At 38.4% G+C, this 123,235-nt stretch overlaps 8 protein-coding genes and 3 long non-coding RNA genes across 11 annotated transcripts; 2 read left to right on the plus strand and 9 right to left on the minus strand.

The window, feature by feature from the left end:
- Window positions 1-5,112: 5,112 nt before the first annotated feature.
- Window positions 5,113-6,759, minus strand: LOC311080222. Its single transcript, XR_014605530.1, has 5 exons — window positions 6,662-6,759; window positions 5,966-6,040; window positions 5,805-5,863; window positions 5,620-5,718; window positions 5,113-5,431 (listed from the first exon to the last, which is right to left on the minus strand). It is a non-coding gene; the product is annotated as an uncharacterized lncRNA (long non-coding RNA).
- Window positions 6,760-13,990: 7,231 nt separating this feature from the next.
- LOC311080197 (histone H2B-like) lies at window positions 13,991-14,625 on the minus strand (the record flags this gene model as incomplete). Its single annotated transcript, XM_084109991.1, has 1 exon — window positions 13,991-14,625. One exon carries the CDS (start codon window positions 14,623-14,625, stop codon window positions 14,251-14,253), a length of 375 nt encoding a protein of 124 aa, XP_083966117.1. The 3' UTR covers window positions 13,991-14,250.
- A 3,822-nt stretch (window positions 14,626-18,447) lies between these two features.
- LOC311080209 (histone H4) lies at window positions 18,448-18,845 on the minus strand. The gene has a single exon (XM_084110002.1). It carries the CDS (start codon window positions 18,824-18,826, stop codon window positions 18,515-18,517), a length of 312 nt encoding a protein of 103 aa, XP_083966128.1. The 5' UTR covers window positions 18,827-18,845; the 3' UTR covers window positions 18,448-18,514.
- Window positions 18,846-19,358: 513 nt separating this feature from the next.
- On the minus strand, window positions 19,359-19,873 carry LOC311080178 (histone H2A-like). Its single transcript, XM_084109972.1, has one exon. It carries the CDS (start codon window positions 19,856-19,858, stop codon window positions 19,472-19,474), a length of 387 nt encoding a protein of 128 aa, XP_083966098.1. The 5' UTR covers window positions 19,859-19,873; the 3' UTR covers window positions 19,359-19,471.
- A 16,480-nt stretch (window positions 19,874-36,353) lies between these two features.
- LOC311080150 (leukocyte immunoglobulin-like receptor subfamily A member 3) lies at window positions 36,354-93,215 on the plus strand. The gene is made up of 10 exons (XM_084109928.1): window positions 36,354-36,373; window positions 53,555-53,590; window positions 57,268-57,528; window positions 84,610-84,888; window positions 84,987-85,310; window positions 85,386-85,664; window positions 85,753-86,016; window positions 87,251-87,496; window positions 90,438-90,548; window positions 90,776-93,215. Exons 2-10 carry the CDS (start codon window positions 53,560-53,562, stop codon window positions 90,829-90,831), a joined length of 1,851 nt encoding a protein of 616 aa, XP_083966054.1. The 5' UTR covers window positions 36,354-36,373; window positions 53,555-53,559; the 3' UTR covers window positions 90,832-93,215.
- LOC311080144 (uncharacterized protein) lies at window positions 72,035-79,219 on the plus strand. Its single transcript, XM_084109915.1, has 2 exons — window positions 72,035-72,273; window positions 72,427-79,219. The coding sequence occupies exon 2, from the start codon at window positions 72,639-72,641 to the stop codon at window positions 78,627-78,629; it is 5,991 nt and encodes a 1,996-aa protein (XP_083966041.1). The 5' UTR covers window positions 72,035-72,273; window positions 72,427-72,638; the 3' UTR covers window positions 78,630-79,219.
- Window positions 80,599-82,568, minus strand: LOC311080229. Its single transcript, XR_014605537.1, has 4 exons — window positions 82,428-82,568; window positions 82,262-82,320; window positions 82,077-82,175; window positions 80,599-81,882 (listed from the first exon to the last, which is right to left on the minus strand). It is a non-coding gene; the product is annotated as an uncharacterized lncRNA (long non-coding RNA).
- A 4,534-nt stretch (window positions 93,216-97,749) lies between the features above and the next one.
- On the minus strand, window positions 97,750-98,686 carry LOC311080227. Its single transcript, XR_014605535.1, has 3 exons — window positions 98,615-98,686; window positions 98,473-98,535; window positions 97,750-97,865 (listed from the first exon to the last, which is right to left on the minus strand). It is a non-coding gene; the product is annotated as an uncharacterized lncRNA (long non-coding RNA).
- Window positions 98,687-114,095: 15,409 nt separating this feature from the next.
- Window positions 114,096-114,524, minus strand: LOC311080188 (histone H2B-like). Its single transcript, XM_084109982.1, has one exon. It carries the CDS (start codon window positions 114,516-114,518, stop codon window positions 114,144-114,146), a length of 375 nt encoding a protein of 124 aa, XP_083966108.1. The 5' UTR covers window positions 114,519-114,524; the 3' UTR covers window positions 114,096-114,143.
- Window positions 114,525-115,368: 844 nt separating this feature from the next.
- Window positions 115,369-115,794, minus strand: LOC311080206 (histone H4). Its single transcript, XM_084109999.1, has one exon. It carries the CDS (start codon window positions 115,773-115,775, stop codon window positions 115,464-115,466), a length of 312 nt encoding a protein of 103 aa, XP_083966125.1. The 5' UTR covers window positions 115,776-115,794; the 3' UTR covers window positions 115,369-115,463.
- Window positions 115,795-116,371: 577 nt separating this feature from the next.
- On the minus strand, window positions 116,372-116,865 carry LOC311080182 (histone H2A-like). Its single transcript, XM_084109976.1, has one exon. It carries the CDS (start codon window positions 116,814-116,816, stop codon window positions 116,430-116,432), a length of 387 nt encoding a protein of 128 aa, XP_083966102.1. The 5' UTR covers window positions 116,817-116,865; the 3' UTR covers window positions 116,372-116,429.
- Window positions 116,866-123,235: the final 6,370 nt, after the last annotated feature.

A 123,235-nucleotide genomic window follows, 5' to 3' on the forward strand; every position in this document is an offset into this window, starting at 1 on the left:
GCATTCAGAATATGTGTGCTACTGCTACCCAAATAATGACTAAAGGGCACGTGTTTCTTAAATACAAAGTGACATTTAAAAGAACTTGTGAAAAAAATGCCAGAGATTTTATTTTTTATTTTTATTTTTTATTAAAACTAACATAAAGTATGATTTTTTTTGTTATTATTATTTATTTATTTTTTTACTTTGAGCAATGATGGAGCTATGATAGACTCTTCTTATGAGCATATAAAACAAAACAGCTCCTTGAAAAAAATGAAATAGCCCAATATTGTAGTAGTTATAAACAAAGGTCTATTTTTAGTTCAGATTAACATTTGAGGGCAGCAATGTTATTCATAATGTCAAAATAAAACCAACGTAATGTTACTTGAAAGCATTATAGCCTACTATTCCTGCCAAACTTCCATGGTTGCAGTTAGTGTTACTACAGTAAATCCATGGTAAATGTTGCAGATCTGTGGACACTGGATAGTTCATTCATGGCACAATGTTTATTCCTGGTTTGATCCATTAATAACGGAGAAATGTGAATTGTGAGCAATGTTATTACTTAAGTAGCGAATTCAAATTATTTATTTACTGGATCTCTTGATCAAGATCGGCTCGTGCTGCTCTGGTCCAAACTGATAAACAATGTTGTGCAAACTACGGACCCGCCTACATTTGAAATAACGAAATTTTGGTCGGCAGGAAAAATGGTCCAACAAACCGTTCGGTTTGAAAATGTGTACAGAACATCCGTGCTAAAATATCAAGGGGAAAGTCATCATAGCTTGCGTAGTATAGACCCAGCTCCCAACCCAACTTTGAGAATAGATTAACGGCGATATTTTTGATAAGAGTCTCACGTTAACGCAGCACGTTAACGCCGATAACGGCCCACCAGTAATAATAATCTGTAATCCATACAAACAAATATCTTGGTTAGTTAGGCACATATGTAAGTGAATGGGATCAAATATTGAAGGCCATAGCGTCAGCCATCAAACACTGAACTGGACTAGATCCAAAAAGCAACAGTATGAACTAAAAACAGTCTGTGCTTGCAAATATAATGGCTGAATACGTTTATTTGTTTATGTTAAGCCTTTTTCCTTCAGCATTTGTTGTATGGTGATATTTATCATATTTTATTTTTAATATTAAAAAAAAAGTTAAAAAGTTGAGATCATCCTCTTACTTATCTGTAAACTTACCCGGGTCTTTTGCATAACCTGCTTAATACTCTGAACTATAACTAATATTCCCTGATCTTACCTGATGTTGTCTTCACATTCTTTGAAAGTGCTGGAATTTTCTGTTTGGTGTCACTAGTGGGAGCAGAAAAGACACACACCCCTTTAAATCAAAATAAAATACATATTACTGTTTAACTGCTTAAAAAAGAATGATAAAAACCGAAGAATACTGAAAGATATGACCAATAACACTATATATGAGCTAAACACTGCATCACTGTTCACTTCCAGATAAACCGATTCTGACTGTAACGCCCCAGAGTTCAGTGTTCACTGGAGACACAGTTACTCTCAGCTGTGACATGGGAAGCTCAACTGGATGGACGTTTGACTGGAGGAAAGACTCAAACCCTGATTCCAGTGATGATGCAGGAACTAAAACAATCAGTTCTGTGAGAGTCTCTGATGGAGGAACATACAAGTGTAGAGCAAAGCGAGGAGAATACTACACACACTTCAGTAATGCAATAAAGATAACAGTGAGAGGTAAGTGCCCTTTTACTCTGTAGTTTTTATTTTTATTGAAAGCTAATTTTGAGTTTTTAAAAATTCAAACATGAAGTGTGTTGTTTTCTCATTTAACAGAGAGACCCAAACCTGTAGTGAAGGTGAAGCCTGATGTTCGTGTGTTCAGAGGAGAGAGAGTCACTCTCACATGTGACATACAGGAGACAGGAGTCTGGAGGTACAGCTGGTATAAAGATCAAGATAACAGCAGAAGAACAGACCAGATCTATTACAGCGCAGGACAAGACCAGATCTATATAATCACATCTGTGGAGCCGTCTCATGCTGGTCTGTACAGCTGTAGAGGAACTCAGACTGAAACCCCACAGTCCTCAGAGATCAGTGATGGAGTTACACTAACAGTATCAGGTGAGTGTGTTCATCATTTCATCACATCACTTTAACCTGAAGACACTGAGAAGATAAGCAAGTAAATCTGAGCTTACTTCCTATATACAGTGACAGGGTGATTAGGATCACAGATCGTTTCAGAGTTCATTATCTATATCTTCCAGACATGTTCAGTTCATTCATGAGCTTCTGCTCTTCAGATTATCTGAGATGAATGAAACCGTCAGTGTAGCAAACAAGCCTTGAGACTTGATCATTTGTCCTCAGTCAGACCGAGGTTAGGATAGAAATGATGTTACAGTGACTTACAGAGCCGCAGTTTACCTGTTCTCATGGCCTGAGAGTGTCGGCAGTTTTTCAGACTAAAATACTGTAGTAAAACTGATCAGCGTGTGTTCAGAGGAGAGAGAGTCACTCTCACATGTGACGTACAGAGAGGAGGAAACATTCAGTGGAGATACAGCTGGTTTGGAGAAGGAAACAATCATATGAACAGTTCAGTTTCACAGCTGATGTTTCTGATCAGTGCTTGTCTGAGATAGTGACGGAACCGAAGCCTCAAAACGCATGAGAAAACGTCTCAGGTTACGACTGAGAACAGGGAACGAGACACTGCATCTATTGACGCTATTGGGGAATGCAATAATCATTTGTCCTAGTCAGTGTGTTTTGTCTTTCTTCTCAGGTTTACCCACATCTACAGTGACTGTGACACCAGACCGTCCTGTATTTACTGGAGAAACAGTCAATCTGAAGTGTGTGATAAAGTCTGATCACAGTAACTGGAGATATGAGTGGTATAAAGACAGTGTAATGTTACAGACGTCTGATTATCGTTACACTGTAAACAGAGACACTCTCACTATCAGAGGAGCTACTGAGTCTGATCAGGGTCAGTACTGGTGTAAAGGACAGAGAGATGGAAGACCAAACTCTTCAACATCAAGCTCTGCTGTTTCTCTCTCTGTGAAGGGTGAGTTCAACATCATTGTCCTCCTAAACTCTTTATTCATGATCATGATCACACAACCAATCGAGAGACTTTTACTCTCATTCACACTGCTGATAAATACAGTTGAAGAAAAACAATTAAACTGAATGCCGAGGTCTGAAAATGCATTTTAAAGCTAAAGTGTTTTTAACTTGAAGTGTAATCTTAAAAACACAAAACTCATAAAGTTCTTAAAAAAACAGAGAAACACAACAAATAAAGACGTCTGTCTGATGCATGTGAACACGGATCTGAGAAACAGCTAAAAATAGCTAATTACACTTTAATTCCACCTATTCAGTAACATATTTCTGTATGTAATTACTCTGCTTGCACTTTCTGAGAATCTTTGAGTCTATACCTAGGCGAGTGGTCCCTGAACTCACAGATAGTCAGTCTGATATGGAGTGTGTTCGGTGAGGCCGAAGTCGACCTTTTCGCCTCGAGAACCAACACCCACTGCGCAGTGTTCTTCTCGAAGAACAGGGACGCGCTGGCCCATCTCTGGCCCACCTGCCCCTTTTATGCGTTTCCCCCCGTTTCAATGATCCCCCAGGTCGTCAAACGGGTCAGGGAGAGTGGATGCCCAGTCCTCCTAGTGACCCCCCTCTGGAAATACAGGACGTGGTTTCCAGAGCTGGTTCAGTTATCGGACAGGGTCCCCTGGCCTGTTCGGCTGAGGAAAGACCTCCTCTCACAGGCCAACAGGATGATATGGCATCCGCGACCCGACTTATGGGCCCTCCATGTCTGGCCCTCAACGGGTACCCAGAGACCTTCCTGAGAAGGTCTTGAACACTATCACTGAGGCTACACTCTTAGAAAGAATGTGTCAAAAAGGACACAACCTGTGTTAAATTTTAACACATCTGTGGGTGAGCTCCAGGACTACTAGATTTGTGTTAATTTCAACTCATTCACTGTGTTAATGAGTTTAACACACTAAATGTGTCAGAAAGGTTAACATAAAGATGTGTAAAATATGTGTAAAAGATGTGTAAACATGTGTAACATTACCACATTGTGTGCTATCCTTGGCTACACACACTGTGTTAAGAAAGGTATCTAAAATCCTAAATCCTAAACAAAATAAGCATTTGACAAAATAAAGTCTGTGGTTGATTATCTTATTTATTATAATGACTGACATATCAACAATTAAATTCAATCCAGAATAGAACAATACAATTTAAAGCAGTCAAAAAGGAATGTCCAACATAGGATAAAACAGTTATTTTCTCAATCTCATTCTCAATCTCATGACACACTTCCCCACCTTCAAAATAATTTCACTTATTTCCAAAACATGTTTGGCTTGATGTACATTGGTGGCCAAGTTTAGAAAATATTAAGCATTTTAATGTTTTTGAAAGAAATCTCTTATGCTCACCAAATATTTTATCTGATACAAAAGTACAGTAAAAACAGTAAATATTGTGAAATATTACTACAATGTAAAACAACTGTTTTCTATTTGAATATATTTTAAAAATATTATTTTATTCACGTGATCAAAACTGAATTTTCAGCATCATTACTCCAAGTTTTCCGTGTCACATTTCCTTCAGAAACCATTCTTATACGATGATTTGATGCTCAAGAAACAGTTCTCATTATTATTATCAATGTACTCCTCCATCTTTTTCACAGCATTGAAGTAAAAGTGATCATAAAATCAGTCTTTAATAAGCCAATCTTTGGGAATAAGCATTTTGTTCACCTTTGGGAAAAATACATAAATGAACCTAAACCTAAATTAACTTATCCTGTTCAGAACTTAGTCTTGTTTAGCCAGACCTATCCCTAGACTCTATTGCAGCTTTTCTTGACCAAGTACCACCCAAGAGGACGTTTGACTGACATGTAACGCAACCAATCACAGTTCGTTTTGTTCTGCGTCATGTTTAGGGGCGTGATAATATATGATGTTGATGTCCCTACAATAACATACTGGCTGCATCTAATAAATTATTCATTCAAGAACGTTAAGCAAGTTTACGGCAACAATGGAGCGCGAACTTCAAATACTTTTGAAAATCCAGCGTTTAGTTGATCCTGGTAAGCGCTCATTGTCACAGTTGTAAGCACAATAGCATTCTTCTTCCACGAGGGGTTTTGGTGTCACGGCATTTGTTTCCAGGCGAACCGATAAAGAACACGACACTCACATCTCCCGAACATCCTGTAGAATTCAACCAATCAGATCGCGACTTTGAAACTCCTGAAGTGTTTCCAGAAAAGTGTGACATATGCATCAGTCCCCTGTTTCCTGGATGCAAACGTGTCCACCAACACAAATGTGCTCAGTTCTTCTTCAGAGAAGATCGCAGTTCCAACACTATATAAAAATATAATAGGGAGAGAGAGAGAGAGGAGAAAATTACACAAGCATCAAATTGTTTTTAATCTCCATCATACTATAATTCAGAATATATATATTTGTAAGTAACACCCTTTTGTCAGCACATTCAAACATTTCAGTTGAACTGTAAACTAAATTATGCCAGATTAAATTTTAATACTTACATTTCCTTAATTCTCTCCAAAAATGCTGAGATTCGTAGGCTTAACTGCAATCAGGGATTTAGGCTAGCCAATTTCAACTTGTTTGCAGTGAAGGGACAGCTGTTTGAGACAAACACACAGTAAGATACATGATGCAAGAAATCCCCATGTGATGATCTTTTTCTTTCCCTCAGTAGTTAACCTACCTGTGCGCTGATAGGCTATGCTTATTAGGCACCTTCCTGGTCGGGTCGGACTCCTTGGCCTAATAATAGATCAAAAGAATGCAAAAATAAAAACTTAAGTTGTTTAGAATGCTTGATTTGATATGAATTAATGATTTAGTGAGTTTTACTGCAATGCTTACCTGAATAAATTAAATCTGGTGAGACTGAACACGGTGGTCGGTGGAAAATGGTCCATCCTCTGATTGGTCCATTTGCTGTGTAATAAATATTAGACATAATGCAAAGGTCACTTATTTGATATAAAGTTAGCACATGTATTGTATGCTAACAGTTATATAGCCTGCACATCACTGGCTCAAGAGCACTTATGACATATTGCTAATCATTTCAGCAAACTTTCAAATACGACTACATTTTATACGTAACATTAATCAAATTAATAAAGAGTAGACGATTTTTAAAACACCTTTACAGATAACATTTTGTGTATTGTAAATTGAGTAGCACTAAGTTACAATCTAGGTGCGGTCACGTTTACCATTGCTTGGCGAAATTTTGCGTGTAAAATCCATTTATTAATAAAGGTCTCTTCGTTATCTGGAATTTCGTGTGAAAGTGGGAAAAAATTATGCCGATTTTGAACCGGAGTTTCCACGCAAATTCGCAATATTGATCAACATAAAGCTGCTTGGTTTAGCCGTGCTTCAGCTAACTTAACTTTAACGTTACACTATTGACAATAGTCGAGTTTTTTGCCCGGAAAATCTCGTTGTAACCTAGCTTTCAAACCAGTATTAAAATAACAGTAGCAGGAAATATTGTTTTTGTAAATGAACATGAGTGAAAAATATATAATTCAAGTACAGCGAGCTTACCTCAAGAACCTTGAGCATCACCGGCGTGATTCGGCGCGAATCATCTCCTCCCTGGTAAAGAGGTGGTTTTCACGAACAGTTTTGACGCGTTAAGGTAGGCCTATACATGTTTTATTTTCAACAATTTAGTAAAAACAGTAACAGCCCACAATAGTTGCTGTCGTTAACAGACTTTTATCTACTAACGTTACTGAACTGACTGGAACTGGATTATGTTCACTCAAAAGTCACCTTATTGGTTGGTTCAGTTCGACTAGCTAATTTAAATAACGGTCGCGTTATAAAAAATAACACATTAAAGTGTGTAAGCACATCAGTCTACTCATATTGTGTTAAATGCTTTGAGTAAATACCCAAGTTGTGTAAACTTTAAACTACACATGGATATGTGTAAAATAGATTATTTTTTTATACACAGTTTTAGTTAATATTGACACAAAATGTGTAAATTAGAGTGTTACACATAATTTGTGTAATTTTTCTACACATTCCTTCTAAGAGTGTAGGGCCCCTTCTACCAGGCACCTTTATGTTCTGAAGTGGTCAGTGTTCTTCAGCTGGTGCTCGGAAAAACTCTTTGAACCAGGGTCATGCAAGGTATCTGTGATACTCTCCTTCCTACAGGAGCTGTTGGACGCGGGCCCTTTCCCGTCCACGCTCAAAGTTTATGTGGCAGCCATGGCAGCTCATCATGCTCCAGTGGCTGGCCAATCGGTAGGAAGAAACGACCTGGTGGTATGGTTTCTAAAAGGAGCTAGGAGGTTGAAACCCTCCAGACCTCCATCTGTGCCGTCTTGGGACCTCTCCACGGTCCTTGGGGCCCTGAAGAGACCACCTTTTGAACCGCTCCAGTCGATTGATCTTAAACCTCTCTCGCTAAAGACTGCTCTCCTGCTGGCACTGGCATCTATCAAGCGAGTGGGAGATCTGCAGGCCCTCTCCGTGAGCCCTTCCTGTTTGGAGTTTGGATTGGATGACTCCAGGGTCATCCTCAAACCCAGACATGGCTATGTACCCAAAGTGCTCTCAACGCCATTTAGAGCACAGGTTATCACATTATTAGCTCTTCCCCCTTCTGCTCAGGATGGGGAGGCTAATCTACTCTGCCCTGTCAGAGCACTGAGAATCTATCTGGAGCATTCTGCGTCTTTTAGACAATCAGAACAGCTCTTTGTCTGCTTTGGTGGCCGATCTAAGGGTTATCCAGTCACAAAGCAAAGACTGTCTAGATGGATAATGGATGCCATATCTATGGCATATACTTCACTGGGTCAGTTTTGCCCTATAGGTATTAGAGCTCATTTGACTAGAGGCATGGCCTTGTCTTGGGCTTGGTCTTCTGGGTTTCCCATTCAGGATATTTGTGTGGCGGCCGACTGGTCCTCGCCTTCCACATATATGAAGTTCTATAAAATGGAGGTACCTTCCCTGCATGCGAAGGTACTTTCGGTATGATTAAGGCCCAATGGTGTCTGGTCTTGTCTACAAATTATGTCACTGTGCACAAACACATATCTATTTTATTATAAAACCCGCCTTTGGCCGGTTATATTTCCCCATACTAATAGACCCGACAGTGTCCGGTCTTATTGGTACATTATGTTGGCTTCAGTCATTTAAACCTGCTAAAATGGCGTTTTCGGGGACTAATATAGGCTAAGGCTGCTTGGCGGGCTCTGACGTTTAATGGCGTATCAGAGGCGCCACGCCATTGGATGTGCAGTTGCTGCAGCACAGATAATGAGTGAACCAGACACTCACTGTGCTAGCTGTGCAGCTGCAAATGCGTAAAAAAAATAAAAATCTTCAACATATTTACTTGACACATCGCTTGAGACTTACTGATATACAATTATAATTAACATTTATTTGGAGTATGGCTACTTATTTTTTGCACAATGCACATTTCTTAATATTAAGCCTAAAATGTGTTTTAATATAACTATTAGTAAGGATTGTATGATCTCTGTAAAATATCAGTCTTTAAATGCAAGATATTTAAAGTGTACCTAAAATATACTTGCAATAGTTTCACTTTAGCACAATCAAATATACTTAAATTTAGAAATATTTTTGTTTTTGTTCCACACAAGAAAGAAATTCAAACAGGTTTGAACAACATGAAGGTCAGTAAATTTAAGCAGAATATGAATTTTTAAATGAACTATTCCTTTAATACAGAGCTCTAAAAGGGAAATGATGGTGGGATAATATGATACAGGAGGAAAAATATTGCAAAGCTTTTATATTCACTCACAAAACTTTGTTGCTCAATAATGTGCTTGTGTTTCTGTTTTTCAGTGTCACGTTCAGGTCAGATTTCTGTCTTCAAAATCCTCAGTTTTCTTCTGGCTGTTTCTCCGTATCTGCTAGCGACAGTCGTGCTGCTTTACAAATGTTACAGAGCGAGAGGTAAAACTTAATTCTGACACACACACACACACACGCGCGCACTCTCTCTCTCTCTCTCTCTCTCTCTCTCTCTCTCTCTCTCTCTCTCTCTCTCTCTCTCTCTCTCTCTCTCTCTCTCTCTCTCTCTCTCTCTCTCACTCTCTCTCTCTCTCTCTCCAAATGGCTCACATATTTTCTCTGACAGATATGCATTTACTGCCTGTCTTTTATATTATATAAATCTATATTTTAAATAGATAATGGTCATTCATGAAAGCAATAACTGCAGTGAAAAAAAGAAAGAAAAAAAAGAAAAACAACATAAGACATGTCCGTTTAATTGTTGATTTTTTTTTTATGTGTGTATTTCACAGTCTCTACTGCTGAAGACTAAAGTCAGTTCACCGTAGCAGAGGAAGACACTCCAATATGATCTTAACCAGTTTAAAAAGTCTCGTACTGTTATTTCTGTCAACATATGGTTTGTAAATATTGTAGCTGGTTCTTCTTTTATAGACTTCAAATGTATAATATAATTGCAGGGATGCAGGAAGATTGGTAATCAGGGGGAGATGGTAATATATAGAAATAGTATATAGAATAAAGAAATAATATAAAAAACATGTCAACACCACCAAGCATAACGAAAATTCCCTGAGAACGCTCGTTTTATAGAGCTTACAGTAGGCCTGCATTTTTGACAGAACATAGTGATTCTTGCAATTGTAATTTATTGTGGAATGTATTTGTGATACAAACAAAGGCTATTGAGATATTTTTACAGGCAAAAACAAGCCTGACGAAATACTTTTTATGTTTTTTGGGCGTTTATTTACACGACAGTGGCGTTTGGGGGACTTTTAAAAATGTGTTCAGACGAGACCCTTATCATCTCTGTGTAAAAACAAAAATGCGAATTTGTGAAAATGGTGATGTCATGCACATTTGTAGGCTATTACGTGTTTAGTATATAAGCTTTTTTAAATGAAAGGTTCCTTACAACAGACTCAAGGATGATATATGTTTTCGAAGCCTTTGTGTTCAAAAGTTTTCTTAAAGGAAGTTAAAGTGACTTTATATCAGAGGAGAACATTCTAAGATTGGGATTACAGTGAATATTTATGGCTTTGTGAATATGAAATTAATCCAGAAGACAAAGTAATGATACAGTATTATCAAGATTAACATCCTTAGAATGACAATCGGACAAAAACATGATAGATTATGTCATTTGTGTCTATAGGCCTGTGCGCTCAGCTCGAGTGAACTATAGTAAAATAATGTGTGTGTGCGCAGTCCCGTAGTCTTCATTTACAAAGTCACATCGCCAACTACTTGTCTGGCATGCATAATACAGCATTATTAGTTGTTTTTTACGGATCCCTGAGAACAGGGATATTTTTGATAACGTTGTCATCTGTACAAAGAAAAAGAGTTTCTGTTTTTAGCACATCGTATTCATGTGAACGTATTGTTCTCCAGAGTGCAGTGGAAATCCTCCAGTAGGCGGCGGCAAATCACTGTCATTGAGTGAGTCATTGAACCTCATTCAAATTAGGGCTGCACGATTAATCGCGATTATGAAATCGCAAAGGCTGCAATTATTTGTTATGCGCAACTTGTCATTGATGTATGGCTCTGTAGACACTGTGAGTTTGAGTCACTTATAACGTGCATTTGAAAAAGCAACACACATCAAACATCTTTCCAAACATGAGAAGCATTTATGAACCTCTTGTCCAACAACAGACAACATTTAATAACATGCTTTTACTCCAAACTCACTTCATAACGACAGTTGAGCTCATCCTTCTGATTCTTACACAGAATAAGGCAGTCGTGTGTTTATTAGTCATGTTTAATCAATCAAAGCGTTTCAATCTTCTGATTATTCAGCAACAGACAGTATGATGCCCGATAGGGATTTCCTGGAATGATGTGTTATTGTACTACTACTTCATATTTGCCGTGTGTGTGAGACGCCCTATAGTGTTCAGGTGTGTGTGTGTGTGTGTGTGTGTGTGTGTGTGTGTGTGTGTGTGTGTGTGTGTGTGTGTGTGATGTCCTCTGGTCTTCAGATGTTCTGCACTGACAAACTGTGCATAAAATAATCGCAGCCTTTGCCAAATCAAGTGTGGTTTTGCGTCATTGCGATTAATCGTGCAGCCCTAATTAAAATCATTCGTTCAGAGATTCTTTCATTACGTGTTGCTCAGACGAGCAACAGTTCTCATGTGGCTTTGTTTAAAACTATTTTCAGACAATAAAAAACAGACAATATGTGTCTATAATGTAAGTTACATACTATTAACTTGTTTATTTAACCATTCTATAACAATATCACTCTTGCAATATGCTTTTCCAGAAAAAACGGCACTTTTGCCCTTTACTCTTATTGCTTACCTATATCATAAATAAAAATCAGGAACTCATATAAAATAATATTAAACTCATATAAAATTCAGGAACTTTCCTCAATGTATTGATTTTGTTATAACATTTTTGTGTTCATAAACCTGTGAAAACTATATTTGTCATAACCATAACCTGTTAAAAAAATAGTTGTGTATGTTCTTCCAATAGCTTACAATGATATCATGTTGCTTGTTCTAGATCACTCGTCTCAGTAATTAGTAAACATGCCAGTTTTATTCTGTTTCAAATGTTCTGTATAAACAAATTACTAAATAAGTGTGGATTTTAACTTATTTGGATTTGCTCTTTTGAACAATTGTTAGAACCCTGATCGAACTCAAATGCCTGTTGCCCAATGGTTTATTTAATGTAACATCAACACTCTTTAAAGGATTAATTCAGTCAAAATAAAATAAATAAATAAATAAAATCACCATCATGTCGTTCCAGAACCCGTATAACCCGGAAGCGCTGCACTGTGTTTAGAGACGCTATTCTCGTCGCTTCATAACATTAAGTTTGAACCACTGGAGTCACATGGACTATTTTAACAATGTCTTAACTACCTTTCTGGGCCTTGAAAATGGTCGTTGTATTGCTGTCTATGTGGGGTCAGAAAGCTCTCAGATCTGAGATTTGAGGCCAGCAGCCGTATCACCCTGTAGCCCAAGACTGGTTTCCCACTGAAGCTCAGCAGGGTTGAGTCTGGTCAGTTCCTGGATGGGAGACTCCTGGGTAAACCAGGCTTCTGCTGGAGAAGTGTTAGTGAGGCCAGTAGGGGGCGCTGCTCATCCTGGGTCTATATGGGTCCCTAACGCCCCAGTGTAGTGATGGGGACACTATATGTCAAAGAGCATCGTCCTTCGAATGAGACGTTAAACCGAAGTCCTGACTCTGTGGTCAATTAAAATTTAAACACTTCTCATAAAGAGTAGGGGTTTAACCCCGGTGTCCTGGAGCCAAAGTCCTTCCATCGGCCCTTATCAATCATGGCCTCCTTATAATCCTCATCCACTGAATCGGCTTTATCACTCTCTCTCTCCTCTCCTGCTGTAGCTGGTGTGTGTGTGTGTGCGTGTGTGTGTGTGTGTGTGTGTGTGTGCGTGCGTGTGGTGAGCGCACTGGTGCCGTTGTACTGTGGCTGTATCATCACTGGTGGTGGTTGAGTAGATTCCCCTGACTGGAATTTAAAGTGCTTTGGGTGTACAGTAGTATAAAAAGCGTTATAAATGCCTCATTCATTTCATCAGAAAGATCTTCATTTGTGTTCCGAAGATGAACGAAGGTCTTACGGGTTTGTAACGACATGAGGGTGAATAATTAATGGCAGTAACTTCATTTGTGGCTGAACGAACCCTTTAAGGGAGAATATAGTGGCTCTTAAAAGAGTCTTTAGGTTCCCTGATCAGACAGCCGAGCTGCTAAACACATTTATGCTCGTGTGAGGGATGATATTTTATATGGATACTGGAACAGGCCTTCAGCACTAAGCCATGTTTACGTAATAAATAATGCAACCAAAATTTACATCGCAAATATGGAAACATTTGTATTTGTGCTGAGAGTTGTAGTTTAAGTTTCACTTCAAATAAATTAGTTTGACTTAATATAGCCATAAATATAATTTAATATATAAATGTATATACATATCTGTAACTTTGAGCTATTCTGAATAGCCTAATGGTAAAATGTAAAGGATTTGTTGTTGAATTATACTTGACTGTGTTATTGATGCAGTTTAGACTGACATTTTTTTGTAATAATACAGAAAACGAAACCTTGTCTTTAATGCTATTATGTTTGACATTTAAGAGAGTTTGTGAAATTCTGATAATTAATAATCAAAATATTAAAATAATAAAGTTATCAAATAGTATTCAAATAACCTAAATATGTTCTCTTATGAAACATCAGTCGAGACACATTGATTGCTTTGATTTTAGTTGTTCGCTTCCACAAACTGGAAGTTGGAAGTAGACATTAAAAGAGCATCATAATAAAAATGATTGTAAAAGTAAATATTTAAATATATGTTTACCTGTGTTATTCAACATGATATCCTCTTCATGAAATGGATTTAACATTAAAGATTTATAAATAAATAAAAACAGACAGAGCGCCTGAACATATTGTTTGACTCTCATATTAGTGTTAATATTCACCCACTATTCTCTTCATTTAAATTACATTTGTAGGTTGACAAGTCAACATTTGTGAACAATTAGTGAAAAATCAATAGTGCAGCGCACAGACCTCTGATATACTATAGTAAAAAAAAACCTGAAACTGATTCAATCTGTATTTTATGAGGGAAGATGAACTATCTAATTACACATCAGAGACAAGAAGCTGGATTGTCCAAAAAAGAAAAAAAAGAATTCAAATATAAATGTTAATGAAAATAATGCTTTTGCATTCACAACATTTATTGAAGACAAAAGCCAATATGCCGTTAGAACAGAAGTTTCTCATCTTAGTCTATAAAAAAAAAAACAGATTTAAAAAGATTTGTGGATTTTTTTTTTTTTTAGTGTACTTTTATCTCACAGCAAACATATACAATTAAACCCTTGAAATAAGTCGATTTTATGTTATGACATGAATTTTAGAGTGAGAACTTAAGCCTTGTCTGTGAAACCAGCCATAAATGTTTTATAGCTTATTGTTCTACATCATCTCTCTCTACATGTACGTAAATTGTTAAATCTACAATACAACTGCTCTTTAAAGATAATATGTGTGGCTCTTAAAAGAGCCTTTGTGTGTGTGTTGAGCTGACTCCTCTACTTGGAGCTGGTGTATTTGGTCACAGCCTTTGTGCCCTCAGACACGGCGTGTTTGGCCAGCTCTCCGGGCAGCAGCAGACGCACGGCGGTCTGGATCTCTCTCGATGTGATGGTGGAGCGCTTGTTGTAGTGAGCGAGACGAGACGCTTCACCGGCGATGCGCTCGAAGATGTCGTTGACGAAAGAGTTCATGATTCCCATCGCTTTGGAGGAGATCCCGGTGTCGGGATGAACCTGCTTCAGGACTTTGTACACGTAGATCGCGTAGCTCTCCTTCCTGGACTTTCTGCGCTTCTTTCCGCCCTTGCCGGCGGTTTTAGTGACGGCCTTCTTCGAACCCTTCTTGGGTGCGGACTTCGCTGGTTCAGGCATGATGATTCAGTCAGAGAAACTCAAAGAACAATAAAGCTGAATCACTGCAGGCGGGCTTTATGCGCTGCTCTATGCTAATTTCAAAAGGGAAGTACGACCTTCTCTGATTGCTTGTTTTATTGGACCAACCCATAGAATAATTTCATTGGCTACCTTTACTTGTTATACAACCAATCAGAGACTTTAAAATGTTGATCCCGCCCATCGCCTCGTGTCCTTCTACCATCCCCCATTGATTCTATTGTTTGTTCTTTGTTTCATTTTCCGCATCTTTCGGAATGCAATGCAGTATCAAATATTTAAAGTACATTATTGATCATTTCAGTTGTTTAGTCAAATAAAAAAAAATAATTAAATACACAATTCATACTATATAAACACAAGATCACATACCCCCGTTTATTTCATACATTATCCTTAGGAATCGGATGAGACGTTAACCCGAGATCCTGACTCTCTGGTCATTTAAAAAAAAAAAAAAAAAAAAAAAAACCTTGGCACTTCTGGGCCAAAACGTGTGAAACTGTCGTGTAAACACGTAGTTACGCGTTAACGCGCAATTAACGTGTTAACACGCAATTTACGTGTTAACACGTCATTACGTGTTAACGCGTAAATTATTGGACATTAGCACCACCTACTGGTTTGGTGCTCTTGCTCAAACACACAGAACCTAATTAGATTAAGCTTGGAAAAAGCAGTTTTTAATGTGAAAATACATGTTGAACAATGTCTTTTCAGAATATAGGCTACAACTACATTTTAAATGGGCATATTTAGACAGTTAACTAACTAATTAAGCCCTGAAAGTCATGACCGTTTTCACAATCACAATAGAAATTGTGTAAGGATAATAACACATTTCTCCAAACAGTATTTTCATGTACACTTATACTGTAGCATATTTCTAAAGCATTTTTTTATAATTTAACCTCTATGCATTATTTGTTAAAGAGCTCCTTCTGATAACACCATTAAGCCTTATGAATCTGAGATAGTGCATTGTTTTGCAGTGTTTTTCGAAGTTAATATATATATATATATATATATATATATATATATATATATATATATATATATATATTACAAAGTTATTTATATTACAACACACACACTACACTTTATTATATTACATTACACACACAAACATATATTACAAAGTTATTTATATTACAACACGCACACTACACTTTACACATTATACTACATTACACACACCACACACACACACATGCCTATGTCATAATAATAATCTAAAACAAGAGTGGCTTGAATTATTAATAATTGAAATGAGACAGAACTCCTGCCGTAAAATGGCATTTTACAATGGATATTCAAATGTGAAATCAGTGAATATAAGACCAACAATTATTAAAATATATTGTAAGAATACTACACAGAACAAGAGATTATGCTATATTCTCGCCAATATGTTGGATAGATTTGGAGATTACACTCGAGTTTCCTGCAAGTTACCCTTCCGTCAGTGTCGTTGGCTTATGATGGCTGATGAGGTATGCTCAGCGTAGTGCTTGTGTCACTCTATCATGAATAATTCAAATAAAATAAAGGTGTTGTGTCACGTTGACACTGCCTGTCGTAACTGTTTGTAATCATTCTCATGACTATTAATGCGGTGATGCACACCTTCGTTGTATTGTATGAGATTGTGAACGAGCGCTTACCTAATGGATACGATGAGCCTACGTCACCTGGCATCTTCAGTTGGGTGCGCGCCCGTGATGCGCATCGTATAGTAAATACAGAGACGTGAAAACAAACAGCACAAAGCTACTTTCGGATTTAATAAACACTGTTAAACTTATTACGGTGGGTTGTATACGTTGAAAATAGTTATCTTTTACTTTATTTAAGTTTGTCATGAGTTTGTTTCTTCGCGATTAGCGCGAAAGCCTGCCATTATATGCAATAAATCAAAATACCGGTGCCGTTGGAATGTTGTTTCAGAGTTATGAATTATCTTCGACTTCGAATTACCCCCGGGGCGGGCTCTCTCTCAAGGTGTGGATAATGTTGTCAAGGCTGGATCTGGATTTTCCCTTTGCCTGCAGAGATTAGGCCTATTGTCTGTGATGTGGACAAAGTCCTCCGGCTGGACCTGACATGAAGACTTGATACTGAAGCAGAAACAATCTCTCTCTCACTGACCTTGATTCTGCAGTTGCGCAACTCTTCTGAGTGACTGTATACTGAACAAAAACAATTTAAATTGTTCTTTTTTACTGTAGGCTATCCAAATAACGAAACAAAATCATTCTGCAGCCAACTTAATGAAAACAACTGCTTAATGAAAACAACTGATTTACAACTTTTTAAAAATGTATTTTATTTTTTATAAAAATTACTATTAGAGACTAAATATAGGACACCTCGGCTTTCAGCTGATATTGCAATTAGCCTAGTTGTGTTTGGAATAATTATTAATGATATAGTTATTATTTAAATTCATTGTAAATTTTCTGCTACTATTTTATATTTTATATTTGCATGTTTTTTATATTTGCATGATTTTGCATGTCCACATCTGGGTGATCGCTGTATAATACCAAACACTCAGGGCTTTCTCACAACATGCATTTTCATTAATACAAGGAAGGCAAAAAGTGCTGCACGGGGTGTAACCTCTTTGTGCTCTTTGGGTGTAGGGATGGTTCCATTTAGAAAAACAATATGCACTATTAATTATTAAAAATATAAAAACATGTATTTCATTAGTAGCCTAGTGTATTTGTGTGTCTATAGCTGAATATGTTATAAAATCAAAGAGAATAGCTCTGATGATACTACATTTAGGCTACTTTTAATAAATGCATTAATAGACTGCAGTGCTTGATTGTGCAGTGAATACTGAACTGTTTCATCAACAGAAGGGTGTTTTTTGTATGTTGTGTTAATTGATTTTAAAGCAACTATTCATTTAAAGAAGTTTGATTGAGGAAAAACTAAATATCAGTAAGTGGTCTATTAACCCCCCTCCCACTTTCTGATTCATGTAATTGTGTTTACAGTTGCTTGCTTTTTATTGTGTTAGGATATGTATTGTTTTAAATGTTGTGTGTTGTTATGATTTATGTGATGCAGTGGCTATATTTTGAGCCCAAGACAAATCAGAGTGATTCTCAAAATGTTCAAAAAATTATAAAATAATTATGTATGCTATTTATTTATGTTCATTGTCCATTTTTAAAGACATTGTTCAAATTTTATTTTAGATTTAATCCTGCAATTTACAGGATTTGTTTGTTATTTGTGCTTTTGCAAGATAGCCATACCAGCCAGTAAAGTTCCATGTTTTCCAATGTGCCAGCATGCAATTTACGTGTTAACACGTCATTTACGTGTTAACACGTAAATTGCGTGTTAACGCGTAAATTGCGTGTTAACACGACAGTTTCACACGTTTTGGCCCTTTTGGCCTTCCATAGCTAGTTTAGCTCTGGAGGCACGGTGCCAAATTCCATCCACTGGCCCTCATCAATAGACTCCATTTCTCGCTCTCCTCTCCATAATCTCCTCATATAGCTGGTGTCTGTGTCTTGTGTGTGTGTTTTGGAGCCGTTGTATCATCAAGTGCTTCACAGACACTGGTGGTGGATGAGGAGATTCCCTCATTTAAAGCTCTATGGTTGTGCAATAGTATATATGAAAGCAACATATACGTTAATTATATTAGAATATAATTATATTAGAATATAATTGTACAGTGACCACTGAAAATGATGCAACACTTATTAAATGGAAACACTAAATAATTCACAATATCGGTAAAATAACACAAATTTGTTTTCACCACCTCAAACTTGTTCTTTGTGTGTAAATGTGCGTGGCTCTTAAAAGAGCCGTTGGGTTTGTCTTCTTCGTGGATCTCTTAACCCCCGAACCCGTACAGAGTGCGTCCCTGTCGCTTCAGCGCGTACACAACATCCATGGCGGTGACGGTCTTTCTCTTGGCGTGTTCAGTGTAAGTCACAGCATCACGAATGACGTTCTCCAGAAACACCTTCAACACACCGCGAGTCTCTTCATAGATCAGGCCAGAAATACGCTTGACGCCGCCACGTCGAGCAAGACGACGAATAGCGGGTTTAGTGATTCCCTGGATATTATCGCGAAGAACCTTTCGGTGACGCTTAGCGCCTCCTTTCCCGAGTCCTTTACCGCCTTTTCCTCTTCCAGACATGACTGCAGATAATCTTCAATCCACAACAGCAGATGATAGAAAAACTACTGGGGAAGAGGAGTTTATAGTCAGCTAGCGGACCTAGTTGAAACCAAAATAATGGGCGGTTCTAGTAAACGTCACAGTTACGCATTACCAAGTCGAGGTCAGTCTTTTGATGCTGGGTAAGAGTGGATAGGATTTAAGGAATATTGATAACTGCATAAATAAAAATAAATAATATGCATAAACTTTAGTGATGATAATAATAATAATAATAATAACTACATAAACATAATACAATAACTAAATGTCGTAGCATAACACGAAAATAATAAAATAAAAAACACCTAAACCATCGTTAATTTCGTTTTATACTCTATTGACAGTTGGCCAATGGCTGTGCGCCTCCTGATTTCCCGCTGTCTTCTATAACCGTGCATTTGCCATTTGTACATAAATCTAATGCAGCGTGTTATTCTGGTTTAAAAGGCCCAGGAAACTACATTTATTCATTTATAACATTAACATCGTGGAATACTATAAACTCATTTTATTTTTATGCTGGGTAGTTAATGTTACTAATGATTGGAATATGTAATCATTCTTGGAGAAATTGTGTGGCTCTTAAAAGAGCCTTTGGTCTGAAGAGAAGCTTCCGTCAGTCTACTTGGCCTTCGCGGGCTTCTCGGTCTTCTTGGGCAGCAGCACGGCCTGAATGTTGGGCAACACACCACCCTGAGCGATGGTCACGCCACCCAGAAGCTTGTTCAGCTCCTCGTCATTGCGCACCGCCAGCTGCAGGTGTCGAGGGATGATGCGGGTCTTCTTGTTGTCCCGAGCGGCGTTTCCAGCCAACTCCAGGATCTCAGCGGTCAGATACTCGAGCACAGCGGCCAAATACACCGGAGCTCCGGCACCGACGCGCTGGGCATAGTTGCCTTTGCGGAGAAGCCTGTGAACACGGCCGACGGGGAACTGCAGTCCCGCCCTGGAAGAGCGACTCTTGGCCTTAGCGCGAGCCTTTCCCCCGGTTTTACCTCTTCCACTCATTGCAGTTTAAGTTTGTTTACGATTAACGAGGGGAACAAATACAATGCGGTTACCAGTTGTGAGGTGACTTATAAAAGAAAGCGTGACAGTCCCCTATTGGTTGAAATCTGAAAACATTCCCAGCCAATCAGTGATCTTCCCTCTGAACACCAAACCCCCCTTTCTGCTACTGACACTCAAACACGTCACGCTGTAGTTTCATTTAAAGCCGCTAGTCTTCCTTTTAATTGGTGATTTTATTTTGATGATGATGATGATGATGATGATAAAAATGTGTAATTACAATTTAAACACTTCGGTCATTAAGCATAATAGCTTTAGTTTAATTGTATAAATATATAAACATACACTACCGTTCAAAAGTTTGGGGTCAGTAAGATTTTTAATGTTTTTAAAAGAAGTCTCTTCTGCTCACCAAGGCTGCATTTATTTGATTAAAAATACAAACAAAAACAGTAATATTGTGAAATATTATTACAATTTAAAACATGTTTTCTTTGTGAATATACAGTAAAGTGTAATCTATTCCTGTGATCAAAGCTGAATTTTCAGCATCATTACTCCAGTCTTCAGTGTCACATGATCCTTCAGAAATCACTCTAATATGATGATTTGATGCTCAAGAAACATTTATGATTATTATCAATGTTAAAAACAGTATACATTTTTATTTCATGATGCTATGATGAATAGAAAGTTCAAAAGAACAGCATTTATCTGAAATCTAAAGCTTTTGTAACATTAAACACTACCGTTCAAAAGTTTGAGGTCAGTAAGAATTTGAATTTTATTTTTGGGGGAAGAAATAAAATAAATCAATACTTTTTTTCATCAAGGATGAGTTTAACTGATCAAAAGTTACAGTAAAGACATTTATAATGTTAGAAAATATTCTATTTAAAATAAATGCTTTTCTTTTGAACTTTCTATTCATCAAAGAATTAAAAAAAAAAAAATTGTACACAACTGTTTTCAACATTGATAATAATAATGAATGTTTCTTAAGCATCAAATCATCATATTAGAGTGATTTCTGAAGGATCATGTGACACTGAAGACTGGAGTAATGATGCTGAAAATTCAGCTTTGATCACAGGAATAAATTACAGTTTAATTTTAAACAGTCATTTTAAATTGTCATATTATTTCACAATATTACTGTTTTTTGTTGTTGTTGTTGTTGTTGTTTTTTATCAAATAAATGCAGCCTTGGTGAGCAGAAGATACTTCTTTTAAAAACATAAAAAAATCTTACTGACCCCAAACTTTTGAACGGTAGTGTATGTATAATATGCATTTATGTATTTATGCATAAATACTTAAGACTTGATCAAAAACATAACATTCCCAAATGGGCCTGTTCATTTGCTTTCACTTGTAACATAAAGGAAAGCCAATGTCACTTTTGACCAATGAAATAACACTCTTTACTATGAACTAGTGGGTGGCTTTTAAAATAGCTTTTTATATATATATATATATATAAAAACAAGAGTTTATTTCTTTTTGGCTGCTGTCTTTTTAGGCTTGGCTGCTTTAGGTTTCGCCATTTTGGGTTTGGCTACCTCTGACTTTTTTGGGCTCTTGGCTGCTTTCTTAGGAGTCGCTGGTTTCTTTGTCTTCTTAAGGCTCTTCGTTGCCTTTTTAGCAGCAGTTTTCTTCACCTTCTTCTGAGTTCTTTTACGAGAGGTCTCTCGTACTGCGTTGAAAACGCCAGGGGAAAAACTCTTTTTCACGAAATACTGAAGCAAAAAATGATCCTTTAATTTTTGAAATAATGTAAAGCGCATTGCAGCAGCACACAGCCATGGGCGAGACGGCTCGCTCGCTCATTGGCTGCTCTGCGGCAACTGCATAAGCCTATCGAGCGAGGCCTGCGGTGACGTCAGGCCAATGAGGGCGCTTCGCGCCCTCCTTGCCACTTCCTGCCGAAACGGGCGTGGCTTAGTCCTATAAAGGGAGCTCGAAAAGGCTGATTCACTGATTTTTCATCTCTTCAGCGAAGCTCACGCATCGTTGGATCACGCGTCGTCTGAGAAGCACTTCAGCGGGACGAGTCACTTACAGAAGCTGCTGGCCCACGCCGCCTTCGACTGCCGTTCCTGCTGCGCTTTCCGGCGCCCATATCCTTTTCTGTTTATCTTTCTGTGTGTGTGTGTGTTCGCCCTGCGACACACACTCGTAAAAGAGCTCGCGTCTTTTTCAAGATGCCTTCTAAATGTGGCTCGTGCCGAGCCCAACTCAGCGAGGGAGACCGTCATGTCATCTGCGTCTCCTGCCTGGGTGAAGACCATGCAGCGCTCGCGCTCGCTGACGGCGGCTGCCCTCACTGCGCGCTTATGCCTATGGTGACTCTGAGGACTCGCCTGGCAGTATTCTCCGAGCCTGCATTTCCCGCTGCACTGCCGCGCCGTAATAAGCGCCGCTCTCAGCGGGTCCCGGAGCCTTCTCCAGCCCGACTAAGCTCGCCGGTTCGCCCGCCTGCTTCACCGGTTTCGCCTGGATCACTTCCTGATGCTCAGCGACCGCTGTCTGCCGCCGCCTCAGCAGAGGAAGTTGATTCTAAAGCTGCGTCGGGGGAGGATGACACGTGCTCTCTGTTAGCCTCGGGCAGCGAAGACTGGGCGAGCTCTGTGGATCTCGCGCTTCCTGCTCGTACACCTAACAGAAGAGCTAACATCGAGAGGGAGCTGATGCGCGTACTCTCGCTGGCCGCGGCGAGCCTCGGCCTCGAGTGGTCCGCTCCGGAGCCCCCTTCTCGGACTCGACTGGATGGTAGCTTTCTCCCTGGTGAGCGCACTTCTCCGGAATCCAAGCCCGCCCCCTTTCTTCCTGAGCTTCATGAAGAAGTTGCGAAGGCTTGGAGCGCTCCCTTTTCAGCCCGAACACGTTCGTCTGTTTCACCAGCATTTGCTACTCTAGACGATGCTAAAAACAGAGGCTACCATTCTCTTCCGCCGGTGGAACAGGCGATAGCGACCCATCTTTGCCCGCCCTCTGCTGGACGGCGGACGAAACCGGTGTTGCCATCCAAAGCCTGCCGCATGACGTCGACGCTGCTCGCGCGAATCTTTTCCGCCGCTGGGCAGGCTGCGTCTGCACTACACACCATGGCTACGCTGCAGATCTTCCAGGGAGATCTCCTCCGCAAGCTGGACGAGATGGGACCTGATGCGATCTGCCTCTCGGACTTAAGAAGCGCTTCGGATCTCTCTCTCCGCGCTACTAAGTCCGCTGCACAGGCCATGGGACGGTGCATGGCTTCCGCCACTGTAGCTGAGAGACACCTGTGGCTAACGCTCTCGGATATGGCTGAATCTGAGCGCACCGCGTTCCTCGACGCCCTGCTGTCTTCTGCTGGCCTCTTCGGATCCTCTGTCAACGAGTTCGTAGAGAGATTCCGCTGTTTCAGTTCCAGGAATTGCGACTGTCTCAGCGTCTTCTGCAACGCGCAAGCCCGTACAGTTGCCCGCTTGCCTGCACACAAAAGCCGTTTTTACGGCTACCCAGATAAATCCTGTAAAGAGTGTATTTTCTGGTATCCCGGCCACGGCCGATGGTGCAATAAATGTAGTGCTGATGCCCACTGCCCAGTGCCCATCCCTACACACAAGCACAGCCCTTCACACAGGGCGCGCGCCCATAAAATCGACTCAGGTCGATCGCGCAAACGACATAGTAAATGTGCCCACTTCCCAGTGCCCACAAACACTATGTCACACATGTCACAGGGTTTCTGTAAAAACGAAACCTGTGCGCGCTCGCTCTGCCCAGGCAGACAGCGCGTCCAAAGCAGTAAATGTGCCCGCTTGTAAATGTGAATTCAGAAGTAGCACACCTACTTCGTGCCGAAATATCAAAACTGATGAGCAAAGGGGCTATAGAGCCTGTGTCTCAAGCTCAAAGCGAAGGGGGGCTGTACAGCAGATATTTTCTGGTTCCCAAGAAAGACGGGGGTTTCAGACCCATACTGGATCTAAGACAGCTGAACAAAGCATTAATGAAACGCAGTTTCAGAATGCTCACGACCAGGAAAATGTGCTCGTGGAGCACAGGGCCATTTTACTCGATCACCTCGAGAATCTTGGTCTCAGAGTCAACTGGACGAAGAGTTCGCTGAACCCCAGTCAAACGATTTCGTTTCTGGGCACAGTTCTGGACTCACAGTCTATGATAGCGCGGCTGTCACCACAGTGCGTGCTAGACATTCAGCGCGCGGCGAAACTTTTCCGCTGTGGCGCGACCGTCACGCTCAGGAAATTTCAGAGGATGCTAGGTCTTATGGCCTCAGCATCATCAGTTCTCCAGCTGGGCTTGCTCCGCATGCGCCCTCTGCAGTTCTGGTTGAAAGCGCGAGTACCGCGCAGAGCGTGGGCATCCGGTTGGCTGCGTCTCAGGGTCAATCAGAGCTGTGTGGAAGCTCTAAAACCTTGGAAGACGAGCGACTGGTACCAGTCAGGTGTAAGCCTGGGGACTTCCTCGAGAGTGATAGTGGTGTCGACAGACGCCTCCACATCGGGATGGGGAGCGCTGCTCGAGGGCAGAGCGTTTTTCGGCCTGTGGTCAGAACGCGAAAAGCTCCAACATATCAACTGCCTGGAAATGTTGGCAGTGGACAACGCGCTGACGCGTTTTCGTCCCCAAATCAAGGACCAACACGTCTTAGTCTGTTCGGACAACATGTCTGTGGTGTCCTATATAAATCGCCAGGGCGGTCTCACATCCCTAAACCTATACAGGCTGGCGGAACGCCTCCTGATATGGGCTCAGCGCAACTTGCGCTCGCTGAGAGCAGTGCATGTGCCAGGGATCCAGAATCTGGGTCCAGACAGACTGTCCAGGAACAACGTTTCTACGAGCGAATGGTCTCTACACCCGCAAACAGTCCAGCTGTTGTGGGAGAGATTCGGCAGAGCGGAGGTGGACCTGTTCGCGTCCCACGAAAACGCTCACTGCCCCGCGTTCTTTTCCAAGAGCGAGAGCGCGCTGTCCCGAACGTGGCCGCGCTGTCCGCTCTACGCTTTTCCCCCCGTCTCCCTCCTGCCTCAGGTGTTGGAACGGATCAGGGAAACGGAATGCTCAGTGCTGCTCGTAGCGCCGCTCTGGATGAACCAGCCGTGGTTCCCAGTTCTGATGCAGCTAGCAGACACTGCCCCGTGGCCAGTGCCATTGAGGAAGGACCTCCTCTCGCAGGCCAGGGGTTCGATTTGGCATCCTCACCCGGAATTGTGGTCCCTCCACGTGTGGGCGCTCAACGGGTACCCGCTGATCTCTCAGTGGGGGTGCTAAACACTATCACTCAGGCTAGAGCACCGTCAACTAGACGGCTTTACGCCTCAAAGTGGTCAGTATTCTCCAGCTGGTGCACGGCCCGGGGTCTTTCACCCCTCGATTGTGAGGTGACGGAGGTTCTCTCCTTCCTACAGGAGCTGTTGGATAAGGGCAGAGCCCCTTCCACGCTCAAAGTCTATGTGGCGGCTATCGTAGCGTTTTCTGAAACAACGCTCGGTCAGTCATTAGGGAGGAACGATCTAGTCATCCGCTTCCTCAGGGGAGCTAGGAGGCTGAATCCTCCCAGACCTCCTTCAGTCCCTATGTGGGACCTCTCTACAGTTTTGGAGGCCATGAAAGGTCCCCCTTTCGAGCCCATCCAAACGACTAGCCTCAAACATCTGTCATTCAAAACAGTGTTTCTGTTGGCTCTCGCTTCAGTTAAGCGCGTAGGTGACCTGCACGCGCTCTCGGTGAGCGCAGCGTGCTTAGAGTTTGGGCCAGGTGACTCGAGAGTCATACTCAAACCTAGGCATGGTTATGTGCCAAAATCCCTCAACACACCGTTTCGGGCTCAGGTTATCTCCCTGTCTGCCCTGCCGGTGTCAGGCGAGGAAGGGGACTCAAGTTTTCTGTGCCCTGTAAGGACCCTGAGAGCTTATGTGTCTCGCTCTTCTGTCTTTAGACAGACTGAGCAGCTATTTGTCTCGTTCAGTGGACGTTCCAAGGGAATGGCTGTTTCGAAACAAAGCCTGTCCAGATGGATAGTCGATGCTATAGCGCTAGCTTACACTGCCAAGGGTCTTCAGTGCCCATTGGGTGTCAGAGCGCATTCCACGAGAGGCGTTGCCTCATCGTGGGCTTGGTCTGGTGGGATTTCCTTACAAGACATATGTATGGCGGCAGGCTGGGCCTCGCCGTCTACATTTATTAGGTTTTATAACCTAGAGGTTCCCGCTCTACAGGCTAAGCTATTGTCGGTATAATCAAATCAGTGGTCTGATTAGGACTCTGAGGCCGCGAGCGCAGTGCGCTGCCGGCTATCATATGGGCAGTATTGCGTAAGACCCACAAATTCCCACATTAGTTCAGGCTCCCCGCCTTGTCTATGTGATGTCATGTTACTGCGTCAGTGGACGTCACCATATAGGGGCAGAAGGGTTCCCTTCCTGTTCCAGGACTCTCTGTGAGTCCCTCTAGTGATTTATGCTTGATAAATCCTGGGTATCCAGGTTTATGGGTGATTAATCACAGTACGCACGGCGTTTTGCACTGGTTCCCCTAGCGTTTTCAACGCAGTACGAGAGACCTCTCGTAAGAGAACGTACTCGGTTACTAACGTAACCTCGGTTCTCTCTAGAAGAGGGAACGAGTACTGCGTTTTCTGGCCGTGCGTACGGTTCACTCTGGTTCGCTTCGGCGATGAATAAAATCAGTGAATCAGCCTTTTCGAGCTCCCTTTATAGGACTAAGCCACGCCCGTTTCGGCGGGAAGTGGCAAGGAGGGCGCGAAGCGCCCTCATTGGCCTGACGTCACCGCAGGCCTCGCTCGATAGGCTTATGTAGTTGCCGCAGAGCAGCCAATGAGCGAGCGAGCCGTCTCGCCCATGGCTGTGTGCTGCTGCAATGCGCTTTACATTATTTCAAAAATTAAAGGATAATTTTTTGCTTCAGTATTTCGTGAAAAAGTTTTCAACGCAGTACTCGTTCCCTCTTCTAGAGAGAACCGAGGTTACGTTAGTAACCGAGTACGATTTCTGAGTGGCGGGTTTCTTTGCTGCTGCAGTTTTGGTCTTCTTAGCGGCAGCGGGTTTCTTGGCTTTAGGAGTCGCTTTCTTGGCGGGTTTTGTCTTGGTCTCGCTCTGTTTCTTGTTGAGTTTAAGGAGCCGGAGGCGCCGGTCCCTTTAGTCTGGACTAGGATGCCTTTATCTGTGTAACTTTAAGAGAAAGATAGATGCAAAAGGTTTATAACTCAGTTCAGAATGACACCTTTTCCCACTGTTTCCACCAAGGCAGAACGGTTTTAACTCTTGTCGCTGTTGTGTATTAGTTGTCTATACTGATTACACTGAATTTGGGTAGGATTGGGTTTTGTACCTAATCTTGCATATTTATCTCAATATATAGGCTAATCATAATCTGTTGAACACTTATTATAGTTTTTTCTATATGTATTTTTTTTTAGGTTTAATGACCATAAAAGTGATATCAACCAACGTTGGCAGGGCTTTAAATAAATGTCATAATTGTTCACAGTCTAAATGAGTTCAGTTTCTCTCAGGTGGTTTAGCAGTAACTTTATAGCGGAAGTCACGGTATGTTGTGGGGTCTAACTTTTCAGAGGCCATGGGTGGGAGAAAACTGACATTAGATTTACAGCAAAACACATCACTTACATTTTCACATGTTGCAGAGGCTTCTTTCGGCTCACTGAAGATGTAATCACTTTAGCAGCTGCTTGTAGAGCGAATATGACTGTTCAAGTCTTTAGTTTAAGAGGCCTTGTTAAAAAGGTAATTAGTTATAAACCTTCTGATTAAATTTAATATCATATATACAGTATATATATATATGTATGTATATTTCATCTGTGTTTTGGTGTAATTTAATTGCCAAAGTGTTCGTTCTTGAGGTAGCCTACAACCATATGTTTACAACCAATGTAAACAACATAATGCGCATGAAGCCCAGACAGATTCACTGACAGAAAAACTGTTTACGGTTTACTCTAATGTATGACACAGCAAGTTTGTTTTTCTTTAATTATTAATCTCATGTCTGTATTTCTTTAAATATTCATCATGTGTCTATTTTAAAACACTTATTAGTCTGTGTAAGTGGCCACTGGAGGCCGCTAGAGGTAATGCATTCACAGTCAGGTCATTCATGTGACTGGGTTGGAGGCTGTGAGCGCAGGATCCTGTATGGCTGATCAACAGTTTGCTCTCGCCTGATTTCTCTCATCTCAGAAGCTCAGGGTCATATTTCAGAGACATTCAAGCTAGCGGCTAATTCAGGAAAGCAGCAAGTCAAAAGTTTGTACCCTTGGTGAGCGGAGTGAGGTGTGTATTATTTGGCTCCATGTATAAGGAAAGGCTTTAACGATGTAAAATTTCTATATTGATGTAAAATGTCTATATTGACTGTTGCTGGAAATTGTTTTGTTGTGTATCTTGTACCAGGAAAGCTGCATGTGTTAAGTGAGCAAATTATTGTTTTATGTGTTGTTATTTTTAATGTTAATTGCACATATCCACAAATGCATGATGATGCACTGTAAAATAGTTGATGATTTATTTGTATATTTTTTTTTGTTGTAAAAAAAAACAAAAAAAACAAACAAAAAAAAAAACACTGCTAATATCTGAGATATGTAGTGACAAATAAACGGGTTATTCCCAAATATCTACTGACCAAGTCTCTTTCCGGACACCCTGTGGAGGGTTTCAAACTTAACCGGCAATTTACCTAAAGATGATTGTGCTTTTAACAGCCAACCTATTTTATATATACATACATACGTACATACATACATACATACATACACACACACACACACACACACACACACATACACACATACATACATATACAAGGCCTAATAATAGAGTTGAGCTCATAGTTGTGGTTTGACTTCTGCTCTGTTTCTGCTCTGTGGTTTTAACCAGTGTAGTGGAAACTTTTATGCACAATCTGCATCTTTAGTTTCATAAACCTCAAATTATCATCACAAGATCAAAGATTCAAAGAATGTCTGGGTCATTTTCATTGACTTCCCTTTTTTAGAAATCCAAAACCATGTTAATTCTTTAAAAGGAGGGCAGTGAGAAAGGGTTGTCTAGAAGTGATGAGAGATGTCACTTCTTAACTACCCTTTCCCACTATATCCTTTTAGAGAATACATAAACATGGTTTTAACCCTCTAATGGCATGAATTTTGTGAGGGGTAAAAAATCACCCCATTTCCCTGATAATATATTCATCATAAAATGTGTCCAGCCAATCACAAAGTAGTTTAAATTACGTGGTTGCTAGGGTGTTCTGGGTGGTTGCTAGGGTATTCTGGGTGGTTGCTATGCTGTTAGGCAGTTGCTATGGTGTTCTTGGTGGTTGCTATGCTGTTAGGCGGTTGCTATGGTGTTCTGTGTGGGGTAGCTAGGTGGTTTCTAAGGAATTTTGGGCGGTTGCTATGCTGTTAGGCGGTTGCTAGGGTGTTCTGGGTGGTTGCTATGGTGTTGCTAGGTGGTTGCTAAGGAAGTTTGGGTGGTTGCTATGCTGTTAGGTGGTTGCTAGGGTGTTCTGGGTGGTTGCTATGGTGTTGCTAAGGAATTTTTGGTGTTTGCTAGGGTGTTCCTGGCGGTTGCACAAAACACATACATACAGTAACTCACTCACACACACACGCACAGACACGCTCACTAACTCACACACACTCACACATGCACACACACTCACACATGCACACACAGACATGTCAGCTGATATTATATATCTTTATTATTATTATTATTATAAAAAAAAAAAAAATAAGTAAAGGAGCAGTGTGAGGTCCAAAAAGGTAGTTTGCTGCCTGAGATAAACATCATGCCATCTTGTTGTGGACAATTATAAGTTCATTTGTACATATGAGTTCATATTGAGTCTCTGATCATTTGAAATGAATATAGTAAAAAATAAGTGAAATATTTTATAATGAATATCTTTGTTTACTTTCGTAGAAACAATCACACTGGGCTTTAAATGTTGACAAATTGCTGCAAATTATGTGAAATAGGATGAAAACACTTTCATGACGAAGATTTTTATCTCATATTACAGAAATAATGTTTTTAATAAAATAAAAAAGGATGGAAAATATGCAGATTCTGCCATTTAATGACATTAGATTACTTGTTTATTCAATCCTCATGTAAAACGTACTCGGTTACTAACGTAACCTCGGTTCTCTCTAGAAGAGGGAACGAGTACTGCGTAAGATATCTTACGCTGGGGAAAATCCTTTTTCCGCGAGATATTGAAGCCAAAAATTATCCTTAATTTTGTTTTCAATTCGCGTTGCGGCAGCATACAGACATAGGAGAGGCAGCTCGCGCGCCTATTGGCTGTTCTGCGGCAACTGCAGCAGCCTATCGAGCGAGGCCTGGCGTGACGCCAGACCCAATGAGGGTGCTTCACGCCCGCTGCGTCACATCACGCCGAAACGGCCGTGGTATAGGCCTATAAATACCGCTCGCAGGCAGCTATTATCTGGTTTTTCATCATCGAAGCAACCAGAGCGTGTGCATGCACGGCAAGATACGCAGTACTCGTTCCCTCTTCTAGAGAGAACCGAGGTTACGTTAGTAACCGAGTACGTTCTCTTACGAGAGGTCTCTCATACTGCGTAAGATATCTTACGCTAGGGGACCCAATGCATAAAGCCGTGCATGCTGGGATCTGACACCAAAGACCCAAGGGCGAAAGCCCGGGGTTCATATAGTGCATAATCACCCAGGGAACTCACAGGGAGTCCGGGAAGAGGGAGGGGCGAAGCCGCACTCTTCCACATATGGCAGCGTCGCTTAGACGCGAATTTCATCATACAGACAGGGCGGGGTACGGCCTGAACTGATGGGGAAATGTGGGTCTTACACAGTTTGCCCAGGCACATCTTTGTGCTACTGCTTTTCACTGTCGATCATCGAGCTGTGCTCAGTAGACGCAGCATTCTGAGCTGATAGCATCAGGTCAGATAATACTGGTTAACTAGACCGACAGCAGCCTGGCCTGCAGGGCGGGAACCTCTAGGTTGTAAAACCTTATAAATGTAGACGGGGAGGCCCAGCCCACCGCCGTACAAATATCTTGCAAGGCAATCCCACTCGACCAGGCCCACGAAGAGGCCATGCCTCTCGTGGAGTGCGCTCTGACACCCAACGGGCACTGCATGCCCTTGGAGGCATATGCTAGCGCTATAGCATCAACTATCCATCTGGATAGGCTCTGTTTCGACGCGGCTCGTCCCTTAGAACGCCCGCTGAACAAAACAAAGAGCTGCTCTGTCTGTCTGAAAACAGACGAGCGAGACACATAAGCTCGTAATGCCCTGACTGGGCAAAAGAGGCTCGCGTCTCTTTCCTCATCAGGGACCGGTAGGGCTGACAGGGAGATGACCTGCGCCCTAAACGGTGTGTTGAGGGATTTTGGAACATAACCGTGCTTAGGTTTGAGTATAACCTTTGAGTCGTTAGGCCCAAATTCCATGCACGTCACGCTCACAGAGAGCGCGTGTAAGTCCCCTATGCGCTTCACTGAAGCGAGAGCCAGCAGAAACACAGTCTTGAAAGACAGATGTTTCAGATCAATCGTCTGTAAAGGCTCGAATGGTCCACCTTTCATGGCTTCCAGCACCGTAGAAAGGTCCCATACGGGGACTGAGGGAGGTCTGGGAGGATTCAGTCTCTTAGCCCCTCTAAGGAAGCGGATGACTAAATCGTTCCTTCCTATTGACTGACCAAGCGTTGTTCTCAAGAACGCTGCTATAGCCGCCACATAAACTTTGAGTGTGGAAGGGGTCCTGCCCTTATCCAACAGCTCTTGTAGGAAGGAAAAGCACCTCCGTCACTCCACAGTCTGTGGGTGACACGCCACGGGCTGTGCACCAGCCCGAAAACACTGACCATTTCGAGGAGTAGAGACGTCTCGTAGACGGAGCTCTAGCCTGCGTGATCGTGTTTAACACTCCTTTAGGGAGTTCAACATGTACCCGTTGATGGCCCAGACATGAAGGGACCACAATTCCGGGTGAGGATGCCAGATCGAGCCGTGGGCCTGAGAGAGGAGGTCTCTCCTCAGTGGCACTGGCCACAGGGCAGTGCTCGCTAGCTGCATCACAACTGGGAACCAAGGTTGGTTTTCCCAGAACGGTGCTACAAGCAGTACTGAGCATCCTTCTTCCCTGATCCGCTCTATCACCTGAGGCAGGAGAGAGACGGGGGGAAAAGCATAGAGCAGGCGGCGGGGCCATACATGAGCCAGCGTGTCCCTGCTCTTGGAGAAAAATTCCGGACAGTGAGCGTTTTCTTGAGACGCGAACAGGTCTACTTCCGCTCTGCCGAATTTCTTCCACAGCAGCTGGACTGTCTGTGGGTGTAGAGACCATTCACCTGCCGGAACATTGTTCCTGGACAGTCTGTCTGGTCCTATGTTTAGGAGCCCTGGCACGTGCGCTGCTCTCAGCGAGCGCAGGTTGCGCTGAGCCCATACCAGGAGGCGTTCTGCTAGCCTGTGCAGGTTCCTGGACCTGAGGTCACCCTGGCGATTTATGTAGGACACCACAGACATGTTGTCCGAGCGGACCAGGACGTGGCGTCCTTTTATTTGGGGACAAAAACGTGTCAGCGCGTTGTCTACTGCCAACATTTCGAGGCAGTTTATGTGCAGAAGCTTCTCCCGTTCTGACCACTGGCCGAAGAACGGTCTGCCCTCGAGCAGCGCTCCCCATCCCGAGGTGGATGCATCCGTAGACACCACCCTCACCCTCGATGAAGTCCCCAGGCTTACACCTGATTGGTACCAGTCGTCCGCTTTCCAAGGTTTCAGAGCTGTGATGCACTTCTGATTGACCTTGAGACGAAGCAGACCGGATGTCCACGCTCGGCGTGGGACTCGCGCTTTCAGCCAGAACTGCAGTGGGCGCATGCGGAGCAGGCCCAGCTGGAGCACTGATGATGCTGAGGCCATGAGACCCAGCATCTTCTGAAATTTCTTGAGCGGGACAGATGCGCCGCAGCGGAAAGAGTTTGCTGCACGCTGAATGTCTACCGCGCGCTGTGGTGATAGTCGCGCTATCATGGACAGCGAGTCCAGCTCTGTGCCCAGGAAAGATATCGTCTGACTGGGGGACAGAGAGCTCTTCGCCCAATTGACTCTGAGACCCAAATTCTCGAGGTGATCGAGTAAAATGGTCGTGTGCTCTATGAGCACTGAGCGAGATTGCACTAGAATCAGCCAATCGTCCAAATAGTTCAGTACTCGCACGCCCCTCATTCCGAGGGGTGCGAGCGCTGCATCCATGCACTTCGTAAATGTACGGGGTGCCAGGGATAAACCGAACGGCAGGACTGTGTACTGATATGCCTGGCCCTCGAAGGCGAATCTCAAAAATCGCCTGTGACGTGACGCTATCTGTATTTGAAAGTACGCGTCTTTCAGATCTATTGACACGAACCAATCTCCTCGGCGAATCTGCGCGAGGATTTTTGTGGTCGTGAGCATCCTGAACTGTCGCTTCACAAGCACTCTGTTCAGTTGCCTTAGATCTAGTATGGGTCTGAGACCCCCGTCTTTTTTCGGTACCAGGAAGTATCTGCTGTATAGCCCTCCTTCGCTCTGAACTTGAGAGAGAGGCTCTATGGCCCCTTTGCTCAATAGTTTCGCCACTTCGGCTCGAAGTAAATGTGCTACTTCTGTTTTTACCGTGGTCTCGACGCGCGCCGTATAGTGGCGAGGGCGTCGGCGAAAACTGCAGCGAATAGCCTCTTTTTATAATGTTTAGCACCCACTTCTAAACCCCAGGCAGCTTTGCCCATGCATCTGCATGAATAGCTAGGGGTTGAATACGAAGCGTGCTCCGTTCGCTCAGCGATGGAGAGGCTTCGGTGTGCTGTAACACAAGCGTCGCGCTCATGACATTTGAGGCAGGGGCGCGCTGATAACAGCGGGCAGATTGCCCGCGCTCGACTCCTCTGCGGCGGTCAACCGAGAGGGGGAGGGCTGGGCGAGTCCCGTAGGAACTGTCATGTCTGTGCGTGGATGTGGGCGCGGGATAGCGGGCACATTTACCACACTGAAAGCATTGTTCGCTTGAGTGAAGCGAATGCACGTTTGTTTCGTTTTTACAGAAACCGTGAGACATGCATAACGTAGTGTTTGTGGGCACTGGGTAGTGGGCACATTTACCACGTTTGATGCGCAATCGATCTGAGTCGATTTTATGTGCGCGAGCCCTGTGTGACGGGCTGTGCTTGTGTGTAGAGATGGGCACTGGGCAGTGGGCATTCTTTCTACACATAAAACACCATCGGCCGTGGCCGGGACACCAGAAAATTCACTCTTATGGGATTTATCTGGGTAGCCGTAAAAGCGGCGTTTGTGTGCAGGCAAGCGTGCTGCGTCGCCGACTTGTTTACTGCAGAATACACTGGAACAGTCACATTTACTGGAACTGAACAAGCGAGAAGTTGCCATAGAAACAGAGAGCATCAACATGCTGGCGTTTATTTGCAGGCCTGCGTGCATTACAACAGGCTCGTTCACTGCAATATTGACATTTCCAGTCGCCTTTTCAGGGAACTGACAGAGCGAGCATTGACGGCATAATTTTATCTGCCGGTAGACCCGGGATTGAACACGGGTCTCTCGCGCGCAAAAACCTGAGAGTCTGCCACTGGGCCACAGGGGGAGACACATTGTCACTCAGTTAGCGCGAGTATTATCAGAGAGCGTCAACGTGCTGGCGTTTGTTTGCAGGCATGCGTGTATTACAACAGGCTTGCTCACTGCAATACTAACATTTCCAGTCGCCCGAACTTCAGAGGGGAATGAGAAATGTATGAGAAATGGAGGTCGGTCCGTCCGCAGCGGGACCAGAAACACTCTCTTTTCTCCTTACGCCAGTGACGCACGGAAACCATAGAAACGGTGTTTGGGTGCAGGCGAGCGGGTTGTACAACGCGCTCATTGGCTGCAAAATGCACTTCTACAGTCGCCTTTCAGGGAACTGACAGAGCGAAGCATTGGCGGCATAATTTATCTGCCGCTAGACCGGGATTCGAACACCGGTCTCTCGTGCGGAAAACCTAAGATTCCGCCACTGAGCCACAGGGGGGGAACACAAAGGCTTTCAGATGCACGAGCATATAAGAGAGCGTCAACATGTTTTCTTCGGCGTTTGCTTGCAGGCGTGCTTGTATTAAAACAAGCTCGTTTGCTGCAATATTGGTGGTGGGTGGGCGGAGGAGCAGTTTCGGAGAAGGATGCCAGGTGAGTCCTCAGAGTCACCATAGGCAGTAACTAGCTCGCAGTGAGGGCAGTCGCCGTCAGCAAGCGCGAGAGCTGCGTGATCCTCAGGAAAGGGGCGTCTTCAAAAAGACGCCCGGCTCTTTTAGTGCAATGAGAGTGTGTGTCGCGGCGGCGAGCACACACACATACATAAACACAGTAGCAGAGAAAGGATATAACGCCGGATAGCGCAGCAGGAAGGCAAGGAAGGCGGCGCGGCCAGCAACTTCAGTGACTCGTCCAGCAGTTGCCGCAGAACAGCCAATAGGCGCGCAAGCTGCCTCGCCTATGTCTGTATGCTGCCGCAACGTGTTTTGCATTATTACAAAATTAAGGATAATTTTTGGCTTCAATATCTCGCGGAAAAAGGATTTTCCCCTAGCGTAAGATATCTTACGCAGTACGAGAGACCTCTCGTAAGAGAACAAGCTTTATTAAACAAACAAGCTATTTCAAATGCATCCACTTTATCAGCAACAGGGATTGTGATGTTGACTGCAGATCGCTGGTCGACAGCTTGTGTGTTTCAGGGTCCTAATGTTCTCCAGATTCAGGGTCTGTTAACACACATTAAGGAAACTTTTTAAAGGTCAGGACTCATTTTCCAAAGGCCCTATTAACTTTATTAACTTACTACTACTAACCCTAACCCTAACTTAAATAAGCTCTTTCCTTTTGTGATTCTGTTTCTCCAACCATTTCTTCAGCTCCATCGAGTCGAGGCCTGTTATACTGAGAGCCGAAGCGCTGAGGAACAGAAAACACCTTTGACCAGCAGCATTTTAGTTTTTATGGAACAACACTTTATGATATAAAAGGCTGTATATTTCATTCACTGATATGTTGTAGAGTTACATTAGACACACATTAGATGTCACGTGGTGATTTCACTTTAATCACTGTCTGTCTTCTATGTGTGACTGTGAACGAACACAATAACAGTGAGAACAATCTCCATCAGAACTGATCTGGAAAATATGATTTTAAGTAGATGAACAGAGCTGTGACAACTGGAATAAATTAGTAACTAAAAATCTTAGACTGGATCTCTCTTTTCTTTATCTGTGTATTTCTGTGTGTAGTTTTGTCTCCTCCTCCCTCATCTCTTCTTTCTAACACAGGAAGTGTGTGTTTTAACACTCAGCGCTGTTAACACAGTCTATTAATGTGACGGTATGGGCTCCAGTGCACTGCCTCTCATCTGTGAGTATTTGATCATATTCTTTACTATCTTCTGTTTTCTGTTCCTAATGCATTGTATTCATCTGAAGATGGGATATAATAATGATTGTTGTGTAGAAGAGTCTATGAATCCACAGTCTCACTGCTTATTGTATTATTTATTGATCAGATCTTATGTGATGATGTTACGTGTTGATCAGATAAAGAGGTTTATGATGCATTTATCTGTGTGATGATGCGTGTGAAAGATGGAGGCAATGTGTGCATGTATTTTTGCTTTGATGTTGTAACATCTTTCTTCCTATTTCACGTAGTTGAGATAACCCATACAGAAAAAAAAAAATATATTGAAATATATTTTAAAGTGTCAAAAATATATGTGGCATATATACCAAATACACTGAAATATATTTGCATTGTTGTTCACTTATATTTATCATTTTGAAATATATTCTGAAATATAACAAAAATATATGATGTTAAGTGTGAAATATATTTATAACATGTAATGTAAAATATATGACAAAATATATGGTCATAAAATGTTTAGCTTGCTAAAGAAGGGTCGAAAATGTATTTTGATCATAGTAATTCCTCTACCTTTTCTCCTATACACAACAGTAGGCTACCATATTTCACTACTGTATTATGACACACAGCTATAATAAATACTGTACTTACATTTAAATGACTGCAATGTAAAAATATAGCTGCGAGCAGTGATTGCGGGCCCAAGCCGGTGGCACCGCCACCCTGGAGCCTTTAGTTACACTAAAGCCACCGGGGTGGCGGTGTCACCGGCTTGGGCCCTCCATCGCTGCTCGCAGCTATATTTATATATATATATATATATATATATATATATATATACACATTATATACATATAATATATATGGTGTGCGTCCACGGCGAGGAACGGGCAGAGAAGAGCGAACGTTTCTTAATTCATTCCTACTTCCATAGGAATTCATTGAAAACGCTCGCTCTGCACCATTATCCATGTCAGTGCGGTCAAAAGCATTTTGAAAGTGACACACTTCCTGCTGCCAGTTGGTGGCGCTATAACTTTGACTCACAATAGTTACATCCATCTGATCGGCCTCTTACCATGAACACACTGCTGAAGTTTCATCAAGATCAGTTAATGTGTGCAGAAGTTATAACACTTCGTGTTTCTCTTTTCTTGCCATAAATTCGTTTCCTCACCACGGCCAAACCGTTCGAGATATCAAAAATCCGTCCGCAATTTAGCATCCTCAATGTCTTGACTTCATGCGGACCAAGTTTGGAGGCGATTGGATGAATTCTCTAGGAAGAGGACATCAAATTCCACAGCATGCGTTTTTCAAACAACCCATAATAGCTGACTTCCTGTTGGGCTGGCGTAAAACTTGACCAGGGAAAGTTGTTCGGCCCGATGAGATCTATATGTGTACCGAGTTTCATATTAATTCATGCAAGCCTGTTTGATATATGGACCAAGTTTTCAGACCCTGTTCAAGGTGGCGCTGTTGAGCCCCCCTGCCACGCCCGTTTCTAAAACTTTTCACATGTCTACTGGCTAATAAGTGTTATGTGTCTGTCGAGTTTCATCCAATTTGAAGCATGCTAAGAGTCTCAAAAACATCCGAAAAGAATATTAAAGTTTCATGCGTTGCCACGGCAACAGTATCTAAGATATCAATAATCCTTCCACAGGTCTACATCTGCCGTGTGTTTACATTATACACATAAAATTTGAAGCAAATCGGGTAAAAATAAGAAAGTGACTTCAAAGCATTTTGAAAGTGACAAACTTCCTGCAGCCAGTTGGTGGCGCTATAACTTTGACTCACAATAGTCACATCCATGTGATCGGCCTCTTACAACGAACACACTGCGGAAGTTTCATCAAGATCAGTTAATGTATGCAGAAGTTATAACACACTTCCTGTGTCCCATTATTCGCCATAAATTTGTTTCCTCGTCACGGCCAAACCGTTCGAGATATCAAAAATCTGTTCGCAAGAATTCATCCTCAATGTCTTGACTTCATTCACACCGAGTTTGGTGGCGATCGGATGAATTCCCTAGGAGGAGTATTTCACATTCCATTGTATGCGTTTTCCAAACAACGTATAATAACCGACTTCCTGTTGGGCTTTTGTAAAACTTAGAGCACGAAAGTTGTTCGGCCCGATGAGATCTATATGTGTACTGAGTTTCATATTATTACATGCAAGCGTGTTTGATATATGGACGAAGATTTCGGACCCCATTCCAGGGGGCGCTGTTGAGCACCCCTGCCACGCCCGGGTACCAGCTTCAGCCCGGCCCTGATGGCCGCGGGTTCTGACCTGTGTGCAAAGTTTCAAGAGTTTTTGAGCATGTTAAGGGCCCTAAAAGTGGCAAAAAGGCAAAAAAAAAATAATGAAGAAAAAAAAAAAGAAAAAAAAAATATATATATATAAAAGTGTGTATATATATATATATATATATATATATAAATATAGCTGCGAGCAGCGATTACGAGCCCAAGCCGGCACCGGGGTTGCGGTGCCGCCGGCTTGGGCCCTTCATCGCTGCTCGCAGCTATATTTATATATATATATATATATATATATATATATATATATATATATATATATATATATATCTTTAATGTATTTTTATCATGTTGAAAAAGTTTGGTGGGAATAAAATAAACCACTTAGGAGGAGTAGCTAAAAACTCAGAGTCTGACATATCCAAAAAATCCACATTCAAACCAAAATATCTGACTTCCTGTTGCTCGGAGCTAATGACTGTAAATTAGAAAGTTGTCCGGCTCAATGAGAACAATATGCGTACTGATTTTTGTAACTGTGGGTAAAAGTAACCCCCCCACTTTTGTCAAAAGCATTTTGAAAGTGACACACTTCCTGCTACCAGTTGGTGGCGCTATAACTTTGACTCACAATAGTTACATCCATCTGACCGGCCTCTTACCATGAACACACTGCTGAAGTTTCATCAAGATCAGTTAATGTGTGCAGAAGTTATAACACTTCGTGTTTCTCTTTTCTTGCCATAAATTCGTGTCCTCGCCACGGCCAAACTGTTTGAGATATCAAAAATCCGTCCGCAATTTAGCATCCTCAATGACTTGACTTCATGCTGACCGAGTTTGGAGGCGATTGGATGAATTCTCTAGGATGAGTACATCAAATTCCACAGCATGCGTTTTTCAAACAACCCATAATAGCCGACTTCCTGTTGGGCGGATCTAATAACTTAGAGTGCGGAAGTTGTTAGGCCCAATGATATCTATATGTGTACCAAGTTTCATATTAATTCATGCAAGCATGTTTGATATACGGACCAAGTTTTCAGACCGTGTTCAAGGGGGCGCTGTTGAGCCCCCCTGCCACGCCCGGGTACCAGCTTCAGCCCGGCCCTGATGACCGTGGGTTCTGACCTGTGTGAAAAGTTTCAAGAGTTTTTAAGCATGTTAAGGGCCCCAAAAGCCCCTAAAACCTTGAAAAACAAAGATTAAATGGAATAGACAAATCCCCCCCACCCCCTCCACACACACACACACACACACAGACCCCCAATTTCCACCGGCTGCGTTACGGCTGCGTTACGGCTCCGGCACGGCGGCGGAGTCAATAGGTTTCCATTAAAGTCAATGAGTGTATTTCCACTGAATGCGGTACAGCTGCGTTCCGACTCCGGCGATCCGCAGCCCTCCGGAGCAGATACGCAGAGCTTCTATTTTTGCCGGATGCCGGAGAGCTCCGCAGCACTACAGGGCAGAGTGCGCAGGACAGGAAGTCGATCAAAAAAACAGAACAAACCAAAACAAAATAAAAGATCCGGTTAATTTTCTAAATAAAATACACCGTGATCATGGCGGATCATATTTCCCTACACTACACCTTGAAAACGTCATAATATACCATTCCTCATAACGTTCTGTTTATAGAAACTATATATCGCGCGATCATACGTGAATTAGCGAGATCTCGTGGGTCCTCGTGACGTCAGCTGTCAGTCATGACCGCAGCCGTTCCGCAACAAATCCGGACCTGGTGGGTATTGACGGACGACGGAACACGGAGCTGTCACGCAGCGGAGCCGTTCCGCAGCCGTTCCGCATCTGGTGGAAATTGGGGGAGAGAGAGACAGAGAGAGAGAGAGAGAGAAAATTCTCCAGAAAATCCACATTCAAACCAAAATATCTGACTTTCTGATGGTCTGAGCTAATAACTGTAAATTAGAAAGTTGTCCGGTTTGATGAGAACAATATACATACCAAGTTTTGTGATTCTAGGAAAAACTAAGCCTCCATTTTTGACTAAAGGTGGCGCTACTGAGCCATTCCACCACGCCCGTTTCTGAAACTTTGCACATGTCTACTGGATAATAAATGTGATGTGTCTGTCGAGGTTCATGCATTTTCAAGCATGTGAAGAGTCTCAAAAGCATCTGAAAATAATATTAAAGTTTGATGCGTTGCCACGACAACAGTATCTAAGATATCAATAATCCTTTCACAGGTCTACATCTGCCGTGTGTCTACATTATACACATAAAGTTTGAAGCAAATCGGGTAAATATAAGAGGGGGATTTCAAAGCATTTTGAAAGTGACACACTTCCTGCTGCCAGTTGGTGGCGCTATAACTTTGACTCACAATAGTCACATCCATGTGATCGGCCTTTTACCATGAACACACTGCTGAAGTTTTATCAAGATCAGTCAATGTATGCAGAAGTTATAACACCCTTCCTGTTTCTCTTTTCTCGCCATAAATTCGTTTCCTCGCCACGGCCAAACCGTTTGAGATATCAAAAATCCGTCCGCAATTTAGCATATTCAATGTCTTGTCTTCATGCACACCGAGTTTGGTTGTGATTGGACGAATTTTCTAGGAGGAGTATTTCAAATTCCAGAGGATGCGTTTTTCAAACAACCCATAATAGTTGACTTCCTGTTGGGCTTTTGTAAAACTTAGAGCACGAAAGTTGTTCGGCCCGATGAGATATATATGTGTACCGAGTTTCATATTATTATATGCAAGCGTGTTTGATTTATGGACCAAGTTTTCGGACACCATTCCAGGGGGCGCTGTCGAGCCCCCCTGCCACGCCCGGGTACCAGCTTCAGTCCGGCCCTGATGGCCGCGGGTTCTGACGTGTGTGAGCCCTTTCAGGGCTTGGGCCCTAATAAAAAAGAAAAAGAAAAATAATCCTACCGGAAACAATAGGGCCTTCGCCCTTTCAGGGCTTGGGCCCTAAAAATAATCCTTACGAAAACAATAGGGCCTTCGCCCTTTCAGGGCTTGGGCCCTAAAAAAATAATCCTTACGAAAACAATAGGGCCTTCGCCCTTTCAGGGCTTGGGCCCTAATGACAGATAGTTGCTTTCCTAGGACTATTAGGCCATATTAGGTGGCACGTACCTAACACTAAGTGCAATTATTAGATTTATTGTTGTGTTTTATTGACCTCTTTCCTGAAGTCATTTAAATATTGAAAATACGCACAATATTTATGATGCAAGTATAACAGTGACACTCCAACAGTGAAGTGTTTGTTTGTGAAAATGTTAACTTTTTAAATTTCAAAATATATTTCAAATGAAACAATTTGCAAAAGTTAAAACATATATGAACATATATGTTGTTAGTAAATATATGATGAATTCCCTAGGAGGAGTATTTCACATTCCATTGTATGCGTTTTCCAAACAAAGTATAATAACCGACTTCCTGTTGGGCTTTTGTAAAACTTAGAGCACGAAAGTTGTTCGGCCCGATGAGATCTATATGTGTAATGAGTTTCATATTATTACATGCAAGCGTGTTTGATATATGGACCAAGATTTCGGACCCCATTCCAGGGGGCGCTGTCGAGCCCCCCTGCCACGCCCGGGTACCAGCTTCAGTCCGGCCCTGATGGCCGCGGGTTCTGACGTGTGTGCAAAATTTCAAGAGTTTTTGAGCATGTCAAGGGCCCCAAAAGTGGCAGAAAGGTGGGGAAAAAAATTATAATAAAAAAGAAAAAAAATAATCCTTAGGAAACAATAGGGCCTTCGCCCTTTCAGGGCTTGGGCCCTAATAAATAAATAATCCTTACGAAAACAATAGGGCCTTCGCCCTTTCAGGGCTTGGGCCCTAAAAAAATAATCCTTACGAAAACAATAGGGCCTTCGCCCTTTCAGGGCTTGGGCCCTAATGACAGATAGTTGCTTTCCTAGGACTATTAGGCCATATTAGGTGGCACGTACCTAACACTAAGTGCAATTATTAGATTTATTGTTGTGTTTTATTGACCTCTTTCCTGAAGTCATTTAAATATTGAAAATATGCACAATATTTATGATGCAAGTATAACAGTGACACTCCAACAGTGAAGTGTTTGTTTGTGAAAATGTTAACTTTTTAAATTTCAAAATATATTTCAAATGAAACAATTTGCAAAAGTTAAAACATATATGAACATATGTTGTTAGTAAATATACTGACATATAAATATATTCACATAGGCTATTTAACTAAAATATATTTTCAAAAAAATAGTAAATATTTAACTAAAATATATTTATTGGGCCAATTTCGAATATTTGCATATATTCCAAAAATATATTTCAAAATATATTCTGAAAATATATTTCAAATATATTTCTTTTGTGTATGAGAAATCAGATGTATTTGTGTTGATGTGAGTTAGTGTTGAATGATGCTGTATCTTTAAATAATCTCTCCATCAGAGACTCAGAGAGTTTGAGAACAGAGACCGAACACACACTCATCTTCTCTATCACTTCTATCTGACTCTCTTATTAGAAATAACTGCAAAATGAATTTGGCCAATTAAATTTCATTTTTCAAACAAACAGTTTATCAAACAAAGCTTTTCTCAGAGCTAACTTCTCTTTTCTGAGACACGTTTCAGTTTTTTTTAACCAGTTCGCCTGAACTTCATATTTAGTTGTTGTGTGAAGTCAGTTCACACGTGTGTCAGAATAACCACAGGTTTCCAGATCAAGTTCATGACGTCGACATATGAACATGTTCCACCAATGCTTGACAATCAGGAAGTATCTCAGACTTTTGTTGTCCTTTTAAACATATTTATTTATTCATATTTTAGCAACGCTAATACATTTTATTTTGACAAATGTCTTGATTGAAAACTGTGCTTGAGCTATATTTATTTAAATAGCAAATATACTGATACATGTTTAATGTGGTTTAAGGGCTTTTTCACACTAGTTTGTTTGAGAGACTGCGAGCGGTCAACACATTAACATACTGTGGTCTGAATATGGTTTGTTTTTGGGTCCTTTTAGGAGGAACTGAGATCATTTAGTGTTGACATATGAATTATTTCTGCCGAGGCGAGAGCTCTTGAAGAGCTGAAACACACGAGGTGTGAAAATACTCTTAGACCAGAAGCACGAGTTCACTTGCAGCAGCTTTTCTTTCTGGTTCACTGTAGCTGAACTGTAGCCTGGCAAGCCAGACACACATGGAGATGTTGGGTCTGGGAACACACCATTGGCAGGACTCAATCCGAGGGCCGGGATAAACGGTTGTCTTTCAAATTCCCTCTGCACACAATAGGATAGCGCTACAACCAACCAGAGTTTTTTCCCACCAGGAGCTTGTTGATAAATTAAACTTTTGCCGCATCTGGTCGGCAAAACTACGAACACATCTTCCTTTTTTAAGAATGACTTCAGTGCCGTTCTTTGTTCTTTTCTCAAAGAAAAGCTTAACTCCAAGTCCTCCAGAGTCGCGGCCAAAGCCGATTCGAAAGACTGTCTGCAGCCATTCTTTGTTTTCAAGTAGCAGGGAAATTCCATAGACTGTAAAAAAAATATGGATGTAGTCAGACATGGGCAGTATTTCAATTAAATGTATTTTAAATACGTATTTAATTACTTTAGTGTATTTTGTAATTTGTATTTTGCAGGTGTGGAAAAAATAAAATGTAGTTTGTAACAAAATATTTTGAGGGAGTGTATTTAGAGTATTTCAAATACTTAAATACTTAAGAAAAATCACCATATGCTTATCACCATAGTAAATGATTTTGCCATATATTCGGTCTGATGTTGGCAATGGCAATGTCCAGGTTAGATGCACGAAAATCACGTGACACCCTGTAGACCGGGCTCCCTCCAAGAAGTGAATGAGTTTTGAACACCTACGGGTGACGTCACGAACACTACTTCCATATTTTTTTACAGTCTATGTTTTGAACACAGGAGAAGAAGTGGCGCTGCTCCTCTTAAAAACGGCATTAAAGGGATAGTTCACCCAAAAATAAAACTTTTGTCACCCTTTTATTGTCCCAAACCTGTATGAGTTTCCTTCTTCTGCTGAACACACAAAAAAAAGATATTTTTAAGAATGTCTGTAATCAAACAGTTGACAGTAGCCTAGCCATTGACTTCCATTTTATTTTTCAATGGCTTCCGTCAACTGTCTGGTTACCAACATTCTTCAAAATATCTTATTTTTATTTCAACAGAAGAAAGAAACTCATACAGGTTTGGGACAACATACGGATAAGTAAATGATGACAGAATTTTCCTTTTTGGGTGAACTTACTATCCCTTTAAGGTAAAGTGTTTTGTGAAAATATACAGTCTACACACACATATTGCACACTGAATGGCATTATAGAGAAAAAAATTGTGCCTTATGAGATCAATGCACTGTGTTGTCATTCATAAAAGGACATCATACCTATTATGAAACAGCGCATCTGTCGTAACTCCACTGAAATCTCCATGCTAAGCAAGCGTTCACAATATAACATCCATCTGCAGGTTTTACACGTTTTTAAAAGTATTACATACGAGAAATATTGATATTCCGTCGGATTTTGTATAAAATAATCACCAATCCTAGCCTGGGTGCCAGCCCGAACCCCGCCCACAACATTTTTTGGTCGGGAAGTTCAGTCTGGACTCGATCCGTTGAGGAGTAATTATGCTCGGCTCCCAGAAGGCAGAGCCAATCAAATTGCCAGGGCGGGCTTTAATCGATGATGGACAGATGATCTGCAGTTACGTAATCACCCACGTCACCAAAGAGCGCTTGGGTTGAATTGGTTTTCAACAAAGATGACTGCCGCTGGAGAATTGAGATGTTTAGATTCCGCTATCGCGTCTGTTATAAAAGAAATCTACAGCGCATTAATTTTAAAAGACGAACAGAGAACCGCAATCAAGGCATTTGTCGATCGGAAAGATGTGTTTGCCGTCCTTCCTACGGGATTCGGCAAAAGTTTAATTTATCAGCTGACTCCGATGGTCGCTAAGAAGATGGGACGCAATGAAAACCCTGTGGTCATTGTGGTTTCTCCTTTGGTCGCACTCATGGAGTGCTTTATTATTACTTTACTCATTACTTTACTACTTCTTCCTGTGTGTGTGCAGTTGAGCTCTGTTGACAACTATGCGTCGCTCAACAAACGTCACTTACTGCGTTGCTCTGATTGGTTGTAGGTCTATCCAATTGAGTGCAGAGTTTTGTTTTTTTCCTGGTTCGGTTAAGACACGCCTCATAATCAAAGCCCTATGGAGCAGTATCAGACTCACATTCTGCCTAGAATATGAGTATGACGAAGTCAGGCTACATCAATCCTATTGTTTTTCAATAATTGCGCACGCAGCGTGATTCTACTATGGAAAAGGCATACGCGATCAGGGCAGTTAGAGTCTCGTGTGTAAAACAAACCCACACATATTATGATTAATATGATTAATCATATATATTATGATTAAAATGGAATTTTGATTTTGTGACAAATTCTTGGTCTCCCCCCCCCCCCCCCCCTTTTTTATTTTGCTACTTCGCCATTTTGAATTTACACATTTCTCATATTTGTGTTATTGCTACTATTTGTGTTATTGACCTTTCAGTAATAAAAAAAAAAGACTTAAGATTATTGTGGGAGTATTTTTGTATTTTCAAAATACTAATTACTTGTATTTTATTTAAATACATTTTTCACAACAGTATTTTGTATTTTATTTTGTTACATTTCATGAGCCAGTATTTGTAGTTTGTAACAAAATAGTTTTTGATGTATTTGTGCCCACCTCTGGATGTAGTGTCCGTGACGTCACCCGTAGGTTTCTGAAGACCGTTTTTGAAGCCTAAAGTGGACGTACCGACCGTCGCCATCTTGGCAGCGCGTCACTCCCGAATTTATTTATCTTTACAGTCAGACAATGAGCTGATGTAATGTGACGGCTAACAGACAGCAGTCAGACGGCTAATGATGACTAATGACCACAGCAGCGGGAATCCACCTGTCACTCAAAAGTGGACACCCTTAATTATGCACAAATTTAAGGCTTAATATAATTTAAAAGTTATAAAAAAATTCACCCCCCTCACAGTTGTCATGAAGGACAAAATTAGCTGTATAGACCAAAGCCACTTTTTGCACCAGGCTGTAAACATGTTTGTTTCTGCTGTAAAGTTGGTCATTTCAACATGGGGGAGATGCAGATTTGACTCACTTCTGCACCCAGCCTCAAGCGGCCAGTTGATGAATTGCCATTTAATACACTTCCATGTTGGTTTCAAGAGAGAGACAGGGAGGTTGCCGCTTATGAAGGACTAAAAATGACAGAACGAAAAATAAATAAATAAAAGTAGAAATAAATAAATAAATGCAGAAATAATAGTGAAAATAAATACATTTTGGTAATATAAATGGCTATTTCTGTATTTTTACATTTATTTATTTATTTATGCATTTCTATATGTATTTATTTATGTATTTATACATTTATTTATATATTTATGTATTTATATATTTATTTATTTATATATTTATATATGTATTTATTTCTACATTTATTTATTCCTACATTTATTTATTTATGTATTTCCACATTTCTACATTTATTTATTTCTGTATTTCCACATTTCTACATTTATTTTTCCCTGCGCATGTATGCTAATTGACCTATGGCTAAGCCACGCCCCCTCCACTCACTCGGACAGACAGTCAACTTTCGGTAACAGGCGCTTTGGCAGCTGTCACAGTAGGAGACATTTCACAGGAGGCAATTGATGATTTTTTGGAGACAGAAAGATTATATATCATCTCGATGTCACCAAAAGGGCCTTAAATATGCATTGGAGGGTTATATTAATAATTTTATTGTTGAGAAGGTCGATAAGCTTCAGCTCCAGACAAAGATTTACAGTTCACAGTGTAAACGTTATAGTTTGGTGCTATTTCGCTTCAAACGCTCGCTTTATATGCGTCCTATTCGCTTTGGATTCAAAATGTTCAAGCGTCGAACTAGACGCGATATGCGCGAATTTGACGCTCTATTCGCGTTTGGTGTGAGCGCAGAATAATGAACAGGCTGCGATGTCAAGATTGCAATGCTGGAATGTGTGTGTGTGTGTGTGTGTGTGTGTGTGTCAGAGAGCGGGCGCGATGAACAGTGGAAACATAAAAACATACTCCATTTTGTTCATACAGGACATAATTAAAACTGCAAAGTGTTTACCCTACTTATATTTGTGTAAAACACAACATTGTGCTTTTGTCAAACTGTAAACTCTTGTCAAACTGTAACCTACAACTGTCACCCAACCAAAATCACACACACACGCTGTTTAAAAGCCAAAATGACAAGAAAAAACATAAAAACGAATGAAAACTGACTAACTGCAATGCATTGCAATGGACGTGGAAGCAGAGAATGTCCATGTATTGGGTTAGCTATACATACTGTGATTGGCTCATCGCGTTTGGGGGCGTGGCTTAGCCATAGGTCAATTAACATACATGCGCAGGGAAAAATAAATGTAGAAATGTGGAAATACAGAAATAAATAAATGTAGAAATGTGGAAATACAGAAATAAATAAATGTAGAAATAAATAAATGTAGAAATAAATACATATATAAATATATAAATAAATAAATATATAAATAGCCTACATAAATATATAAGTAAATGTATAAATACATAAATAAATACATATAGAAATGCATAAATAAATAAATAAATACATGTAAAAATACAGAAATAGCCATTTATATTACCAAAATGTATTTATTTTCACTATTATTTCTGCATTTATTTATTTATTTCTACTTTTATTTATTTATTTATTTATTTTTCGTTCTGTCATTTTTAGTCCTTCATAGCCGCTTGGGAAATTCACACGAAACCATCACAACTCTGTCGTCATTATGTTAATTCCGCACACCGACTCTATACACGATGTGATTGGCCTGACGAAAGGCAATTGGGAGTTGCTAGACTACTCTGGCTGCAAAATAAAATTTGCTGCCGCTAGGGTGTGTCTAGATTTCTAGGCTAGCTGAACTGGGTTTGGGTCATTAAAGTGTACTATATTATATTAAGTGTCCAAATTATTTTTGCAGCCAATATAACTTAAAGGCGCAATGAAGTTGAGGGTGCCGACGTCAAACAGGAAGTGATGTCGTGTGTCTCAAACACATATGCTGAGTCCCAATTCGCTTACTTATACTACGACCTAAAAGTATGTACTTTTTTTGTGAGGAAAAAGTACATACTTTTGAGTGTGTAGCAAAAGAGTATGCACGTTCTGGGACTTACTTCGATGACGTCATGCAACGTGAACTTGAACGTGGTTGCCTAGTTACGCACACCGCGACTGTTAACAGAACATTTTACATTTCATTCATTCATATCCAATATAATTTTATTTACTATTCCCATCTTTTTATCTTTTTTTCCTCATCCTTTTTTCCACAATACATTTACAATGTGTTCTACCAAATTGAGGAGTGAAGCAGGGCGTCGTCGTAGATTAACGTTAACCAAACGCAGGTCGTTTGTGAGGCGGCTGGTTCTGACGTTCATGTGCAATCGTGTGCAATGTGTGTAACGAAAGCTACTTATTTTCTGAGTTAAAATATTTAAAGTTTATAGTATAACTATTGTTTAACATATTTTAAACTTAATTTCATCATTATGTATAATACTCAAAAATACCCCGATGAAAATGAACCATGCTTTTACTATAGTAAAAGTGTAGTAACCAGGTGTCTTTTAGTTGGACTGATAAAGTTAACATTTGTACAGCCACAGTATTACAACAAATAAGTCAGTGTGGTTAAATATAGCTTTAATTAGGGTTAAACATTTGAATTCTTACACTTAAAAACTGAGGGCGCATCTCCGCTGCTGCGTCCGACTGTCATGTTTACATCATCACCACCATCACCACAAAGCTCCTCCCTCCCGCACGCAATGGGTTGTGGGCAATATTAGCCGTTAGAGTGTGCATTGATCTGCACTTCGAATTCTAACCGGAAATAGTAGACCATCCGGGTATCTTGGGAATACTCATTTCAACATACTACGATTTGGGACGTACTAATTCTAGTTTCGCATACTATTTAGGACGGATAGTATGCGAATTGGGACTCAGCAATAGACTTGGGCTGCGTTCAGCCCCGACAAAACGTTGCACAACGTTTTTTAAACAGAAACGGTGATGCGTTGAACACACTGTTCTGATGACGCAAGAGTTGCAACTATGGCAGCTGAGAAGGCCATTCTTTGTGTTCTTTGTGAAGAATTTTCGGAGCCTGATGAAGTCGGTATAAATATGTGTTTAATACTACAAAATATGCCCGATGTTACAGTTACTGCACTTGCCGCCCAGAACAGCCCAATCGAGTGAAGGGATTGCTGAAACTGAAATGGAAGCACACACCTATTCAGACTAAAACACATCTATTTAGCCTCACATACTGACTTTATTTGTAGTTCATACTGTTTTAATACCCTGTATTTTCTTTCTCATTTTTAGGAAAAACACTTAATTACCATTGTTTATTTCTATACTTGCAATAAAGCTAAAAATATAAACAACTACATCATTTTGTTGATATCCTATATTTTTTACAATAAAACTTTCGACAAACATGTCTTCTAATATCCTCAGTTGTTGCGTATACCGAGCTGCATCAAACAAATTTGTAAATTACTTTCCTTGAACCCATTTTGCGAGTTCACTTTAATACCACGTGCTTTATATACATGTTGCTGCTGATTGGACTTTAGTTCTGACACACCCACCAAACAAGAGAAAACGTATCTCAAACCCCGTTGCACACCGGTGCACGCCGTTTCCAGGAAACATGACGTTCAACCCGGAAACCGTAGCAAAACGTTGTGCACCGTTTTGAACTTGAACATGCCCCTGATTTGGTTCTGAAGCTTGTTCTGTTCCAGTGAAGAATCAGTGATGTGAAACGTTAATCACATTAATGTTAATATTTAATTTTTAACATGTGTATGCAAGTGTCTTTATTCATAAAGTGTGTCTTTATGTACTGTGATATAATGCATTATAGTGGTGTGAAAGGTGCATAATTCTATATTATTTATACATTTTTAATTGTGTCTTTCATGTTAGGGTTAGGAACATGTTATTAGACAAAATTCAATAGGGAGCAAAAATAAATAAATACAAACTTAAATAAAAAAAAACAAAAAACAAAACACAAAACAAGAGAAAACGAATAACTATGAAGACAGTTACAGAAATACACTGATATCACATTTATTGATGAGTATAATGTCATATAATGTTGTATGTTGTGAAGCTCAGTGATTCAAACTGCTGCTTTATTGTTGAGCATCAGTGAATCAGTGAATCAAACAGTGAATCAGTGAATCAAACAGTGAATCAGTGAATAAAATAGTGAATCACTAAATCGACTCTCTTTTTATTATTAAATGCCAGTCACATACAAATAATAGATTTTAACAAAAAAAAAAAAAAAAAAAATGAATATGGTATTTTCCCATTATCAAACAGAGATTAATAATGAATGCCACATCTGGTGACAGTCTTTGTCCATTAAAAAACAAATCTACCCTTTGGAACGCGATCTTCCAAATCTACACAAAACATTTTGCTGTAAATGCAACTAAAAAATAAATGGACAACACTTTCCTCCTCAGTGCCACAGAAATCACATTCAACATCTACATCAGCACGAAACCGAAGAAAAAGAGTTTTAACTGGGTACACCAGATGAAGTATCTTAAAATGTACTTCTCTCACCTTATTTGTTATGCAGTATTTTTTTGGCAGCAACCATGCATATTTCCAGTCACTCAACTTTAGAAAGCCAGTATGTTTTAGAAGGTATTGGGCTGTATTCAGTAAGTAACTTCCTAATAAAGTAATTATTCCAATATTATAAACAATTATAAACAATATTAACTCCTTTAATTGCAACATCAGATCTGAAACTCACAGTCTCCTTATTCACATTTCCTTTAAACAGACATTTTAAACCGGATGGTATAGCATCGAACGCTATACAATATTCTTTTGGGATTATTGGAATATTATACTTTTGAAGAAATTCTACATATGTATACAGGTGCCCATTCTCATTAAGTAACTGTTTAACAAATATGATGCCATTATCAACCCATTTTTGAAAAAAACAAAGTTTTATGCTTAAACGTTATATACTGGTTATTCCAAATTATACATTTGTTTGGAGACAAATTATGTTTGTAGATAAGCATCCACGAGAGTAGCACGGTCACCTGCCTGTGAAAATGACTTAGTCTAACGGGAATCTTACTGATTTCAAAGTTGCATTGCAACAGAAAAGCACATTTAAACCTCCATTACCAACCGAATTAGTTAAGGTACCTTTTTTTAATGTAATGAGATCTATTTCTCCAAATGAAATTGAAAAGATTTTTATCGACTTCTTTAATTATGTTATCAGGGACTTCTAGTGAAATAGCAGGATAGAGCAGACGAGATAAACATTCAGTTTTTGATAAAAGAATTCTACCATTAATTGACAAGTCTCGCATTAACCATAAATTAAATCTATTTTTAACTTTTTGAACTACAGATTGAAAATTAAGCTGACCCCTTTCCTTTTCGTCTTTACATATTTTGATTCCTAAATAGGTAAAAACATTCTTTACAGGGATGCCATTAATATCAAGAAGATCACTATTTTTCAGAGGGCACAACTCACATTTGTTTAAGTTTAATTTTAACCCTGAGACTAATGAAAAGTTATTTAAACAATCAATCACACTTTTAATTTCTAATGAATCTCGAACAAATATTGTTGTATCATCTGCTAATTGACAGCATTTTATTTCTCTTAAATCCTGATGCCGTTAAAATGAAAATATATATATATATATAAAGAGTCATTGTCTGAAGTTGTCTGAGTTACAAGTAAAAACAAAAAAGGTGCTATTGGGCATCCCTGCCTTATGCCTCTTTCTAAAAGAAATCTGGGGGTAGTGCCATTTGCAAGTTTTACTGAGCTATTACACCCATTATATAACGTACAAATGGCCCTTTTAAAGAAATTACCAAAGCCAAAAAAATCTAAAGTCTCAAACATAAAATTGTGGTTAACAGTGTCAAATGCTTTATAAAAATCTACAAAAAATATAAACCTTTCACTATCAATATACTCATTATAACCAATTAAATCTAGGACCAAACGAATGTTATTACTTATATGTCTGCCCTTCATGAATCCTGATTGGCAATCATCTATAATTTGTTCTAAGCATTTTTTCAGTCTTTCTGCAAAAATAATAGCAAATACCTTAATATCGTTATTAAGTAATGTAATCGGTCTCCAGTTGTCGATAAGAGTAGTGTCCTTATTAGCTTTTGGTATCAAACGAATCAATCCCTGGCGTAATGATGGAGGTAACTCGCCACGTTCTATAGCTTCATTAAACACACATAATAAAAATGTAGATAATTGTTCTTGAAATTCCTTGTAAAATTCGCTAATCAAACCGTCGTTACCAGGAGATTTATTATCTTCCAGTTTACTGATCCCAGATCTAACTTCATCTATAGAAATATCTTTGTCGCACAACATCATACAATCCTGATCTATACATTTAGCATTTGCTTTAATGCTATCTAGAAATTGTCTTGTGTTGCCATCAACCTCTTTGCTGAATCGACTCTCGTATCAGTTCACGAGTCCAGTGACGTCATCGTGTGTGATGATGTTAAATGCTGGACAATAATCCATCAGTTCTCCTGAATGAGCATCACAACAGAAAAACACTTTCAGTTCATGTAGAATAAACTCTAGACATGTTTCAGTGTGTGATTTACATTGTGTTGAATGAATGGAAAAGCTTCATATCTGTTTCTTCTGCTTTTAGTGCTGATGTCCCTCGTTCACTCTGGACTCAGTCAAGGTACTGTCCGTTACTGCAGTACATTTTAGTTTTAACTAATGTGAATTGTGTTGTAGTAGTTTATTTGTCTTCATGGATACATCAGGATCCCTCATTTGTCTGTTTGCTGATGTTTTATGTCCATGTTTTGCATATTTCACAGAATCATCTGATTGTAGTTCCTTATGCTGCAAAACATTACAGCAATCTGCTATTTATTCAATCAATCAAACAGTCTTGCAGTTGTAAAGTAGTTCAGTCAGACACTGATTTCAAAAGATCATTTTGTTTGCATGTTTTTGAGTTTTTGCTGCAATATTAATTATTGACTGTATGTCATTAAGATCTTCAATGCTTAGCTTTATTCATTCAGTGTGGTTTGGTTGGAAGGGCTGGAAGAGAAAAGGGCTTGAGAACAGACAGACAGAAGTTAGTAAGTTCAGTTCAGATCTTTAAACACTCAGACTGTAAACAGCATCATCTACTGGTCAGAACTGGAAGAGCAATAATACAAAGGACATGCAGACTGGATAAATACACTACTGGTCAAAAGTTTTAGATCGGTAAGACTTTTTATGTTTTTAAAATAAGTCTCTTCAGCTCACCAAGGCTGCATTTATTTGATAAACAATTAAAAATATTATGACAATGTAAAGTTTTAAGACAGTTTTCTATTTTAATACATTTTAAAATGTAATTTTTTCCTCAGATGAAAGCTGAATTTTCAGCATCATTACTCCAGTCTTCAGTGTCACATGATCCTTCAGAAATCATTCTAATATGATGATTTTATGCTCAAGAAACATTCATTATTATTTTCAATGTTGAAAACAGTTGTGTACATTTTTTTTTTCAAAATTATTTGATGAATAGAAAGTTCAAAAGAACAGCATTTATTTAAAATAGAATATTTTCTAACATTATAAATGTCTTTAATGTAACTTTTGATCAGTTTAACTCATCCTTGATGAATAAAAGTATTGATTTATTTTATTTATTTCCCCCAAAAATAAAATTCAAATTCTTACTGACCCCAAACTTTTGAACGGTAGTGTTTAATGTTACAAAAGCTTTAGATTTCAGATAAATGCTGTTCTTTTGAACTTTCTATTCATCATAGCATCATGAAATAAAAATGTAAAAAAAACTGTTTTCAACATTGATAATAATCATAAATGTTTCTTGAGCATCAAATCAGGTCCGTGTACTTTTTCGTTCATTCATTATTCTTTTTCGGAATGAAGATGAAATTTAAAAAAGGGTGCAGCTTGGTTTTTTGTTTAAAAGAAAAAAAATCAGAAATGGCTGTATTTTGTTTTCCAGATGTATTGTTATCATCAAATAATAGTATTAGAAAATTGGACGACATTTCCGATCGTTTTTTAATTTGTAAGATTTATTTGTACGTTTATTGTATTTCATTTGACTGATCCTATCTTTACCCGGAAGTAAATTACACCGTCGTGCGAAGTCATTAATATATACACTAGATGTCGCCTTGGCTACGGCAGTTCATTGGAACGAATGCGTCAATAGAGCCGCCATCTTGGAACAGGGGAGCATCAGCGTCAATGTAGGCTAAGGTCTAACGGAAATAATATCACCTAGTTTTTTTGGTTCGTTCCAACGGTCAGACATGTAGCCTATGTGTCATTGAGTCCAGAGAAAATTTAAGGTTTTGATATTAAGTTAATCTAATTATTTTTCAAAATATAATGCATAGTGCTAGTAGGCCTAAGTTTATTAGTCACATTCTTCCACTTGAGTAAACTTAGAATGAACTATCACTACTAGTGTGTATATATATATATATATATATATATATATATATATATATATATATATATATATATATATATATATATATATATATATATATATATATATATAAATGAGCAAAACTTGGCCACTAAATATTTAATATAAATTAAATTAAATAATTTTAATGATCACAATTAAAGTTTTAATTTTATTAAATTGAACAAGCGCAACATTCAGCATTCAATCAAATAATAATAATAATAAGATGTATTATTATTAATAATGTTATTTCAACATAATATCTCGTTATTTCGACATAATAGCCTATGTGTGCGTGCAACAAGCAAGATGTGCATTTGTAAATCCGGTGACGCGTGTATTGATTTTTATTAATAAACAAGTGTTTTCTCTGACAGTGTGGACTCGGCTGCAAAGATGAAGTTGACGATCGCCATATTCGTAGTGAACGCGCCTATAGCCTAGAGAGAAATGCACATAATGGATTACATAATCAGAGAGTAGCCTTTTTCTTTTCGTTTTGAATTATTTCGTTTACATTTAAAGACATTTCAAGCTTTGTGTAGGCTATTTGATGTATTTCTCATGTCTGTGTGACTGCATACACTGAGTTTCGCTCAGGATGTATGATGAGATGCGCTGCGGTTCACTTGCAATGCAATTGACCACGCGGGCGCCTCCATGATTATTATTGTCTGTTATATTTGCTTCTTATTTATTAAATCCAGGAAATTGGTTGATGAAAAATGTATTAAAATTAAGATACAATTTATACAAAACGAAATTCACTTTAAAGAAAGGCTTTCTACAAAACAAAACGTAATGAAGTGGTCAAAATCATGTCTGACTCGCTCCATGTCTCTCGATATATATATTGCGCATCCTATCTTACTCATGCTGTTCACTTTTCATAAATCAACATAAATGGAAAAAAATAACATTAATATTTAAACAAATATGAAACTAAATGCGCTTACCTATTTAATGGCTACAACAGTATAGTAGGCCTACAGACTCTCTATTTGTACAAATTGCTGCACATTCATTTAATTCAGAATTTTGCACACACAAGTTGAAAGGCATTTGTTCAAATCAAGTTCACGGATAATTGTGCGTGCATTTATTAATCATTATGATACTAAAATCATAACAAAGTAGGCTATGCTATGTACAAAAAATCAGATGAGCACAGAATATGAATGCAACGTTTAATTACACATTAAGACTTCGCACGACGGTGTAATTTACTTCCGGGTAAAGATAGGATCAGTCAAATGAAATACAATAAATGTACAAATAAATATTACAAATTAAAAAACGATCGGAAATGTCGTCCATTTTTCTAATAGGCTAGGCTACTATTATTTGATGACAACAACATTTGGAAAACAAAATACAGCCATTTCTGCTTTTTTTCTTTTAAACAAAAAACCAAGCTGCACCCTTTTTTAAATTTCATCTTTCATTCCGAAATAGAATAATGAATGAACGAAAAAGTACACGGACCAGGTCATCATATCAGAATGATTTCTGAAGGATCATGTGACACTGAAGACTGGAGTAATGATGCTGAAAATTCAGCTTTGATCACAGGAATAAATTACACTTTACTGTATATTCACACAGAAAACAGCTGTTTTAAATTGTAATAATATTTCACAATATTACTGTTTTTGTTTGTATTTTTAATCAAATAAATGCAGCCTTGGTGAGCAGAAGAGACTTCTTTTAAACACATTAAAAATCTTACCGATCTAAAATACATTACAAAAAAATACATACATTTTTGTTGTAATCATTACAATTTACAAGCAAACTAGATTTTTAATTTAAGTGTTTTTATCCTGATGAAGTTTTGAGTTCATGACAGTGATCTTGATACTGCGATGCTTTTCAATGTTTACTTCTGTGTTTCTCAGTGAAACCTGTAGTGACGGTGAAGCCAGATCAGCGTGTGTTCAGAGGAGAGACAGTCACTCTCACATGTGACATACAGAGAGGAGGAGACATTCAGAGATACAGCTGGATTAGAGATGGAGACACTGACTATACATATACATCAACAGCAGAGTTCAGTTTCACAGCTGATTATGTGTCTCTCAGTGGTGAATACAGTTGTAGAGGAGAGAGATCAGACTCACACACAGACTTCAGTGATGCTGTTACACTGACTGTATCAGGTGAGTCTTCATATTCACATCTGTTTATTGATCATCACTTATAATTTTCAACCACATCTGTTCTTATAAGAGGACTGACAATTCACTTTAGAGTAATTATTCAGTAACTGCACACGTCTTGTGTGTGTTGCATGTTTTGTGGAGGTTTTGGTTTATTATAAAATCATGTAAATTGTGACTTTCCAGTGTTATAGGCGTCTCCATCTTTAATTTATGTGCGTCTCCATCTTTGATATTTAGTCACTGTCACTATGGTTACAGGAGATATTCATGAGTGTCATGAGAATAGAAAAGGACTCGAGCGACTGAGTTCAGTTCTGATGAGTTTTGGACTGAAGTCAGAGAGAATGACGTGATTTACAGATTATTAGTGTTGAAGTCAAAACCACAAACCCAGACCAGAGTGTTTTCACAGATTACACATTTTTGTTCTAAGAACGGTTTTAAAACATTTTGGTTTGGTGATGGAAACTTTAAAGTGTCCTTTTTTCTTAGTGCTAGTGGAGCTTTTCTTTTTTTCTTTTTGTGGGGAGGTTAGTATGATGTTCCTGAAATATTCTTTTCACCTAATTTGTATTAACAACTCAAAAGTCCTCCTCAAAAAACCTTCACTAATTAATCCAACAGGGAAAGTTATAGTGACGTGATACACAGCAAAATCCTCAGTGTTGAATGAACTCGATGTCTAAATGAGTCCAAGAGTGTTAAAGATGAAGAAACTACAGTTTTTGTGCTAATTTTGAGAACATTATTAAAGACCGGATAACATTGAACACACATTTACTGGAAGAATTTTTGTTCATAACTTTGAGAGATCCTTAATGTTAGCCAAAGTTATGATAATGTTCCCCGTTAGCTGGTTATGGTTATGGTAAAAGTATATTCATCATAAAGGCTCAACACAAATGCACACATCCAGCGGGCAAAACAAACTCAGTGAGGATCTCAACCACAGAAACTGCCAAAGGGAAGAGAAAGTTTCACACACCAGCTCCAATAATAGAAACATGTATCTCATGTTCTCAGTGGCCATTAGACTCGACACTCGAAAACATGAAATACATATATTTACATTATTTTATAACTGTGTAACAAACTGTGGTTTGCCAACTTTCTCTTCCTTTTTGCAAGAGTATATTTATCATCATATGACCAAGACCAGTGTAATGTATCTCTGTCACAGAATGGCTCCATGAACTAAATCCCTCTGGAAACCGTTGGTCAAATGCTTTGCTCAAAGACACAATAGTGATGGTTAACAGTTCATTCACTGCAGGGTTTATACCAGCAACATTCCCATTTACAACCGAAGGTCCTTCTGAACAATCAGTTTTATTCCCTGAATATTATAGTACTACTATAGTACATGTCCAGAAAAACATATATTTTGTGCATGCAAATACCCTTATGATGAATACGATATTAAATAGCATAGCAAACAATGAAGTACCATGGTGCTTAAACACTCTACACACTGTACACACTCTACACACACACTGCATTAGTATCGGTTGTTGGTATCGGAGCATTTTTATGAGTATGAATATGAGAGCGCAGTATCGGGCCGACACCAATACTGGTGTTAATATAGACCTTTCTCACTCGTGGTTATGGGCTCCAGAAAGGCCGCTGTGAGTAAGTTCAGTCACTCAGAGCTCATGGTGAACAACACACACACATTCTCAATCTCACAGATCATCAAATCCTGGAGTCACCGGCTGTGTCTCATCTCGAAGGCTGAATCCTCCGGAGGTCACATTTATCTGCCGCAAACGTCATGAGGCTCTTCATCTCAGTAAACTGACCATTACATTCCCATGAGGAAACTACAACAGTTTACACTTCACTAGCAATAACGCTCAGTTTTATAATGGTGACTGTCCTGAAATAAGACGTTCTTTATGACGTATGCGGCCGATAAATGTGACGTCAAGAGGACGCAGCTTCGACACGAGACACAGATCCATGAAAACAGACGCTAAGAAGCAGAGAGTCGTTCTTCTCCTTTCAATAAAGCAATTTACATTCTTAGAGCATATGTGCAATCATTATTATTTTAAACTTATCTTTTAATCTTTAAAGTTTTTTTATTACTGATTAAACTATTAAGTATATTACTGTGAACAAGAATTATATTGTTTTTGATGGTTTCAATAAATTAAAAAAGAAAGATTGTATGAACTAAAGACAGTCTGTGCTTGCAAAGATTATATGGCTGAATAAGTTTATTTTTTTATGTCTGGCCTTTGTAGATTTTTTTTCAGTGAAATCTAATTTTGAGTTTTAAAAGCTTCAAAGTGTGTGTTTGCTCATTTCACAGAGAGACCCAAACCTGTAGTGAAGGTGAAGCCTGATGTTCGTGTGTTCAGAGGAGAGAGAGTCACTCTCACATGTGACATACAGGAGACAGGAGTCTGGAGGTACAGCTGGTATAAAGATCAAGATCACAGCAGAAGAACAGACCAGATCTATTACAGCGCAGGACAAGACCAGATCTATATAATCACATCTGTGGATTCGTCTCATGCTGGTCTGTACAGATGTAGAGGAACTCTGACTGAAACCCCACAGTACTCAGAGATCAGTGATGGAGTTACACTGACAGTATCAGGTGAGTGTGTTCATCATTTCATCACATCACTTTAACCTGAAGACATTGAGTAGAAAAGAGTTTACTTTGTCTCACACTCCGTCAGATTATGTTAGTTAAGAGTTTGTAATCATCTCTATATACAGTGACAGGCTGATTATGATCTCAGATCTTCTCAGAGTTCATTATCGGTGCTGCGTTCCAGTCCATTTTTAGACACGCACTTGCAAACTTCCCTAAGCACTTCTCCTCTGGGGAATCCTTGCCGCCATTTTGAAGTGTGTTCCACTTCGTGAAGTGGACGAGGGAAGTTTATATGGACAGACCCTCGTTCCCTCGATTTTGACCGTGGGAGCGAGTCTACTTCATATCATATCACGTCTAATCACCACCACAACAGACAACTCTATGATATATTAATTCTAATTTTTTAAATTGAAAACAACCCAAACACCATATAAACATTTGGATGCTGCATTAAACAAATTCTTAAAGGGAAAAATAATAAATAAACTCCACAGCTGATTCCAAGTGATCAAGGGCTTAGGACGTTCAAGTTCAGCCCATTGCAGTTTCCGCCAGTAGAGGGCAAATCAATGACGTACATCCGAGTGAACGAGACGGAGGGAAGTTAGCGAGTGAAGGGCATGACAATTTTGGACTAGAACGCAGCCCAAGAGAGCGGGGAACAGCCTAATACTTTTTGACTTTCTCAGTTTGTGTAAATTCACTCGGGGTTCAGAGTATTTATTTTTTCCCACATTAATTTCACACATGTCTATTATGTGGTTTTGTTTGATTAATACAGTGTATACTTTTCTTTTTTTTTCTTGATTTACCCCATACGTTGTAACATGACCACATGACACCTTAAAATGTGATCTAATTAAAAAATATACAAGACAAACTAAAATATTTTTTCAAAAAAAAAATATATAATTATTAACTTTTTCATATAAAATAATGGCATTTAATAATTAAAAATAAATATATATTTTTTTGATTTACAACAAACACCACACAGCAACTATCAAGCATAGTTCAAAATATAATAATAATAATGAATAATTTCTGAACATTGACGCTCAGTCTTTATTCACCTTTTTCTCATGATTTCTCACTAGAATTGATAAAAGTGTAGAATAGAATATCATAGTTCTAATAGAGGCTCATTGTAACGCAGTGTGACAACATGCCCCGCCTGTACAACTGGGATTCAAACCCTGCTAGTGGCTTCTGCTGGTTAGATCCAATAGATTGGAGATTAAAATAATATATAATTTTAAATAAACAAAAAAAAAAAAAACCAGAGATGAAAAATTAACTTAAGAAATGCACTTTAGCTATGTGTTAGTGAGGTATTCTAGTAGGGCTAGTTCATCAAGGTTTTCAGCCAGTAAACAGGATGGTGTATCGTCAGGACACAGGAATAAAGACGAGCAGATGTAATTTCTTCTTTTAACTGTATTGAGCTCCAGCAATACTCATCAGAACATTCCAATATCCAGTATTGTCATTATAGTCTGATAAAAAACAAATAAATCACCATTAGGTACTGTCATTTAAACAGTTACAGTACTTAAATTACTATGCAACGTAAATAATAAATCCACACAAATAATACAAATCAGGATCATCAAACATAAATATCTCAATAAACACTGCTATGCCCCTTTAAACATAATCTACAATTACATAAACGAGGATATTACTCTTTGGAGAAATATAAGGAGCTTCACCTATCTCACTGACCAGTTCACATGAAACTGTATTAAAGGGGTTTACAGAAGGAGCAATGGCGACATCCTCTGGCCAGACAAGGCTACTGCACAAACAGCGTCCGCACGATATTAACTCTTCTTAACTCAATGTTATAAACGTTACTACGTAACTTAGACATCAGAAGGCTCACACCAGTTAACTTATTATTTCCTACAGTGTTTTACAGCATAAACATTGTTCTATCACTATAAACAGACAGTCACTTACTTTTCGTCATTAACTCAACACATGAATATTGGAAGGTGGATCACTCAGAAGGGACTAAAGAAGCTACACAACACAGGTACGCAGGCTAAACTATGCTGTTGAACTTGAACACGTTTCCCAACACACTATAACCAACACACACACTTCCTCTTCCGTAACCACAGAAGAAGAGTCTTAAAGTGGCAGGCACCCAGAAATGTCAGAGCCTTTTATACACTATGGTTAAATAAATGTTCAGTGATATCATCCAAAGATTGTTCACTATATTGTTGATATGACAACTAGTAAGTGGGTGGTTGACATGACATGGCCTTTTTTGGTCCAATGTGTCAATGTTAAGTAAATTATAGAAAAATATATCAAAAACTGTGGTGATATTGTTCAGAAAGTGCTGTTTTATATGGACATACAGAGCATTCATGGGTTTAATCTTCCATTTTTTCACAATTTTCAGCCAAACCAGAATAAGCTCATATGGCGTGACTGTCCCAAGCACATTTCACAAATTTTGATTTTGAATAAAACCCAAGAAAATGAATTCATTTTCTGTTTATTCAATCATATATTGATATCCCAGATGTCTACTTGTGAGTCTGCTTGACTAAAAGTTCAGGCATAATATTTTGAAGCCACCCTTAACTAAAACATTTTGTCCCGAAAATGGATATCATTAGGTGTGACGCCATATTGCTTTTTTTAATGGGCAATTGTTTGGAGACCTTTGGGGAGTGGGGGTCCTCCTTCTTTCAGGAGGAAGAACAGCACCTCAGAAGGACACTGAAAATTACAATGTGAGTTTTCTCCCTTCATGTTTTCAAAAAAATCAAGTATATCCGGCACTCCTGCTTCAGTTCCCTTTTGCGCTGTCTTTTGGTGTAACACATTTAACACGAAAATGCCCAAATGAAATTACTTTTCAGTCAATATTACCTTTAAAACTATATTGTCATACACTGTAAAAAAAATTACATCCCCAAGTCAAAAATTTCAAGTGACCGATAACATCTAAATTTTTCAATTAGTCTGACGTATTATTTCTCATTGAGCCAATGTTAAAGGGATACTCCACCGTCTTTTCATATTAAACTATGTTTTTCCCTTAACTAAGACGAGTTGATACATACCTCTCTCGTCTCAGTGCGTGCACTCAATCGCTCTGGCGCGCGGCGAAACTTTGTTCACTCAGTTCATTCAATATGGGCCAAGCAGAGAAGCTACCAAACACCTCCACGTTTTCCCTATTTAAACACAGTTACTCGCGTAGTGTAACTCGACCTAGGACGGTGACACAAAACAAAACGTTGCGCTTTTCTAAGCGTGTAAAATGGATAACTATATTGTATGGCGGAATACCATAGCAAGTGCTTATGAGCACTTCGACTTGGCGGAGTAATATCTTCACTCGTGAAAAATCCTCTCACCGGCCCCCGCTCCCTCTGGTGAAGATATTACTCCGCCAAGACGAAGTGCTTACAAGCGCTTGCTATGGTATTCCGCCATACAATATAGTTATCCATTTTACACGCTTAGAAAAGCGCAACGTTTTGTTTTGTGTCACCGTCCTAGGTCGAGTTACACTACGCGAGTAACTGTGTTTAAATAGGGAACACGTGGAGGTGTTTGGTAGCTTCTCTGCTTGGCCCGTATTGAATGAACTGAGTGAACAAAGTTTCTCCGCGCGCCAGAGCGATTGAGTGCACGCACTGAGACGAGAGAGGTATGTATCAACTCGTCTTAGTTAAGGGAATAACATAGTTTAATATGAAAAGACGGTGGAGTATCCCTTTAACAGACTATTGCAACAAGAATTTCACTTGGGCTAATTGAAAAATGTAGATGTTATCGGTCACTTGAAATTTTTGATTTGGGAGGGTTAGAAATTTTTTACAGTGTATTGTAGTTAGCATGGTTTTAGCATGTTAGCATAAAAGCACATTGCTTAATGTCATGCTAAGTACATGAAACCTCATATGGTGTGACACAAAATCATAAGGTGTGACAGGGTTTTCTTGTCACACCATATGATTATTTTGTCACACTATATGATATGAACTGCATTTAAATACATAAATAATGCTCTTAGATACATATTTTATAACTAATAGTTAAGTTTATTGAATATTTCGTCCTTTTAACACATTTTGATTAGCCTGGGTTTCCCCATGCTGCCTTGAACGCAGCACGATTTTATTCACGCTGCTAGACACCATGGACACCATGGACCAGATTTTCCCCTCAAAAAGGGAACCAATCACAGAACGGGGAGGGAGCAGCAAGACGATGACGACGTCTATGCGACACACCGAAGCAGTTTGTTTATATCTATGGATCCAACATGGCATCAGACGTGAAGTTACCTTTCAATGCAGCCTTAGATAGTGTTCTAAGTAGTTTAGAACGCAAGTTTATTTCGTCTTCTTCCTCGTCGAATTTCTGTCGCTCTACATACATCATCTGGTATAGTTGAAACGATTGGCTATGAGCTACGTGCAGACGCATTTGATAGACATTCTAGCGCCCAATAAACGGCTCTGGGCATTCGTAAACCACGCCTCAAATACGAGAAAATGAACATGTGGTTCCCAGACCACGTCTCATTGAGAAAGAGGTCTGACGTTAGCCAGGCTACATTTTGATACTATATTATTTACACATTTAATATCTATTTACACCTACTCAATTTGATGAATCCCTACTATCCCATTTTCAAGCTGAATCCATGTTAAACTACAGCATTTTGTCACTCAAATGTTTCCCTTTATTTATTTATTTATTTTATGATACATCATACAGAAATGTAATATATGTCAATATATTATATTGACATATATTAAATTTCTGTATGGGGAGTAAAACAATGACCGAACAGCAAGCTGATGATGTATCATTTCCTTGTTCTTTCTGTATTTGCATTATCTCGCCATCTACTGAAATCTACCTCAAACTGAAAAAATAAATAAATAAATAAAGGGAAACATTTGAGACATACATGGGCACTGACATTATATGTAAATTACATATAATGTCAGTGCCCATGTATGTCTGCTGCGTATATGAATATATGCAAAATTCATATATGTAAAACACATAGACATATATGAAACATATATTTCAAAATATAGCAAAAATGGCCGTTTTCATGTAAGTGCCATATATTTTCCCATATATGCACATAAATGTGAAATATATGTAAGACGCATATATGTATACATGCATATATGTACTTATTTCCATAGTACATACTTTCACTTATATTAGGGATACAAATCTTATATCTGAATGCCTTGTAATTAAATGCCTATATTTGGAGATTTTGTGTCTGTATTGTGTGAATACCAAATATAGTATTTTTAATACAATAATGCAGTGTTTTCTTTGTCATTTTTGACAAATACATCCACAAAGTACCATAACCATATGCCACAGCTTTAAAAATGCATCAGTATCACATGCATGTATAGTTTACATAAATTTATTAAATATGTGGAAAACAAATATGTATGTCACATATTTATACGTAATGTTGTCCATATATGGGAGAAACCAATACTATACTGTAATATATGCAGATATATGGTATCATATATGGATGAACTCAAATATTTTCTTCACATGTTTGGACACATATACAGTGAGGAAAATAAGTATTTGAACACCCTGCTATTTTGCAAGTTCTCCCACTTGGAAATCATGGAGGGGTCTGAAATTGTCATCGTAGGTGCATGTCCACTGTGAGAGACATAATCTAAAAAAACTAACTATTAAAAATGTACAAAGAGTGTTCCAGGTGATCTGCATGTTCACCAGTGTGATATTAGAATAGTTGTGTTTTTGAATTACAGTAATGTAATCTTTAAGTGCCTTTGTTCAACAAAAGAATGTATCTCTATGTTGCTATCTTTGTCAATATTCGTCCTTAGTATTGTTTTGATCCCCTTTGCACGACGAAGAAGATTTTTGATAAGAGGCTGTGATAAACGTTATGGTTCCATGCGTTTTTAATTCCCTGAGCATAATATCATACTTTGCCCCCTCGTGATTCCACACGAGGGTCGGGCTACATTAACACACAAGAAAATCTTCTGCTCGGAATGCTCTAAGAGGATTCGTCGACCACGAAAAGGGGACGGTACACGGGACACTGATAAAAGCCTAAACCTTCAGTTTCCTCTCTCTCTTCTCCCTCCTCAAAAACTTTGGAAACCCAAGTCCGGACCGGCTTCGGCCTGCTTCTCTTTTCTTCTCTTTTATTTCTTTTTATGTTTTTCTATAGTCTAGTTTCGTTTTCCTATTCGCCTCTGTTCATTCACGAGCTAGATGAACTTAGAAAGAGACTCTTTGAACCTCCCGCGCTCGCGCTCGCATGGAAGACACAGCACGCGCACGCCTCCCCTCAGACGACACGCAGGACCCTGCCTTCCTTCCTCATACAAAGAGAACCATATGCAATGCAAGTATCGATTATTGAATTGAACTTTTAATGTAATTTCTTTGTGGTCTCTCGAGGGTTACTGTCTGTGATTTTTGCCATAGCCTACTGCGATCTCTGATCGCAGATTTTTGCTTTCACTTCCGATCTCATCTCCCATCCTCCTCTCTCTCTCTCTCTCTCCCTCATTTTCGTTATTCGTTTAGTCTTGTATTTTGTTTACGTGTCCTGTACATACATATTTACTCGTGTAAATTGTAGTATTTTGTATTCCTTAGTTCCATGTATTAGTCCAATTATTAAAATTCCATATATACTTGATTGATCGTCTATAATTCTCACATTACGAGTCCCTGAAATGTTTGATCTAGCTACAGGCTTTACAATTTGATTATGGTTTAGTAACCTAAATTTTATAAGGACAAAAAGAATGGTTTCATGGCCAGAAGCTATTCCTTTTTGAAATTATAAGAAGTGATAACTTTATTGAGAAGGTTAGTAAGTTAATCTATGGTCGTTTGCGGGACAAACAACTGTTCGATAATTACATTAATTTTCCATTAAGGGTTATCTCATAGTCGATCTGAAATAGGATCATTGATATATGAATGATGAATTATAATTCGTTGTGATTGATTATTCATATATACAAATCGATCTATTTTCAACTTCGAATAAATTAATCATATTCATGATTAATTATTAAAATTCCCTATAGATCATTTGAGCTAATATTAATATTAATGTACAACCCAGTGCGGTTACATCCTCATCTTGAAACGAATTTATGCATTAAATAAAAATAAAAATGTTCAATGATTTACTAAAGATTATTAGAATTCATGTAATTAATATTCAGCAGATTAAAATAAAAAGTGCAACATCAAATGTTATAAACATGATTCTTTGCTACTTTGAGTAGAACTCACTGTTTTAAACAATTTTGTGATTTTTGATGTGTAACTGAAGCAATGATTCACTTGTCAAACTAAGTTTGGTTGTTTGTTAAATGCAGCTAATACAGATTTTTGCATACAGATTGTTGTGTGGTGTGACATCATATGGCGTGACACCATGTAATTTGGTGCAACATTCAGAATTTTGAAAGAAATGAAGGCTTTTTGGTTATTAATCATAAAATCATCAATGTGACAGATGGGGAATAGTGCCAGCAAAGGTTACAAGCATTTTGGTACTTTTATAACAAGGTATTCCCAAATTAATTTGAAGTATATTGAAAGATTACAAGTAAACGTCTTTCTATGAGTGTTGATAAAGTAAAATAATGCAAAATGTAACATATTTGCACATAAGAAATGCTATACTTTTATATAGTAATGATAAAGAATCAGGATAAATTGACTTACATTATCACATTATACCCCTTTTTAATTTAATACACAATAACATTCATGTCACACCATATGACATTTTTAGTCCCTAAGACAGTAAACTAGTAAATAAATGTACATTTCAGGACAAAATCTACAAGACCACATATATATTTGGAAATATAAGAGTTGGTAGAATATAAACCAATGAGTTCCATGACTTACATTTGAGATTTTTTTAGCTAAATATGTCAACCACCCAAATACACTTAGGCCACATCCACACCAAACCAGAGTTTCCCGATCCAATCTTTTTTCCCTCGTTCTAAAAAAAAAAATACCATAAACACAACGTCCTCTAAAGAAATATTTTTATATTGTGTACGCACGAAACCACTGAAACCGACTCAAAACGCTGTAGTTCACATGCCAGACCAGTGTGTGGCGCTGTAATTCTGCCACAGAGATACACTAAAAACGGAGAAGACTCGGAGCATGTGTGTAAAACTTGAGCGCTGTATACAATAATAATAGGCTCAGTAGTTTCTTCTCTATTTTATTTATTCATTTATTTATTTTTACTAATAACTTTATTGAACAATATAAACAACCATAAATGGCCTGGTACAAAATATGAAATGTCTTAATCAGACAACAGACAAGCATCATAGCATGAGAAATAAAATATAAAGAAATAAAATAAAGAAATAAAACAAAAATACAGTCAAGTGAATAGTACATAAAGAAATAAGAGGCTCAGCACCATTGCAACACGTACACGTGCGGTGATGACATCATTGTTTCACAGAATACACGGATTGGCTGTACACACGAAAACGCAAGTGTGTCGTTTTCAGATTTATCCACTCTGGGACCCGGTTTAAAAATATAGCGGTTTCAGGCTCCCAAAACGCCGGATGCGTATGATTTACGTAGGCTATACAGCTGAACGCGTCTCCGTGTGTACGGGCTCTAAGTTTCATCATGCTGGCATGTGTGAGTTTTAAACCGTGTGTGTTACAACTAGCTCTGCGTTAGTTTGTGCCTCGCTCACCCCTATCCTCCAGACATGTTCAGTTCATTCATGAGCTGCTGCCCTTCAGATTATCCCCTTCCGGAACAAAAATATATGGGAATATACTGCAAAATATAATGCAATATATTACATAATACATGTCCATATCAAGGGGCAACATTCTAATCTGAAAAATGAAGCCTACCTGGAAGTGCGAAAAACTGCAATACATTGAAAATCCGCTAGAGGCAGGTCCCAAAAGGGAGCAAATGTCCATAGACCCCATGTTAAAATGTCCGTTTTCACAGCATAAATTCATGTTTTTACAGGTTGGTCCCATGGACTTTTATTGTATTTTCCGATAGGTTACGAGTGCCTGACAACTGTGAGGGGGGTGAATTTTTTTCTAACTCGTTAGTTTAGATCGTATTTAGATATAAAATGTATGACAAATAAGGGCATGGTTAGCTTTGATTGACAGCTTGATTGACAGCTGATAACGAGCTAAGGAGAATGACAACATAAGAAGCGCCATTTTTAATATACAGTTGAAATATAATACTACTGTTTCTGTATCATGAAATGTAGTTTTAAGAGTTTTTCAGGCGAGAATGTAGTTGTTTAAAGCTCAAATCTGTGGTTTATTTATAAAGATTTATGATAATTTTATCCAGTTGTGAGATCCAGCGATGACCGGGCGCTCGGCGTTCATGTACCCCGCCTGGAACAGCCTTTCCTCGGCTAGTCGTTCTGAGGTTTGCCGCGGACTCTGGCGTCTCTGTAGTGGTTAAACATGAGATATAATTCGTCTTGTGTATATCTAATGGGCGATTTTTGGTCTTGTGAATCTATAATTTGTTCCCTGGCCAATCGTTTTGGCTGAGGGGAAGTTTCATAACTTTATAAGCTATTTAACTTTACCGTTGTATGGTTAGACTAGAGCGCTGACTTTGTATGTTTGACTGAATTGTTTGCTTTATTTGTATAGCTTCTTGTATCTTTTACTTATACTTTTATAATAGCTAATATTGATAAAACTGAAATTTAACAAAAAGAGACTGGGTTGAGTTCTGTCATTTTAAATTTTAATACAACGAAGATGATCTGTAATGTTGTTTACTGCAACATCTGTTGTTTAGTACAAATGCACATATTGCCTGGACCATATTAAAATGTTACATATATTTATATTATATTTAAACGAAAAGAGGCAGGGTTGTGTTTATTTCGTTTTGTTATAAATAGGCTAACGTTATGCAGTGAATATAATCGCGTTGCCTGAACCACATTTGTGTGGCTATAATGTTTAAGATTTCTTTAAATGAAAACGAAAAGAGGCAGTGTGGTGTTTTATGACATATTTTGTTTTATTGTTGCCTAAAATATACATACAGAGGTAACCGGAGTAGCAGAGCGAGCTGAGTGACGCACGCTGTTGCATTTGCAGAATAACCGGACTCGTCCTCGGGAGTCATTCTCCTGAGCTGGACTTGGCAATTAAGTCCAAACTTTGCGTACTTGCTATCGAGAAACGCCTAATGTCGGCGCGGCTTCTTGTGACAAACACGCCGAGAAGCAAGAACAAGATCTGCTGTATGTCATCCATTGTTGTTTATGTTGCTTTCTTCACGCGAAAATGATGTTGTTCCAGTCTCACACAAAGCCCGCCCTTTTACCCATATATGGATTGGCCAGAAGGTGGGTGGGGTTAGGATTTCCCAAGATTTTCCAAGATGGCGTATATTTTTCAATACACTGCAATATATGCATTGACCATTTGGCGATATATTAATACCAGTAGCGGGTGGTGCATTTCACACCTAACCTTCAGTGGTGTCCCAGCTGAATTAATCCAGCTCTTAATACGCTTTTAATAGTGTAGCGCACTGACTCTATTGGTTGTGAAATTGCTGTTTTATTTTGCACCGGCAGTTATAGGGTTAATGCGGTGAGTTCGGAGAAGGCCGGGTAGAGAAACGAGCGAGTGAGTTCGGCTGGTGCGTTTGTGTTCAGTTGTTCTGTCGTTCTTCAGACGTTACAATAGTATTAATGTTTGAAAAAAATAAAATAAAAAAATAAATAAATTAAGAAGAAAATCATATTCAGCACTGGAAAAAAAACGGGGACAAAAATAAGCATTATACTCACCAAAACTACTGATTATTTTTACATATCTATTAGATATTAGTATTGATTAGGCCAGTGATTCTCAACCGGTGGGCCGTGGGCCTCGGAGCGCCATCTGGTGGGCCGTGTAGGCAGTGGTAGACTACCCCCAAATAATTTTTTATTGTATTTTTTTTAATTGATAAATCTTGTTATTTTCTAATTATCTGATTGTTCTTATGTATTTATATGATCCAAAACACTCAAGTTAAGTCAAGATGCATTATCTAAAAGCTAATTTATGTTTAAATATCGCAACACCAATCACGTCACAACGTCAGATTGACCGTTTGTTCGATCAGATGCAGTAACATTACTTTACTGTAATATGGATCGTCTTCTGAAAAGCAGATGTGGGAGTGCAAGCAAAAGCTTCGAAGTGTGTGGTGAGAAAATACGACGCTGAATAGGCTACATTAGGCTTTATAAGGGCAGGTACTGAGACTAATATATATATATTACAAAAGTTTATGGTTTATCAGTTTATGGCGAGCAATATTTTAATTTTTAATGCGTTAAATACACGTGAAATATGCGTTAAATACGTGTTGTTTGCGCGTGACAAATCAGTGCGTTAAATACACGTTTAATATGTGTGAAATACCCCTGTTATACCTGTCCTGACCAACAAGCTCTAATTCTAATCCTGTAAGTCTTAAATACTTATATATAGTGTCTTAAATACCATATTAAAATACTTTAAGTCTTTAAATTCATTTAAATTGATATCACCTGTGTACCTAATTACTGTTTGTCTGATGAGTGATCAATCTCTGAACAAAAAGGTTTCAATAAGCACCGCCTGCTTGTGACAGCTGTAAATGTAAGCAGAACAAAAGCTCACGTTTTCCAAAGACAGATATTGATAACAATGATCTGTATCTTAAACCTGCATTGATTGCTTTCCTCGACTGTAACTGATTTCCCCACACAAATGTTAATGCGTTGATGTTAAAGCTAGAATATCCACTAATGTGTTTGTAAAGACCAACAGAGTAGTTAAGCACTATTTTGATTATAGCTACGCTATAATGTTTTATTATTACGGTATCGGGCTTTTATTTTGATAACCAAAGAAACCGGAAGTATGGTGACGGAAACGAAACTGGCGAACGGCGCAAAGGACGAAAGGAAGGTCTGAAAAGGTTCACGGTTAAAAACAGTAAAAGGCCACGGAGAAACAGTTAAAACTACAAAGTTTAGCTTCGGTCAATTGGGGAACAAGGTTGGTAGAGTTAATGAGAAATATATTTGAGTTACTTGAAATGTTTATCGTAAAATGTATAATTTGGTAATGCTATCGGATTGAAACTAATGTAATGAGCTGTGTAACGTTCGAAATGTGATGGTAATGTATGGTTTATTTGTTTATACTCAGCTCTTACGTTGGTTGATGACACGGACGGCAATAAAAGTCATTTTAACCATCAGTTCTGGCCTTCTCAATATTGACTGGATGCTACAGTAAGAGCTTGACCACCGCCGCACGCTGCACAACGGGGCTACGAGATCCAACGGCAATACCCGTGACGTCCAGCAGATGGCAGAAGTTGGTCAGAAAATAAAACAGTTCAACGAAAAGTGCTCAAAATGGAAGAATCACAGGCTGTTTCAGTAAGTCAAATGGACATAAATGAACAGATCACAAATTTACAACAAGAAATTCAAGATTTAAAAGACTCACTTAAAGACGAAAGTGAGGATAGACAAAACATTAAAGATTCAATCACATGCAAAGAACAAATCTTAACAGAGCTTCAAAACAAAGCTCAAAGCATGTCAAAGTTGCCAAGACGTTCTGAAAGAGTTAAAGTACAAACAGAAAGGATGATAACATTCCAAAAGGAAGAAATGAGTAAAAGGGAAAAAAGACTAATAACTCTTTATGAACAATGGAAAACACAGGTACGCGAAACAAGAGAAAGGTTAAAGTTAGATATCACAGACCAGGAGATGTCAGAACTCGCAGACATAACAGAGCAAAAGAGAGATGATGTATTGAAGTTATATTCAGAAATAAGAAACCAAATGGCACCATCATCTGACATAAGGAGAAAGATGGATGCATGCGATGCAATAACTCATGACATCGTAAGGATAATTCTGGAAAGATTAAGTGGTGTTGATGAGGATTTTGATGCAGAGCGTGAAAGAACTCGTTTACGTGGACTTTTAGAGCACGACTACACCCAGTCCATATACGGCTCAACCGCAGCATCAAATCGCAGCCAACGGTCCTCAGCTTCACAGCTCACAGCAAAACGAGCCGACGCAGCAGCAGAGCTAGCTGCAAAAGAGGCTGAATATGAGATCGTACTAGAGGAACAAAGAAAACAGGAAAGGATAAAAGCTCTAGAGGAGGAGCACAAGAAACAAATGGCAGCTCAAACATCCGAGTTGGAACGCTTGAAAGCACAGAAGGACGTGAAAGCAGCTCGAGCCAGGTTTGAAGCATATGACAGAGAGTTATCACAGGTGGATGATGTACAGTCAATTAAAGGTGAACAGGTGAGCCCATACTTCACACCCAAACAGCCCACACCAGCACTCTCTTTCATTCCTGTGCAAACAGCTCCCCCTAGTGTCACTCAACTAGCTCAAGCAGTGCAGGACAGCATTAAACTGAACAGACTTCCCGCGCCAGAACCGACAGTGTTTAGTGGCGAACCAATAAGCTTTATTGAATGGAAATCCACATTCATATCACTGATTGAACAAAGGGGCATCTCAGCATCAGACAAGTTGTACTATTTGAAAAGATATGTTACGGGCCCAGCTCGAAAATGCCTTGAAGGGACCTTCTTTAGAAACGATGAGGAGGCATACAATGACGCTTGGGTCAAACTAAACCAAAGGTACGGCCAGCCATTCGTGATTCAGAAGGCATTTAGAGAAAGGCTATCAAACTGGCCTAAAGTGCAGTCTAGAGATGCCGATGGACTAAGGGCATTTGCAGATTTCATAAATGCATGCATGCTTGCAATGCCTCATGTAAAGGGGCTACAAATACTCAATGACAGCGAAGAAAACCAAAAACTGTTGCACAAACTACCAGACTGGATAAATGCGAGATGGAACAGGCAGGTAACAAAGACTTTAATGGAGGGCGGTGAGTTTCCAAGTTTTATTGCCTTTGCCTCCTTCCTCTCATTAGAAGCTGAAGTCGCCTGCAACCCAGTCACCTCCATTCATGCACTTCGCGGCACTGAAACAAACAGCGACAGAAGGAACACAAAGGAAATCAAAAGAAACAAGGCAAGTGTATTTAACACAAACACAACTGAACAAAGTGATAAAAGGACAATAACAAAAACACCTACCAGCTATCCATGCACAATGTGCCAAGGCACCCATCAACTTCACAAGTGCCCTGACCTCTTGAAAATGTCTCTAGAAAACAGAAAGAAACATGTGAGAGACAACAGACTCTGTTATGGCTGTCTAAAACAAGGACACAGTGCTAAGGACTGCAAACGCCGCCTCACTTGTGAAACTTGTACAAAGCGACACCCAACATGTCTTCATGATGAGAAATACAGGAACGGTCTGCAAAGAGAAACACGTGTGAGCACAAACAACGCGGTTCAAGGTAACTCACCTGAAACAGCAACAGCCATGTCACTTAATGTCGCCAGATCTGAACAGTCAGTCAGCACCTCAATGATAGTTCCAGTGTGGCTGTCAACTACCACTAACCCACTCAAGGAAAAACTGGTCTATGCGTTATTAGACACACAGAGCGACACTGTATTCATTGATCAGGATGTCACACATGAGCTGCAGGCAGATGTTTGTCCAGTAAAGCTGAAACTAACTACTATGATGGGTAGAAATGCAGTTGTAAGCAGTGGAAAGGTGTCTGATCTCTTAGTGAGAGGTTATAACTCAGCCACAGTCATAAAGCTCCCCACTGCATACACAAAGGATTACATACCTGCTAACAGAGAACACATACCTACATGTGAAACAGCCAAACAGTGGAGTCACTTGCTACCGATTGTAGACGAGGTCCCTCCACTCCTCAGTTGTGAAGTAAGTCTCCTCATAGGTTATACTTGTCCTAGAGCTCTCGCACCCAAACAAGTAATCTTAGGCAAAGAAAATGAGCCCTATGCCATTCATACTGATTTGGGATGGAGCATAGTTGGCAACTCGACACCATGCAACGAAACAGATTTGGCGAGCAGTCTCTGTCACCGAATCACTGTTAAAGAAATCCCTCCCTCCACTCCAGCAGATGCAATACGTGCTTTGGAGAGAGATTTCAAAGAGACTGACGGGAATGAAAAGACTGTGTCGCAAGAGGACTTAGTATTCCTTCAGAAACTCGAGCATGGCATAACACAGACTGAAAATGGACATTTTGAAATGCCATTACCATTTAAAGAAAGACCACAAATGCCAGATAACAGACAACTCGCTGAAACCAGGCTAAACCAGCTCAAACGCAAATTCATGAAAGATGAAAAATACAAAAGGGACTACATGAAATACATGAGCGACATCATCAAAAGAGGGGATGCCGAAGAGACTGATGATAATGGACTGCCCGGAGAGACATGGTACATACCGCACCACGGCATCTATCATCCAAAGAAACCTGAGAAGTTGCGTGTGGTCTTCGACTGCTCTGCGAAGCACAAAGGTACCTGTCTTAACGAGCATTTACTGAACGGTCCTGACATGATCAACAACCTAACTGGTGTGCTTGTGCGCTTCAGACAGCACCAAGTAGCTCTAATGTGCGACATTGAAAAGATGTTTCACCAGTTCCAAGTCAAAGAAAATGATCGCAACTACTTGCGCTTCGTATGGTGGAAAGACGGAGATATGAATAGCCAACCACAAGCGTACAGGATGACAGTACACCTCTTTGGCGCCGTTTCTTCACCCGGTTGTGCGAACTATGGACTCAAACATTTAGCCAAAGAGAACAGTTCTGCATATCCAGTTGGCTCACAGTTCGTAGCAAGAGACTTCTATGTAGACGACGGAGTCACCAGCGCAGAGACAGTAAAGGATGCTATACGACTGGCAAAGGAAGCACGCGAACTATGTGCAAAAGGTGGACTAAGGTTACACAAATTCGTGTCCAACAACTCTGAAGTTTTAAAAAGCATTCCAGCTTCAGAGCATGCGACAGATACAAGAACAAAGGACTTGACGTTTAATGAAACACAGACAGAAAGAGCACTTGGCATTTATTGGAATGTGGAGAAGGATTGCTTTACATTCAACATCACACTAAAAGACCAACCACCAACCAGGCGTGGCATCTTGTCCACAGTCGCAGCAATATACGACCCCCTTGGCTTCATTGCTCCCTATGTGCTCAAGGGAAAGGGGATTCTCCAAGAAATGTGTCGTCAAGGAACAGACTGGGACGACCCGCTACCTGAGCATCTTAAGCCACGGTGGGAGTGCTGGAAAGGAGATCTACACAATCTAAAAAATGTGCAAATCAGCAGATGTTATGTTCCTGCAGATTTTGGAGAAGTGGTAAAAAGAGAAATACACCACTTTTCTGATGCAAGCACCACAGGATATGGACAGTGTTCTTATCTCAGACTCATAAACAAAAGGGAAGATGTCCACTGTACCTTCATCATGGGCAAAGCACGCGTCTCTCCAACAAAGGTCACCACGATCCCAAGGTTAGAGCTTACCGCAGCCGCAGTATCAGTCGCTGTAAGTAACACGCTAAGAGAGGAACTGCTTTATGACAATGTTGAGGAGTTCTTCTGGACAGACTCAAAGGTCACTCTAGGATACATAAACAACGATGCAAGGCGGTTTCACACGTTTGTTGCTAATAGAGTGCAGAAAATCCGCAACAGTACCTCACTGCAACAATGGTTTTATGTGCCCACCAGCAAAAACCCAGCAGATATGGCATCCAGGGGCACATCTGTAAATGAACTGCTCTCATCTAATTGGTTCACAGGCCCTCACTTCCTGTGGGAAAAGAAAATACAGCTTCCAACAAAAGAGACCATTGTACTTACAGTAGGAGACCCAGAGGTGAGAAAGGTACAGACACTAAGCACAGAAACGGTTGAACATACAAGCCTTTGTGACCGGCTCACAAAGTTCTCATCCTGGTCCCGTGCAGTCAGCGCAGTCGCACGTCTCAGACGATACGTGCTCAAAGACAAATCAAAGACACTCACAACTGTAACTGAAAGACAAAACACAGAAACTGTGATCATCAAAGATTTACAAAGACAAGCATATCAAAATGAAATAGAGACATTAAACAAAGGCAAACAACTTCCAAAGAGCAACAAAATGTACAACTTGGATGTTCTCTTGGACAAGGACAATGTGCTTAAGGTGGGAGGAAGGCTCCATCACTCATCTCTTCCCAGCTCATTTAAACATCCAACAATCATTCCCAAAGAACATCACGTCACAAAACTGATAATTGCTCACTGCCACGAAAGGGTCAATCATCAGGGAAAGGGCTTCACGATGAATGAGATACGAGCCAATGGCTATTGGATTCCAAAGTTGAGTCAAACGGTTGCATCCTACATTCGCCAGTGTGTGTTTTGTCGGAAACAAAGGAGACCTGTGGAAGGACAAAAAATGAGAGACTTACCCACAGAAAGAATTGAACACTCTCCGCCTTTCACATACTGTGGTATGGACGTTTTTGGACCGTTCCTGACCAAACAAGCAAGGAAAGAATATAAAAGGTATGGCCTCCTTTTCACATGCTTTTATTCACGTGCAATTCATGTCGAAATGTTAGAAGACCTATCAACGGACACTTTTATAAATGGACTCAGATGCTTTATCGCTCTAAGAGGCTCTGTCAGACAAATAAAATGCGATCAGGGTACTAACTTTGTAGGTGCCAAAAACGAACTGAGTGCAGCACAAGGTGAAATTGACACTGACAAACTGACGACCTTCCTTGCAGAAAAACAATGTGATTTTGTCCTAAACACACCTCATGCTAGTCACGCAGGTGGAGTATGGGAACGACAGATACGTACTGTAAGGAACGTTCTTAATGCAACATTGGCTCTCACACCAGGTCGACTCACCGACTCTTCACTCAGAACCTTCTTGTATGAAGCAGCTGCTATAGTAAACAGCCGCCCCCTTACAACAGACAGTCTCAACGATCCAAACAGTTTGGAGCCGCTAACTCCAAATCATCTTGTCACATTGAAAACGTCAACTCCTCTGCCTCCCCCAGGACAGTTCGTTAAGGAGGACTTATATGCACAAAAACGATGGCGTCAAGTACAGTACTTGCTCGAACAATTTTGGAGCAGATGGAAAGGGGAGTACTTGCAGAACATAATGGTCAGACAAAGATGGCACAAGCCTAAAAGAAACATGCAAATAGGCGACATAGTAATGGACAAGGATGAAATGCAACCACGATCACAGTGGAAACTTGGACGAATCTTGGACACTGTAAAAGATACCGATGGACTTGTCAGAAAGGTCAAAATAGGCTTTGCAGACAGAAATCTTACCAAAAGGGGTCAACGTGTGAACAAAATGTCTGTAGTAGAACGTCCAGTACATAAGTTAGTTCTGCTACTAGAAGATAGTGAAAGGTAAATTTACAATGCTTAAGTGTATTGAAATGTTGAAGTTACAGTTGTAACATGTTTACAAGGTTATTTCTGTATTCTGGTTAAGTAACTTGGAGAAATTATTTGTGTTTTTATGTGTGTAACAGCAAATAATTTGGTGGGAGTGTAAAGACCAACAGAGTAGTTAAGCACTATTTTGATTATAGCTACGCTATAATGTTTTATTATTACGGTATCGGGCTTTTATTTTGATAACCAAAGAAACCGGAAGTATGGTGACGGAAACGAAACTGGCGAACGGCGCAAAGGACGAAAGGAAGGTCTGAAAAGGTTCACGGTTAAAAACAGTAAAAGGCCACGGAGAAACAGTTAAAACTACAAAGTTTAGCTTCGGTCAATTGGGGAACAAGGTTGGTAGAGTTAATGAGAAATATATTTGAGTTACTTGAAATGTTTATCGTAAAATGTATAATTTGGTAATGCTATCGGATTGAAACTAATGTAATGAGCTGTGTAACGTTCGAAATGTGATGGTAATGTATGGTTTATTTGTTTATACTCAGCTCTTACGTTGGTTGATGACACGGACGGCAATAAAAGTCATTTTAACCATCAGTTCTGGCCTTCTCAATATTGACTGGATGCTACAGTGTTTATATACAAAAAGGCCTGAGTGGAGAAAAACAAGGCCATTTTATTTTATCTAAATTTTCATAAAACAGCAATTTAAATATATTATTTCTATAGGCTATAATTTTTTTTTTAAAAAGACAAAATAAATAGGCTGAATAAGCTGATCTATAGCATGTAAACGGTGGTAGCCCAGTCTATGAACGGTACACCCCCCTAAGCTCACAGAAATGGTTAGACCCAAGTCTTCAGCAGCCAATGACACTGACCCGTTCAAACTGATTTTTACTGTGTATTTCACGCGTTTTTTTAAATACGCGTTGTGGTCGTGTTAAAATTCACGTGTTTTTGGCCCTCTTGGCTTTCCATAATCCGGTGTGCAATCCCCTTAAGCTGAAGGCACAGTGTGTTGAACGTGGAGACATTTTGTCAAATGAGGCGCTAAAACCATCAAAGCTGCAGAGACATTTGAACTCAAAACACCCGGGCTGTGTTGGGAAGCCAAACGAATATTCTTTTAAACATGTTAATATCGCTAATTGTATTTGATAAATTATACTTACAGTATGTAAATTGGGGTGAATGAACTTTGTTGAACATTTCTGCTAATGAATAGAGAGAATGTCCCCCTCTTGTGTGTCTGACCTGTTGTTACAGGTGTGTTAGCCTGTTATTGTTACTGAGTAAACCTGACAAGTCTTTTTATATAAGGACAGTTTTCATCTATAGCTGACTTGAGTCTGTTACAGTGGCATAACAGATTAACAGCAGAGAATATCATTGCACTTTCTGAATTCTCTGTTATTCTGTGTTCATACTATCATATTTGGAAAGGTGATCCTCAGAATGTTTTTATTCAGTCATTAATGGGCCATGAGTTGCAGAAGGTTGAGAACCGCTGTATTAGATTACATTTAGTACTAGTGCTTATTCTTGAGCTACTAGTGTGGGCAAGTGTTCATTCTGTGGTGGAGTTTGAGAGGGACTGACTCATGATGGTCAAGGGAACACTGTGGTGACTAGTTCAGATTACTAATCTCCTGTGCTCAGATAATCCACGGTATATGAAAACCCACAGAAGAATACTGACCGTCATGGGGAAACCTCAGAGTCAAAATAAGATACACACTCTTAGAAAGAATGTGTCAAAAATGACACAACCTGTGTTAAATTTTAACACATCTGTGGGTGAGCTCCAGGACTACTAGATTTGTGTTAATTTCAACTCATTCACTGTGTTAATGAGTTTAACACACTAAATGTGTCAGAAAGGTTAACATAAAGATGTGTAAAATATGTGTAAAAGATGTGTAAACGTGTAACATTAACACATTATGTGCTATCCTTGGTTACACACACTGTGTTAAGAAAGGTATCTAAAATCCTAAATCCTAAACAAAATAAGCATTTGACAAAATAAAGTCTGTGGTTGATTATCTTATTTATTATAATGACTGACATATCAACAATTAAATTCAATCCAGAATAGAACAATACAATTTAAAGCAGTCAAAAAGGAAATGTCCAACATAGGATAAAACAGTTATTTTCTCAATCTCATTAGGTAACATAACACACTTCCCCACCTTCAAAATAATTTCACTTATTTCCAAAACATTTTTGGCTTGATGTACATTGGTGGCCAAGTTTAGAAAATATTAAGCATTTTAATGTTTTTGAAAGAAATCTCTTATGCTCACCAAATATTTTATTTGATACAAAAGTACAGTAAAAACAGTTAATATTGTGAAATATTATTACAATGTAAAACAGCTGTTTTCTATTTGAATATATTTAAAAAATATTATTTTATTCATGTGATCAAAACTGAATTTTCAGCATCATTACTCCAAGTTTTCAGTGTCACATGATCCTTCAGAAATCATTCTTATACGATGATTTGATGCTCAAGAAACAGTTCTCATTATTATTATCAATGTACTCCTCCATCTTTTTCACAGCATTGAAGTAAAAGTGATCATAAAATCAGTCTTTAATAAGCCAATCTTTGGGAATAAGCATTTTGTTCACCTTTGGGAAAAATACATAAATGAACCTAAACCTAAATTAACTTATCCTGTTCAGAACTTAGTCTTGTTTAGCCAGACCTATCCCTAGACTCTATTGCAGCTTTTCTTGACCAAGGACCACCCAAGAGGACGTTTGACTGACATGTAACGCAACCAATCACAGTTCGTTTTGTTCTGAGTCATGTTTAGGGGCGTGATAGTATATGATGTTGATGTCCCTACAATAACAGACTGGCTGCATCTAATAAATTATTCATTCAAGAACGTTAAGCAATTTTACGGCAACAATGGAGCCGCGAACTTCAAATACTTTTGAAAATCCAGCGTTTAGTTGATCCTGGTAAGCGCTCATTGTCACAGTTGTAAGCACAATAGCATTCTTCTTCCACGAGGGGTTTTGGTGTCACGGCATTTGTTTCCAGGCGAACGGATAAAGAACACGACACTCACATCTCCTGAACATCCTGTAGAATTCAACCAATCAGATCGCGACTTTGAAACTCCTGAAGTGTTTCCAGAAAAGTGTGACATATGCATCAGTCCCGTTTCCTGGATGCAAACGTGTCCACCAACACAAATGTGCTCAGTTCTTCTTCAGAGAAGATCGCAGTTCCAACACTATATAAAAATATAATAGGGAGAAAGAGAGAGAGAGAGGAGAAAATTACACAAGCATCAAATTGTTTTTAATCTCCATCATACTATAATTCAGAATATATATATATTTGTAAGTAACACTCTTTTGTCAGCACATTCAAACATTTCAGTTAAACTGTAAACTAAATTATGCCAGATTAAATTTTAATACTTACATTTCCTTAATTCTCTCCAAAAATGCTGAGATTCGTAGGCTTAACTGCAATCAGGGATTTAGGCTAGCCAATTTCAGCTTGTTTGCAGTGAAGGGACAGCTGTTTGAGACAAACACACAGTAAGATACATGATGCAAGAAATCCCCATGTGATGATCTTTTTCTTTCCCTCAGTAGTTAACCTACCTGTGCGCTGATAGGCTATGCTTATTAGGCACCTTCCTGGTCAGGTCGGACTCCTTGGCCTAATAATAGATCAAAAGAATGCAAAAATAAAAACTTAAGTTGTTTAGAATGCTTGATTTGATATGAATTAATGATTTAGTGAGTTTTACTGCAATGCTTAACTTACCTGAATAAATTAAATCTGGTGAGACTGAACACGGTGGTCGGTGGAAAATGGTCCATCTTCTGATTGGTTCATTTGCTGTGTAATAAATATTAGACATAATGCAAAGGTCACTTATTTGATATAAAGTTAGCACATGTAAGTTATTGTATGCTAACAGTTAACGTTACCTAGCCTGCACATCACTGGCTCAAGAGCACTTATGACATATTGCTAATCATTTCAGCAAACTTTCAAATCCACTACTACGACTACATTTTATACGTAACGTTAATCAAATTAATAAAGAGTAGACGATTTTTAAAACACCCTTACAGATAACATTTTGTGTATTGTAAATCGAGTAGCACTAAGTTACAATCTAGGTGCGGTCACGTTTACCATTGCTTGGCGAAATTTTGCGTGTAAAATCCATTTATTAATAAAGGTCTCTTCATTATCTGGAATTTCGTGTGAAAGTGGAAAAAAATTATGCCGATTTTGAATCGGGGTTTCCACGCAAATTCGCAGCACTGATCAACATAAAGCTGCTTGGTTTAAGTTAGCCGTGCTTCAGCTAACTTTAACGTATTGACAATAGTCGAGTTCTTTGCCCGCAAAATCTCGTCGTAACCTAGCTTTTAAATCAGTATTAAAATAACAGTAGCAGGACATATTGTTTTTGTAAATGAACATGAGTAAAAAAATTATAATTCAAGTAACGTTACAGCGAGCTTACCTCAAGAACCTTGAGCATCACCGGCGTGATTCGGCGCGAAATGAAATAAAATAAATAAAATTAAATAAAAAAAGTAAATACCCAAGTTGTGTAAACTTTAAACTACACATGGATATGTGTAAAATAGATTATTTTTTTATACACAGTTTTAGTTAATATTGACACAAAATGTGTAAATTCGAGTGTTACACATAATTTGTGTAATTTTTCTACACATTCCTTCTAAGATACACCGGTGTTTTGCCAGATGAGAAGTTTATTTACTATTTTAATTCATTTTACTCTAATCCATTTTGTAACTATATCATTTATCTCTTTTAATTCCTATTATAACTGTTTTAATTTCCCCTGCTTTTATTTTGTGATTATTTGTATTCCTCTATATGTAAAACACTTTGAATTGCCATAGTTTATGAAATGTGCTTTATAAATAAACCTGCCTTGCCTAGTACTTATTCTTTAGCTAGTGCTTATTTAGGTACTAGTGCACGTGATAGTATGTCACAAATTTGCACGAGTAAATATATCTGCAATATTATATTACACATGCACTACCATATCTGATCACATATACATCTATATATTATGATTGATAGAAGCATGTTGGTTTTCATGTCAACAGTTCAAAAGACAAAACGAATTAAATTTTATGAGGAAAAAAGGTCTGAAAAGGTTTTAAATATAAAGAAACAAATGATGGATTATTGATTTGTGATGCGGCGTGAGCTGTAACGCACATACGTGTTTATTTATGCATTTATTAGAGGTTGAATTCAAATCAAATACTGCTAAACTGCCCATACTACTTATCAATAGATCTCTACTTCATAAATTGTATGATAATTATGGAAATATATGGTTCAGATCACTCTAAACATGTATGGAAATGGATCGTCCTTATATGGTCATTAACAGAGCTTGGCTGTCATCTAGTGAAAAGGTTTGGTACTGCGCCCAAACTAAATCTCACTGAAAGCTCTTTTTTTTTCTTTTTTTTTTTCTTTTTTTTTTTTAGCTAAAATCTGGAACACAACTTGGCTTTGATTTTCTTGCAGTTTTAAAGTAAAACATGTTTTGTAAAAATATATATTTTATATAAATAATTATATTTTTTACATTATACATTTTTATAAACTCAAACTTCTATAAAAAAAAATTCTGTTTCATTTTCATAATTTTCACTTCTACAATAATCTTCCAAATGTCTTCTTTAAAACAAGAGCAGTCATATGTCTATATTCCAAATCATTCTTGATTTACAACTATTTAAGTATGGATAGTGATTGTCATGTCTCTGTGATAAAGAGGGGTGACAGTGAAGGGTAATGTGGAGCTCAACTCTTTTCTTATGCACTTCTGTATCAGCCACATCTGTTCCAATAAGAGGACTGAAGCAATTATTTTAGTAATTTAAATGCTCATTTATTTGACTCTCGAGGATCTGAATCTGTTGTTGTTCTCCTGCAGATCTAAAGCCGAAGCCTGAACTCACATCAGATCCTGCAGGAGCTGCACTGACTGGAAACACAGTGACTTTGACCTGTCGCATGGATCCGTCCACTGGAAACTGGGACTCTTACTGGTACAAACACACACTGAACCCTGAGACAGAGAAGACAGAAACAAACTCCTACAGCCTGAAGATTGATTCAGAGTCTGATGGAGGCCAGTACTGGTGTAGAGCTGGAAGAGGGAAACCAGTCTATTACACACAATACAGTGATGCACTGTGGGTAAATGTTACAGGTGAGAGAGACTGTAGTGTGTGATGCAACAAATACAGATCAGAGACAATATCTACACAACTTCTGAAACTATAAATGCAATAATCTGTGTTTGTACAGTGAGTCCTAAAGCTGTGCTGACGGTACGACCTGATGAACGAGTGTTTAGAGGAGAAACAGTCACTCTCAGATGTGATATAAAGTGGGGAGGAGACACTGAGTGGACATACAGATGGGAAATAGAGGGAACCAACAACTGGGATAGAAACTCTGCCAATGGATACAGAAAGAAAGAAACACACAGAAAGGCTGTGAGTCGGTGCTCAGCACAAGAGTTAATCATCAGTAATGTTAAATACTTTCACAGCGGTAAATACACCTGTACAGGACAGATACACACTCAAAGCTCTCAGCGCAGTGATGCTGTTACACTGACTGTCTCAGGTGAGTGTGTGTTTGTTGTGATCAGCTTCTCCATCAGTTTCTCTACGGCTCTGTAACTCGTGATGTTTTGTTCAGCTGAAGCTCAGGCATCAGTGCGAGTGTCTCCACAGCCGTGGCTGACTGAAGGAGAATCAGTGACTCTGACCTGTGAGGTTTCAGGCTCCTCTAAAGGCTGGACGTTCAGCTGGTTCAGAGATCATGATCATCTGTCAGACAGCAGCAGAGGAGCTGGAGGATCTTACACTCTCAGTCCTGCTGCTCTACAGCACACAGGAGTTTATACGTGCAGAGCAGAGAGAGGACGACCAGCCTATTACACACACAACAGCAGCTCACACACACTGTGGATCACTGGTGAGGGTTTATGCTTGTGCTCATCCGGATCTGTGTTTCACTGCAGTCTCTGTGCTGTCAGTTTTGATGGAGATTTTCCTCTTTTCAGGAGTTTCTGCTTCAGTGTCTCTGGTCATCAAGCCCAGCAGAAGTCAACACTTCTCATCTGACTCTCTCTCTCTGAGCTGTGAGGATCAGAGTAACTCTGCTGGATGGACAGTGAGAAGATACACAGACAAAGACACACAAACTTGTGCAAATCAAACAGGATCTCGATGTGTAATCGACTCTCTCAGCACATCTGACACTGGAGTGTACTGGTGTGAGTCTGAATCTGGAGAGAAACGGCATCCTCGAAACATCACTGTACATGGTGAGTCCGGTTTATAATCATGACATCTACTAGTCTAATGTTACGATCTAAATTATAATTACAGTCTAAAGACATGTTCCACTAATTGTTTTCTGTACAGCTGATGACAGACTGACTTCTGTTCAATTATTTGAATGAGTTTCTCCATACATATCTATTCGCAAGTTCACATTTCCATTCACTCTTAATATAGTTTATGGTAAACGAACTTGGCTTGCTGTCCTCAAAGGAGGCTCGATCTAAACCCTCTCTGACAGGACAGCGCAGAGGAAGAATAAGATAAATGGAGGAGGAGATGGGGAGGAGGAGGGATGGCGTGAGAATTGTCGCTGCTTATATACGCTCATAATGATGATTGACAGGACTGAATATTTAGGCTCCTCCATTTTGGAACTTCATTTATTGTGATGTTTCATGAACCTGCTCTTAAATGCCACATAAAAACAAAGCAAAATGTGACTGGTCACTTTTCACATTCATCAGACAGTTCTTACCATATAAATTGGCAGATTAAACTGCAAAATGGACGTGTTTTTATGCCAGTGGTTAAAAATCTGATACACAACCAACAAACTCTCATGACAATTTGTAACTATTTTAAATTGTGGTAAATTGGTGAATAATGTGTATGAATTTGTACAATCTCATTAGTGTAATGTTTTTGTGCCCCACTGATGGTTGGGTTTAAAGGTGGACCTTGATTAGCGGCATCCAAAAGACACATAGAGGCTATAGAGGAATAATCCTTTGCGACTCGTTTGCAGTCGGTCGTCATTTCCATCAAAAAGACTGATGAACTTAGCTTGCTTTCAATTTTATTTTTATAAGCTATATAAAGCTTGATACGGCATTCAAACCGATGTAATACGGTCAACAGAAAGTTTGCTCCCGCTACTCGCCTCTTCCAACCCTCAAACAATCCACCATAGGAGATAATAAAGACAGCAGAAGTGATCCGCTGTGCCCATGTGACACTGAATAACCAATAAGAAATGACAAATAAGAATTAATGCTCCTACAATGCTTACTTTTTTCAACAAAAAAAACAAAACGGTTTAAACAAAATAATCGGTTACTTATAAAATAGTTGCGTTTTCTCATGAGATTTGGTAAAACTATACGACACTAGCATAAGAAAGCTTGAGATGTATAAAGTACAATTCATAATATCAAATATTTTTCTTATGTATTCTTAATATTTACAGTATTAAACACACATTTCTTGTGTTTGTAGACGGTGAGGTGATTCTGGAGAGTTCTGTTGATCCTGTGATTGAGGGAGAGACTCTGACTCTACACTGTTTACATCGATCTACAAACTCCTCGATCCTCAGCGCTGATTTCTATAAAGACGGATCACTGATCCAGAATCAGACGACAGGAGAGATGAGCATCACTACTGTCTCAAAGTCACATGAGGGTTTCTACTACTGTAAAACAGAGAGAGGACAGTCACTCCACAGCTGGATCTCAGTCACCGGTGAGATGATTTAATGAGAAACGCCACACCATTATTATATACTATTATATATTATAGTCTCTGGCTCATATTTCTGCTGGAGCAAAATCAGTTATTGACATCAGTGTTTATTGTGTCACATAAACGAAAGCATAACCATCAAATCACATGCAAAATATACTGGTCATGTACTGGTCGGAGACACGAAGGTTGAGGATCCAAACACAGTATTTATTAGTGATGTTACGTTCTGTGCCGAGGCTTCGGAGTGTGTGTCGAGAAATCCCGGAAGCTTTCAGTGAAGCTCGTATCGAGGCTTGTTGTATCGCTTTAGACCAATGATGTCATTGATGATGGTTCAGGAAGCGCTTCCAATCTTGGCGCAATATTTTGACAAATATATAAACTCATGATTTAAACCCAGACACTTTCATAATATTAATATTGCCCCTTATGCGTATTATGAGCAAATAATTGATTTACACACATTTGGAAGCCCCTTTTTTGTTCAAGCCACTACATTTATAGAAACGAGGATCAAAGCCACCTTTTTCTTGCTTCTATTAGGAGTTGAAGTGTCTTTACGCGTCAAAAATACACGGCCAGTCCGTTAAAGTGCTGCACATTTTCACAAACACAAAAAGGCAAAAACATGAAACATCCTTTAAATTCTTTCAGCCAATACTTCCAAACAGCGCTCAAGTATGTAATGTCTCCAAAACCTTTGGAATCTTACATTGTCTTAAATCCATATAATATCTTCCTTAGATTCCGATTTAGACAATTTCCTCATATTTGACAGCCAGACGGTGAGATAACTGCTTCTCCTTCCTCTCTTCAATCCCTTTAGCTAAAACAGCATATACTTGTATGAACATATAAAGAGGAGTGACTTTAAAGCTAACTTCAAGTAAATTATACAAGGACAACTTTGAGTAAATGCAGTACAGGATAACTTCAAGTAAATTCTTGAATAATACAGCACTACACATAAAACAGAAATAAGATGAGAATAATAAAAAATACAAATTGAAAGCATATTAAATTGGCTCTTACAACATTTATTACACAGTTATGTAATACAATCATTATATACCATCATAAAACACACATTGTATTCATATAAATAGATTAGTCTATGTGGGAATCTTTTATTTATTTTTATTTATTTTTCTCCACCGTTATTTCTAAGCCTTAACTGGCGCAAAATACGGTGTATCACAGACATGGCAGGATTTAGACTGAGGGATGACAAACTCACATACAAATGACCTCAACTAGAACATCATTATGGATTAGCATTTGGAGTAGCACAAAATACACATTTTAAATACGCTTGAATATTAAATTATAGATTTCTGTAGTGGCTGGGCCGGATCAGCACCGAATGTAACGGTTCAGCAAAGACGATGGTTTGGCCAGTCGGTGGAAAAGTGGCTTTTGATGGAGCAAAAACGATAATGAGACGTAATGGCAATGAGACGGGAGAGAGCGCTCAAAACTCTTCAGATCGCATTATTTAGTGGAACATGAATAGAAACTGTCATCCTCTGAAAAGAAATGAGGCGTGAACATGAGAATTAAAAGTAGCCACGTGATCACAATCAGTGATTAATCAGAGCAGATGCGATTCAATAAGTGTATCCTTCTTATGTAAAATTATTAAAAATACCAGTTTATGCAGTTTGATTATGGCCTCTAAGATCACAGTCAGAAACTACTGTATTAGCCCCGGCTGGCCCGTTTATAGCCCAGTCGCTCGTACTGGTTCGACAGTGGAAAAGCAGCTAATAATTTCTGACTGACATGTAACTGTACAAATCAAACAAACATAAACGTGTAACAGCAGAGACCAGTCAAGCTCAATGGTAAGTCCGGCCTTGATCACAGATCACATCAGGTCACCTGTAATGGATCTGCTTGTTTTACACTCTTTGACCACCAGGTGGTGTGAGCAAATGAAGCCTCGAGAAATGAACCCTTTAGTGAAGCACTGGGTTGAAAAGCTTCAACACTTCATGAGGCTTCATCTCACCACCACTAATATTTATTGAAAGGGTAATCCACAATTAAAGTCCATAAACAGGCAAAGGTCATATACAGACAAACAATAACCGAGTTAAGGGCTGAGGCAAACAGAGAAATCCAACTGAACAAGCAGAGAATCAGGAAAACCAGGAAACAAAGTTTTAGAAATGCAGTTAAGACACATGCAACCCTTAGCGATGAATGACTAAATTGACCATCAGGCTTATAAAGGGTGAGCTAACAAGGTTAATGAGACACAGCTGAAAACAATGAGTGCTGATGAGTTTGGGCAAAGGATTATGGGTAATGAAGTCCATGACAGAGTGGCACTGGTCTAGGATTGAGTGCCTTGGAGGATGTCACCCACGTTTTATTTAGATGTAAGAAATTTGACCAACTCAGACAGAAATGGAAAGACTCTGATACAGAAAATGACATTCATAATATTTTACAGGAGCAAGGAATGCAGGGACAAAGAATAAAGTATTTCATTATGTATCTTAATGATACTGGTTTAAGTATAAGAATTTAGTTTTTTTTTTTTTTTTTGCTATTGTTTTATGATTTTATGATTTAATGGGTCATTTGCCAACGTCCTTTTTACACACTCCTGTGTAGTAGTCCAGTAGATGACGGTATATATCGTAAAGATATGATCCGCCATTAATCAGAAGAAGAAGAAGAAGGATTGAGTGCCCTCTGGTGGCTATCAAGGGCACTCCAGCTGATGATCGTGACAATACTGAGATTTAGTGAAATCAACACCTTATAGACAACATCCCACAACTTTTCATTAATTATTAATTAGTTTTGTTTTTTTATTTATTTACAGGAATAATAGAGGAGAGAGACAGGAGGAAAAATATTGCAAAGCTTTTATATTCACTCTCAAAACTTTGCTGCTCAATAATGTGCTTGTGTTTCTGTTTTTCAGTGTCACGTTCAGGTCAGATTTCAGTCCTCAAAATCCTCAGTTCTCTTCTGGCAGTTTCTCCGTATCTGCTAGCGACAGTCGTGCTGCTTTACAAATGTTACAGAGCGAGAGGTAAAACTTCTGTCTGACACACACACACACACACACACACACTCACTCTCTCACTCTCACTGACAGATCTGCCTTTACTGCCTGTCTTTTATATTATATAAATCTATATTTTAAACAGATAATAGTCATTCATGAAAGCAATAACTGCAGTAAAAAAAAAAAAAAAAAAAAAAACATAAGACATGTCCGTTTAAATGTTGAAAATGTTTTTTGTGTGTATTTCACAGTTTCAACTGAAGACCAAAGTCAGTTCACCATAACAGAGGAAGAAACTCCAACCTGATATTAATGATCTGCAATAAACGAGCCTGACGAAATACTTTTAAAAACGGGTTGCAAACAAAGTGCAAGTTTTTGATAACGAGACCCTAATCATCTCCGTGTAAATACAAAAATGTGAATTTGTGAAAACAGTGACATCATGCACATGCGTAGGCTATTGCGTGTTTAGTCTATAGGCTTTTTTAAATGAAAGGTTCCTTACAACAGACTCAAGGATGATATTTGTTTTTCGAAGCCCTTGTGTTCAAAGGTTTTGACATTTTCTTAAAGGATGTAAAAGTGACTTTATCAGAGGAGAACATTCTAAGATTGGGATTACAGTGAATGTTTCTGGCTTTGTGAAGATTAAATTTACCCAGAAGACAAAGTAATGATACAGTATTATCAAGATTAACATCCTTAGAATGACAATCGGACAAAAACATGATAGATTATGTAATTTGTGTCTATAGGCCTGTGAGCTCAGCTCGAGTGAACTATAGTAAAATAATGTGTGTGTGCGCAGTCCCGTAGTCTTCATTTACAAAGTCACATCGCCAACTACTTGTCTGGCATGCGTAATACAGCGTTATTAGTCCTTTTTTTTACGGGTCCGTGTGAACAGGGATCATTTTGATAACGTTGTCATCTGTACAAAGAAAAAGCGTTTCTGTTTTTAGCACATCGTTGTCATGTGAACGTACCCTTGTTCTCCAGAGTGCAGTGGAAATCCTCCAGTAGGTGGCGGCAAATCACTGTCAATGAGTGAGTCATTGAACCTCTTTCAAATTAGGGCTGCACGATTAATCGCGATTAGGAAATCGCAAAGGCTGCGATTTTTTTTTTTTATGCGCAGCTTGTCACTGATGTATGGCTCTGTAAACACTGTGAGTTTGAGTCACTTATAACGCGCATTTGAAAAAGCAACACACATCAAACATCTTTCCAAACACGAGAAGCATTTACAGTTTTTTACAATCAATGTTACTATTTTCAGAACCTTGATGTCATTTTTCACAACTCTAGACACAAAACTCACAACCAGTGGTCAAAATGCAAAATAAAAATGCTAACCCTTTTCTCAACTGCTTGGATACAATACACATAAAACTTAGATCATTTGTTCATTCAACAAAAATCACCTGTTCAATATGACACAACTGAACATCAAAGTACTACTATTTCAAAAGGCAATTCACGCATTACATTTCAAATGAGTGTCTATTCATTTCCTTACAATGATCTAACTATCAGTTGATACAACTGCTCAAAATGATAAGTAACTGTTGCATTACTCTTAATGCATAGTTGTATGGAAACAGACAAACAATCTTCCATGTTTAAATCATGAAAGTTTCAAGATAACGAGATTCATTGTCACCAATTAGCGTGGAGCATGAACCAATTAGATTACAATATCCATGGATGTAGCCTAATATTTTATCATAATGCTTCATCAGACACTGCGTCTATGGTCTCAAATACTGTACCACAAATCCACAACACAGAGTTGATGACAATGTAGAAGTACAGTAATCACTCCTGTTTTGTTTCTTACAGTACAAGCAAGCAAGTTGAGGAACACTGCATTTGATGTTTTACAGTACTGTCCTTTCTTTTCTATTTCATAGCTAATTATTTTTGCTTTGATTCAAATAAACCTATGTTGTGATTGTAGTGTTTTGCATCAATATATTACAAACTTTGTTCAATGATTCCTCTGTGTCTGTAGTATTTTCTCTACTACTGCAGTACTTTTACAGAGATGTATTTACTGTACATGTAGTACCATAATGAAACCTGTATCACATATTTTGTTCTACAATATTTAATGATTGTACGAACAATGACACAGTGAAACTATCGGTTGCTTGTGTGTGGGTGATCTATAGTTTTGTTTCAATGGTATTTCACAGTAAATTTGTTTTTTGAACCAATGATTGTGCAAGTGCAAGATTTCTTTAAAGATGTGAATGCACAATGCAATGTTTTGAACATTAGACAGCCTGTGTTACAAGTGATAACCGTTTTGAGTTTTGTGTCTAGAGTTTTGAAAAATAGCATCAAGGTTCTGAAAATAGTAACAGTGATTGTAAAAAACTGTATGAACCTCTTGTCCAACATAAGACAGCATTTAATAACATGTTTTTACTCCAAACTCACTTCATAAGGACAGTTGAGCTCATCCTTCTGTGAGATGATGTGATTCTTACACAGAATAAGGCAGTCGTGTGTTTATTACCAGGGATGCACATAAGTGGTGCGCAGGTGCGCATGCGCTACCCAATTAAACAATGCGTACCAGATGAATTGCCGCAACCCTCATTTGCGTACCTAAGATTTGGGGATAGATAGGTGCGCAATCTGTGGTGTTGGATAGGCCTCAGAACTAGAGATGCGTGGATGGGCTATTATTTCATCCGCAACCGCATCGCAAAACTCATCATCCGTCCGCCATCCATCCGCACCAACGTTTTTGACCAATTTTCAAAACCGCACCCGCCCGCCATCCGCTGATTGGGCAATGCAAGGCGCTGCTGATGACAGCCGCGAGACTAGAAAACTCTCTTACCTCAGAATATCAGCAGTGAACTCCGTCTCCGATCGGCGCACATGGACAAAAATAAATAAATGATTTAAATAAATAAATAGCCTAAATTTAACGAACTTCGGCAAACCTGACCGTACAATATTTTCATTGTAGCCTAATAGAAAACGCATTTTGGCACATCATTTAGGATTTTTCGTTGGTGCGCCATCAGCTAGCCTATGCCTACAAAAGACAGATGAAATTTAATATTAATATTGTCGGTATACACAGCCTAATATTTTACACTTAGGCTATAATTAACCCTTGTGTGGTGTTCATATTTTTGTTACTCAGCCAGTGTTCGTGGGTCTGGTGGACCCGCTGCGTTTCATCCCAATTACAAGCAATATAAACAGCATATGTGGTTAATATTCTCTCTTTACCTTTGTTAGATCACATTTAAGAATTGCAACCTCGTGTGGGAATGGCAGGAGTAGAAACACAAAACTCACTCTTGCACTCTTTCACACTTACACACAATCTCTCTCTCACACGCACGCACACACACACTCATGCACACACATACACACACCCACAACACACACACCCACAACACACACACAGACACACACAAAACACACACCCATAGTGTGTTTTCATTGAAAATGTGTTCTGATATATATTCTTCACAGAAAATGAGCCAAGGCCAATGAGTCTCAGTTTGAAAAAAGAATTAATTGTATCATTTTTCATTTGATAAAAAATGAAAACGGGTCCAACAGACCCGAACACCATACAAAGGTTAAAAAATAGCCTAAACAATCAAGATAGCCTATTTACTTTTTTTATTTATTAAAACCAGGAAATTGGTTAATGAAACATGGATTAAAATTAAGATACAATTAATACAAAACAAAATTTGCTTTAAAGAAAGGCTTTGTGCTTTCTGTTTGAGATCTCTGAAAGTTTGAAAGTCTTTTAGTGCCGCGGCGCTTTCAGAGTGGTCGTGTCCGTAATGGAGAACTGTCACTCACGTAAGATTGTTTTTTCCTCATAAATGACAAAATACTTTTAAAAAAAAGACAAACCATCAATTAAAAAAAAAATAAAAAAAAAAAAAAAATATATATATATATATATATATATATATATATATATATAAAGGATGGATTTATAGCGTTTTGGGGGAAAAAATGGATGGATGACCTTCTATTGCCTTTGTTTTTAATTCTCCTTTTTTGAGTTTGTCACGTAAAGTTACCTCCTTTGCCGGCGTTGCCATCTCTGATAATAACAAGCAGTCTGCATAGACTCGACTAGGCCATATTAGCCTACTGCCTGATAAAAATTTGACTATTTTAAAGTGTGCTCTTTTTTTTTTTTTTTGGATGTAGGTATAGTCAGATAATATATTATGCATCCCTCTAATTTGTTCCTCCCGTGAGGTGGGTTAAGGAAAAAATGCATTTGAAAATGTGAGGACCAAGCAACAACCCCAGGTTCTCCCCTGAGAACAAGACCAAAAATGTTATGTGCACCCCTGTTTATTACTCATGTTTAATAAACCAAAGTGTTTCAATCTTCTGATTATTCAGCAACAGACAGTATGATGCCCAATAGGGATTTCCTGGAATGATGTGTGTTATTGTACTACTACTTCATATTTTGTGTGTGTGTGTGTGTGCGTGTGCGTGTGTGTGTGTTGTAGCAACAATGACATCTGCTTTTCACATTAAGTGAATCATGAGGGTGTTGAACACATCGTCTTTGTCCTTAGGAAGGCAGCTTTGGTTAATTCTTCTCTAGGGGATAATTTTCCAGCGCCCGTGTGGCTGGGATCCCCCCCAGCTCAGCGTGAACTTCCCGTGACTTTACAGCCTCGTGACATTCCAACACACACACACACACACACCATTCATGGAGCTTTTCAGAGAAAAGTACCCCTAAAATGTTTGATATGTATTCCTTTGTTTCTCAAGTGTCTTCACATGCCATAACGGAAATACTGACAATTTTATTGTGTGTTAAATCACACTTTATTTGTGTGTAATTATGCATATGAATGTAACGTTATGTTTCCCCAATCTTTACCTGTCATAATTGGTATCTGTCTGACCGTCCTGTTTTAATTCAACCAGTCACACATAGGAGATTACAGTAAGATGTATTGTTCTGTGTGTACAATCTTAAGAGGAAATATGAATTCTTTCTCTCATAAGACATATGGTCAAAGTAGGCGTGTCTTCTTCACACAAAGAAACTTTTTCCCGCTTCAGATCAGAAGACCTGATTTGCTGTTGTCCAAAAAAGAGGGCGTAAACAGATGTCTTTTAAAAAGAAGAGACCTCCACTTCTCGCTCTCTCTCATCTCTTGCTCTTGCTCTGACCTCCTCTTCTCCATGCGCAGCGCTTCTCCTCCCAACGGAACCAGCTGGACCAGGCCTTGCCTTGGCTTCTCCTCTGGGACGCATACCCTCGCGTCATGTAGAAGCTGCCGTTCTTTGCAACTAAGTTATATATATTTGCCTCTTCCTTCACGGGAGATGAATCTTATTTTCCGGTAAACGTTACATTCAGTGAGCCTTTTAAGCTTTCCGCGACACCGGAAGACACAGCAGAAACAGGACACCGTCCGCGCTTCCTGCCTCAGCATCACTCGAACAGAGACCAAATTTGCAAGTATATTTATATCTGTCTAAAAGCTGATTCCAGGTGTCTCGTGAAATTAGGTTCTGTATGTAATAATTACTAGCTTTTCCCTTCTCTCTATATCCTTCTTCCTTTCTTTCTTTCATTCATTCTGATCACGTATGTTCTTGTTTGGTTAAATGTTTGTTTGTTTTTATTGTTTGCATTTTTATGTACGTTTATATTTGTAGCTCATATAATCTCTCTAGTTTTGCATTTATTAAAATCCATTGATACTTTTCACTGTCTCTGTGTTTGAAAACCCACCTTATAAAGTCAATGAAATTAAAAGATCTAATTAAGCTACAAGCTCGATATTATAGACTACATTGAGTAGTTTTAATTAATAAACTCAGAAAGTTTGATGTTCGTGGCCAGAAGATAAAACTTTCTTGGAGTTGGTAAATACCCCTTCCTAACTGTGATAATCTTACATTTATTCGCTGACTGATGACCAGACCAGTTACGGAACAAGGTAATCTCGATAATTGATAAAGTAAATGTACATGCGATTTCTGAATTATTATGACCATGAGTTATGATTATTAATATTTCCAAAATTCCCTATATCCTTGAGCTAATTCGCATTTACCAAGAGTCGTTTATGTTACAGTGTGTTGCCCTCTGGCCTTAAGATGGAGCAGCATTTACTACCGATCAGCCGTTCTGCACTGACAATCTGCGCATTAAATACTCGCAGCCTTTGCCAAATCAGGTGCGGTTTCAAGCGATTAATCGTGCAGCCCTAATTAAAATCATTCTTTCAGAGATTATTTCATTACGAGCAACTGTTCTCATGCTCTTTACTCTTATTGCTTGCCTAGATCATAAATAAAAATCAGGAACTCAAGTAAAATAATATAAAACTCATATAAAAATCAGGAACTCATCATTGGACATTCCCAATTTTTTGTGATTTTTGTGTTTATAAACCCGTGAAAACTATTTTTGTCATAAACTGTAATAAAAAAAAAGTAAAAAAAAAGGTGTGTATGTGTGTTGTTGTGTATGTTCTTCCAATAGCTTACAATGATATCATGTTGCTTGTTCTAGATCACTCGTCTCAGTAATTAGTAAACATGCCAGTTTTATTCTGTTTCAAATGTTCTGTATAAACAAATTACTAAATATTTTTCATTGTTTTTCATTATAGGGTTTGAGCTAAACTCTGCAGGAAAGTGGTCATTGTATTGCTGTCTATGTGGGGTCAGAAAGCTCTCAGATTTGAGATTTGAGGCCAGCAGCCGTATCACCCTGTAGCCCAAGACTGGTTTCCCACTGAAGCTCAGCAGGGTTGAGTCTGGTCAGTTCCTGGATGGGAGACTCCTGGGTAAACCAGGTGTAACTCACTTCAGAGTATGTACACCCTAGGTTCGTAGGAGCTGAGAAGTACAGTAATAACCAAACAACACAGGTGTAACGTTTTGAAATGTGTAAACTTTTTAGTTCAACAAAATATTTCAGCACTTCACAACAATTGTGTGCACACTACCTATGGGCCCAAAATAAATGTAGAATAAAATAAAATAAAATGAAATGTCCTTTTTGAAAATGTTCCTTGGAAATTGTTCTTAGGGGTCCCAGAGTTCAATCCAGAGTTCGAGTCCGTTAGTCAAAAGGGGGATAGTCAAAGTCAAGGGTAAGTATTCGAAAGGGAAAATCTCGTTGGTGTCGGTTTGTTTTTTACTGACACAATCCTACCACAGGCTTCCGGAATGCTGTGGTGAAGGTTCACAGTTCATTGGAAAGGCTCGCCATCTATGGTTCAATGGTTCACCTGGTATGATCCAAGGACTGGAGCTTCTGGAGCTTCTGCTCGCCTCATGAAAAGACCTGACCTGTATATAGAACAGGTTCAGTCCAGAATCTATGATATCAACTGGTTCTTGAAGTGTTGTACAACATTATATTACTGTTCGGAAAATATCATAGCATAGTTCACATGAAGAAAACAATAGCTATTTTAACTATTAAAGTCAGAATATACCATTTTAACCTTATGTCATTACAATGAAATGTAATTATAGGGACACATTGTACTAATGAACTTTTTCTCTCTGCTTTTAATCCCTTTTTACATAGGATTTTTTTTAGATTTTGAATAAAAATAAATGAAATACAGTTTTTAATTGAAAACCATTTGTATGAATTACAGCATTTGCTGATTTAACCACTTTAAATAACTTAAAGTGATATTTTATATTCTCCTGTATGTAACTTTAACCTTTAGTCACATATATACCACAAAGTAAAATGTTACGAGAGCATATTTTTGTAATACTTGCCAAATTAGTTTACATTTCTCTTTAAGCCATGAAATAAATGTATTTTATCATGTTACATTCCTTCAAAACAACAGAAAATGTTTGAATAATCTCTAATTGGAGCTAGCATTGCCGCCTCGTGGTTTTTCCACACACACAATCATTGAACACCTTAGCTTACCAAGAGAGGATTTTCAGTATGAGAAGCCAGGACAGATAAAAGCGATGGATGGCTCTCCAACTTCTAAAACAAGGTATACAGGTGTTTACATAACGAACTAAATCATATTTAACTGTCAGCAAAAACAAACAGGTTTTCATACCTTTTCTTCTCAGTTTTTTCAACTCGTGGGAGAAACCGAAGCAGTGCTCCATCTGATTTTAGCGATGTGAAGCTAACGGAAGTATTTTAGCGCGCTACTTCCGGTTTCCCACAAAATAAAATGTATTTTTCAAAATAAAACCCCCATTACTCATAAACGTGAAGTATGGACAAATAATGATACAATTATGATACAAATACAATTAACTGGTTAACCTCTTTTTAGGCGGGTTACATCGGCTTCTGCTGGAGAAGTGTTAGTGAGGCCAGTAGGGGGCGCTGCTCATCCTGGGGTCTATATGGGTCCCTAATGCCCCAGTGTAGTGATGGGGACACTATATGTCAAAGAGCACCGTCCTTCGAATGAGACGTTAAACCGAAGTCCTGACTCTGTGGTCAATTAAAATTTAAACACTTCTCATAAAGAGTAGGGGTTTAACCCCGGTGTCCTGGAGCCAAAGTCCTTCCATCGGCCCTTATCAATCATGGTGTTGGGGATTGCCCCACTGAAACTGGTGGATTATATCATTGACCGCTGCAGAACTCTGGTCAGGGAGTCGGAGTCATCAGATAGTTAGTCGTTTATTGTACAAGAGTGACCATACACATAAGTGTACTTGAGGTAGTCTTTTGTCACAAACTTTCTCTTGCACATAAACACTGCACATGAATGCGTGCACGCGATATGATCGCTCAACTGGAGTAGCTTAGTGAATAGGCAATTACACTGAACCCGTACGTGCTGAGAACGCTGCACTACGTTATTTGCGTACAACGCAACTTAAAATATCACACATGCAACCAACTTAATATTTAAAGGGACAGAATTCACAACACATGGCCTCCTTATAATCCTCATCCACTGAATCGGCTTTATCACTCTCTCTCTCCTCTCCAGCTGTAGCTGGTGTGTGTGTGTGTGTGTGTGTGTGTGTGTGTGTGTGTGTGTGTGTGTGTGTGGTGAGCGCACTGGTGCCGTTGTACTGTGGCTGTATCATCACTGGTGGTGGTTGAGGAGATTCCCCTGACTGGGTGTACAGTTGTATAAAAAGCGTTATATAAATGCCTCATTCATTTCATCAGAAAGATCTTCATTTGTGTTCCGAAGATGAACGAAGGTCTTACGGGTTTGTAACGACAAGAGGGTGAATAATTAATGACAGTAACTTCATTTGTGGCTGAACTAACCCTTTAAGGGAGAATATGTGGCTCTTAAAAGAGTCTTTGGGTTCCCTGATCAGACAGCCGAGCTGCTAAACACATTTATGCTTGTGTGAGGGATGATATTTTATGTGGATACTAGAACAGGCCTTAAAGGGTTAGTTCACCCAAAAATGAAAATTATGTCAGTAATTACTCAACCTCATGTTGTTCCAACCCCGTAAGACCTTCGTTCATCTTCGGAACACAAATTAAGATATTTTTGATTAAATCTGAGAGCTGATCACTCCTCCGTAGGCTTCTATGTGATTGAAACTTGCTGGCCCAGAAAAGTTATTAAAGAGATCATTAATATAGTCCAAGTGACTACAGTGGCTCAACCTTAAGTTTATCAAGCGACGAGAATACTTTTTGTGCGCAAAAACAAACAAAAATAACGACTTTATTCTACTATTCATTTCCTTCTCTCTGGGCTTCGAGTTAGTTTACGTAGTGTTTTTGCGTAGCGCGTCTGTGTTGCACGTCATCACGCATCACACACATGACAAGCGTCAACCAATAGTGAGCCTACGTGGTGACGTGCAACACAGACGTGCAGCGCAAAAACACTACGTAAACTAACTCGACATCAGTAAACACTGCAACAGTATAGTCAGTCTTAGCAAAGTTTAAGAAGAACATTCACGGACAAATTAAATATGAATTGTGTAAGAATGTAATTTAGAAAATGGCATAGAAGCAAATCCTAAAAGTCTTAATACAGTTATGGAGACTTATTTGGTGATAATAAAACTAATATTTTGAAAACTATTAAATAATGTGAAGAATGTTGAAGAATATTCTAGCATTGGCTAGAAGGAAAAATAACCAAGAGATAATGGTAATATAAGATAAAATAATGCATGGATAGGAGGCTAATTCCTCCTACTTGTAGTAAGAGTGAGAAATGAAAAATGATATAAAACGTGGGTTATTTTTAAACATCATCCTAAATATCATGATGAAATTTAAAATGAAAATAGACAGTATTCCTTTTTAGAGAAAAAAAAAAATGTGTGCACATACTTGGCAGCAGAAACTAAGAGTGATATTAAATCACGAATATATGATGATGGAGCATGTAGGCCAATAATATTTAATGAGAGTCACATCAAATTTATTAGGATTATGGAAAATATTGCAGTATCTGTTATATTAAAGTATTGTAATATGGAGAAAGTAGACTAGAAAGACTAGAAAAAAATGGGAGAGAAACTGGACAAGGATAGTCAATCAATTTGTAGAAGAGTTGAGAAAACAACTTAAAGTTAATTTAGTATGTTTCCATAACAAACAAAAAGAAATGAATAATTGAAAAATTAGCTCATTATGAATAATAGGTGCAAGTAGACATATTGTAATGTTGACCTGATTGACACTCCTGGATGCAGGCTTATCATGCAGGTGTTTGAGAACAGCAAGAGAGCAGATGAGGACAAACAAGCTCTCATTATGATCCATGCAAGAGCACCAAATGGCCTTGACTGAATCTGGAACCCTTCCAAAGAAGGGGGCGGAAATAGCATAAGAAGTCCTACATAGTTTGTATATGCCTCTTATTCAGTCACAAAATAGACTGTACAACAAGATAGACTGTGATAGCAAGAAATGGCCGCTCTGCATCCAGGGGCGTCGGACTGGGGGTAAAACCAGTACTGATTACCAGGGCCCCAAAGGGAGAGAGGGCCCTTGAAAAGTCTGGAATATATTTTATGTTACCTAGATATTTTCATTTCCTAATTAAATTTCATAATGAATGTCAGATGAAATGTAAAATTAGTGTATTGGCTGAATAACTTTGTTGATTGACTGACTGGTCCCACCCCTTGCTAATGCGCCAAATGGTTTAGTCCATCTGCACGCATTTTGTTTATGTTAGTTAGTTCAGCATCTGGAGGAGCGCAAACTTCTGCTGTAGAAATGTCTTTCTCAAAGCAAGGCAAATTAGGCCCCCCAAAATGAAAGGAACGACATTAGAAGGCAAGAAAACAAAATGAGGGGAAACAATTGGTAACTGACTTATTTTCAAAGAAAGGTGAGCACAATCTAGAACACGAAATCTGTAGTGCTAAACTGCTTGAATATCTCCGCGATCGTTAGTGCTAAAAATCAACTGAGGCAACCCACTGAAAGAGCAGAACACTTTCAGATGATCATTTGGTTATACATGTAATCTGAGGTAAAGGCTAAATAAATAAACTGTACACTAACAATGCTGTTTGCACAACACACCATTATAATAGCCTAAATTGAAACCTGTTTAATTTTAAATTAATAGGCTATAATATCTAAAATTAGGAATAATTAGCAATTATATAGCCTACGTTGAGTGTTATATACAAAAAAAAATTGTAATATCATTAGCTTAAACTTAGTAACCACAGTAATCACTCTCAAAAAGGATGTGATAATAACACATTTTTTTGTGTTATGGCTATTTTAACACATTTTGTGTAATTTTAAGTTGATCATGTGTAAAAATAAAAAGAAAGAGAGAGCGAGAAACAACACAGTGTGTCCAACACACAATGGGTCTCATTCATGAAACACGAGCAGAACGAATGTTTGTGTAAATCGTGTGTAAAGTGGTTCTGGCGTAAATTTTCGGATTCATTAAAATGTTCGTATTTCCCAAATGTTAGTTGGTACGAAAGAAATCTACACCTGCTCCCAGCCACGCGTAAATAGTACGTTTAACATCCGAACGTTTTGCTCATTAATAAACTGCATTTTAATTCAACGTAATCGGCTACATATTTACACAGCATTTTGAAAAAGTATTATATATAGTAATTACATACGGTTTTTCTTTTTACTTGTATTACGAGAGCCAGTAATAGCATCTGCAAACGGAACACAAGTCCACAAGTTTTTTTTATTTTTTTATATTCAAGCTGTTTTTTTTTTGTTTGTTTTTTTACAAGTCCGCAAGTTACAAGTGTTGCAGTCAAGCTTCATGTCGAACCATTTTCTTTTCACTTCTGGGACTGTTCGATTAAAAGATGAAACTCCTTTTTTTTAGGACCTGATACGCCACTATGTACGCTTGAAAATAAAATGTGGCGTTTTGAATGAACTTCTGATAATAAAACTTCAATTTCTGCATCTGAGAAATTTCTCTTCTTCATTCGCTTTTTTTTTTTTTTTTCTTCCAAAATTATACATGTAATAATACAATAGCATTCGCTTTTGAGAAGACATGTTGAAATCCTTCGTTTCGTGTCATAATATGATGCCCATATATAGCTGTCAGTCGGTTTTAATTGGCGGGATTTATGGTAATTGAGAATGAGCGTGCACGCGCGTCCCATTTACGAGTGATTGGAATTCATTAACCCACACACACATTTCACTATCAAATCTGACGTTTACGAAGTATTTGTGAATCAGGAGAAGAATTTTCGGGAATGTCTCTTTACGCGCAAATCACTCACATATTTACTCGTATATTTACGAATGTTTCATGAATGAGACCCAATATGTGTTAACTATCATCCAATCACATTGCTGCAACGTCACTCAGCGCCTCAAGAAGCAACTTCAGCAAGTTCGCGCCATGGATAACTTGGATGCACACGTCAGGTATTTGGATTTATGGTTTATTTGAAATTGTCAAATATAAATGATCAAATGTATTTTATTATTGTTATTTTTTTAGACGGTCAAATGTGCATTTAGTTAGCGACCTCAACTGTGTACGGGTGTTTTCCGTAGACGCAACAGCAGTTGAGGCCTTGAGGCAGCAACCGCATCTGATAGTTAACATTAGTGCTTCACAAATGATTTTTATTTCTCCTCATATAACTTACTTTGGTAGGTTTGTCCCTCACTTTCTAGAGAGAATTCATTTTTAACGAGCTTTGTTTTTCTTTGTTTGATTTGTTGCAAATGGCATGATGTCTGATAAAACGCTGCGCAGCTCGTTAACGAGTTTGATAAAGTGGTAACGTTACCACTTTCATTGCTATCTGTCGCCTCTCTTTAATTAAACAACAGAATGTATTGATGTTTTGTTAAATGCCCTTAAATAATAACATGATTTATCAAGGTAACGGTAAAAATTTGATTGACTTCGACAATCGAGTCACCATCTCAAAAAGGATGTGTTAATTTGACTATTTTAACACAGTTTGCGCATTTCGTGTACGTAATTGACACAAATTGTGTAATAATAACACACTGGTGTGTATAAAATTAGCAGGAATAACACATTGTTGATTTAAAAGTAACACAAAATGTGTTGTCCTCAACACAGGTTGTGTTTTTTTCAACGTCCTTTTAAGAGAAGCGCCGATCCCGGGGGTGCTCATGGTCTCGCGCACCCCCGGGATTGGCACTTCTCTTAAAAGATAAAAATAAATGAGAGTACATTGTAATATACAAGACAAACAGATTCAGAATTCGGAACCGCGTACTAGCACACTACTTTTAATTAAAAAAAAAAATGTTTTACCATAATATATGGCAGAAATAGTAAAAGTAGTATGAAGTAACGTACCAAATTTAAAATGGACGACTGGTTTTCGGAGATTAAAAGATTGCTTTAGGTTTATCTCGGAAGTTTATTATGCTAGTTTGATGTTTTCATAAATAAATAGATAGTTAATTCTAACACTGCTTGTTAACTACTCTTTTACATTATGAATGTGAATACTATGTTTAATCAGTACATAACAGATTGGTGTTTTTGTATGCCTTTTTGCAGCTTCAAATAGAGAAGACACTCCGAAAACACTAGTAGCTGTACTACTTGATGAAAAGGAGATATGCAAAAAATTGCAGCATCTCAAGAGTGCAGCAGAAATAATTGATGCTTCCAAATGTCTCCTCCCCTGTTCTGCTGAGTACCACCGAATTTTAAAATTTAACGCTGATTTTAATGAATTTATTGACACCGACCTAACTGAGAAAGTGGAAGCCTTGGACAAGTTTCAAGTTTTGTTTAAGTCGATTAAGAGAAGTGGATCACATGCATTGGTATGTAATTTCCCTTTTCAGTAACATAACTTATAATAAGTGACCTGTGTGTCATGCACTATTCAGACCAGAAACGGACAACTTTATAAATTAAACTTATCCATTGATAAAATGATGACTTTAACCTTTTTGTGCATAACATAAGAGTAAATGCAGTTTAATTTTATTTCAAATCTTTATTATTGTACTTCTCCTTGTTACATGTTGTCCTTTGAGGATGAAAGATTGGATGTAGATGCAGCCAGTCCAAGTCATCAACAGAATGTATGTTCATGGAGGTCTTGCGTATACATAATTACAAGTAATATACTTGAACATATTTTAACTGCCTTTTTTTTTTTTTTTTTAAGGTTGCACCAAAGAACACACATGAAGCTGGTCCAAGTAGTCAACAGACGGTTTGTATAATTGAGTGCTGAAATAACAGCACTCTTTTCATTATTTGTATCACTCTGTTGGAATTTGTTTGCCCATTCCACGGAAACTAAGTCTGTACACTTGTACAGTACATCTGTACGTTTTGCCAGATGTTGACTGTCTTTATTAATGAGTGAATCATTCATCAGTTCATTCAAAACTGCTGATTCATTCAGGAGCAAGTGAGTGACTTTGAGTAACTGAATCACTAACTCATCTAATAAGAACTACTTTGTGCTTTTTATATTTCCAGCATCATTGTAATATAATTGATGTAGACACAATGCCAGCACTAATTGAAAGCAAAGGTCTGAGTATATATAAGGATTATGAAGCTTCAGGAATGCTTTCAGAGACCTCAAGAAAGCTCCTTGTGAAGATAGGAGTCAGTGCGCTGGTGGAACACAGTGGATTGTAAGTTTACAGTTGAGAAATTAACTAAAACAACTGTGAATGCGATAACGTATAAAGATGTTGAATACTTTGAAAACACACTGATTACTTCTAATAGTTTGAACATAATTGGGGAAAACTGACTGAATTTGGTTCCTGTATTTTATTTTAATGTATTATGTATGAGTTGAATTGGGTAATTTTTCCATGTTATGTCTTTATTTTGCTTATAGTTACCCTTGTAACGAAGAGAAACGATGTTGGCAGAAAGTGTGGTAACACTGTTTCCTTCTCTGAAGATCAAGATGGGAGAAGAGAATAAAGGATTTGTAAGTTGCACTTATTAAAACACACAAAGCCTACTTTAAATAAATGCAAATTGGAATAGTAAGTATGTGTAGTATGTTAATTAGTTAACAGGTTACAAATCAATTGAAAATTTAGTGACTGTAATTGTTTTTTTTGTTGTTTTTTTTTAAATTAGAAATATTAGTTACAATAACACCAAAAGTACATCCACTCTGCTGGTTTGCTCATCAGACATCATGGGTTCTTGTAAAAGTTACAATTGTTATCCTCCCCCTTTCATCCAGGAACATTTCTATGACCCAGTATCCCACAGTGGATTTATTGAGATGCGACTTCGGAATCTACGGAGGAAACTTCATGATGATCAGCGTCGCTACCAGCGCAAACGTAGTCGAATCAGTGATTCCTCTGGAGTGTCTATCACTTTGGAAATAACTGCTGAAGGGGAGGAGGAGGAGTCCTCTCGGGAGTGGACGACTGTGATCAAAAGGATGAAACCATCTCCAGAAAACCTCAATACCATCAAAACTGGCATGGAGAAAACATACAGTAATCGCAGGTTATGGGTCGCAAACAAGTCCCCAACAGTGAAAGAGATTTGAACAATATCCTCGATTTGTAGACATGCCATACTTGGTAAGGACTTGTTTTGCATGGCTTTTCCTTATAGCTAGGTATGAATAGACTTGTTAGCAAAGGGACATGGCTGGTAGATATTAAGTCCACATGAATTTAAAAAGGTTTTTTTACTTTGTTAGTGCACAATACTAGTCTTATGGTGAAAAATTAATCTATGCAATTTATATATTTATAAAAAAAAGTTTGTCTTTGTTAATCTTTAGTCATAATCTGGAATTTTGCTTTCCCTCTGAAATGCTGTTCCTTCTCTTACAATATCCTTTAAAAATCTTTTAACCACTCCCCTCCAATCATCAGTCTGCTGCAAGCTAGAGATTAAGGTGCACTAAAATCAAGCCCCACCACTTATTTTTCTTCATTCAGTTTAATTCAAATCATAATACTGCTGTATATATATAATATATGTACTGTTATTCATAACCTGGAATGGCCCACAATGCCTCTCTGAAGTTAAGATTGCATAAACTTGACTCGAAAAGACTCCATATTTTGTGAACATACTGAGGAAACACAGTAGTGTTGTAATTGTGTATTCTATCCTGTGTTGTAGCTTGACACTGAGTTTGGAAAAATGTTTCCTGGGAAGGCTGACCTCTTTCTTCGAAAATGGGAAGGAAATATTGTTCCAAAATTGCAAAAGATGTCCACAGAGAAAAATCCTCTGGTCATGCCAGCTGGTAATGAGAGTGAAGGTAGGCTACTTTGCTCGTTCTGTCAAAATGTTTTTCTTTCAGTGAGCACCATTAGTTTTAGTAGTTCAAAGAGTTTAAAGTCAGCCATTATACCAGCCATGAAAAATGTCATTATATTTTGTGTTTTTCTATCATACTACAGATTCATGTTACAGAGCTCTTCAAATTCTTATTACATTGCTTCCCCCTACTGCGTCAGGAAGGAGCAAAGGGTGGGCCAAATGCAGTACAAAGTCAGCCCTTGCTTATCTCTTGGACATTAAGCCGGTAAGCAACTTAATTGTCCTTTTATGTTAGCTTTATTTTTTTTGTCAGTTTTCTGTACAAGCACTTTGTGATGTTATTAAATTATATGACTCTGATTTGCATAAAATTATATTGTTTTAATTTTGTTTTGTTGTTAGGTATGCATGATATTAGATTTTTGCAGATATTTTTAAACTCATTTTGGCCAAGTGTCTTAAGGTTATTTGTGTATTTTCATTTTATTTATTACCGAATGGGCATTAAGGACCCAGGGGAGGCTGTTTTTGCTTCTCACGGTAGTGACTGTTTACTCTATCATGCTGTATGTTTCATTCTGGATGTACATTCTCAAATTAAATGCAGTGATCCAAAACTATGGAGGTAAATCAGTAGCTTAACTCGAGAGGTTGAAAATCTGAATGTGAGAAGAGAACTTGTCATTTTAACATTCGTATTTGTAAGTTGAAATTTACACTCACAGCTCTGATGTGAAAAGCTGAATCTTTCAATTTTCACACACAAACAATGATCAAAACATCCGTGTTTTGAATTGGAAGCTGTATATTAAGTCACAAATGTGTAAAATGACATACACAAATGTTTACGACATTTGCACTTTACTTCAGTTTCGCTGCACAATGTCAAGTCGGCACTTACAACCTCTCAGATCTGGCAGTACAAGTTCAAATCCTAGCGCTCTGACTTTTGCTACTCCTTTTGCGGTATTCCTGTTGCAAAAAATGGAATTTATAAAATGTACTTTTATTTTTACAGGCTGGAACCAGCATCTCCAGCCTCCTGGATAATTCCCAGACAATGGTGGAAAGCCATCAACCCCACATTGTCTGCTTGGGAGTCCCAAGTTGTTCTACAGCGCAATACATCATTGTGGCCGAGAATGACAAAGTCACCATTCCACTTGAGGATAACAGTCTGACGTGTGCCATCGACAAGCTGTTTAAAATGTATTGGGTTTGCAATGTAGAATATCCTGTCCAACTCGCATCTGTCTTCAGTTTCTTTGAAAATGTGTATGACATTCCTTTCTCTGGTGGGAAGAGATCTAAAGTTGTGGAGCTTATTTCAAAGCTTCAAGCACTTTCCTAAATTGTACCGCCATGTACATATGTCCGAAGTGCAAAAAATCAACTTCAAAAGACATCCGGAAACTTTTAAGTCATCTTAGGCATGTCCATGCACTTTCTGATGGACAGGATTATACAATTGTTTGTAGTCAAAACAACTGTCAACGAACATACCATAACTTCAATTCTTATGCTAAACATCTAAATAGAGACCATGCTCAAGCTGCAAACCCAGTACATCTAGAACAAGACTCTGACACTAGCATGAGTGAGAACTTCTCTGCTGCATCTTGCTCTGCTGCTGTTGATGTTCTAGAGACTAATGTTGATGGCTCCAGTAACTGCAGCACTTCTGACTACCAAAGCTGTGCAGCAGCATTTGTTGCAAAAATGTACTCCTCTTCAAATTGTACCCTGACCGATGTGCAAAGAAGCATCACATGCACAAAAGAACTACTCTGTGAAACCCTGGACTGTTTGCAAGAGAGAACCACATCTCTGCTCAATCGTTACTCTATACCCAATGATGAATTGCAGACCTTGATGAGAGATTTTGAAAGAGGACGAAATATGTTTGAGGAAGTTGATACCCCCTACAAAATGACCAAGTATTTTGCTGAAAACCACTCTTTTATCAAGCCAACAGAAATCTTCCTTGGAAACAGAGGTGACACTGCAAGAAAGCATGGTAAATTAACTCAAGTGTTAATAGCAGATACATGTCAATACATATCTATTATTGATACCCTGAAGTTTCTTTTTGACAATGAACAAATGCAAAAGCTCTTTGTGGATTCAACCGAAATTGATGGTAAATTGCGTGACTACTGTGATGGCTCACATTTTACAAATCACAAATTGTACAGTAGATTTCCTCAAGCTTTACAAATTCAACTTTATTTTGATGATTTTGAAACAACAAATCCTTTAGGCTCTAAAACCAAAGTTCACAAAATGTGAGCAGTTTATTTTTGTGTGAGGAATTTGCCTGCTAGATTTAACTCGTCTCTTGAAAACATCCACTTATGTTTGCTTTTTAATTCCATTGACAAAGAAGTTTATGGTTTCAAGAAAATATTTGAGCCATTGTTGGATGATATTAAATTTCTTGAAACCAGAGGGCTAGAAGTTCAGATAAATGGCCAAAGTTCAGTGTTATTTGGCACAATATGCTTATTTACTGCTGATAATCTGGCCTGCCATTCACTTGGAGGGTATTTGGAGAGTTTTGCAGCCAACAAATTCTGTCATTTGTGTCTAATTGACAAACATGAGATGCAGGGTATATTTGATGACGATTGTTTGGAGTTGCGCAATGAAGTTAATTACAATGAACATGTCATGCTTAAAAATCCTAGTTTAACAGGCATAAAAGCAGACTCTTGCCTAAACTCTCTAGAGTACTTTCATATTACTGACAATGTCTGTGTTGACATTATGCATGACATTTTAGAGGGTGTGGCTCCACTCGAGATCAAACTAATGTTACAACATTTCATCTATGAGCAAAAACTTTTCACTTTAGATCAGTTGAATGACCGAATGATTAGCTTTGACTATGGTGTGACAAACGAGAAAAACAAGCCTAGTGCCATTCATAATCTAAGAACATCAGAGAACCCCATTAAGCAAAATGCCAGTCAAATGTGGTGTCTCATCCTTTTTTTGCCTTTCCTGATTGGAAATTTTATAAGTGAAGGTGATAGTCACTGAAAATTGTTCCTTCTCCTTAAAGAAATTTGTAGTATCATTTTTGCACCAGTTGTCACCAAAGGATTAGCTGTATTTTTAAAGCAGCTAGTTATTGATCACCATAATTTGTTTAAGACTCTATATCCAAACAAATCACTAATACCAAAGCATCATTTTATGACTCATTACTGGCGAATGATGCTAAAATTTGGCCCACTCTCTAAATTTTGGTGCATGAGATTTGAGGGAAAGCATGGTCCTCTAAAAAGACAAGCACAAGTTGTATGTAAGTTTGTAAATATAAGTAAGACATTAGCCTACAAGAGTCAGGTTCAGACTATGTTTCATTGGAAACTGGGAAGTCCATTAACAGAAAAAATTACTGTCCCAAATGTTTTTCCAGTCATGGTTGGATCTTTGTAAAAAAGTGTTCTGTTTGTTGAAAACATGAGAGACTTTGTCTATGAACTTGACGCATGTAGCACTGTTCATGTTTCTCACTTTGTTGGTGTGTTCGGTCAGACTTTTCAGACTGGTTGTGTACTTGCTTTAAACTGTGACTTAAGAGAAGAGCGTCTCTTTGGTGAAGTTTTACACATAGTTCCACAATGTGAAAAACAAATTGTTTTAGTTTTTCTTAGAGTTCTATCACAAATGTACTTTCACCCACACTTGTGTGCTTATGCAGTCCAAAGAACAACTGAGTACAAAGTGATTAATTTGAGCAATGCTGCCGATGTAAAACCTCTTCACATGATTTCCTACAAAGAAAACCTTTTTGTAAATCCAAGATATAAAATTGTTTAAAAATGTCTTTATGAAATTCAAATGACTTGTGAATGTTGACGTTGTGAAAATGTAGCAGTTAAGTTTTAATAAATACATTTTTTTTTTAAAATACTTTTTTGTTATGCGTTCATTTTAACTGGTCACAAATAGCACATCTATGACACATATTGTGTGATTTAGTACACATTAGTGTGTTAAATATTTTAACACACTCCCTGTGTTAAGAACAATAACACACTGGTTGAGTTAAAAGTAACACAAAATGTGTTGTCCTTAATTAGACACACAGGTGTGTTAAGATATAACACAGGTTGTGTTGTTTTTAACACATCCGTTTTAAGAGAATGTTGAAAGGAGGTTTGAAATGTGTGTGCACACATGACACATTATCAGGCTACTCTAAGCATTTACAGTTAATAGTTATTACGCTATAAATATCTAGGTCTACAGATTCATGTGTGCAGAGGCCATATTATTATTATTATTTATTTTTTTGAGGAACATGGGGGCCCATCAGGAATGCCTATGCATAGGGCCCGGGATCTTGTGCTACGCCCCTGTCTGCATCCACCAGCACTGAGACCTTAGCTGGGGTCAGTTAAACCTTTTGGTTAAATCCTGGTAAATATTATTACTTTAATGATTTATAAAAAAAATAAAAAAAATAAAAACCGTAGAACTAAACGGACTATTATGAAGTGGGTGTTTGATATTGTAAACACGAATGTACTTATGATAAAATGTAATAATTGTATGTCATCTATAATGCCAAGTGTTTATGGTTTTTACTGACTGATAAATACATGTTGATTTAAGAAAACGAAATATATTATTGTAAATGAATAAAGAATATTTTAATTGTATTATGTGAAAAGGTATTATACTATAGTAACAAACAAATCTGGGGTTAGAAAAGATTATACCTTTTAGATTTAATTAAGGAGACGTTTAGGGTGAGAACTCCTGATAAGACGATTTAATTATTGGCTTAATTTTTGAGGATTTAAAATGTGTGTGATGCCACCAAATACTGATGTAACAAAGTGTGAACCTTATAATGGGGATGTAAAGATAATTTATAGTAAGACATTACTGAGAATAATGTTGTTGTTTTTGAAATATTCTGTGACTCAAAACACTTCTGTTTAGCTATGCATTTACTGAATGAGCACTGTGCCACTGTTCGTCCGGCTGTACTGTATTTTATTTTATTTTTCTAAACCGTTTTAATTATTCTTATTTCTTTTTATTATTTTAATTTCTTCTATGTAAAGCACTTTGAATTGCCATTGTGTATAAAATGTGCTACAAATAAACTTGCCTTGCCTATTTGGATTTGCTCTTTTGAACAATTGTTAGAACCCTGATCAAACTCAAATGCCTGTATATTTCTAGTAATCCTGAAGATCTTGAGTTTGTTCTGGTGTTTTTCATTATAGGGTTTGAGCTAAACTCTAGTGGATCTCGAGGGCCAGATTTACCCACTGGTTTATTTAATATAACATCAATGCTCTTTAAATGGTTGGTTCACCCAAAAATGAAACAAAATGAAATCACCATCATGTCGTTCCAGAACCTGTCGAACGTTGAACCCAGAAGCGCTGCAACTGTGGGTGACTAATTAATGGCAGTAACTTCATTTGTGGCTGAACTAACCCTTTAAGGGAGAATATAGTGGCTCTTAAAAGAGTCTTTGGGTTCCCTGATCAGACAGCCGAGCTGCTAAACACATTTATGCTCGTGTGAGGGATGATATTTTATATGGATACTGGAACAGGCCTTCAGCACTAAGCCATGTTTACGTAATAAATAATGCAACCAAAATTTACATCGCAAATATGGAAACATTTGTATTTGTGCTGAGAGTTGTAGTTTAAGTTTCACTTCAAATAAATTTGTTTGACTTAATATAGCCATAAATATAATTTAATATATAAATGTATATACATATCTGTAACTTTGAGCTATTCTGAATAGCCTAATGGTAAAATGTAAAGGATTTGTTGTTGAATTATACTTGACTGTTATTGATGCGGTTTAGACTGACATTTTTTTGTAATAATACAGAAAACGAAACCTTGTCTTTAATGCTATTATGTTTGACATTTAAGAGTTTGTGAGATTCTGATAATTAATAATCAAAATATTAAAATAATAAATAAGTTATCAAATAGTATTCAAATAACCTAAATATGTTCTCTTATGAAACATCAGTCGAGACACATTGATTGCTTTGATTTTAGTTGTTCGCTTTTACAAACTGGAAGAAAAGTTGGAAGCAGACATTAAAAGAGCATCATAATAAAAATGATTGTAAAAGTAAATATTTAAATATATGTTTACCTGTGTTATTCAACATGATATCCTCTTCATGAAATGGATTTAACATTAAAGATTTATAAATTAATAAAAACAGACAGAGAGCTTGAACATATTGTTTGACTCTCATATGGGTGTTAATATTCACCCACTATTCTCTTCATTTAAATTACATTTGTAGGTTGACAAGTCAACATTTGTGAACAATTAGTGAAAAATCAATAGTGCAGCGCACAGACCTCTGATATACTATAGTAAAAAACCCCTGAAACTGATTCAATCTGTATTTTATGAGGGAAGATGAACTATGTAGTTACAACTGTATACATCAGAGACAAGAAGCTGGATTGTCCAAAAAAAAAAAAGAATTCAAATATAAATGTTAATGAAAATAATGCTTTTGCATTCACAACATTTATTGAAGACAAAAGCCAATATGCCGTTAGAACAGAAGTTTCTCATCTTAGTCTATAAAAAAAACAACAGATTTAAAAAAATTTGTGGATTTATTTATTTTTTAAGTTTACTTTTATCTCACAGCAAACATATACAATTAAACCCTTGAAATACGTCGATTTTATGTTATGACATGAATTTTAGTGCGAGAACTTAAGCCTTGTCTGTGAAACCAGCCATAAATGTTTTATAGCTTATTATTCTACATCATCCCTCTCTATATGTAGATGATTAAATCTACAATACAACTGCTCTTCTGCAGATAATATGTGTGGCTCTTAAAAGAGCCTTTGTGTTGTGTGTTGAGCTGACTCCTCTACTTGGAGCTGGTGTATTTGGTCACAGCCTTTGTGCCCTCAGACACGGCGTGTTTGGCCAGCTCTCCGGGCAGCAGCAGACGCACGGCGGTCTGGATCTCTCTCGATGTGATGGTGGAGCGCTTGTTGTAGTGAGCGAGACGAGACGCTTCACCGGCGATGCGCTCGAAGATGTCGTTGACGAAAGAGTTCATGATTCCCATCGCCTTGGAGGAGATCCCGGTGTCGGGATGAACCTGCTTCAGGACTTTGTACACGTAGATCGCGTAGCTCTCCTTCCTGGACTTTCTGCGCTTCTTTCCGCCCTTGCCGGCGGTTTTAGTGACGGCCTTCTTCGAGCCCTTCTTGGGTGCGGACTTCGCTGGTTCAGGCATGATGATTCAGTCAAAGAACAATAAAGCTGAATCACTGCAGGCGGGCTTTATGCGCTGCTATATGCTAATTTCCAAAGGGAAGTACGGCCTTCTCTGATTGCTTGTTTTATTGGACCAACCCATAGAATAATTTCATTGGCTACCTTTAGTTGTTATACAACCAATCAGAGACTTTAAAATGTTGATCCCGCCCATCGCCTCATGTCCTTCTACCATCCCCCATTGATTCTATTGTTTGTTCTTTGTTTCATTTTCCGCATTTTTCGGAATGCAATGCAGTATCAAATATTTAAAGTACATTATTGATCATTTCAGTTGTTTAGTCAAATAAAAAAACATTAATTAAATACACAATTCATACTATATAAACACAAGATCACATACCCCCGTTTATTTCATACATTATCCTTAGGAATCGGATGAGACGTTAACCCGAGATCCTGACTCTCTGGTCATTAAAAAAAAAAGAAAGAAAAAAAAACATGGCACTTCTCGTAAAGAGTAGGAGTTTAGCTCTGGAGGCACGGTGCCAAATTCCATCCACTGACCCTCATCAATAGACTCCATTTCTCGCTCTCCTCTCCATAATCTCCTCATATAGCTGGTGTCTGTGTCTTGTGTGTGTGTGTGTGTGTTTTGGAGCCGTTGTATCATCAAGTGCTTCACAGACACTGGTGGTGGATGAGGAGATTCCCTCATTTAATTGTAAAGCTCTATGGTTGTGCAATAATATATATGAAAGTAACATATACGTTAATTACATTAGAATATAATTGTACAGTGACCACTGAAAATGATGCAACACTTATTAAATGGAAACACTAAATAATTCACAATATCGGTAAAATAACACAAATTTATTTTCACCACCTCAAACTTGTTCTTTGTGTGTAAATGTGCGTGGCTCTTAAAAGAGCCGTTGGGTTTTTCTTCTTCGTGGATCTCTTAACCCCCGAACCCGTACAGAGTGCGTCCCTGTCGCTTCAGCGCGTACACAACATCCATGGCGGTGACGGTCTTTCTCTTGGCGTGTTCAGTGTAAGTCACAGCATCACGAATGACGTTCTCCAGAAACACCTTCAACACACCGCGAGTCTCTTCATAGATCAGGCCAGAAATACGCTTGACGCCGCCACGTCGAGCAAGACGACGAATAGCGGGTTTAGTGATTCCCTGGATATTATCGCGAAGAACCTTTCGGTGACGCTTAGCGCCTCCTTTCCCGAGTCCTTTACCGCCTTTTCCTCTTCCAGACATGACTGCAGATAATCTTCAATCCACAACAGCAGAATAGATGATAGAAAAACTACTGGGGAAGAGGAGTTTATAGTCGGCTAGCGAACCCAATTGAAACCACATTCATGGGCGGTTCTAGTTAACGTCACCAGTTACGCATTTCCAAGTCGAGGTCAGTCTTTTGATGCTGGGTAAGAGTGGATAGGATTTAAGGAATATTGATAACTGCATAACATATGAAATAAAAATAAATAATATGCATAAACTTTAGTGATAATAATAATAATAACTACATAAACATAATACAATAACTAAATGTCGTAGCATAACACGAAAATAATAAAATAAAAAAACACCTAAACCATCATTAATTTAGTTTTATACTCTATTGACAGTTGGCCAATGGCTGTGCGCCTCCTGATTTTCCGCTGTCTTCTATAACCGTGCATTGCCATTTGTACATAAATCTAATGCAGCGTGTTATATCGGTTAAAAAGGCTCAGGAAACTACATTTATTCATTTATAATATTAACAACGTGGAACACTATAAACTAATTTTATTTTTATGCTGGGTAGTTAATGTTAATAATGATTGGATTATGTAATCACTCTTTCTTGGAGAAATTGTGTGGCTCTTAAAAGAGCCTTTGGTCTGAAGAGAAGCTTCCGTCAGTCTACTTGGCCTTCGCGGGCTTCTCGGTCTTCTTGGGCAGCAGCACGGCCTGAATGTTGGGCAACACACCACCCTGAGCGATGGTCACGCCACCCAGAAGCTTGTTCAGCTCCTCGTCATTGCGCACCGCCAGCTGCAGGTGTCGAGGGATGATGCGGGTCTTCTTGTTGTCCCGAGCGGCGTTTCCAGCCAACTCCAGGATCTCAGCGGTCAGATACTCGAGCACAGCGGCCAAATACACCGGAGCTCCGGCACCGACGCGCTGGGCATAGTTGCCTTTGCGGAGAAGTCTGTGAACACGGCCGACGGGGAACTGCAGTCCCGCCCTGGAAGAGCGACTCTTGGCCTTAGCGCGAGCCTTTCCCCCGGTTTTACCTCTTCCACTCATTGCGGTTTAAGTTCGTTTACGATAAACGAGGGGAACAAATACAATGCGGTTGCCACTTGCCAGTTGTGAGGTGACTTATAAAAGAAAGCTTGACAGTCTCCTATTGGCTGAAATCTGAAAACATTCCCAGCCAATCAGTGATCTTCCCTCTGAACAGAAGAAATTCCAGATCCATTGTTATCTGAAGATTGGAGTGAAAACTTAATAGAAAGGAATCCCAACTCAATGTTTCTTAAAGAGGTGGAAGAAAAAGAAATAATAGAAATTGTAAACAATTTTAAATACAAAACATCTACTGATTGCAATGAAGTTGATTTGAAAATTGTGAAAAAGGTAATTGAGGGGATCTCTAAACCAATAACATATATCTGTAATCTGTCTTTTCACACCGGTAAATTCCCAAACAAAATGAAAATGGCGAAAGTTGTTCCGTTGTACAAAACTGGGGATAGACACAAGTTCACAAATTACAGGCCTATTTCTTTATTACCACAATTTTCCAAAATTCTAGAAAAACTATTTTCCAATAGATTAGACAAATTTTTAGATAAACAAAAAATACTTTCTGACAATCAATATGGATTTAGATCAAATAGTTCAACATCACTGGCATTAATTGATTCAATTGAGGAAATCACAAACGCTTTAGAACACAAACAGTAGCCTATACAGTTGGGAGTTTTCATCGATCTTAAAAAAGCTTTTGACACAATCAATCATAACATATTAATTAATAAATTGGAACGGTATGGGATCAGGGGCGTAGTATTGCACTGGGTGAAAAGTTATTTAAGAGATAGGAAACAATTTGTGAAGTTGGGGGAATACTCATCGTCTTGCTTGGACATTACTTGTTGTGGCGTCCCCCAGGGGTCAGTTCTGGGTCCAAAATTATTTCTATTATGATATATGCAAAGTTACAAAGACAGTAAAACTAGTTCTGTTTGCAGATGATACAAATATTTTTTGTTCTGGGGGGAATTTACAGGAGCTAGTGGAGACTATTACTCCAGCAATGTATAAATTAAAAAGATGGTTTGATAGAAATAAATTATCATTAAAAATTAATAAAACCAACTTCATGTTATTTGGTAACTGTAAAGAGAGTATAGTCCGGATACAGGTAGATGGGGTGGACATAGAACGGGTTAATGAAAATAAGTTTCTTGGGGTGATAATAGATGACAAAATATGTTGGACATCTCACATAAAATATGTACACAATAAACTTTCAAGAAGTATTTCAATATTGAACAAAGCGAAACATGTTCTGAACTACAAATCACTTCACATTCTTTACTGTGCACTGATATTACCATATCTAAACTACTGTGCGGAGGTTTGGGGTAATACTTACGGATGCAGACTATTATCTGTATTTATGTTGCAAAAAAGAGCCATAAGGATGATTCATGGTGCCGGTTATAGAGATCACATTTTTAAATTTTTGATTTTTAAAATCAAAGATATTGAAATTTACTGATCTGGTTTATATTCAAACAGCACAAATAATGTATAAAGCAAAAAATAACCTACTCCCTGGCAATATTCAACAACTGTTTTTTAATAGAGAAGGGAGATATAATATTAGGGGTGAGTGCAACTTTAAACAATTATATGTCCGTACAACATTAAAAAGTTTTTGTTTTTCGATATGTGGAGTGAAGTTGTGGAAGTTCAGTATTTAAACAATGTCCAAGTATGACTCAGTTTAAAAAGCGCTGTAAAAATATGGTATTTGCAAGGTACAGAGAGGAAGAAGGTCATTGATTAGGTGATAGTTAATTTATATATTTTCATTTTTTATTTTATTTTTATTATTATTATTTTTATGCAATTTATTATTTATGATGTATATAAACATAGGTAAATATGTATTTTTTTTTTTTTTTTTTTTTTTTTTTTTTTTGTGTGTGTGTGTGTGTGTGGAGACAAATAGATCAAGATGTTCGGCCAACCGGTTAATTATTAAAAAAGTAGTGGAGAAGGGGTAGGATTGAATAAGCTTATGCTTCTTCCTACTCCTTTTCGGACATTTATAAGTTAAAACTGTTTCCTTGTTTTTTTTTCAAAAATCATATAAATAAATAAAATCATTATTACTATGATTGTTTTATTTATTTATTTTATTTATTTTTTTGTAGTTTTGTAGTTTTTTTTTAATGTTTATTTTTTTTTAAGTCTCTTTTACATGTTTGAAATAAAGCTTTTTCATTCATTCATTCATTCATTCAACACCAAACCCCCCTTCTGCTGCTGACACTCAAACACGTCACGCTGTAGTTTCATTTAATGCCGTCTTCCTTTTAAAGGGGGACTTTATTTTGATATGTTGATGATAATGATGATGATGATAATGATAAAAATGTGTGATTACAAGTTAAACACTTCGGTCATTAAGCATAATAGCTTTAGTTTAATTTCATAAATATGTAAACTTATGTATAATATGTAAACTTATGTATAATGTACATTTATGTATTTATGCATAAATACTTAACACTTGATCAAAAACATAACATTCCCAAATAGGCCTGTTCATTTGCTTTCACTTGTAACATAAAGGAAAGCCAATGTCACTTTTGACCAATGAAATAACACTCTTTACTATTAACTAGTGGGTGGCTCTTAAAATACCTTTATATATATATATATATATATATATATATATATATATATATATATATATATATATATATATATATAAAACAAGTAAAAAGACTGAGTTTATTTCTTTGTAGCTGTTGTGTATTAGTTTTCTATGCTGATGATTACACTGAATTCGGGTAGGATTGGATTTTGTACCTAATCTTGCATATTTATCTTAATATATAGGCTAATCATAATCTGTTGAACACTTATTATAGTTTTTTCTATGCATTTATTGAGGTTTAATAACCATAAAAGAGTTATCAACCAACGTTGGCAGGCCTTTAAATAAATGTCATCATTGTTCACAGTCTAAATGAGTTCAGTTTCTCTCAGGTGGTTTAGCAGTAACTTTATAGTGGAAGTCAAAGTATGTTGTGGGTTGTTTCCAAAAGCAGCCGTTCTTATATAGTGGGTCTAACTTTTCAGAGACCATGGGTGGGAGAAAACTGAAATTAGATTCACAGCAAAACACATCACTTACATTTTCACATGTTGCAGAGGCTTCTTTCGAGTCACTGAAGATGTAATCACTTTAGCAGCTGCTTGTAGAGCGAATATGACTGTTAAAGTCTTTAGTTTAAGAGGCCTTGTTAAAAAGTTATAAACCTTCTGATTAAATCTTTTTTTTTTTTTTTTGGGGCCGAAATTGATCGAGCAGCCAATCAGCGTTCAGGCGAACATCTCCAACCCACAGTCTTTCAGCTGAACTTCCCTATGTATTATAATATAATTACATGCACATAATGTGTGGTTTCACCATAGACAGTAAAAGAAATGGACACAGCGACCCCACTGGATTCAACGGAGAAAAGTGAAGTCAATTAGAAGCTTTCACTTCCTGATGGCTGAGTGTACTGCTCAGACTCAAACTGAGCTTGACGACGTAGATGTGACGTGAGCAACCTGTCTGTCTTCTAGTAGCTGTGCCAAGAGAAATCTGAATCATTCCCTTCCGAATCTTGCAGAGACGGAGAGTGGAGCTGTCCATGAGCTAGCAGCAGGAGCAACTTTTGTATTCTGATTAATTGATTCAATACTTCTGATCAAGTATTCTGATTAATTACTTTGTCATTTTGCCTCCACGTCCCCCCGATTGCCCGCGAGCTTCTCCTCCTGTCTATACGGTAATCTCTCTACTTTGCGACAGAGAGTCGCGTGGTTATGACGCAATCGTTAGCCTATTTTTACAAAAACGGCTTCTACGGGGCCATAACGTAAGATACAAGGTAATGGAGCCTTTTATACATTTTCGTGTTTCTTTAGAAATAAACAATGGACAAATGGAGTCTTTAAACGCCTCAGATGTAAAGTTATTCGCTGTCAAAGTGACGCCAAAATGAATGGGAGTCAATGGAATGCTAACAGCAGGTGATGGTCGGCTAATCAATGGCGGCGCCAGGGGGAAGCTTCAGTTTTTTCTGAAACATTACCCCCCTGGGTTTCACTGGTGTTGTGCGTCAATGCAAAGTAAGTAGGCCTACATTATATTTGATCCTTTTAGCAATTATATGTACTTGACTTGTCTAATATATAGTTTTGCCGTTATTGTGCCTTGTAAGGCTAATGATAGGAGATCGAAACGTCTTTAGAATGATGTTGTATTGTAGCCTATATATTATCGTTATGCTTTGATGTTTATATTGATGTGTGTGTGTGTGTGTGTGTATGTGTGTGTGTGTGTGTGTGTGTGTGTGTGTGTGTGTTTTTGTTTATATTACATTGTGGGAACCAAATGGCCCCACAAGGATAGTAAAACCTGAGATCACCTCCATTGTGGGGACCAGCCAGCGGTCCCCATGAGGGAAATGGGTTAATAAACATACTAAATGATATTTTTTTGAAAATGTAAAAATGCAGAAAGTTTTCTGTGATGGGTAGGTTTAGGGGTAGGGTTAGTGTAAGGGGACAGAATATACAGTTTGTACTGTATAAAAACCATTACGTCTATGGAGAGTCCCCACAAAGATATGTGCGCCTGTTTGAGTGTGTGTGTGTGTGTATTGATGATGTATATTTCATCTGTGTTTTGGTGTAATTTAATTGCAAAAGTATTCGTTCTTTAGGTACATTATAAAGTTGTAAACAACTTAATCCGCATGAAGCCCAGACAGATTCACCGACAGAAAAACTGTTTACGGTTTACTCTAATGTATGACACAGCAAGTTTGTTTTTCTTTAATTATTACTCTCATGTCTGTATTTCTTTAAATATTCATCATGTGTCTATTTTAAAACACTTATTAGTCTGTGTAAGTGGCCACTGGAGGCCACTAGAGGTAATGCATTCACAGTCAGGTCATTCATGTGACTGGGTTGGAGGCTATGAGCGCAGGATCCTGTATGGCTGATCAACAGTTTGCTCTCGCCTGATTTCTCTCATCTCAGAAGCTCAGGGACATATTTCAGAGACCTTCAAGCTAGCGGCTAATTCAGGAAAGCAGCAAGTCTAAAGTTTGTACCCTTGGTGAGCAGAGTGAGGTGTGTATTATTTGGCTCCATGTATAAGGAAAGGCTTTAAGGATGTAAAATGTCTATATTGATGTAAAATGTCTATATTGACTGTTGCTGGAAATTGTTTTGTTGTGTATCTTGTACCAGGAAAGCTGCATGTGTTAAGTGAGCAAATTATTGTTTTATGTCTTGTTATTTTTAATGTGCATTGCACATATCCACAAATGCATGATGCACTGTAAAAGAGGTGATGATTTATTTGTAAATGTGTGTCATGCCAAAGGTTCATTAACAAGCTATTTGTGTGTTTACTTCTAGTTTTCACGGTTCTCATGCTGATTCTAGAAGAATAAAAAATGATTGCACCCGTTAGAGACTCTCTGCCATTATTAAGAAGCCAAGGACTGCTACATTATGTTTATACCTACCTACATTTTCTTTTTTTCTTCTTCTTTTATTATTATTATTATTATTATTATTATTGGGAAAAACCACATATATAGGCTATACCCCCATAAGGGAAACTGCTAATATCTGAGATATGTGGTGACAAATAAACAGGTTATTCTCAAATATCTACTGACCAAGTCTCTTTCCGGACACCCGGAAGTTTCAAACTTAACCAGCAATTTACTTAAAGACGATTGTGCTTTCAACAGCCAACCTATTTCTTCAGGCCTAATAATAGAGTTGAGCTCATAGTTGTGGTTTGACTTCTGCTCTGTTTCTGCTCTGTGGTTTTAACCAGAGTAGAGGAAACATTTATGAATGTTCTGCATCTTTAGTTTCATAAACCTCAAATTATCATCACAAGATCAAAGATTCAAAGAATTCTGTGTCATTTTCATTGACTTCCCTTTTTTAGAAATCCAAAACCATGTTAATTCTTCTCTAAAAGGAGGGCAGTGAGAAAGGGTTGTTTAGAAGTGATGAAAGATGTCACTTCTTAGCTACCCTTTCCCACTATATCCTTTTAGAGAATACATAAACATGGTTTTAACCCTCTAATGGCATGAATTTTTATTTTGTGAGGGAAAAAAAGTTCACCCCATTTTTTGGGAGCTTGGGGGTCCATGATAATATATTCATCATAAAATGTGTCCAACCAATCACAAACATCAAACAATCAAATAAACAAACTACTACTAATTATATATAATACCTCATGTATAAATATTTCTCACATTTCATATACATATATAAACCAAATACACATGCACATGCATACACACATTACTTTACTGACTGACCCCTGACCCCCTAACTGACCCCTGACCTCCCAACTGTCTCTCAAGCCTGATTCAGGGATCCTTTCT

The sequence above is a fragment of the Abramis brama genome (assembly GCF_963993115.1).
Source record: "Abramis brama genome assembly, chromosome: 3".
Classification (NCBI taxonomy): Eukaryota; Metazoa; Chordata; class Actinopteri; order Cypriniformes; family Leuciscidae; genus Abramis; species Abramis brama.

Bases quoted from the DNA above. Each gene is read 5' to 3' on its own strand.
- LOC311080209 (XM_084110002.1), bottom strand. From the start codon at position 18,826: ATGTCTGGAAGAGGAAAAGGCGGTAAAGGACTCGGGAAAGGAGGCGCT.
- LOC311080178 (XM_084109972.1), bottom strand. From the start codon at position 19,858: ATGAGTGGAAGAGGTAAAACCGGGGGAAAGGCTCGCGCTAAGGCCAAG.
- LOC311080150 (XM_084109928.1), top strand. From the start codon at position 53,560: ATGTCCCTCGTTCACTCTGGACTCAGTCAAG. The intron at 53,591-57,267 runs GTACTGTCCGTT...TGTGTTTCTCAG, and splicing joins TCACTCTGGACTCAGTCAAG to TGAAACCTGTAGTGACGGTG. The intron at 85,665-85,752 runs GTGAGGGTTTAT...TCCTCTTTTCAG, and splicing joins ACACACACTGTGGATCACTG to GAGTTTCTGCTTCAGTGTCT.
- LOC311080144 (XM_084109915.1), top strand. From the start codon at position 72,639: ATGGAAGAATCACAGGCTGTTTCAGTAAGTCAAATGGACATAAATGAA.
- LOC311080188 (XM_084109982.1), bottom strand. From the start codon at position 114,518: ATGCCTGAACCAGCGAAGTCCGCACCCAAGAAGGGCTCGAAGAAGGCC.
- LOC311080206 (XM_084109999.1), bottom strand. From the start codon at position 115,775: ATGTCTGGAAGAGGAAAAGGCGGTAAAGGACTCGGGAAAGGAGGCGCT.
- LOC311080182 (XM_084109976.1), bottom strand. From the start codon at position 116,816: ATGAGTGGAAGAGGTAAAACCGGGGGAAAGGCTCGCGCTAAGGCCAAG.